Below are 144,179 nucleotides of genomic sequence, written 5' to 3' on the forward strand. Positions count from 1 at the left end.
ATATGGTTGAGTTTAAATCTACCATTTTGCTATAGTTTTCTATTTGTCTCATCTGTTCTTTGCTTTTTTTCTTCTTTTCCTGTCTTCTGGATTGAGTAATTTTGTGACTCCATTTTATTTCTAGTATTGGCCTATTAGCTATACCTCAGATTTATTGTTATTGTTCCTTTCAGTGGTTGCTCTAGAGTTTACAATATGCATCTTTAGCTTACCCCAGTCTACCTGCAAATATTATACCACTGTATGTGCAGTGTAAAACCCTGTGACAGCTACTCCCATTTCCTTAGACAACCCCATCATCCACTTCATTCTACATAAGTTTTTTTTTTTTTTTTTTTTTGTGGTACGTGGGCCTCTCACTGTTGTGGCCTCTCCCGTTGCGGAGCACAGGCTCCGGATGCACAGGCTCAGCGGCCATGGCTCACGGGCCTAGCCGCTCCGCGGCATGTGGGATCTTCCCGGACCGGGGCACAAACCCGTGTCGCCTGCATCAGCAGGTGGACTCTCAACCACTGTGCCACCAGGGAAGCCCCAATTCTACATAAGTTTTAAACTCCAAGTGCATTGTCTTTAATTTGCCTTCAAATCAATCATCTTATAAAGGAGATTAATTTAAAAACATTATACTTATCCACACATTTCTCATTTCCAGTACTCTTAATACTTTTCTACAAACACACATTTCCATCTAATAAAGGATATATACTTTCCTCTTCTTTCTGAAGAAATGTTTTTCACATTTCTGGCAGTTCAGGTCAGCTAGGGATAAACTGTCTTAGCTTTTTCTTTGAGTGTCTGAAAAACTTATTTTGCCCTCATTTCTAAAAGACATTCTTTTTTTTTTTTGCTGACTAAGGAATTTCAGATGGAGTTTTTAATCTTTCAATAATTTAAAGTTATTTTTTCTCATTTTCTTCTTGGTTGTATAGTTTCTAAAGATAAGTCTAATGTAATTCTTACCTTTGTTGCTTTATATGTAATGTGTTTTTTTTAATCTGGCAAAGGTTAAGATTTTTCTCTTTATCATTGATTTTCAGTAACTTTACTATAATGTGCCTTGGTGAGGTTATAATTTTGTTTATTCTGCTTGGTGTTCATTAAACTCCCTTGAATTTGTGGATTTACAGTTTTTATTCAATTTGGGAATATTCCAGCCATTATTCTTCAAATCTCTCTGCTAACCCCCAATATAGGGTAAATTCATCCTCAGTACTAAGATGATACCCTCCTGAGGACTCTACCCAAGGCCAACAGTGTTGAAAGCTCTTTCCATTCTGGCTTCTGGAAACAGGCACTATTTCCACCCACATGGGAGCTCTGGGAATTGTTTTACCTGTCATTTTTTGGTGGTTCTTTCCCCAATTAGTTTGTTCTCAAACATGTGCAAATTAATACCCATCCACAGACCCTGCAGATACCTGGGATTATATATATATATATATATATATATATATATATATATATATATATACATCCTCCCCCTTTCTGGTTCTCTGTCCTGCAAATGTTAGCTACCTTGCTCTCCCTCAGTTGTGATCTTTGTATCCTCAACTCAGCATATTGCTGGGCTCTGGGCTGAGGCCTGGACACTGTCTCAATGCAGTAGGCTGGGGCAATTAGATGGTTCCACTTGTGTACCTCTCTTGCTTCAGTCATCACTGCCCTACACTGTCTATTGCCCAATGTCTAAAAACTGTTGTTCCATATAGCTTTTTTCAGGTTTTCTAGTCATTTAAGAGGGGAGGATAAATCCAGTCCCCAGTAATCAATCATGGACAGAGCAGAAGTTCTTACTTGGAGAGCTTTTTAAAACACAGAGTCAAATTCATCTCACTCTCAGAAACTCAGATTCAGTAGGTTTGGCCTGGAATCCTGGAATCTTTACTTATTAAAAAGTACTCAGGTGATTCTGATACACAGGAAGTGTTGGAAACTATATCTTGATACATCAGGCAAAGCCTTGTTCGAACATTCTTCTAATCAGAAGGAGGGACAGACCTTTTCAGTTTTAAAACTTTTCCTGGTTCTGAGTATGGTGGGGGTACTTACAGCAGACCAATGATCCAGTGAAAACAATAAGTTAATTCAGTCTCTGATCTATTAAGGTGCTCAGTCCTCCTAAGGGCTCTGCAAAGGAGATAATATTATCTGGATAATATTATCCAGAGCCTCTATAGTTTTTTTGTTTTGTTTTGTTTTTGCGGTACACGGGCCTCTCACTGTTGTGGCCTCTCCTGTTGCAGAGCACAGGCTCCGGACGCGCAGGCTCAGCGACCATGGCTCTCGGGCCCAGCCACTCTGCCACATGTGGGATCTTCCTGGACCGGGGTACGAACCTGTGTCCCCTGCATCGGCAGGCGGACTCTCAACCACTGCGCCACCAGGGAAGCCCCCTCTATAGTTTTAATGTGTGGCAGTCTATTAAAAATTACCAGGCAGGCCAAGAGCTAGTTTAAAGAACAAACAAACAAACAAAAAACCCAAAAACCAATGGAAAGAAAATGTAATAGAAATAGACCCACAGAATATCTAGATATTGTAATGATCAGAAAGAGATTTAAAATAGCTGGGACTGATGTTCAAGAAAGTATTGGCAAAAGTGGAGAAAAATAAAAAGATGGAAAATTTCTCCAAATGAATTAAATTTTATTTTTTTAAAAATCACATGAACATCCTAGAACTTGAAAATACAATGATCAATATTAAGAACTCAATACATAGATTTAAGATAAGATTTAAATTGTGCGTACAAAATGTACAGACTCACGCACAAAGAGGCAAAAAATATAATAGGAAATACAGATGGTAAACAATGAAAAATTCTGACATAGGTGTACATGAAATCCTAAAAGGAAAAGAGACGTAAGAAGAGATAGTGACCAAGATGTTTCTAAAACAGAGAAAAGATATCAAGCTACCAATTGAAGGGATTATGTAAGTGGCACTCATCCCATGACCCAAGTGGGATGAGTACAAAGAAAACCATATTTAGACACATCACAGGAAAATGGCTGAAAACTAAGCAAAAAACAAAAAAACTAAAAGAAGCCAGAGGAAAAAATGACATTACTTTCCAAAGGAGTAACAAAGGAATGATGGAAACCAGAGGAGATCTTCGAAGTGCTGAAAAAAACTTGCTAAACGAGACTGCTATACCCAGCAAAAATACGAAGGATAAAATGAAGTTTTGAGGCAAACAGAAATGGAGAGAAATTGTCTCCAGCAGACCTGCTCTGAACAGAGGAATATTCAAACAGAGGGAAAAAAATTCCAGTCATAAGCACATAAATATATATTGGAACAAGAAGCAACATAAAGGGTAAATATGTAGGCGAATATAATGAGTATTGACTGTACGATGATTATAAAACCTTGTATGGTTTAAAATATATGCACAATTAAAATCCATGACAATAAACACAAAAGGGGAAGGGGTAAGTGGAGGCACAATATTACTCTAAGCTCTTAGCATTTGGGGGAAAGTGGTAAAAGTAATCATTTATATTAGAGTGTAATAAGTCAATCAGGAATGCTGTAATCTCTAAGATTTCTTTAGAAATGTATAATTAATAAACTGATAGAGGAGGTTAATGGTATACTTAAATATTTAAATTAATTCAAAAGGCAAGAAATAAGAGAATAAGGGATATAAAGTAAATGGGCAAAGGAAATGAATAATAAGATGGCAGGTATAAATCTAAATACAGCAGTAATTATATTAAATGTAAATGGACTAAAAACTCCTGTTGAAACAAGGATAGAGCAGCCTTTCAATTTTAGGCTTAGCTGGACTCTGCATAAACTGTAGTTTATAACAGATACTACTGAAAGGGCAGGGATTCCTAGAGCGAATTGTGGAAGGGGGAAGAACTTTTAGCTGCCAGCCCTGCATGGCTGAATTCTGAGGAAGCTTGAACCAAAGAGAAGCTGTCCTCCCAGTACTGTGGATTTTGTTTTTTAACATGCAAAAGATGAAGACCTTAATATGTCTTTGTTGCAAATCTTTTATTTTGAGAAGACCGCCTGAATGTGCCATTAAGTTATGCAAATGTAAAGCAAAGAGTCTCTGTAGAAGCTGTTTGAAAAGTTAAACTGTGCTTTGTTGTTGCAAATTGTTTTAAATTCTTGCTACTGTGTGCTTAAACTCCAGTTTGGTCTTTTCACAGGAATGCCTGTGGCTAGTTTCCTTCTAAATTAACCAAAAGCAAACACAACTCATCTCTGTATTATTTTTCTTCTGAAGACCACACACTAGTCTCACATGAAGAACTCATTTTCTTTCTATTAATATGACTTTATCTGTCCTCTTTGGGAAATAAAAACATTGCTTTACTCTTCGAAAAGAGAATTTCCCCCACTTCTTCCCCCCAAATGTATTTTCATTACAAATATCTCTTATTTTACCTGAGACTGCATCTATCTGATTCATCTAGGATGGAAAATATTCTAATAGATTATTTTCTATCCCCAAATTTCTCTCCTAATTTGGGGATGGGGCTTGGCAGTAGGTGATTAAGGGTGATTCAGTAAATCTCACCACATCACACTGACATTAGCAGTTGTCAGTGGTAGGATACTGAGTTGAAAATATAAGTTGTTATGTTATTATTGAATGGTCTAGACAGTCTATGGTATAGAACAATAAGGCTAAGGATTAGAGTGGAGAAAAGCTATAGAGACAGGAAAGTATAGGTTGAGGTATAAACAAGGCAGGGCTTGATTTGGGGGGTGGAAATTCAATCTCTTAGTAACTGAAATAATGTTCATTCACTAGCAACAGTTTTTGGAGTCTGTACTGCTTGCACAACTCTATGCCACTAGAGATGCAAAGAGGCATCCTAGAAGAGACTATACCTGGGAATGCATTCATAAGACGTAGATGAGGCCACACAACCGGTGCCACACGAAAAACAGGGCAAGTGGTCAAACTACAAAAGTTCAGAAAAGGAAGTAGACGATAAGGTAGTAAGCGAGAAGGTGCACTTTAAAAGGTAAAGCTGAGATAAAACGAGGAGGTGTTGGGGAGAATAGTCTACCAGATAAAAAGGTCCAGTGGCAGGAAAACGCTTCCACACAAGATTATCAATTATTTAGTATGTCTTTTCATTTGTCATTTACTGCCCTTCCAGGGAATGCAGGCTAATAAAAAGTATGACTCAGTCTCTGCCTCAGGAGTTTAAACTGGAAGAGAGACCAGACAAAGAAACATCCATGCAGCCAGTAGAGGACAGGCAGGCCATGAAAAGTGCCAGTCCGCAGCTCAGCCATAAATTCGGACAAGAGCAGTGCTGCGTAGGGCACGGGTACAAGACAGGCGTCGGCATTAGACAGATGGAGGCTCCAAACTCAGAAGTGTGCCACCAGACAGCTGTATGACCTGTGCGGATCTCACCACCGAGCCTTCGCTGGTCCCTACAAAGATGGCTCTGGTGAGGTCCAACAAGTCTCCTGGGGTAGGGAGGATGAGGTCATTGTGGTGAAAGGGCTCGACACGGCATCCAACTTTCTACCCTTCCCCTCCTCCTCGCACCTACTATTTTCCCGCAAAGGGGTGGATGTGTGGGGAGAAGATGCGCGCAGACAGGGAATGATGAAGCGAGGCGGCCTTCTCCCCGCCCTCCGCCCCAGCTCCCGACCCGGTTCCGGGGAGTCGCCGTGGGAGCGGGGCGCGGGCACCGCGGTGCGGAGGGAGGCTCGGTGACGGTAAACACAGGCGCCATCAGAGTTCAGATCCTACCGGATTTCCGCGCCGCACCGATGCCTCCCCACCCCGGCGCGACCCTCTGCTTCCCCAGCTGTGCAATGGGGACACAGCACCTCCTGCCCCGGCTATCGGCCCGGCCCAACCGCGCTGGAGGGGCGAGCAGGCGCCCCCGACCGCCGGCCTCCTCCAGTCCTCCTCCCGCTTTGGCTTTGGCCTTTTGTACCGGCCCCACGTGATCCGCCCGGCCGGCTCTTCCCTCCTGCCCCGCCCCGCCCTCCGGCCTTTCCCGGCTCTCGGCCCAGCTCTTCCCGCTCCTCGGCCGTCCCCCTCCCGCGCTGCCCCTTCCTCCCCCTCCCGCTCGCCTAGCTCTCGGGCTGTTCCCGCGCCCTCCCCCAGGCAGCCGTTCCCTCGCGACGCTTCCCCTCCCCCCGCGGCTGTTCCACCGCCTCGCCTCCCCTCCCCCCGGCCGGAGCTCACTGTCTCCAAGATGGCGGCCGTGTCAGTTTGGGGCATCTCCGCGGTCCGGCCCGGGGCCCCGCTTACCCGGCGCTCTTCTCCCCCGGTAAGTAGTCGAGGGGCCGCCCCCGGCCGCCCCCGGCCGTCAAGCCCGAGGCTGAGCCGCTCCGGGACCCGCCTCGCCGCTTCGCGGGGCCGGTGGCCGCTGCAGGCCCCGCCGCGGCCTGCGCCGCCTCCCGCTGCTCTGCGCCAGGCCTCGGGCTGGGGCGCCGCGGCCGCCCCCTCGCGCCCGGCCGGCGCCCGGCTCCCCCGCCCCGCGGCCCGCGCGCCGCCGCCGGCGGCCCGGGCCGGGCTCGGCCGGGGAGCGGGCAGCCGGGAGGGGGCGGCGGCGGTGGCCCAGGCCGCGAAGCCGCGGGCGGGCCGTGCAGGCGGCCGGCTCTCCCTCGGGGCGCGCCCACCGGCCTGGCTCCTGCGCCCGCCGCCCGGCCCGCCCGGCCCCTGCGCCCGCGCTCCCGGCGCTCGCGCTCGGCCCCTGCGGCCGCGCGGCGCGGGGTGACAGGCGGCCGTGTTGTGGTGCGGAGGGCGCACGTGCGGCGGCGTGTGCGCCGGGCTGTCAGCCCCGGCGCCGGGGGCGGCGGGCGCCTGTCAGCGCGGAGCCACCAGGCCCGCCCGCCCCCCGCCGCACGGGACCGGCCTCCGGGCGGCCGCGGCTTCGGCGAAGCTGGGAGCGCAGATGTGCGGCTCTCAACTCTTTCACGTGATTTCATTGTTAACTTCGTCCTCGGGTTCCGTTCCCGTCCGGTGGGAGCCGCCGACTCCCCGTCGGCAAGCCGCGGGCTGGTGCCGTTACAAGTTTCTGAAGTTTCTCTCCCTTTAAAAATAGAGCGCGAAGAGGCGTTCGCGGGGAGGTGGGGGGGATGGAGGTCGGGGAAGGACTGCCGGAGGCGAGCTGCACTTTCTCTCCGGCCGCCGGGGTACTTTCCTGGAGTTAAAGCTCAGGTCTGCAGGCGCTTCGCTTGCTGAAGACCTGAAGACCCGTGCGCATCCCGGCCCGAGAGACCGCGGGTGACTGTCCTTCGTTCTCTCACCTGCGAGGTTAAGCAGCCAGGACGGGCCCAGCGTCTGCAACTCGGGCTGAAGCCTCTCATTTCATTGTAGCGTTAATGCCTCCGTAATGCACCCACTCCGAGTAATACCGTGATTTCTGTCCTCTCGAGACTCTCACCACGGTGAAGCTGAGTTCTTCTCTCGGGGGACTGCTTTTCAGTCAGCTAATTTAGAAAAGAAGTCTTGGCTCAGGTTTGCGTGTTTCCTTCAGCCTTTTCTTTCTTATCAGAGTAATACTATCAGTTTCTTCATATCTGTTAGTTTTCCTTTTGATTTTAGAGGCACTCGGAAGAACGATTACTGTGGGAGCCATTTTTCTAGGATGTTTATGTTGTAAGTGCTCCTCAGAGTACTCCTTGGGGTTCTAAAAAACATTTAGGTAAAGATAAATTTATTTTTGGAAGCAAAGAAGTTATTAGATTCGGAATTCATTATTTTGGTGATTTTCAAAAAGATTTGTATCTGCCAGATTCTTTTGTCTGAAAGAATACTGACTTTGATCCTGGAGAGGCAACGTGTGTGTGTGTGTGTGTACATACATAGATGTGTGTGTGTATAAGTATACGTTGGTGTCTTATTCATTAATGTTCATTTCAGGACAGCAATCTTGAATCTTTACGAGGTCGTCTTCTCTTTAGACTACAGACAGGCAATACATTTTTCTCCTGTGCTGTACATTTGATATGTAGTGTGTACATTTGAAGCCAGTGATTCTGGGCCATTCTCATTTCTAATTGCTATGTCTGTAGATTGGTTATGAACATTTTGACAGTTGTTGGACTCTCTCCAGTATATTGAATGTTACTAGGAGAAGCTTATCAGCATGTGATTCCTAAAATTTGAAGGAAATTGGAATTTAAAAAAATTCTTTGAACACTTTTCGCACTTGACTATTTTCAAAATGTTAATTTTGTTTCCACTTGGAATGTTGAAAGTAATATCATACTTAAAATGTGAACTTGGTTTGTGGAAATTGTATTTGTTTCTTTTACTATATGCAATAGTTAAAATTTTCTCAATGGTTTTCTGTCCATCTTATTGACTGTTTTCATCCAGTCTGAATGTCTGGAATTTTGAAAGATGAAAGTTTCACTCTTACTTTCATTGCAGGATTCTTTCTGCTAATCTAGATACTTGTTGAAGTGCTGAATAGTTTCTTGGAGAAAGATGTCAAGGAAGAGTTTCAATTCATAGACTGGTGAGCAGAGATTGTGGAGGGCAGAATAGCCAGCACCCCTCTGGTTAGTTGTAGCCTAAGGTCATTCACAGTGCATCTAGTCTTGTTTCCTCATTGTATCCTAATTTTTAATCTTTTCTTCCTTTTCTTCGTTTTTCCAGTGGTTTACATACATGATCGTTTTGGAATGTTGATAGAAACATGATCAGACTCCTACAGGTGCTCAGTGAACACTGTTTGAGTGCTTTAAAGACTAGGATGTTTCAGTTCCAGTGTATTTATAAAACGGGCCTTGATAGGAAACTGACCTTGTTTTAATTGTTTTCCAGGCATAAGATGCACATTTTTCTGCTGGGAATGAGATGTTCTTGAGTTCTTACAACTTTATGAACAGACCCATGTGTGGTGCTATTGAGAAGTTTGTTGAGAAGTTTGAAGATATTTCAGATAACAGGTTGTTTTGGTTTCTAAAGTAAAAGTGGGGAGGCACTCTGTTTTGTGAAAGGAGGAAGGACTCAGGCCAGAAAACTTGTATGCTATGGTTAACTGGTTCCCAGCCTCCGGGAATGTTGTTTTCCATGGTGTAAAACTTACTCAGCATCAGGATAAGGGATAACGACTCTATGGATATACAGAATCCTTCACCATGGTAAAACTCGCCAACCCGCTGTATACGGAGTGGATTTTGGAGGCCATCAAAAAAGTGAAGAAGCAAAAACAGCGTCCTTCAGAAGAAAGGATATGCAATGCAGTGTCTTCATCCCATGGCTTGGATCGTAAAACTGTTTTAGAACAATTGGAGTTGAGTGTCAAAGATGGAACAATTTTGAAAGTCTCAAATAAAGGACTCAATTCCTATAAAGATCCTGATAATCCTGGGCGAATAGCACTTCCTAAACCTCGAAACCATGGAAAAGTGGATAATAAACAAAATGTAGACTGGAATAAACTGATCAAGCGGGCAGTCGAGGGCTTGGCAGAGTCCGGTGGCTCAACTTTGAAAAGCATTGAACGTTTTTTGAAAGGTCAGAAGGATGTGTCTGCATTGTTTGGAGGCGGTGCTGCCTCTGGCTTTCACCAGCAGTTACGATTGGCTATTAAACGCGCCGTTGGCCACGGCAGACTCCTTAAAGATGGACCTCTTTATCGGCTCAACACTAAAGCAACCAATGTGGATGGGAAAGAGAGTTGTGAGTCTCTTTCTTCTTTACCTCCAGTGTCACTCCTTCCACATGAAAAGGATAAGGTAAGAATGGCCTATGCATCAGTGTTCACAGAGCTGATGATACAGCATGCTACAAAGCCACATTTCTAGGAAGTTGAATAGAAGTTACCGTTGGTGTTTGGGGCCTTTTGTGGAATAATCACCTCCTGTTTTTTATTGGTGAATTCTAGGTGTGAGAACTCAGTAGATGCTAATTGTTCTGATACTTTGACGTATTTGATGACTAAGATTCAAAGTGTAGAGTATTGCTCTGCCTAAAAGAACATACCTGGATTAGAATTAAAAAGTAGCACACAACTTTAAACCTGTTACATAAAAGTTCTTATAATACTTTATTGCTGAAGTTGATGAGCAGCCAAATGCTGGAGACTTTAAGAACCTGTCTTCTTTCTTTTTTCCGTTTTGATGCCGATTACTAGACAGGAATGAGACCGATTATCCTGACCATAGTAGTGGCTAAGCAGATTTAGCAATTCTTATTTTTGCTCTTTGTATTCTAACTTTTGGTCATGCTTTATTTTTTGCATATGATGAAGTCCTAAACATTATTATTTACGACAGGTGTAACTGCATGCATCAGGAATACAGTAGCCTATGTTCCTAAAGTTCTGGGGAGTCTGGAGTCTTGATACTCAAATGGTATACTTTACTGTGCTGTGTGTTTTATGCCATTATTTTGTACCGTTGAAAGTATGTCTTCTTAACAGTCAATCTTGGCCCTTAAATAGATATTTGAGGATGAGAGTTTTGTTAGCAGCTCCTTTGTACGTTGACCTGGTGTCTTAGCTGTGAATTTATTTCAGGTGTTCTGAATTGTGGTTCTGTGGGGAGTGGCTGTACTTTAAGTTGTTGCACACCTTACTGTACACCAGTAACATCATCGTCATTGCTTAAGATCGTGGAGGCTACTTCTAGGGTGTTAAGATTCTAAAGTTAACATTGAATGTATTTTAAAATATTTGAGATTTGATCTAAATTCATTGCAGTTAGTAACCCACCAGTAGATTTTTGTTTAAATAGCAACTGAAAATGAACAGGTTTTTTTTTTGGATGCAGGTTTTAGAGATCTATTTTAAGGTTCAGTTTTCCCTGTGAACTTTGAAATAGCATTATCTTACTGTTACTACCCTTAAAATGATTCTGATGGAGTCATGGATTAATAGGCAATCCCATTCATAACATGGTTCATGCTCCGCGGCATGTGGCATCTTCCCAGACCAGGGCTTGAACCCGTGTCTGGGGAGGTCCCGCTAGGATTTTACTTTTGAAAGGGACTTTTAAGAACCATCTAATCCAGCAATCCTTATTTTGCAGCTGAGCCTGAGACCTTTGCATTAAAAAAATGTTTAATCCAGTAGAGATCTGCTGGTTTGCTTTGGTTAGGAACATCTCTTTGCTTTATATAACTTTAATATACAGTATTGTTAACCAAAGTAACTAAACTTGGAAAAATTGTGTTTCGTTGAGTAGACTTTTGTATATTTGTACTGGTCTGATTGGGAAACAAACTTATGATAGTATCTACAAAATTAGAGTTGATGAGATCCATTATATATTTTTGAATGGAGTCTTATTTTCAGTGGTTAAGTTTTGTGCATGACTTTCCCCAAAGATATGAAAAGCTCACATTAAAAATAATAATACAGTAAACTCTAGGGCAAGGAATTATTCCTCCTATGAACAGATTACGTTTGTTCCTTTTGTTGTATTTAACTACTTTCCTCTTTTTTTAAAAAAAACAAAACTGTCCAATCATTCCCCATTTGGAATTGATTGATTTGCTGTTATGAAAACCTAGATATTCTTTAAAAAAATTATCCAGATTATATTTGACAGGGGTGGAGAAAGGAAAGTGTAGGCTAGAAGTAGTTTCACTTTTAGGGCATTAATTAATTCAGCAAATAGTTACTGAGCACTTACTGTGGGCCAGGCGCTCTGCTTGGAGCTGTGGTGGCCTTACCTGCTCTGGAGTGCATGTGTACCTACTGGTCTGCTCAGCTGTGGGTGAGAGATGAAGTTCAGGGACTATGGAGCAGCCTGAGTACGTTCTTCTTTTTTCTATACGGTTCTAACTTTTATTGTGATTATTAACCTTTGGAAGGAACTGTACATTAACTTTTCAGCCACTGAGTGGTTTTTGTTTTGCTGTTTTTGGTGAGATAGCTGTACAGAAATATTCTTAAGAGTTTTTGTGAAGACACTTGAACTTAAGTGTGTTTTCACTTGAGGGAGAATCTGGAGATACTGTGATTTAAAAGTTTTATCCATGTTATAAGGGAGATTTGCTGTACTAACTTTAGGCTGTTGTAGTTTATGGTGAGTTTATTTAACTTAATGATGTATTTATACTATATGCCAGACGTTACTTTACAGCCAGGCATATATTAACTCGTTTAATCCTCAAATAACTCAATGAGATAGGTACTGTTGTTTTACAGATGGAGAAACTGAGGCATAAAAGAGGTTCAGTAACTTGTCCGAGTCACAAAGGTATTAGGTGACAGAGCTAGGTTTTGGACTTGGGCATTCTGGCTCCAGAGTCTTTGTGACAGCGATACCTACTGCCTCTTGGGAGTTGTTGGGTATAATGCCTGTCACCGCATTCAAGTACACAATTGTAAATGTTCTTGATGTTAACTTCAAGGCACATTCTCTGATTGTAAAAGGACATGTCCCGCCCCCCCACCGTTCCCATTTCACTGACTGCGTCCCTTTTTTCTCTTTCTGTCATAGAATGAATTCTAAAATTTACTTTGAACCAGCACTAAGAACGTATCAGAAACCAGAGATTATGAATAATCTAGTTTTGTATACCTGAGGTCCATAAATTAAAAAAACAGTTTGGTCTGCATGACTTTTTTTTTTCTTAAAGATATTTTCTGTGTTTCATTTTCCTTTCAGATGTTACTGAAGTCTTCTGATTTGTAGTTTGGGATTGGTTGCATGGCTGTAATAGAGTGCTTTCATTTGGGACAAAATGTTGCTTTCCCTTGAATTATGGGATGGGGGGGTGATAGTGTGTAACTAGCTTAAATAACAACGTCCTCCTTGCAAATTTCTCTTTTTTTTGAAATACAGATATTACTGTAAGATAATTTGTTCATTTACTTCATTTATTCATTATTTATTCAGTAAGCATTTAGGCATCTACCATGAACAGTGCATTTAGGGTTTAGGTCCTGTTGGGGATTAGGCATAGAAATGTGAAATAACTTTTTTGCAACGTTTGTTTAGCTTATGAAATATAACTTAGTTTTTTGCATTCACTATTTTTTTTTTTTGGTAATAATTAGGTATTGTGAATCTCTGAGAAAGAATGAGATGTTTCTTGGGTGAGGCTAATTATTATTTGAGATTCTAATGGTCCATTAAAAGAATTACTTTGGACACTGAGTCTCCATTTCCCTTTCAGGAGTAATTTTCACCTTCATTTCAAATTTCTGGGTTCATTTTACACAAAGAATAATTTACTTGAATATCTAAAGCTTATGTTCCATATTACTAGTACAGAAAACTATACGCTTATGGTAATCAGCCACATCAGGAAAGTGTTGTTAGTTTGTGGAGTATTGTGGAACAGAATTATATTTTGCTGAAGCATTCCACTTGGGAAAGGAAGAGAAGATATTGTCAACTAATGTTATTGTTTAGCTTATTACCCATTAGGTTATTAATGTTATTATTTAGGTGACTTGGAGCAGAAAGATCAAATGATAAATACTAGCCTTCTAATATAAGTTATATCACAATTCAGTAAACTCTTAGTGCAGTCCAGATTATTTTGTGTTACTGGAACTTGGCATTTTAAATTCATAGAATAAAAGGGGCATTGACAGGAACTTTGGTATTTGATGTAGAGTTGCTGATTAGAATGGAAATATGTTTTCAGGTTACGAGAGTTAAGAATGATAGTTTTGATTTAGCTATTTGGAAATGGCTTTTATTGTAAAATTGTTTCACATGTTATGTGTTAGAACAGTGATATGATAAAATTGTTTATAAATGTAAGCTTGGTAATGTTGTTTTCAGATATTTTGTTGCTATCATACTTTTTAGTAATTGTCCATGCTATTAAATTCAGGGGTGTGTTGACTGCTTGGCAGAATGATTGTCTATTTAAAAAAAAAAAAAAACACAGGCACACCAAAAAACTGCAAAGCAAAGGTGCTACAGAAAAGTTGAGAAGAGATACATTAGTAGTAAAAAGTGGAAGAAGTTCTCAATTTAAAAATCCTTATGAGAGCATGCAAGGAAGTGTATTTCATAGTAAAATTATTGGGAAACTTTTTAAGTTGCAAGTTTTAATTCTTACATCATGGGGGAGGGAATGGAGGATAATGCCAACTGTATCAGTCTTTAAGTGAAGAAGGATTATTTTAGTGAAAATTGTCCTAACCTCATGTAGTTGACTTTATTTTTCAAGTAATGGCAAGGATACAGCGACATGAATATTGTAGATTTTGTAATGTCACCGAGTTTGCAACTGATTGATCTCAGTAGTTATATTTTCTTACATTATAATCAATTACATTAATTATAATTACAGTAATTGTACATTTCTTACATCATTGTTTGTACCATTTTTTGGTGACTCTTAAATATCCTGGGTCCTGAGGAGAAACTGGCTAGAAATAAAAATTTGTTACTAACAAGTCATTGAGGTGGATTAAATATAAACGTGGTTAATATAAACTGACTTCGTCTCAGCAGACTTGTTCTATTTAAAAAAAAAAACAGAAATTTAAAAATAACTCAGGCAGAGATATGTTTGTAATGCAATATTTATTTAAATACAATCAATTGTACAGATATTTTAAAAAATTTTATTTTTGGCTGTGTTGGGTTTTCATTGCTGTGTGCAGGCTCTAGTTGCGGCGAGCGGGGGCTACTCTTCGTTGTGGTGTGCGGGCTTCTCATTACGGTGGCTTCTCTTTTTTTTTTTTTTTTTTTTTTTTTTAAAGAAGATGTTGGGGGTAGGAGTTTATTAATTTATTTATTTATTTTTGGCTGTGTTGGGTCTTCGTTTCTGTGCAAGGGCTTTCTCTAGTTGTGGTGAGCGGGGGCCACTCTTCATCGCGGTGCGCGGGCCTCTCACTGTGGTGGCCTCTCTTGTTGCGGAGCACAGGCTCCAGACACGCAGGCTCAGTAGTTGTGGCTCACGGGCCTAGTTGCTCCGCGGCATGTGGGATCCTCCCAGACCAGGGCTCGAACCCGTGTCCCCTGCATTAGCAGGCAGATTCTCAACCACTGCGCCACCAGGGAAGCCCCGGGTGGCTTCTCTTGTTGCAGGGCACAGGCTCTAGGCACGCAGGCTTCAGTAGTTGTGGTGCATGGGCTTAGTTGCTCCGCGGCATGTGGGATCTTCCTGGACCAGGGCTCGAACCCATGTCCCCTGTATTGGCAGGCGGATTCTTAACCACTGCGCCACCAGGGAAGTCCCTGTACAGATACTTTTTTGGTCTTCTAGTTAGCCTTTGAGCTATGTGTGCTTTGGTAGTTTTCAGTCCATGACACACCCTGAAAGAAAACTTGAGCTACTAAAGCAACCTTTGATTTAGCCATTGCTGATCAAACTTCTGTACCCAGCCAGTGCACACAACCTAAACATTTTTCTTAGAGTTACAGTTGCTAACACTTTACTCTTTCTTGGGCTAACTTCTTGTAAATTGATGAAATAAATGGAAGAAATTAACGAAGACATCAGATAGTACTACAAATTGCTTCTAACCTCTTTCTTTATCCTGTATCAGGAGGCCAAGGGAATGTAAGCAGTTGCTTGTAGAAACCTATTAATAGCTAACATTTGTTAAGGCCTAACAGTGTGTTGGGCACTGTTCTGAGTACTTTCTTATTGAAGTCTCAAAAGAACTTTACATGGTTAAGTTTTATAGGCATGATATATTTATATAATAGCTATTTAATAATACAAGTTTTTATTATGGCTTCTTATAAAATGCCAAATGGAAAATAAATATATGCAAAATACATTATTTTCTTATTCTGCTGCCTGTTTTTTATTCAGTTCATTCGGACACATGGGCCAGCACTTTTTTACATTGTACTTAACTGTTAATACTATGAAAGCAAATAGATAACAGGAACTGTGCGATGAATCTGGGGAAAGAAATATTGTATCATTCCAGGTTTCTTGAGGTTGTAAGAATCTCCTTCACAGATATTTCTTCCCTTTCTATTTAGAATACTGGATAAAGTATATTTACACTGACATGTTTCTTAGATATGTGAGAGGACTGAATCTGGGTGCCAAGTTTGCTGGTTAAACTAGAGTTAAAAATGTTGTTTCTAGTGAACTGGGAAATGTTTTTTAAAATTATAATACTGAATACTTTTCATGCTCTGATTTGAAATTTTTTAAAGAACCAAGTAAATGTTACATATAGGGATTAATTAAGAGCCTCAGTCTGGTAAAGTTGTTTACCAGTTGGCTACTCAGGGGTGGAGTCAGTTCATAAAGAATCTGCAGCAGATGAATTAAGCCAGTAGCCACTTCACCCTTCTGCTTTTCCCAGCTGGAGTAGGATTAGGACTCATTCAGCTGCAGCTGGTTCCCAGGAAAATCTAGGCTGTTTCTTCTGGTTTTCTCCTTTTGACAGGAAAGTCAAAGTTCCCAACAGATGGCTTTCATCAGCACTGTACATAACTCTGTAAATTCAAATCAAAAGAATTACTTTCAACTTTATTAAGGGACAGGTGAAGAAACAGTTCGTAGTATGGCCCTATTTGGTTTAGGGTTGAAATTAAGCATAGAGATTATAGGAGTGTAGCATTTAGATTTGCAGAATGCCATTCTGGGTCAAAATAGTTTTTAACTGCTAGCAATTAAAGAAAAAGACCTGCTAAGAAAAAATAAGTCTGGCTGTAGTGTTGAGTAAGGTATATTTTTTGATTACAGTATATTTTATATATTTATTTATGTTTTATATGTTTTATGTTAATATTTTATATTAAAGTGTACATTTTTATTAAGGTATGTAATTTTTATTTTGGATTATTCTTACAAAGCATAGTTACGTTCTTAGAAAAAATAAAGGGTAGAATCATCTCCATTTTGTAGAACTTGTAGCCAGTAGCAATCTTGGATAAAAATGATTCTCATCTTATTTCACAAATAGAGAAACTGAGGGTCAGAGAGATTTGAGTGTCTTGCTTAATGCCCCACAGGAAGTTAATTGCGTCTGGGAGAAGTGGTCGGGCCCTTCTCGGTTCTGTGCTTTTTTCGTTAGGCTGTAGTACTGTCTTACAGTTTTAGAGAGCAACGAGTATAAAATAACATTGTTAGAAATCTCTTCCTTAATGGAAACCATAGGATGAACCCTGGTGTAGAGAATTTTGGTGGTTTTTGTAAACCACAAATATGTAAATCTGCTTGTTTCGGTGTTTGAAGACTCCAGAAAGTCGAAACAGTTTTTTGTTTTGTTTTGTTTTTGGAAAAGACTGCTTTCTTATGACCCAAACTAGAGGAATTAGAAAGTTTTCTTCTGTTTTAGCTAAATATTAGGAGAACATGTTAAACTACCCTAATGCTGGGAGATGAAGTACTCCTTGAGTTTTGAAAAAAATGTCCACTTCCAGTTAAGTCTAATTTTCAGAACGTCTGCAACTCACGATGTCCGCATGATTTGGGTAATTGGTTTGAACTTAAAATATTTAAGACGGAGATAGAAAGGTACAAGCCTTTCTATTAATTAATGAAGTAATTCTCATTAAAGGCATTAAATATGGGTGGCCTAGGAGTGTACAGTTCATCACTCATTGTTATGTATACATAGTATCTTGGTTCTGGGTGAGTTTGTTAATACCAGTAAACAAACCTTACAGGGAAGGCAACAGGCAACAGGCCATGTTTGTCTTTTTTGGTCTTTATGACTAACCGTTCATCTCTGCATTACTTTTAACTTTTACTTTGTTGTAAAACTTAGCAAATAGACTAGGAAGTGGCAAATAAAGGTTAAGATTGGGGACAGTTATAAAATAATTGGATAGAGTAGTATGGCACTATTTGGTTTAGGGTTAAATTAAGCATAGAGATTATAGGAGTGTAGCATTTAGATTTGCAGTAGGTGGTTTTAAGATTATTGGTAAAACTTGTTAAGGAGAAAGTGACTGCTGTAGAAAGACAATCAGGCAGACTAAAAAACTTAAAACCTTTGTATATGTGAAAGAAGACAGCTGATTCCTTTACCTTTTGTGCAGAAGAGGTAGAGTCCATGTACGTGAGATTATTATCGTGCTTTCACTGTAGGCTGCCTTTTCCTCCAGGGAGTTGTGAACTGTAGTTGACCTAGAGAGCTGTTGTTCAGTGTTGGTTTTCAGTTCTTTCTGCTTAGTACAGTGCAGGTTTGTCTTTTTTCTTAGTCATTGGCTACAGCGAAGCATTTAACTCCTGAGTTTTCTAGAACCTATAACAGAACTCTTGGAAACATTACATTTTTGGGTGTGTGTTGAGTATGATGCTGTGTTTTAATAGTTTCCTAACTTTTCTATTCAGGACATCTTTAAATATCTGACGTAGGGTTTAGATCCTCTTTCACCATTTTCCTGCTTTAGTTATTTCATTTCTTCTCATGCCAGTCTGTTTTCCTTTAATTCTCTAACATAAAGCTAAAGTCCTGTTCTTTCTAAAGCAGTGGTTCTCGACGCTAAATCCACTTTAGAATTACCTGAGGAGCCTTAAAAAATAACCACCATGCCAATTAGACTCCAACAGTGGGGCCCAGATTTCAGTTTGTTTATTTGTTTGTTTGTTGAAGTCTCCATGTGCATCTGATATGCAGCTAGGGTTGAGAACCCCTGCTCTAGCGCTTCGAACCAACATGTCCTGTGGTGGGAACTGGCTGAGGGAGTCAGGGGACAGAATTGCCTAGGGATTGAAATTCAGATACAGGAAACAGCACATTTCACACCTACTCTCATGAACGCACTTTGAACCCAGGACAGGGTACCTCTGGAAACCTGAATTTTGTTCTACTCCGTGACCATAACTGCCTTAATTTTCCACTTTTCTCTTTTCACTCTTGCTGCACCTGCTCTTTTATCTCATCAAGGTTTCCCATAGGGAATGTAGTTCAAAGAAGGTTCCCTGTGTGATTCTGATGCCCCTCCTATCCCCCCATGAATGCTTTTCTTCTAATTGTGTGGCCTTACGGTTTATCATTGCAGTTACTCACTTTACTCCTGCATCTAATTGGCAAACCCCAACCTTGAAATTAAGCCAACCATCCTCTCCCTGCTCCTCTGTGAGACTCGATCATTTTGAAGAAAATGGCACAAACCCACTGGTAGGTTGCCACTTGCAAGTTTGTGGCCTCAAATCTCAGCTCTGTCTTCTGCTTGGGGATGTACGTATCTGTCTGTAGTCTGTTTTCTCTGCAGCAGTTCAATATTCCCTCCAACCCTTTTGCCTCTCTCATTTTCAGCAGATACTCCTGTATTCTGCTTCATAGAGAGAAGAGAATCTTTCTGACCATATGAGCTCATCCAGCTTTACCCTTCCCACGCTACCCTAAATACATTTGTACTTACTTTTACCCCCTTTACTACCCCTTCAGAGGACGTGAAAGAAGCATCTAGAGGTAATATCTCTGTTTATGTGCAGGATCCTTTTCTTTCCTGCCTTAGGAACCTTGCTCCATCAAGTGTTCCAGTCTTTTCGCTCTTTGCCCCTTAGCATAGAGAAGTCTCTCCCATCAAGTCAGAATAGAAGCAACACTGCTCCAGATTCTTCTCTCCATCTATACCCTGTCTCCTTCCCTTCGTTTTGAAACTTCTTGGAAAAAAGTCTACAGTTGTTCCAGATCTGTTGCAATCTGGCCTTTGGCCCTAACACAGTCTGAAACAGCTCTTGTGGACAGTTTTCAGTCTTTATCTTACCTGACTTCTCAGCAGCACTTAGCATTTGTTTACTCTTCTCTCTTCCCTTGACCTCTGGGATGATTCTTTCCTAGGTCTTCCCCCACTCCTCCCATCTTTCTGGTGATTCATTTTCAGTTTACTGACTTTTTATCTTTTGCCTGTAGCTTACATGTTGGATTCCCTAAGGTTCTGTTCTTTGTCTACTTATTGTGTTAACCTTCCTGAGTTATCTCCAGATGTACCTTCTCTATACTGATGACTCTAAATTCATATCTTAAACCAAATCTCTCTTTTGAGCTCTGGACTTATATATCTCACTGTGTAGTGTAGTGTCTTATCTCAGGCACTTCAAATTCATGATGACCCAGAAGGAGTTTATCACCCTCCTTCAGCTTGCTCTTTTGATTTTTTACTGTGGTGAGAGGCATTGCCATTGACTCTGATTCCTAAAACAGGAACTTCGGTGCCATCTTCTACGCCTTGCTTGCTCCTCTTTTGGATTCAGTTCTAGTCCATCCCCAGTCTTTTCTGCTGCTTTAACATCTCTATTAATGAGCCCTTTCTCCATTCTAGCTGCTACTCTCTTGGTGCAGGTCCTCATTGTTTCTCTCCTGACTTAGTGTAGTAGCTTCCTCACTGGTTTTCCTTCCTCCAGTATCATCTCCTTCTGGTTCACATTATTGCCAAGAATGATCTTATCAAGAAGCAGTTAAGAACACAGGCTCAAGAACCAGACCATCCAGGTTTGCATCCCATGTTGGTACTACTTGCCTTATGACCTTGGGTAATTTGCTTAATCTTTCTTTGCCACATTTCTTTTTATAGAATGGGGATAATACAGTACCTCTCTCATAATGAAGTAGTGAAGATTTAACGGGTTAATGTAATGTACATCAGTGTTGTCTAATAGAGCTTTGTACGATGGTGGAATGTTTTATACTTGTACTCAAAGCAGTAGCCACTAGCCATATGTGGCTCTTGAGCTCATGAAGTATGGCTGGTTGACTGTAGAACTTAAATTAAAATTTTATTTAATTGTAACTTAAGTGAAATAGCCACATATGACTAGCAGCTATTGCATTGAGCTACACATAAGTCTAGTGCTCTGTAAATGTTACGTATTACCATCTTTCTAAAATAAACTCTGCTTAAGATCCTTCAGTGCCAAATTCTGTGGCATCATATATATGATTTTTAACCCCCTACTTTACCTCCCATGTTGCTCCAAATTGTCTACTGCTACTGCTTCATGTGCCCTCTGTGTTTCACTATACGAGTGATTCTCAAAGTGTGGTCCTAGGACCAGAAGTAGCAGTAATGTCACTGGAAAACTTGTTTGAACTGCATATTTTTGGGCCATATTCCATGCCTACTGAATCACAAACTGGGGGTGGGGTCCAGCAATTTGTATGTTAATAAGCCCCCCATTGATTCTGATGCGTGCTGAGGTTTGCACATTCCAAACTACTTGGAGTTCCTCAGGTCTACCTTGTTTTCTCTTGCTCCTTTGTTTTCGTCCCATCTGGAATCCTTTCTCTCTTCTTTACCAGTTAGCTCTTATTTCACCTTGAAGACTTAGCCTAGGCATATCCTTTATTTCTTCCTTGTCACCCATCCTGCTTCCAGGCTGAGTTAGAGAGCTCTCTTCAAGCCCCTGATATCCTGAACACTCCTCCTTCATAGCCCATTTTACACTGTATTGATAGTGAACTTAGGATCTGGTTTTTCATCTTTATACCCTGTCTGTCTAACGCAGTGTCTGGTGCTTTGCAAGTATTTATGGAACATCTTCCAGGTGCCAGCACAGTGATTAGGTCCTGAGTGAAGAAGATACAGTCCTGTAATTAACACACACAGTGATAAGTGCTCTGATGGGCTGAAACAGAGTGCTGTGGAAACCCAGAAGAGCGGGTGGGGAAAGTTAGGGAAGCCTTCTCAGAGGAAGTCACATGTGAGAGGTTAGAAAATGGGGAAGCAGATGGGTGGGGTGGGAAAGAGAGCGGTTCCTGCAGAAGGAACAGCATGTACAAAGACCTAGAAGCAAAACATTGTGGGCCCATAATAAATGTTTAATTGAATATGAATAAAAAAGTCACATGTTTAACTTCTAGGTTTTGGTTTTGAAGTCGCTACTCTCCCTAGTAAACTTTAGTTAGCATTTTATGTTTCTGCATTTTATAAGCAGCTTTGGTATTTGATATCATGCTTTCTTTGAGCTGATGATTAAAGGTATGATAGGGTAACCTCCAAGCCAGCAGGATACATTTATCTTTTTTCTTTCTTCCTTTCTGTTTTGTTTTGTTTTTTTTTTTTTTACCTTTTTATGGTAGAAGAAAGAATTTATCTGAAGAATTATCCTTCAGGGTGAGTAACACATCAGTGGTAGCAGAGGTAAACAGCATTCCTTTCACTGCATAAGAATAGGCCAAGATTTTAAGCAGGCAACTTCAAATTTAGGGCATTGACAAAGCATATCATGAGGAGGGCTGAAAGGCAGCCAGCATGACAGTCACCACTGGTCACTTCTGTAGCCCCGCTCTGTGTTGGCCCTTTTTGCCCTTGTTGCTGCCATCCTTGGCTTCTTGTTGCTCTCATTTACCCTCCATTGTAAGCGCATCAAGGCCTTGGTTAATGTGCTATGTAAGCTCCCTTTTTCATAGCTGTTGAATACCCACTTTATCTATGTACGTTTTAGTAAAATCTCACCTTTTACTCTCTCTGAATGTTCTACAGGTGGGTTGGCTCCATCATCTACTAACTGTGAAGAAAGTTAAAAATACACGATTTTGTTTCTGATAACTTCAGCTACGCGGAGAACTCAACTTCAGCCAAGAAAGCTAGAGAAGGAGAAAGGGAAATAGTCTTTTCCCCCCAAACTTTGTATGAGTGGTAATAACATACTCTGAAGTGTTGCACAGATTAAAAAGAATTTTGCTTTCATACATATTATTTTTGACATAGTACTTGTAGTAAGGTAGGCAGTCCAAGTGCTATGGTGGCCAGGTTTTGCTTATGCAGAATTGTATGGTTGGTTAAGGGAATAAATAGAACTAGAACCAGGTCCCTTTCAAGCCCAGTACTCTTTCAGCCACATTAGGCTGCCTCTTGTTCATGAAAATGACAAGCATTAAAAAAAGTGGGTACTTCTTCAGCATTTATTACATACATCTGTTAAACCACTTATCAAGTCATACATGTTATTAATCCTGTATCCAGGTCTTGACAGATTGTAATATGCTCAGAAAATGTTTGTTGAATGGAAACTGTCAGGTTTAAACTGGAAAGGGGAATGATAGAAATTAGGTTGATTTAAAAATTTTTTTTAAATATTAAGTCTCCTAGTAAACTTAGAAGCTGAACCATTTATCCTCTCAAAATAATATAGATTGAAAGGAGAGAGAGTTCAGACGTTTTCTGCAAATGCTTGACACCTCAGCTGAAAAGTACCATTTGCCACTTCCTTTGGGGTAATATTTGCTCTCTGTTACCCCTGTAGTATTTTTAAAAGTGTAAACAATGGTGTTTTCCCAATAGGTAATACATTCACGGGTACATAACATTTCAAACGTACGGAAGAGTATCCCACGAGAAGTGTTCTTCTGACTCTGGTTCCCTAGCCGACCGGTTCCCTTCCTGGGCAGCGGTCAGTGGCTTTCGTTTCTTTTTTACCTTCCAAGGAGATTCTGTGTGTATGTAAGCAGTCACTTTATATATACATTTTTTTTCTCACAGTTGGTAGCATATCTTAACATACTGTTGTGCACCCTCCTTTTTTCCATCTCTACTTAAGGACATATCTTAAGTGTGTTCCACATCAATACGTAAAGTTTGGTGGTATTCCTTTATGTGGGTGTGCCATAATTTATATAACCAGTCCCTTGCTGATGGACATTTGTTTCCAATTTTTTGTGACTACAAATAGCACTCAATAACCTCCTTTGTGCATTATTTTACTTACAAATTCCTAGAAGTGGAATAATTGGGCAAAGAGTGTGTCTTGGTAATTTTGATATTTCTAAATTTCTCTCCATAGAGATTCACCCACAGTGTATCAGAATAGTTGTTTCCCTACACCCTTGGCAACACAGTTTATCAAACCTTTTGATCTTTGGCAGTCTGATAAATGAATAATCATTATCCATTTTTGACTCTATGCTTTTGCTTTCATTGGAGTTAGCTCTTCCGACCTAGTGACCAGAGACAACCTCTGATCTGTATTTCTACTGTTAGACTGTCTTAAGCCTGATTACTTGAAAATGTACAATTTTTGGGGTCATCGTAAATTTTTTTTAACTGCTGCTTTGTTGCTTTAAGAAGTATCTAGGTCTTTTTGCTGGACCTCCCTTGTGAGCAGCAGCTTATACTGATAGGTTTCTGTCACGTAGAGTCAGCTCCCACAACACCCCCAAGTAGAAATCTTAGCCTGTCGCTTTTCTACTGATGGCAAGGAGCAGATGATTTAGTATGACCTTCTTTGTCAATCTTTTTAAGTGCTTGTATTTGAAAACTTATATAATTTTGAATAAATATTATATGCTTGATGTTACATTTAGGTCATAACAACATTTTAAGGAAGACTATTTTATAGAAGAAACAAAGGCTCATAGAGGTCTAGTGATATGCCCAAGGTTGTATAGTTATAGTATACGTGCCAGGATGTAGAGGCTAGTGGAGTGTCAAAAGAAAAAAGCACTGTGAATTCAGAGTTGAGATAAACTGAAACTCTGGTAAATTGGTGCAGTGGTTTAAAGTATTCCTGAATTATTACAACATTATTTCTGATTAGTTTAGGGCTTATATTTAAGAGTACATTATCTTGACCTCATCAATTACTTGTTGTTTGATCTTTAAATTACTTTGCCCTCCATGAGCTTCAGTTCCTTTTCTGTAGGAGAGAAGTAACCACCCAATGCATGCAGCAGCTGCCTACTAAGGATTGTTTTAAGCCTGAGCAGGTCATGGCTCCAGGGATTTTTTTTTTTTTTTTTGCCTTCACTTTCAAAAATAAACAGCAGGATATAGTGCTGATTTTCCTCTCCTTTCTCCGGTAAAACACCAAACACCAAACCAAACAAATCAATTTATTAAACCACAAAATCTTGCCATCATACTTTAAAGACTGAAGTTTTCATGAACACATGTCAGTTTTTTTTTTCACATGTCAATTTTAACAGGACATAGAAGCAGACATATAAATAGCTTAAAAAGCATTTTTCACATATCTGTAATCCATTTAAGTTAGGATGGATGTTCTCTGGTCATGTTCTTTTGGAATAGGCAAAATATTTGACAATCCCTCATTTGGTCCTGTTTTTTAAGTAATAGTAGCTCTCTCTTCCCCGAGTAAAAACAACAACCAAAACACCAACAACCCTCACCACCCCCCTCCCCGCAGAGTACCCCCTTTGTTAAAGTTGTTCATATAAGTCTGTATTTTGTATCTTGAATTTCAAGATTAGAGTAATGATGAAGCCTTAGAGCTGTTGTTTCTCCCCATGCAAAGCAACCTGGCCCATATCGGAAGTCAAACTAAGGACTTTAATATAATTAAGCACCATATTTTATTTTTATAGCACTGCTTCTCAAATTTTCATCTGGGAATCTTGTTAAAATGCAGTTTTACATCTTTGCTGAAGCCTGAGATTTTGCATTTCTAACAAGCTCCCAACAGTTCCGCTGCTGCACAGAACACACTTTGAGCAGCAAGTTTCTGTAGGACTGAATCTCTCCTTTACTCTTTTTTTTAAAAAATTAATTAATTTATTTATTTTTGGCAGTGTTGGGTCTTCGTTGCTGCACGCAGGCTTTCTCTAGTTGCAGCGAGCGGGGGCTACTCTTCATTGCTGTGTGGGCTTCTCATTGCGGTGGCTTCTCTTGTTGTGGAGCACAGGCTCTAGGCGTGTGGGCTTCAGTAGCTGTGGCACGCGGGCTCAGTAGTTGTGGCTCGCGGGCTCTAGAGCACAGGCTCAATAGCGTGGCACATGGGCTTAGTTGCTCTGCAGCATGTGGGATCTTCCCGGACCAGGGCTCGAACCTCTGTCCCCTGCATTGGCAGGCGGATTCTAAACCACTGTGCCACCAGGGAAGCCCCTTTACTCTTGACTGATTGTGTCTTAAATCATACGGTTATTTTCAGGTATTCATTTAGACTTCCACTGAACGTCTATGTCACAGGCACTGTGCTAGGACTGGGATTATAATGGGGATGCTGGATAGATACTCTGCTCTCAGTCAAGGGAAAGCCAAGGAAATAATAACAACCAAGTATATGAAATTGTGATAAGTCCAGGGAGCTTTGAAAATCTAAGTACAAAACTACTTTTTAAACAGGTTTAAGAAGATAGTGAAGCTAGGTTGTCTGGTACATTGACGTCTAAGTTCCCATCTAAGTTCCCAATAGGCATAAAGTGGAACTCTGATCAAAGTGTCAGTCTAAAACAGATGATGGCAAACTTTTTTTTGTAAAGGGCCAGATAGTACATATTTTAGGCTTTGTAGGCTCTATAGCCTCTGACCTAACTACTCAGCTCTTAGCAGAGTAGCCATGGGCAATACGTAAATGAACACGTGTCATTTGGTCTGAAGGCCATAGTTTGCCCACCCTGCTCTAGAACAGCAGTATATTACACTCAGTTGTAAGATGTGTTGAAAATAATTGAAAATAAAGTAATGATTTATTTAAAAAATTGAGGTGGTTACCTCTATAATAACATTACTGATTTGTTTGCATTCAAATATGCTATCTTGGAACATGAGTTGTTCATATACCTATAGATACCCCTGAGAATAGATCATGCATGTGATTGTCATTTGTCATGTGTATCATCGGGAAAGGAAGGGTAAAGAATCATAGTTAGTGTTCTTAAAGAGTAGCAGAAACACTTATTTCCTCCTTTTATATGGGGAAAGAAGCTGTGACAGGTTAGAGGGGTTAGGGAATTTCAGTACAGCTATATAATGAAACGTTTCCATAAGTTACTTTTTCTGGCCAGTATTGAAAAACATGTAATTCCTGGACCAGAAGAGGATGGCATTCATGGGCACTCAAATGAGATATCATTTAGGGTGGTGAATAGAATTTGGGCTCTGGAGTTTGCTTTCTGGTTTCACCACATAACTAGTTGTGTCATCTTGGGCAAAGAATTTAACCTCTTTGCCCCTCAATTTCTTAATGGGATCATGATACTGAATACAGTTTTTGGAGATGATAAGAAACACTATTTGATAGCACTGGTAAATAGTAGGCCCTCAGTAGATGTTGCTTCCCCTCCCTTCTGACCTGCCTGAGGAAAATTAAGAAAAAATGTTTCTGTCATATAAGAATGTTAAAATTTTCTTGGAGGTAAAAAAGTAAAAGAGGAGCATGTTCAAAATAACACGCGAACAAATGTAAGGCCTCTTAATAGAGAGGTAAGTAGGTAAGAAATTATCATTTAATTGTGGAACTAAAAGTCTTAGGGATTCTTTCAATTCAAATCCATATTTTTACAGATGAGAAGAGATTAAACGACTTCCCCTAAGCGTCTCTATGTTGTCTTTGTAAATAGGTAGAGAAGGACACTCGAACGTTCATGAATGCATGTTACTGGCTCTTGGTTAGGATTTTCTTTATCTCTAAGCTCAATTCATCTTGTTTCATTTTAAGCACCTAATAGCTTTCTTTGCTTATTTTGGAACCTTGGTAAATGTTGACTCAAATAATTTTCTGACTTCAACAGAGATGAAGAGTAACTATAGTCTTGACTATAAATTAAATAATCTTGATTTGTTTAATGTTGCCACTAGGAACAATTTTTAAATGACATTTTTGTAGCTCTTTTAACTTGGATTTTTTTGCAGACCTAAGAACTTATAATACTGCGAGTCTTTTTGAATTGCATTAGTAGAAGGGAAAGGAGATATTGAATACTGACAAGCCAGAAAAAATTATACATATATATAAGATAATTGCTGTTTAGTCATGCTCCTATATCTGTCTCCTGTTGCTTTAACTCAGTTCTTTTCTATCTTGGTTTATTGCAGTTGTCTTTCAGCTGGCTTTCCTTCACTCATTCAGTAAATGATACCTGACAATAAATGCTGTGGATTGAGCAGCGAACCGAATGGATAAAAATCCCTGCCCTCATGGGCTTATATTATCTAGCAGACTCCAGTCTAGACTTTTGGAGCTCATATCTATACTGTCTGATTATTCTCTCTAAAATATCTTGTCTTCCCGTTGTTTAGAATCCTCAAGCCTGTTGCATTTCTGTTAATGTCTGGATAAAATTCAGGCTCCCGAGCCTTTATGCAGCTTCATCTGTTGCCACACTCTTTTAACTTACTGTCTTTCGACGTATTGCAGTTCCCTGTAGGCACCACATTCTCGAGCTAATAAGCCTCCTTGACCTACCCACTACCATTACTGATTTGGTGAGATGACTTTCTTCCTGTATGACCATAGCAGACATATTCTCATGGTACATTAGGCATGCTGATTTTTCTCCCTGTATTATGATAGTCTATTTAGCTGCCTCTGCTACTGGAATTAAAGGCAGAGTTGCTTTTTATTCTTTATTTTTCAGTGTCTGTCAAGGGGCCTGGCTCATAGTTTGAAATTTTTATTGAACAGTGAATGAAATGCCTGTGAAATGAAACTTATACTATCTCAGCGCTATCAAGATGACTAAAGAGTGTTGGGGGTTCATTCAGTAAACCTTTGAATTTGTTGAGTGCTTACTATGTGTCAGATAATAGATAAGTAGATAACCTGCTCTCAGATGAGTCAATGATAAGGCTGACAACTTCCTTTTATAACAGGCTATCTTTTTTATTATTACGCGCGCGCGCACACACACACACACACACACGTGCATGCACACACATGTAAATAATAGTCTCTGCTATCAAGTATCCAAACAGTGTTGATGTTATCTTTTTAGTAAAGCAGTGTTTTAAACTATTGAATAGAGACTGATGAATATTTGGGGACCCACAAACCATTTTAGGGTCATATGAAGAAGGAATATGAGTCCTGGTTTGTCAGAAAACTTCTGTGGACACCTTCTGGTAAGATTAAGAAAGTGTCAGCGTCTGAACTGGGAGAATGGGTCAGTAGCTTGGAAGAAAATTCTGGAGACCACAGTGAAATAGTCTTTAAGAATTACTGTATCACTGACACCTGCATGGTTCAAAGAGTGATACTCTAAACAAACAAAAAACCGCCAACAAAAAATGAGCACTGACAACTCTGAATAGAAAAGTGTTCCAAAAGAGATGAACTCTGAATTCAGAAAAAGGTTTAAGGATACTTAATTAACTTTGCTTACAGTTTTCCTTCTTGATTGCACAAGATTAATAATGATAAAAATATGTCTAAATAAGAGCACTTTCAATAAGTTTACATTAAAAATTTAATAAGAGTTTGGGAAAAACTGGGGAAATGGAAGTATAGAAGTATATAAAATGCCAATATTTTTTGCAACCCTCAGAGATCCAAAGTCATTTGCATAGTTTAGTAGCGTACAAAATATATTTTAAACAACTGTGTTTGCTCATTAAATCATTGTATTTATTATCTTTAAAAATGTGAAGGCTTGTAAATGTTTTCTTCCGCCAAATAAGAATAAAGTTTTGACCTTAAATGACCTTTGTAGTAGAGCTGTCTACTTGTATATCTCATATTTCACCAATATCCCTCCTTTTTTAAATAGTAGATTAGTTATTTTCATATTGCAGTTCTCTCTGTGTTTTGTAACCGTTAATCTCTCAATCTGTTGTTGTATATTTTTAGAGATGTTAAAAGTGTTTGTATGCTCATGCTGGTATTTTCAATTCAGGGATATGCATATGTAAATCTGCTGTTTTGAAAAGGATTGTTAAAAAGGATTGTTAATATACACACACAGTGTGTGTATATTTCTTATAAGGAAAAGGTTTAGTTAATCTTCGACTGATGAGCCTTGATGTTAATTTTTATTGCTCACTTTTAATACTAATTTTAAAACAATAAGCAGAAGAGAGTTGTGTTTCCCAAATTGCTTCCTTGGTATACCAGTTCCTGAATTCGTGTTCGGAGAACAGAGGAATCCCGGTCAACAGTAAGTTTAGGAACAGTGCATATTCATAGTTCACATAAACATATTAAAAGCATTGTGGAATCTCCACCCCTACACCTTTTTCACTTTGCTTAACTAAACCTATTTGGATAAGGGGAGACAACTCCCCCCTTTCCCACCTCTTAACTGCCCTTGAGACCTGTTTAGGAACCACGGCTGTCATGCTTTTTCTGGGGCTCTAATATTCTTTCAGAACCTGGCCTTTTGATTGTTAATGGCAGTTGGAGTCTGTGCTCTTGCCTGCTTTTGCAGTAAAATATCTAGGGGAGTTACTTAAAGGGGGAAAAAGGAGCCAGCCTTTTTTGGTTGGAAAAACCTGTGGCTAGAGCATCTGTGTATGTCCATGAGCAAACTTCTTTGCTGTCTTTTAGTTCTTATATGAACATCAGACTTGTTGGCTGTTTGGATTATTGGAGCAGGAGTAAACTGACGTTCAGCTCAATTTTTCATGGCATTGGAAGGGACAAAAAGATGTTTAAAACAAAATTGTGATTAAATCAAGGCCTTTTTTTTCTTAAAGAAAAACTTTCAAATGAAGAAAAATACCCTTGAACATAACTGTTTGGCTCGGGCTTTTTAATTACCTGTTTCTCTGTTGAGAAGATAGGATAATACATATTTCAGGAATTGAAATGTGTCTAGAAAACTTACAGGAAATTGTGAACTCGCATTGCAGGCTTTTTAGATTTACTAATCTGTAAGCGCCTTGAAGGTAAAGTGTTCATCTGTATGTTGCTCACGGGCAAATATTGTTTTACGCGCCACAGTAATTTGTGTCCTCATTTAAGGCAAGAAGGGCTTTGTGTTCAGTTATCAAGTGCCTCCTGTGTGTCTTGACATTGTTCATCACCTGGGATGGCCATTAAATGTGACTGTGGTATCTGGAAAGTTGTTTGTGTAGTTACGTCCTGATTCATCTGCCCTCCTTGCTTCCCAGCTCTGCTTTCCCCCAGCTCACAGGGGCTGAAGGGATCTGGCTGTAGATTGTAGTCCTGCTTACTGTAACACAGGCCTGTCAGCTTGAGCCAGGATTCTCTTCAGTACAGAAGGGACACAGGCATGGCCCTGACCTCAGTGGACAGATGATTTGTGGGTTTTGATGTCAGTGATATATCAGGAGGTTTTGGTATGTCTTTGTGGATGGCATTGGTGGAGCATCTCTAACTGTGACTTGACATTTTCTAGCTTACTCTATTCTCATTGCCTTAGTGTCTCCCCTCATGCAGTGGTTCAGCCATTTGAAAGAGTCTCTTGAGGCTTAAGGATGAGGAGTAGTTGAAGAATTATGAACAGTGTTTCCTCAGCTAATTAAAGAGACCTGAACCTATAATCTAATCTAACCTAATGTAATCCTGAACCTGTAGCTAAAATTAATCATTGCATGTACCAAAGTTTGTTATTCTGCTTCAGTTTCTGTCTCCTTTGTACGTGAAGTTGCTCATTCTAATTGAGTAACACATCTCTGAATTTCTTTGTGTGTGTAGGGTTGGCCAAAAAGTTCGTTTGGTTTTAAGTAAAAATAAGACATTTTCACCAAGAACTTTATTGAAAAACGGATTCATTAACCGAACGAACTTTTTGGCCAACCCAATATATATGCATGCTAATCTGCTGTCCTCCCTGCCTCACTGTATCCTTTTCTTTTTTCTTACTTTGCTTCTCTTTTGTCTTCCTACCTATCCTTGTCTTATTGCTGTGATTTCTGCCCCACCCCAACATAAAAACAGAAACAAAAACTGATCATGCTATGGATTGAAGGGCTATTTGTTGACTTAATTTTATATATTAAAAAAAAGCAGACCCTGGTAGCTTGAGACTTCTCTGTGTGTGTGTTTTAAGAAAGAGCATAGCCCCTAAATCTTAAGCCAAAAATGTGGCTGTTTTTGCTGGTATATTTGCCTTCAGTTGATTTTTCTATGGGATTTGGCCCTGGATAGCTATACCATGGGTACAGTGACTGTGAACGGCCTATAGTAGCTGATTACAGGAATTAAAAAGTTCTTACAGAAGTGCACTTGCTTTGTATTGTGTATGGGGCAGTGCGGTAGGAGTACTAACTTATAGCAGAGAGACTGGTAGTGTGTCTGGCAGCTTTTTCTCACATATCACCTGCAGTCCAGTAGCAAACCCTTCTGGCTCTGCCCTCAGCAGGGGTTGGTGATTTACGGCCCCAGCCAAATCTGGCCCCCACCTTTTTTTGTACAGCCTGTGAGCTAAGAATGTTTTTTTTAAGAATGTTTTTAAAAACATTTTTAAATGGTTGAAAAGGTCCAAGGAAGAATAGTATTTCATACATGTGTAAAGTATATGTAATTCAAATTTCACGTCTTTATAAGAGTTTTATTAGAGCACAGCTACACTTGCTCGTGGCTTCTTTCACACTTTACAGCAGAGTTGAGTAATTGCAGCTAATATGCCCTGCAGAGGCTAAAATATTTACTTCCTGGCCCTTTACAGAAAGAGTCTGCCAAGCCCTGCTCTGGAGCAGGGGTCCCCATCCTCCCCGCCCCCCCCACCCCGCGGTCCATGGAAAAATTGTCTTCCACGAAACTGGTCCCTGGTGCCAAAAGGTTGGGGACCACTGCTCTAGAGTACACAGCAGGATCCATCCACTTCCCACTTCCTCCTCTGCTACTATCTGGGTCAAACTTTTTTTTTTAAGATTTTTTTTTTGACGTGGACCATTTTTAAAGTCTATATTGAATTTTGTTACAGTATTGCTTATGTTTTATGCTTTGGTCTTTTGGCAGTGACGCATGTGCGATCTCAGCTCCCCGACCAGGGATCAAACCTGCACACACACCCCCGCATTGGAAGGCGAAATCCTAACCACTGTACTTCCAGGGAAGTCCCTGGGTCAAACTTTTTGACTAGACCATTGCTGTTGCTTCCTAATTATCTCCTTGCTTTTGTCCTTGTTCCCCTATATCTGCATGGCCAGAGGACTTTTTTTTGAAAGTAAACCAGATTTTGTGACTGCTTTGCTTAAAACCATTTAATAGTTTGCTGTCTTGCTCAGAGTAAGTGTGAAAAGTGTGTAAAATTTCTCTGATTGTAATGGAAAAGCAAACATAGCAGTATGAAAACAGATGGACATGGCTGAGTTCCAATAAAACTTTATTTGCAGAAACAGGTGGTAAGTTAGATTTGCCCTGTGGGTTTTAAGTGTTCTGACTTCTGCTCTAGATACTATGAAATCCTCCCAAACCCTTTCCTTCCACGTAACACACACTTCCTGGTTTTACTTCCTGCTATTCTCCTCCCCTGCTGTCCACCAGCCACATGGACTTGCTTTTTGTCCCCAGGTACATCCCTGCCTAAGCACATTTTGCATTTGCTGATCCCTCTACTTGGAACTCTCTCCACCCAGTCGGTATCTGTTGTGTACCTGCTAGGTACCAGGTACTGCCCTCAACTCTTGGGATTTATCTGTGAGCAAAACCTGAAATCTTATCACCTTATGTAGCTCACATTGGTGTGTGTGTGTGTGTGTGTGTGTGTGTGTGTGTGTAGACAGTAAAAATAGTAGCAAATATAAAAAGTAAAGGATACAGTTTGTCGTAAGACACATGAAATGGGAAAAAATAGACTGTGCTAAGAGAGGCCTTGTGGATAAAGTGATGTATGCAAAGATCTCTGGGAGTGGCAGTGCGGGGAGGGGGGAGTGGTCTCCAAAATAAATATTTGAGTGGCTTGTGTACCTCACCTTCTTCCCTGACTGCCCTATAGAAAATTGCAGTCTCTCCACCACACTGGGGATTCATTAGTGCCATTTTTGCGTTGTTTTTGTATATAGTACTTACTGTCATTTGACATACTCTGTATTTTATTTTTGTTTGTCTCCTCCTACTAGAATTAGAATGTAAGCTCCAAGAGAGCTTTCTTTTTGATTCCTGCTTTTTCCTTAGTGTCTGGCACATAGTGGGTATTCAGTAAGTATTTCTGAAATGAATCAGTCTAGGTGAACTGTTAATCCCTAGACTTATTCTTTACCAGTGGTATTTATAGCATGCTTATCACTGCATGTATTTACTGCTTTTTAGTAAGAAATAGGTTATTGGGTGATAAATTTGGAAGCAAAGGAGGAAGTTCAGCACCACTAAGTACTCTTCAAGATGATTTTGTTTCTTTTCAGATCAAATAGCTACCTATGTATAGTCGAAAGATAGCCATTTAAAAAAAGTGATGTTGGATGGTGATGGAAGGGGGAAAAAAACAAGACTGTGCTTAGTGATACATCTAGATAGGCAGTGACCTGAATGTCCTACTTCTAAATAGGAATGCCCATAAGGAAGTCTACGCAAATGTTCCTCCCCTCGTCCATGATTCTTCTCTTTCCTAATTCAAAATAGCCTCAAAACAATTGATATAGAGCAGGGGTCAGCAAACTAGCCCCAGCCTGTGGGCCAAATCCTGTCCAAGACCTATTTTTATATGGCCCTTCAGCCAATTTTATATTTTTAAGGGTTATTTCAAAAAGAGAGACTATAGATGACACAGACTTTGCATGGCCTGCAAAACCTAAATACACTTACTTTCTGATCTTCTACAGAAAGTTTGCCAACCTTTGACTTACAGGTAGGCACATTCTTGGTTGCTTCCAGGGTAGAAAGGTGCTTCTCTATGGTGGTCTTCATAAATAATAGAACTTTAGAATTGGAACATGTACTCCATCTCACTTGTTTTAAATGTTGTGTCGAGACCTAGAAAGCTACGTTAACTTTTTGGGGTAACACAGCTTTCTAGGTATAGATCCTGAGTCTCTAGTCCATTATTTTTTATGTACCTTTTTTCGTATCAGTAAGGAGTGGTATTCCCGCTTCTGTGATATCTTAGGCAAACTGTCTTCTTCTAAGCCTAATTTTTATCATCTGTAAAACTGAGAAATTGATACTGTAGGCGTTCTGTAATAATTAGATGAAATAATGTTATAAGATACTAGTATATAGTTAAAAGTGCTCAACAGATTATAGCTATTATATTTTGTCACGTTGTAGTTAACAGATTTCTGGTGCCTAGAAGTCACACCCTCTCCCTCCCCCCACACATTTTTTAGGGGATAGGGCCAAGGAGGGAAGGTGTTTCTGTCATCTAGAGCTTTAATTCACACCTTCTTTGTGTATTGAAAAGTAGTTAGAGATCTAACTATTTCAGTAATACTGTATTTCATGAGTTTTGCGGGGCTTAATCAACTTTTAGAACACTGTTAAAAAATGGGACATTTTGTTCCAAGTTGTAAACACTGATTTACAAACAGACTTTTTGAAGTTGAAGTGCTGATTGAAGATTACTTTTCTAAAAAGTTTAGGCAGAAGGGATTTTAGGGGGAGCTGAAGGAAAAGAATGAGGGAAGGGAGAGCGAGAAATAGAGCACCTGTGGGAATTCAGGACTGTGGTTTTACAGGCCAGGCTTATTTCTAGTGTGTGGTGATAGAAATGCTGGGAGGCTGTAAAATGCTCAGAATGTCATTTATGCATGGATTAGTTTACCTGGTCTGTGAGGGGTATATTATGAGATTAGAAGGCCATCACGTTGTTCGCCTATCTCCTCTCCTACTATACTCTCTGTCTAGATGAAATAGGGTCAGTAAATTAATATCAAGCACAGTTTTGAAAGAAAGTCATAAAAGGACAAACAACCTTGGTTAAGATAGGAGCAGGGAATCACATACTTGGTGTTTAAATGTTTATTGAATAAAAAAGTGATTTTACATGTGTGCCTGTGAACTTTCTTTTAAAGTAGTAAATGGCAGAGTTCTTGTAACTCCTTCCTTCCTTCCTCCCTCCCTCCCTTTATGTACAGTAATGTATTCTTTTTGGTGTATAGTTTTTACAAGTTTTGACAAGTGCGTAGGGTTGTCTAACCACCACCACAATTAAGATACAGAAAAATTCCATCATCTTCTCCAAAAAACTTTCTCTGTGCTACCCTTTTGCAGTCAAACCCTGCTACCCTGTGACCAGGCACGCTACTGAGCTGCTATTCTCCTTATAGTTTTGCATTTTCCAGACTATCATATAAATGAAATCATAGCCTTTTGAGTCTGGTTTCTTTCATTTAACATAATGCATTTGAGACTCATCCGTGTTGTTGTGTATGTCAGTATTTTGTTCCTTTTTATTGCTGAGTAGCATTCCATTGTATGGATGTACCATAGTTTATCTTTTCCTTTATTGAGGGTTATTTAGGTTGGTTTCAGTTTTTATCAGTTATGAATAAGGCTGCTATGAACGTTCATATTCAGGTTTTTGTGTGGACATAGATGGCTTGGTTTCCTGTGGCTGCTGTAACACATTGCCAGACTGGGTGCCTTAAAGACCATGGAAGTTTATTCCTGCACAGTCCTGGAGGCCAGAGTCTGAAATGGTATTTCAAGGCCAAAATCAAGGTGTTGGCAGGAACACACTCAGTTTACAGGCTGTTCCAGCTTCTGGTGCTCCTGACATTACTGGGCTTGTGGCCGCATCGCTTCAGGCTCTGCCTCCATCTTGACATCAGCGTCCGCCCTCTGTGTGTCCAGTCTTCCTCTGTCCCTCTCTTATAAGGATAAATATGATGGCTCACATGGTAATCTGGGATAATTTCCAATATCAAGATCCTTAATTTAATCACATCTGCAGAGATCCTTTTCCAAATAAATGAACATTTACAGGTTCCTAGGTTTAAGACCTGATATCTTCCGGGACAGTCATTCAGCTTACTGTAGTAGGTTTTCATTTCACTTAGGTAAACACCTAGGAGGGGGACTGCGGGGTTGAATGGTAAAGGTGTGTTTAACTTTATAACACACTGCCAGGCTGTTTCCACAGTGGCTCTACTGTTTCGCAATTTTTTTTTTTTGGTCTGCATTGGATCTTCGTTGCTGCGCACGGGCTTTGTCTGGTTGCTACGAGCAGGGGCTATGCTTCGTTGCGGTGTGCAGGCTTCTCACTGCGGTGGCTTCTGTTGTTGTGGAGAACGGGCTCAGCACGCGAGCTTCAGTAGTTGCAGCGCACGGGCTCAGTTGCTCTGCGGCATGTGGGATCTTCCTGGACCAGGGATCGAACCCGTGTCCCTGGCACTGGCTGGCGGATTCTTAACCACTGCGCCTCCAGGGGAGTTCCTGTTTCACATTTATACCAGCAATGTTTGAGTTTCATTTGCTCTGCATTCTCACTAGCACTTGGTATTGTCATTTAAAAACCATATTCTAATAGGTTTATCATTGTGATTTAATTTGCATTTCCATAGTGATTAGGCATGTTGAGCATCTTTTCATGTGCTTATTTATTTATTTACATCTTCTTTGGTGAAGTGTTCGTATATTTTACCATTTGAAAAATTGGGTTATTTTCTCAGTTGAGTTTGTTCGTGGTTTTTTTTTTTTTTTTTTTTTTGCGGTACGCGGGCCTCTCACTGTTGTGGCCTCTCCCGTTGCAGAGCACAGGCTCAGTTGCAGAGCACAGGCTCCGGACGCGCAGGCTCAGCGGCCATGGCTCACGGGCCTAGCCCCTCCGCGGCATGTGGGATCTTCCCAGGCCGGGGCACGAACCCGTGTCCCCTGCATCGGCAGGCGGACTGTCGACCACTGCGCCACCAGGGAAGCCCGAGTTTGTTCGTTTTTTAACAACTCTGTTCTCCCCAAGTTAGTCCTGGGTCCCAGGAAATTAGGAAGCTGTTGGTGCTTTTGTAATCCTTGATGTTTCTTACATTTCCTTGCTACAAACTTTCCTTTTTGAGTTTCTAAAGCTAAATAAATTAGACTTGAGTCCTTTTCTAGCTCCTAATAGATTTACTATGTAAAAGAAATGAAGCTAAATCAGCATGTGGTGGGTGTGTTAGTCAGGTCTGGGGTTGTAAGGAGAGTGATTTATTAGTGCATATGAACAAACTGCAAGGAAAGGTAGAGATGGAGCTGGCTTTAGGGACCGCTGGTCCAAGGACTAGATCATTGCGAATTCTCTCTTCCCTACTCTGCTTCTCTCTTTGAATTGGTTCCATTGTCCCCTGTCTCAGACAGGTTTTCTCTCACTGGTTGCACTTCTCTTAGGACTCAGATCCTTCCACCTTAGTGACCCTAGAGGGAAAAAAAGATCTTCTTTGCAGACTTTGTTCAGAAAACCCCTGGGGTTTTCAGCATGAAGGCACATGCAGATCAGTAAAAAGCAGTCACTCTGACCTACTTGAACATCTTAACTCAAATTTAATGGGAATGAAATAAACTCTTGTTTTCTTCTCTCTCTTTTCCCCCCCATAGTTTTTTCTATTAGTAAATCCACCCCTTGTCAAAGCCAGAGAATAAGGAGTCCTACTCGATTTTCTGTAAGGAATAGCCCTCTTCTTCCATATCCAGACCATCACCCTTGCTTGCTGCTCTGTAACCACACTGCTATTTCCCCAGTTTCTCCATGTGCCAAGCTCTTTCTCTTCTTGAGACCTTTGCACATGTTGTTTGTTCCTTCTGCATGCAGTGACTTACCCCTCTAGGGGTATAGCTTCTTCTCTACCATTAGACCTCTGCTTAAGTGTCACCACCTCAGAGGTTCTCTTTCTAAGGAGTGTAGCTCCTTCTTCATTCCCATCTCTTTCCAAACTCCTTATTTATTTGCTTCATAGTACTACTTATAACAGCTGAGAGTCGTTTGATCCATCTCTTTGCTTGGATTTTGTCTTTTTACCACTAGACTCTAAATTGCTTGAATTTAGGGACTATCTTGTTTACCTTTGTATCGCCAGTTCTAGTGTAGTGAGGGGCATGTGGTAGGATGTAAAGGTTTTTGAATGAATGAATCAGAATGCCTTTTTACAGTTGGCCCAACCTGGGTTTAGTGCCCATTTAGGGTGGGGGTTGGTGGATAGACAGAAACACAGTAGCCACCGCAGTAGGCTCCAAGTTAACCTATGAGGAGACGCCACATTTCTTTTAGTTTTTTAAAGAAAAATAATAGTGATTAATTCTGGTATTAGTCATTGTATTTACTAGTATAATTATTTGAATAGAAATAATCTCTAAGAGTTATCTGCAGGCATTGGTCTAAACTAAGTTTAAAATCTTGATTTAAAACAATAGCCAATAGAGTCTGATTAACGCTCTTTTTCTAGTACCTAGTGTGGTGTGGCCATGTTATGGGCCAACCAGATGTTTTAAAGCATCAGTAATGACATTCACCTTCATGTTGCTCCATTGTGCTTACCCTAGGAGGCTTCTGTTCAGCTGCTTCTATTGTCCCTTCCTGTCACTTTCCTTTTGACTGTCCATTTATTTGCTGCTCTCTTAACCAGTGCTGGGAAGTTCAAGACAGAGAAGGATCTGGTCAAGAATGTTTGGCCATGCACTAGAGCACAAAGTTTATAACCTGTCTGGGAATGACTGTTGAATTAGTGAGGGTTAAGGTGATTATACAGTTTGTCATTCAAATGAGGTGGTTTCTGAGCTGAAAGGGAGTGCTGGGAAAACAGGTGTAAACCTGGACTGTCTCACAAATCCCAGTGATGGGGAGGTGATAATCAGTTGTTGCAGGATAGGGTGCTCTGAGCCTGAGAGCTTTGAATGGGAAACACCTTGCCTAAAAGTGTGTTAGAGGAACCCAGGCGGAGCTCTGGGCTTTCTTGAATCTTTTTGAGGACTGAATGTAAACAGCGAGCCAAGGGTTCTGTCCCATTTAGTAGATGTAATTGCCTTATGGATAAGGTTGAAATCCTAGAATCTGAACCAAATTCTCTTTTTGTTTCCCATAGGAAACTAGTATTGTGTTTTGCTGAAATACTCAGAGAATACATGGGTTGTCTGACTGCGTCTGGCCTACTGTCAGTAGAAGATTACTGCGTGTCTTTTGCACTAGTGTTTGAAGGATTTTCCCTTTACAGCCTCTTGCCAGTTTGTGCTATTGATAGTTGTAGTGCACATTTGAGAGTAGGTTGGAAAGATGGGCTTTAAGAGTAGTTTTTAAGTCTTATTTATATGAAGCAAACTTGAACTCTTAAATTAGAGGGAGGGCAGAATTTTATAGCCAAGTACATACCATAGAATTTTGGCTTCGCTTTTTAGATTCCAATCTGGGGATTGTTAATAGAAGCATGGTAATTGAGATTAATAGCTTTTACAGTATGTAGCATGATGGATTCTATAAAGGTAAACTTATCACTCAAGAATTGGGTTTATCTTCTTAAATTAGGTAAAGGTGTGCTTTTCTTTGATAAGATTTTTGTGCTTTTGACAAAGGATGCTAATATCTAACGTTTTGTGGGAAAACAGAAAAAAGCATTAAAAGTTTTGTGAGGAACGTAAAATACATACACACACAGAGTTGACTTAGGACCACCTCATATGTAACTTTTTCAATGAAGACACTTGTTATGCCTTTTCTTACAGCTTTTTAAAAAAAAAACTCCCTTGTTAAGTTACATGTACCTAGATAGAATAAATAGTACTGTATATGGTTTTTCAGTGAGAATCAGTTACTGTGAAGTTTCTTGAGATAACAACATTAAAAATAATATTTAAAATTTTATTCCTGTATAAAGTAGTGGCAATGCCTTTTTTTTTTTTTTGGCAATGCCTTTTTATGTTTTAATTCAGAGTACTTAATGGTTTCCATTTTATTTCATTTAATCAAGTCAGACAGAGCTAGTTACTGTTATCTCCATTTTATGGGGGATGAAAGAGAACCAGTATAGGTAGCTAGCTATATTTTCATCAGCCGACTAAACTAAACCCTCAGAGCATTATATTAAAGGTGAGGGATGACACATGATGTGAAGCACTTGGTATTAAAAAGTGGCCTTGCACAGGGTGCTGTGCATGTAGTCATACACTGGTGAGTTTGTCAAAAACTGTTTTTCAGGGTAAAATATTGCTGTGTAGACATTGCTGTATTCACTTTTTATAACTGTCTTATGCATCAACTTTAAAACTTTATCAGTTTTAAAATGTGATTTCCCTCTATATGGATTTTCTAGAATGGTACCCATACAGATGCCATTAGCCACATGTAGCTATTTTAATTTAAATTAATTAAAGTTAAGGGGCTTCCCTGGTGGCGCAGTGGTTGAGAGTCCGCCTGCTGATGCAGGGGACACGGGTTTGTGCCCCGGTCCGGGAAGATCCCACATGCTGCGGAGCGGCTGGGCCCGTGAGCCCTGGCCCCTGAGCCTGCGTGTCCGGAGCCTGTGCTCCGCAACGGGAGAGGCCACAACAGTGAGAGGCCCACGTACTGCAAAAGAAAAAAAAAAAGTTAAAAAAATTAACGTAGCCACATTTCAGGTACCTACTAGCCCACACGTAGCTAGTGGTTACCGTATTGGACAGCAGAGATCTAGAACATTTTCATCTTCACAGAAAGTTCATTTAAGAACAGTATTAAAGAAAGTATCATGGGAGGACAGGGTTTGCTTTTGTTTATTAAGCTTTAGGGTTTTTTGGAGTTAAAAATGTGAGCTTTGAATTATTTATCCTAATGAGATGAGCTTTGTGATTTACTATCTGTGGATCAAGCTTGTCGTGTTCACACTCGCCCTAATCTTTTTTTAGTCTCTCTGGCTCTGTATAAATCAGTCATACTAGGCTGAGGGTATTTTGGGCTAAGTAATACAAAATTTGCAAATGTGTTTTATGTTGTTAATGTTTAATATCTTTTAAGCCTTAACGCTTAATATCTTTTTCCTTATCGATAGAGGTAATGAGATAATGGCTACCTGGAATTTGAATTAATTGATTGGGGTTATGAAGTTAACAGTTCGAATCCCGATGAACCTCCTGGTCCCAGCAGAACTCTTTGCTCTATTTTGAAGTTATCTCAGCCTCAGCTTTCCTTCAGCCTCTAAAACCCTTACTTAACGTCAGGACTGTCAGCTCAGTGCCTCGCTGAATGGTCTCACACTTGTGTCACTCCTCTGGACCACTCACTCACTGTCTTACATTATTTGCTAATTCATTTATGATTACCCAATACGATTACCCTTAACTAGATTATGAGCTCCTTGAAAGTAGGAAACCCTGTTTTGTATTTAACCTGTAATTTTAGAAATTAAGAACTGAAAGAGGCTTTAGAGATAATCGTGTCAAATATTTTCATTTTACAAATGAAGAACATGACAGGCTAAGTTGCCCATTACTGGAGAACTAGGACTAGAGAACTTGGATAGCTTCCTGGCAAGCTGTCTCCTTAATTAGCTGATTTTAAAGTTTAAACTGAAGCAAGTCCTAAGCACAACTGTTGGTTGAATCTATTTTGTGTGTAAACTATGTCAGTGTGCAACAAAGTTATTTATAACTACTGATTTCAACACACGATATTTCCTGTTTGTTTCTTATGACACATTCTTAGGGGCAGATTGTATTCTATTTTTGGAGATACAGCATTTGATCTTGAAAAGGCATTTTTGGTTTTAGACTGAAATAGATTGGTTTCTCAGGTTAAATAAATACTCAGGGTTTTTATTTTCATGTATTGCGTTTGGTAATAGTGACTCATGCAATGTGTCATGGGGTTGCAGTATTCATTTATTGAAACTAATAGTGTTGAGTTTCTATGAGCTATGAATTCTGATCTCTACTTTCATATTCCAGTTCCAGTTTCAATATTATTATTGTGTACACACACATGCATGCCGGCACACACACACACACACACACACACACACACAGGAATACTAAGAACAGCATACTTCCCTACATATAGACAAGACTTTCTAGAGTATATGAACTGTTCCTTGAAATTCATTTTTATTCTCTGTAGTCATTGGCAAAGTGTACATTAGGTATTTATAAGGTAATTGTTATTAGACAGGATGCTTTTGCTTCTCAGAAGTATTACTGGTTTATTTCTGTGGTAGCATATGCTTGTAGTGGGCATGGACCAGACCAGCTGAGGCTTTTTTGCGGACTGTGTTGTTTCCCCACAGGGTCAGAATACCTCCCCTCCTCCTTCCTTCTTCCAAGAACTGACATCAGTTTCAGAAGGGAGTCATTGCTTGTGAATCAAGACTTTAAGTATAGGCTTTCTTCTTTCCACGGGCAGCTCTGTCCTCTGCAGTTGCTCTTGGGTGGAGTGCGCGTGTGTGTGCATGTGCGCGTGCGTGTGCACCGTGTGTTTGCTTGCAGCGTTTGGATCTGTGCAGCGGCGGCACACTGGCTTTCTACACATCCTTTGTAGAGTGACAGCACGTGTGGAGGGGCTGGCAGCCTGTGAAACAGTTTTTTTGGTCTTCCTCCTCCTCTCAACCTCACTCCCTCCCTAGATCTGGTGACATTACAGAGATAAATGTGCTGGCTAGGAAAACAGCAGAAGGAATTGACTGTCTGCCAAAAATGTGCAGCATGAAGCCAAGCTGGCTGCTCAGGCTTGCTTCCTTGATCTCTTATTGTGTGTGCAGTCTGTGAGCCCAGGGCTTTCCTTGTGGAGCATTACGTCACTGTGTTCTCCACCCTCAGGACACTGCCTTTTCTTTTGACAAGCTACTGTCCTCAGGCTTCAAACTTGTTAAACACTTAAGGCTTTATTTATACTGTTACGGAGGTAATATTGAAGATGAAATATATTAGTGTCTGAAAGAGACATTTTATTTTATTTTTTTTAACATCTTCATTGGAGTATAATTGCTTTGCAATTGTGTGTCAGTTTCTGCTTTATAACAAAGTGAATCAGCTATAACATACATATATCCCCATATCTCCTCCCTCTTGTGTCTCCCTCCCATCCGCCCTATCCCACCCCTCTAGGTGGTCACAAAGCACTGAGCTGATCTCCCTGTGCTATGCAGCTGCTTCCCACTAGCTATCTGTTTTACATTTGGTAGTGTATATATGTCCATGCCACTCGCTCACTTTGTCCCAGGTTACCCTTCCCACTCCCTGTGTCCTCAAGTCCATTCTCTACATCTGCTTCTTTATTCCTGTCCTGCCCCTAGGTTCTTCAGAACCTTTTTTTTTTTTTAGATTCCATATATATGTGTTAGCATACAGTATTTGTTTTTCTCTTTCTGACTTACTTCACTCTATTTGACAGACTCTAGGTCCATCCACCTCACTACAAATGACTCAGTTTCATTCCCTTTTATGGCTGAGTAATATTCCATTGTATATATGTGCCACATCTTTATCCATTCATCTTTCGATGGATGCTTAGGTTGCTTTCATGTCCTGGCTATTGTAAATAGAGCTGCAGTGAACATTGTGGTACATGACTCTTCTTGAATTATGGTTGAAAGAGACATTTTAATTTGATGTAATATCCACTTGGGCATGTGTGGGCATGTGCTCATGTGTTCTGGACAACCTTAGGGTGGTGTAGAGAAGTAAGGTCCTGGTAACTACCTGAAATTATTACATCACTTTAAAAAATCTGTTCTTCAGGGCTTCCCTGGTGGCGCAGTGGTTGAGAGTCTGCCTGCCGATGCAGGGGACACGGGTTCGTGCCCCGGTCTGGGAAGATCCCACATGCCACGGAGCGGCTGGGCCCGTGAGCCCTGGCCCCTGAGCCTGCGCGTCCGGAGCCTGTGCTCTGCAACAGGAGAGGCCACAACAGTGAGAGGCCTGCGTACTGCAAAAAAAAAAAAAAAAAAAAAAAATCTATTCTTCAGGAAGAGGCATATCGTCTCAAATGACTTCGAAGACAGTTCAGAGACGTACTCATTTTTAACTGTTGATCTTCATTGCAGATAGACATTTCTAGGACAAGTGATTTCATTTACTTTGTTGAATTAAAGAAGATAATATGAGATCTGGAAGTTTGGGGTTCTTATTTTCAAGACTACTAATGAAATTGAGTATCTAGATTGTGTAAAATGTGTCAGTGATTTTAGAGAAAAAAATTAGCTTTTTGTTCTTTTCCATAGTTTGGTGAGACTGTTTAAATCCATGTCTAAAGAAAATGGTTTTAGCTATTAATTAAAGATTTATATAGTCCTTTAAAAAATAAGATGATGTCCTACTTTTTATCATTTTAGAAAAGCATTATTTTAAATAGGTTCATTTGGGTGCCTTTAACCATAGTATTTTCATTGTATTTGTTCCTTATCATGTGTTACCCTGTATTGTAATGTATTTTTAATGTGTATGTTCTGGTTTTACAACTAGATTGTGAGACCCAGAAGCAGGGAACTAGTTTTGTTACACCTTGTTTCTCCAGCATCGAATTTGGTGTCCTTATGCATAATAGATGGTACGGACAATAGTATGTAGAGGTAACATTGAAGATGAGAATTGTGTGAGGTGATTTTACTAGCTGACTGTCTAAGTCAGCTAAGGCTTCCATTGAAGAATACCATAGACTGGGTGGCTTAAAAAATAGAAATTTCTTTTCTCACAGTTCTGGAGGCTGAAGTCTGAGATCAAGGTGCCAGCAGGGTTGGTTTCTCCTGAGGCCTCTCTCCCTGGCTTGCAGATGGCCACCTTCTTGCTGTGTCTCACATGGCCTTTCCTCTGGGCACACCGCCCTGGTGTCTCTTCCTGCTCTTACAACACACCAGACCTCTATGATTAGGGACCCACTCTTGTAACCTTACTTAACTTTACCTCCTTAAGAGTCCTATCTCCAGATACAGGTGTCCCATTGAGGGTTAGAGTTTAACATATGAATCCTGGAGGGATACAGTTCAGTCCAGAACACTGGCCTGAAGATAGATATGCCAAGTTATTAAGGTATGAGATAACACACTTTGCTGTACACCTGTAACTAACACATCATTGTTAGTCAACTATACTCCAGTATAAAATAAAAACTAAAAAAAAAAAGGTATGAGATAACATACCAAGTCAAGATGTAGTCAGAAAAACAGAAACCCTGAGAGAATGCAGGATAGGGCATTGATAAAGCAGATGTTGGAGAACTGAAAAGCACAGTGGGAACACTGAAGATGATGACTTCCATAAGCAGCTACCACTCCTAAGGCTGGGATAACAAAACAAAAGGAAGAGATTTGGATTATTAGAACCTAGAAACTTGGAGGAGGGGCCCCATGGAGCTGGAGTTCAGACCTATGAGGAGGGCCCACTGCTTGGTTGCTTTTAAAAGCTTGGAGAGGGCTTCCCTGCTGGTGCAGTGGTTAAGAATCTGCCTGCCAGTGCAGGGGACACGGGTTCGAGCCCTAGTCCAGGAAGATCCCCCATGCCTCGGAGCAGCTAAGCCTGTGCGCCACAACTACTGAGCCTGTGCTCTAGACCCCGTGAGCCACAGCTCCTGAAGCTCACTTGCCTAGACCCCTGCAACAAAAGCAGCCACCACAATGAAAAGCCTGCACACCACAACAAAGAGTAGCCCCCGCTCGCCCCAACTAGAGAAAGCCCGCACAGAGCAATGAAGACCCAACACAGCCAAAAATAAATAAATAAAATAAATTTATAAAAAATAAAAGCTTGGAGAGGTGCCCGACAGAGTTGGGGTGCAGACCTCCCAAGAGGATAGAGGATATACATTGTCCTGCTGCTCATGAGGCTGATCCTGAGAGAGCTGGAAGAAGCTGAAGACGGCAGATGACTGTTGCTGCTGGGAAAGGACCAATGCTAGGATGGCATTGGCAGGAACAGGAGACAGACCAGAAGGAGCAAGTCCACTCTTTTGTCTTTACCTTCTGGTCTCCCTCTAGCACCCTGACTGGTGGAGCCTAATGGGAAGGCAGCTGAGCAAGGAGAAACGAAGTGTGCATTCTGAGCGCAGCATCACAAAGCAGCCTAAGGGTGAGATTGGAATTGAGAGACAACAGCTTTCTAGCTGGCACAGGTACTACTGGTGGGAGTCAGCTTCTCTCAAATTCAGTTGGCAGCATGTGTCAGAAATCTTAGAAATGTGCACCCCTTTGACCCAGCAATTCCAGTTCAAGAAATATATCCTAAAATATATATATATATATATATATATCCTAAGGAAGTAATCCCAAAGGTGAGCAAAGATGTATGTACAAGGATATTTGATTACAGTATTGGATATAATAAAATATTAGAAGCATTAGATGTTCATGTATATGGGATTGGTTAAATTATCTTAAAACATGTAATGAATGTTATATAGGCATTAGAAAGATGATGTTGATTTAGATTTATTGTGGAAATAAATTTAACAAAAAGCAGATTGTACGTCATATGTAATATGAGCCTATTTATGTCTTTTGTTTAAAAAAAACCTGTATATATAGGGAAAGCTGAGAACAATGTACATGAAAAGAGGCAGCACAGTGTCAGGTTGAAGAGTGTGGGCCCTGAAGCCAGTATGCCTGGGGTTTGTATAGTATCTGGCTCTGCCCCTTTTTATGACCGAGGATACGTTAATCTTTCTAGGGATCTGTTTTCTCATCTGGAAAATGGTGATAATAGTACCTACCCCATAGGGTGGTTGTTAGGTGTAAAAGTGTTAGTACTATAAAGTATATATGACAGTGTTTTGGTTGCTCAGTAAATGGTAGGTATTGTAGGGGAGGAAGAGAAAGACTAGGGAGAATTTAACTGTCTCTTCTCTCTTTCTTAGCTAATTTTTAAAATGAGAATATAATGATTTTATTATTAGGGTAAACAATAAAGTTTTCTATTAAAACTTTATTATTTATTATTTCTATTAAAAGTTTTCTAGTTTCTATTAAAACTAAAAATGAGGAAGCTGACAAATATATAATAAGTATTCTTGTTTACTTCTGGAAGTCCTAGAACCCCAGGGTGCTTTGTATGTAGGAGAGCATTTCCCACTGCAGCCTCCATGCTGAGGCTGGTCTCCTAACAGCCTCCTTCCTCCTGTGGGGCAGGTTTACTCAGATACCCAGGGACAACCTTCTGACTGGCCTCCTTGAGTGGGCTCTCTTACCTCTGCCCTGCTCTGTGAAGAAACAAACTGAAGTTCCCTCACTTTTTTTTTTTAATTACTGAAAAATCGCTCACTTCTGTTTTTCATGTGGAGTACAAGTTTCAACATCTTTATTGTAGCATGGAAACAGTCTTAGAACTGAGTGTTACACAGTTCTTCAAAGTTCTTTTACCAGCCACCTCTTTATCCACATTCCAGCCGCCTTCCACATTTCTTTTTTTTTTTTGCGGTACGCAGGCCTCTCACTGCTGTGGCCTCTCCCCTTGCGGAGCACAGGCTCCGGATGCGCAGGCTCAGTGGCCAGGGCTCACGGGCCCAGCCGCTCCGTGGCATGTGGGATGCTCCCGGACCGGGGCACGAACCCGTGTCCCCTGCATCGGCAGGCGGACTCTCAACCACTGTGTCACCAGGGAAGCCCCCTCCACATTTCTTGACCCTCTCTCAATACCCTCTCTTGGTTTTTTAGGCAGACAGTTTGCCTTCCTCGTTTACCAAGACCCTAATGTGCTGTGCTGAAACAGAAGGGCTCTTTAGCCTTTTAGTTACAATTAAGAACCTGCTGTGGCTTCTACATTTTTGTTTTCCTTACCCCCTCCTTAATCATTCCCTCAGAGTAGGAAAAAGGGGTAAAAGATCGATTCCTTTTTTTTTTTAACTTAGTTATTTTTGGCCGCACCAGGTGGTTTGCGGGATCTTAGTTCCCTGACCAGGGATTGAACGCAGGCCCACGTCAGTGAAAGCGCCGTGTCTTAACCACTGGACTGCCAGGGAATTCCCAAAGATTGATTTCTTACTGCTGCGAATAATGCTTCTCTTTGAAGAAGGCAGGAGAGGATGACTGGTCAGCTTTAGTTTTAAGTATGTAAGTTTAAATCCTGCCACACCATATTATTAGTGAATGGTATCACTGTTTACCAATAATGGAAACTCAACCTTTCCCATCTGTAAGGTCTTTCTTTCTTTTAAAAAATTATTTTATTTTTAGGTTGTTTACTTGAGTGACTTAGTTGAAGCTGTTGACTAGAGTTAATACTCTAATGAATAGATTCAGACTTATCTACCTGACTGAATAACTTAATTACTTTACTAGTCATGTATAGCCTTTGACAATGTTTTTTATCTTTGGTAAAATTAGTATATAATGTTTTTTTGAAGATCCCTTCCAATTCCAAACACCGTGATTCTGGTAGTAGCAGAGCACTACCTGTTCTGTCAGATATGTGTCAGTTATTATTTTTGGTAAGGACTTGAGGAAATGATGCTTTTTGCCAATTTGTTTAAGTGCTACTTGTTTTAGACCTTAGTTTGGCCAGAATAAATGCCTATAATTGCAGTCTCTTAAAAATGTAAGGGAACACAAAAGTCTTGTTGAACATCTTGCGTCGTGTAAACCATCACTTTTGTATATTTTTAGCATAGAAAATATTCTTTTGCTAATACTGTTATACTCAGGTACCACTAAAGTTTTTTTTAAGTGCTAAATGTGTGTGTGCAGAAAGACTTAAAAACTTAATGCAGTCTTGCAAATAAATAACATATATAGAAAATCTGTAAGCCCATGGAAAATTTTTATCACCATGCCTTTTTGGGGGTGTCAAAACAAAACAAACATTTGCCCTGACTTAAAAAGTGGTGGTCATTTAACAAAGGTAAACTTTGAAGGATAGATACAGTTTTGAAAAGGAATATAAGAAGTCAGAGTTTTTAGGTGCTTCTTATGTTTGAGTTACACACCCAATAACTTTATCTCATTTTATCTTCGTGATAACTTGAAAGGTAGGTATGTTGTACCGTTTTACACCAAAATGTTAAGTAACTTGGCGAAAGTGATGCCGTAGTAGGAGCCCAGTCTGTCCCTAAGCTGTACTGAGTTGATTCTTAGAGGCAGGGATACAAAAGACTTTGAGGGATGGGGTAAAATAACCTGGAGAAAGAGCATTAAGTATGATCTTTGAAGACAAGTGAGTAATTGGAAGTAGAGGAAGATAGTGTGAGGAAGGTAGTTTGGTGTATGGTGGAGGGAATGGAATACCAGCCGGCAGGAGTTGGTATGTGTTGTGTAAGTTTTGAGCCAGGCGAGTAACTGGATGAAAAAAAGTATTTTAGGGGGATTAATCTGGTAGTAGTGTGCAGAAACAAAGAGTAGAGAGAGTCAGTCCGTGTAGAAGATTGTATATGGTGATATGACTGTGAATTAGGGGAGAGCCATAGGTATAGAAAAGAAACTGAAATAGGAAGGAAAGGCCCACAAAGGAAAGGAGAGGCAGTAATAACTTGGCAGTATCATATTTGGATGAATGAGGAAATTGATACATAGTGATATATCTGACAAACTGAAAGTGGAGCTTTCAAATAACTGATGAATATGTGAAAGAAAGACAACTCTTTACTGTTTCTTAGCATAGAATTTAAATCCAGCAAATAAGCATATTATCATTTTTGATGTCACCTCTGATTAAGAAATAGAAAATTGTTATAGTATCTTGACAGATGATTACTTTCTCATCTAAATGTACAGTAATCTGTATACATAGTAAAAGTGTAAATTGAAATTGATTGTTACTGATCTCATTATATCAGTAATGTATTTTCTTTCACCAGTGATCTTGTTATGGTATCTAAGTGTAGAAGTTATTGAATGAACTCATAATAATAAAAGAACTCAATTTAGTACCCCTATTAAAGCTTTGTAATGGCTAATGGATTATGTTGGAACTGATTAAAATTATGCAAGGTTACCTTATTGTAGACTGTAAATAGTAGAAAATGGACTCTTTTCCAGGCCATTCATGTTGTTTTATTATTATATATCTTTTATGACTGTATGCTGTTGAGGAAAAGATTATCCTAAAAGAATGTTTAATAAGCAGCCACAGAGTACTTAATAGCCTATGAGGTGCTGAAGAATTTAAAGAGATTAAATCCTACCCAAGTTATGTCTCCCCTGAAGGTTATCGATTCTTGGAGGAAAGGCTTTGAGGAAGTAGCTAATAAACCTATTTGGAGCTAAGCATGATTTTGTTGTATTTTAATTTCAGCAAGTGCTTAGTACATGCTGTGTACAGGCACTTAACGAGATGAATTAAGAGGTCTAGGGTGATTTCTGCTTACCTAGGGTTGTCTTTCTGGAAAAGATGAAGGCAGATTGGATTCTAAGCTGTTGGAAAGGATTTGGAAGGAGCATGAGTTCACCCAAGGCCGTTGGTAGTGAAGGAATGAAGAACTGGGTGAAACCGAGAGGAGGACTTGCCTGACTGGAAGAGGGACAGTGTATGTTAGAATGTCCAGCTTTTTCAACAGTGTATAAATGCCTTCCAACAACGCATTGATTTCCTAAAGTGAACTGTTATGGGCAGTTTGCTTCTCTTCTAATATTGGAAAAAACGAATCGTGCAAACATCCTCTCAAAAGGCTTGCTTTTGAATTTTTTTTTGTGTGTGTGTAAGTGGTTAATGTGAAAAGTGAAACCAATTTAATTGGTTTCTAATTATTTTGTGTGGATTTTTTGTATTTACTGACATTTATAAGTGCTTTAAAAATGTGAGTCCTGATTCTTTTTTTGTCTTCTCAAATTTTTATGTTACATTACAGTGCTTACCAAACAGTAGTATTTACCAGACTTCTTATGCTTTGGATAGTATTTTGAAAAGGTAGCAATATTTGCTTTCCGTGTGCTCTGTCACTGAGCAACATTTTGGTTTCCTTCACTATACCATACCTAAGAATAGTTCAGTTTTCGTCTTTTCTAAGCTAAGACTTACCTCCTCTTTATCCTTTGGGTACTTATTATATATAATAGAGCCATTTTTTTAGCTTTATTATATATAACAGTACTTCAGCAGTAGATATTATCAACTAATAAATGATATCTCTGCTGAAAGTTATTTAAATTTCAAGTTGTGTGAAATAAATATCCATTGAAGAAAGTTAATTTGCAGTTAAATTTATTTTACTTGATTATAATTGCAGTAGAAGAAACAGGATAAACAAATAGATCTGAACCACTAGAAAAATTCAAAGAGGTAGGTGAGGGCTGTGGTTTTAGGAAAAGTTAAATGTAAGGAAGAGAAATTCAGTGGGTAGATTTGAGAGGAGCTTATGGTGGTTCAGAAACTGGCTGGATCACACAGTGGTCAGAAAGAGGTTTCAGCTTGAGACTGGTGCTTGATTGATAGACTTTTATTCTTAGACTTGTTTTACAAGAAAATTGTTAAGGCATAAGGGTGAGCTATTTTTATGTAATTGGATTAAAAGGTAACCAACTTCGGTGTAGGTACAGTGAGAATAAAATGCCTAATGGTTAAATTTAATAACCATAATTTGTTATTAGTAATTAAAAACGTTTTCATTTTGGGGAGAGTTAAAACTATATTTCTAAGTCTTAATTACTGCACTCAAAGTTAACATAATAAGGGGTTCCACAGGAACAGTTAAAAGATACAGGTTTTCAAGATGAGGACAAATTATAGTAGTTGCTTCTCACCTTTATCAATTTTGACCTTATTACTTCAATCATCTGACTTGTGAGAATATGAAAAATCATAGCACTTAATTTTTTTGTTTATTTTTTATTGTAAAATTTACATAAAATTTATTTTAAACATTTTTTAGTGTACAATTCAGTGGCATTGAGTATATTAACAGTGTTTTATTTTAAAAAATGTTTATTTATTTATGGCTGCGTTGGGTCTTTGTTGCTGCTCATGGGCTTTCTTTAGTTGCAGCGAGCGGGGGCTGCTCTTTGTTGCGGTGCATGGGGTTCTCATTGTGGTGGCTTCTCTTGTTGTGGAGCATGGGCTCTAGGCACGTGGGCTTCAGTAGTTGTGCCATGCGGGCTCAGTAGTTGTGGCTCGCGGGCTCTAGAGTGCAGGCTCAGTAGTTGTGGCGCACGGGCTTAGTTGCTCTACGGCATGCGGGATCTTCCCGGACCAGGGATTGAACCCGTGTCCCCTGAATTGGCAGGCGGATTCTTAACCACTGCGCCACCAGGGAATTCCCTTCACAGTGTTTTAAAGCCATCACCACTATCCATTTCCAGAACTTTTTCATCATCTTAAGTATGTACTCATTAAACAGTGACTCCCCATTCTCCCCTTCTTCCCAGCTTCTGGTAACCTCTGTTCTACTTTCTGTATGAATTTAACCACTCTAGGTACCCCATATAAGTAGAATCATACAATATTTTTCCTTTTTGTGATTTGCCACTTGATTTTTTAAAAAATGAGTTGCAACAATTATAGTTGAACATTAAGTTTTTTATATAATGTTTTTATAGTGCTTTATAGATATTTCGTATTTAAGTCTAAGAACGATATGACCATTATTATTGCTTAATGCATGTTTGAGTATTATAGGGAGTCTTATATGAATTACGTACTTCTTTCATACTCTTAACATTGGCTCTGCTAACTTGTCTCAATCATTTCTAGTGGTCATAAAACGAGAATTTGTAGCTTTTAAGAAGTCACAAATCTTTATTGCCTGATAGTCTGTGACAGGATCTCTTAGAGGTTTCTGAAATCATAAGTCTAAGTGCAGGGTTTTTTTCCTTGAAAATTCGGGTGGTCACAATTCCAGAATTTATCATTCAGGTCAGTCTTGAAAGAAATAATTGCAACAAAACAGATTCTTGATTATCCTTTATGTCAGTGTTTAAGAACAGAGACAACATAAAGGTGGATTTGAGGTCCTCAGAAGATATTAGAAGATGAAGACAGTGACAGGTATATAGTGGATTAAAAAATTAACGTCAAGTCTGGGAAAAATTAAAATTGGACTTTAATAAAGATGGGAATATCTCAGATAATGTGTCTCAGCATTTAGAAAATGTCATTATATTTAAGATTGTCTAAATGATTGTGTCCAAAGTTTATTTTCTTTCATGGCGTAACCTCATGTAATAGAGATCATTGGGCAAAATTTTTGCTGTTCTTTTTTTAATCAAAGTTATTTCCAAAAACTCAAGTCAGAATGCTACTCAACCATCTGTCTACTAATGGGAGCATCTACTGTGTATTTGGCTCAGTGCTGCCATCCAGTGATTATTGTGGAGATCTCAACGTGGTGCTTAAGGCAGCCTAGGGCAACCCATGACACAGGGTACAATTTAAGTGCCTCCTGCCACAAATCTCCCCCTACTTTTGAGAAATTGAATGGCAGTAGGTTGCTGTGACCGAAATCTTACTTAGTTATTGAGGCCATGAAATCGCTTGGTGAGATTACTTTGAAACAGTAGAGCATTTTTATATTATTAAGATTATTATTGAGCTGTGCATAGCTTCATCAGGCTCATAACCAACTCATAGTTCTTTCTGAGATACTGTTTTTCTTATTATTACCAGTTTTTCAAGGTACTTTGATTAATGTATTGAACACTTCTCAAATGCATATTACATGCTAGGCACTGTTCTTAGTACTAGGAATACAGTCCTCAACAAACAGAAGTCAGAGCCTTCATGGAGTTTACATTTAGTGGGGGACAAATGATAAGATACACATACACACACAATATTTTAATTAGTGAAAAGAGTTAAGAAGAAAAAATAAAGGCAGGGGTTTATGAATTATTGTAGCTGGTGAGTTGCTTTGAATTGTTGGAGTGGCCACAGAAAGCCTTACTGAGAAGGTGACTTTTGCGTAGAGGAAGGATCTAGGGAAGAGCATTCCAGATAGAAGGAAAGCAAATGCAAAGGCCTGGAACAGTTGACTTGTAAAGAAAGAGCAAGCAAGGGGGCTGGAGTAGAAAGTGAGAGGGAGAGAGCAATAAGAGATTAGGTCAGAGAGGCCACTGTGGGCTTGTGTGCGGGGGTACAGATCACATGGGGCCTTTAAGCTGGAAGTGCTTGGGCTGGATGGAGAGTTTGGGGCACCAAGCGACTGTTCTGATTTACCTTCTAACAGGCTCACTCTGGCTTCTGTGTTCAATGGTGTGTAAAGTCATTTGCTACAATTTTTTTTCTTGTTTTATTAGCTGTAGGAGTAGGTTTACTTTATATAGATATGAGAACAATCAGATATAAGGACTACGTTTGGACAGTTCTGGGAACAAGTGATTATATTGCATATTGTGTATCTCTATACATATTTTAAAAGACTTTACTCATGGATTATCAATTGTTCTTATTTTATCTTTGTGATACAGGATAATTGAAATCAGCTGGTAAGAGTTTTACTTGGAAAATGTTATGAATATCACTACCCCAGTACATTTCAGGTTCAAATCTTACAGTGAGCACAATGTAGTGTTAGCTTTTCTCACTGATTTTCATGCTCAGTGATATTTTGGGAATGAGAATGATCTGGAGTTGTAAGTTTTTACGCACTTCACGATATGGTTAGGCATATGCTAAAACAAATCACACAGTTAACTGATTAGCAGTTCTATTTGATCAACACAGAAAACCTCAGATTTATTTTGTAACCTAGATGATTTATTTAAACCACTTTTTTGCTTCTAGTTCATCAGCTAAAATGACTCATCCTCAAAGTACTGTTACTCTTTCCCAAATTGCACTTAAAAAATGCCCTGAAAATAATTTTTTTTTAAAACCCTGAAATTATCAATTAGTTAAAATATCACGATCACTGTTGGTAATAGTATTTCTTTATGGATTCAGTTTTGTTTTGGTAGCTGAAATATTTATTATTTTTATGCTTGGTCCTATGATGTCAAAGAATAAACATCTTCATTGTACAGTGTTTAGTTCAAGGAAATTATGGCTGTACTGCCATGTGTTACTGAAAAGTATCTGTCTGTATAAAATTTGAGTCTGTTTGGACCAATGTCTTTAATTGACTAAACAAATTGCTTTCCAGCCTGTCGTATTTTCACACTGTAAATACCAATACTGTTTAAACTTTTTATTGCTGATAATAATCGAATTGTTTTGTGTAGGGAGTAGGCAAGGTCTAAGACTATTGTTGTTTGATAAGTACCAGAATAACTGAGTTACACTGCCTGCACAGCTCCAAGTTAACCATGCAGCCAGTGTGTCTAAATCACTGCCCACCCCTTTCCCCCAACTTTAATGAAAGACTTGAATGAACTCAATTATTTTGTTTGAGGTAGACAAAATCTAGTAATATGGAGCAGTGATCATATATTAAAAATATTAACGGCAGAAATATTACAGGGAACATACAGGAACATATGGGGATAGTTTTGGTAAAGATTTCTTAGGTATGATTTTAAATAACATTTCTGCCATTAAGAACTTTATTGTCTGGTTCTAGATGACAAAGATATATGCTTGAAGACACAGATTACTGCATAGTTTTACTTTTTTAAGACTATATTTCCTATACTGAAGAATAGCAATTTGTTTTTCAGACTTCCTCTTTTCTTCATCCTTGCATGTTTGCTTCCTTAAGTATGATCTAATCTATCCCTCAGAAGTAGCAGCAGATTAACTTAATATCTGTTAATTATGTTAACTAAATTTGAGTTATGATACTGTTACTGCTCTGCCCTGTAGCTTCTTATTGTAACATAGGTTTCTCCAGCTCCACGATTGCAGGTTATACAGGATTCTTTATCTGAACCCAGCTTTGTTTCTTTTTTAGCCAGACTGCTGAAGAGATACACTGCACTTTATGTGAAAGTGGAACCACTAGTCTGCCAGTAGCAGATCCTTACATTGGACTGTGTCCATATCTTCCTAGTGGAGCTACTTTTCCATACTCTTATCCCTATTTTAAAAAGAGGGTGGGTAGGGAGAGACCCAGGAAGACAAGTTGATACACAATCCTTGATCTTTACCACTTCTCAGATGATTGTTGTTCTCTTATGGAACAAGTTCTGACATGAAGTTCTTCCCACCATGAGCTCTGATTGTGTGTGTGTGCGGGTGGGTGGTGGGGAGAGCTGTCATTTACCAATATTCTTTTCTCTAAAACTTAAAGTTTTTGCAGAACTTTCCTATCTTGGGCACAGTCGTCATTTTCACTTAGTTGAACACATGTATATGATTCTTCTAAGATCATGCTTTCCTAGCTTTTTGACTTCTTTTATTGTCTTCAGTTTTACTTTCTTCTGCTTTCAACTGGAATGTAAAACTCTTTGAAAGTGGGAGCTTTGTCTTTCTCACCATTGTATCCTCAATTGTCTAGAATAGTGTTTACTAAATGTTAAAGAATACATGCACATTTGCCATTTGGGGTTTTCTTTATTAGCAAGAACTTCATACGTAGGAAATCAGAAACTCTAACACTCCTCTGCTAACCACAATCTTTAGTTTTTCTACTTTTCTGTTTCTTTTACTTTCTGCTGGACTTTTATTTCCATTTGATCAGGATTCCTATTGGTCCTTAACTCAGACTTTCAGTTTGTCAGGCCCTGTTCTGCTTATGATGTCCAGCCTTAACTTTGTGGCCCACTGTTGTAGAAATATTTGCATTTGTATTCTGGGGAATTCCCACCCTTTAGCTTATCTTGTCTATCTACAGTTCTCTGATTTTGTGAGTCCAAGGCTTCAGAGGTGTTAAGGAAAGTTGTACAACCTTTTTGATTGGAAATACTACACATTGATTCTCTCCTATCTTAGCTTTGTGGTTAGGGCTGATTGACAGTTTTATTTTCCATCACGAAGTGATTCCCTGTCACTTTCCACACAGATTTTCAGACTTTTCTGCTCTGTAAATGCCCAAACCCATACCTATCTACTTCTCTAAGCAAAAACATAGCCTTCTATTTTAGTGAAAATATAGAGGCCACTTTGTAGGGATTTCATCAGCTTTTCTCTTCTGTATTTCAAATTTATTCTATGTTAATACATACTTTGCTGATTCTGTCTTGCCTGAGGAATGTGTGTCCATTTCCATTTTGATAGGAGGTTTTTCTGTTGTTGCTGTTATCTCTGTTCTTAAACCCAGCCAGTCTCACCTCTCAGTTTTCTCTGTCAGTTATCACTTTCTCATGGTCTGTCTAGCCAATCGCTGTCCCACTTATAGCAGGTGATTTTATTTCCTATTTTCCAGAAATAATGAGGCTATTGAAAGTGAACATCCTCGACTTTTCCCTGTTCCCACCATCCCACCTGCAAGCAGTATGCATCTACACCATTCTGTCTGCGAAGGCCAGTCCCTTTACCTGTGCTTACAAATCCATCCTCTTTTCTAAGCCAGTGTTTTCCAATAGAACTTTGTGTAATGATGAAATAGTTCTGTATTTTTGCTGTCCAAAACTGTAGTCAGTAGCCACATGTGACTCTTGGGCAATTTAAATGTAGCTGGTATGACTGAGGGATTAAATTAGTTTTATTTTAAATTTAAATAGCCACATGTTGTAGTGCCTGCCATGTTGAACAGTGTAGCCTAATCCTTACTACATAATATGTTCCTGTTATTTCTTGTTTCTTGAATCTCTTGGACCATGTGTGTCTTCTCTTCCACATTTAAATAGGTTTAGTCTTTCTCATTTGAAATAACTAGAACACATCAAAACCCTTTGTCATTTCCTTTTAGCTATCTCCTGTCTACTCTCCGTCCCTGCATGGCAGCTTGTTGGTTCCTATGACTTCAGTTCTTATCCTGTCACTGAGAAGGGCTCTGTCTTAGTGAGGTCTCCAGCTATTTCTCAGTTGTAGAATCCAGTAGTTACTTTATCTTCCCAACATTGATTTTTGATTGCTCTCTGCTTCTTGAAATTCTTGTGTCATCACTTCTCTTGGTTCTGTTTTGTCTTGGTCCTTTCTGGCCTGCTTTTCCTCTGATGCTTCTAAATGTTGCTGCTCTTCTATCCCGACTTTGTCTCACTTCTCTACTCCCCTCCCTTTACTGTCTACCCCTTCCACCTACTCCACTTACCTCCACCCTCTCACTGGGCATTGTCAGTTATCACCTGCACACTCATGTCTTTTGAATCTATCTCTAGCCTCTTTTCTAAGTTCCAAACTTCACTGTCTAAATCACCATCGGTATTTCTTTCAGAATATTCCAGAGGTACCACAGTCCTCCTCAATAGATGTTCATAATTAAATTTAACTTTCTAATTAAAATATATATTCAGAAAAGTACACAGATTGTAAGTGTATGCCTTAATTCCTAATTAAGATCCATGAAACCATCATCCAGGTCAAGAAAAGTAACATTATTTATACCTCAGAAGCCCCTCTCCAATTCATTACCTCTTTCTTTCTCCCTAAAGGTATAATCACTATCCTGACTTACAATAATATAGAACTATTTTTGAACTTTATATAAATAAAATGATATATTATGTATTCTTCTGGATCTGTTCTTTCATTTGCTGTTGTTTGTGATATGTTGACTGTAATTTATTTTCATTACTGTTTAATGTTCTACTGTAGCAGGATATAACATAATTTATTTGTGTAACCATTCATTGATAGTTATTTGGGTAGTTTTTATTTGAGTAGATTTTGGTGTTATGAATAATGCTGCTCTGCTCATTTTTGTGTATGCTTTATTATATATTGTCTGTATGTACTTCGTTTGGGTATATAGCCAGGAGTGGAAGTGCAGGATCATATGGTATGCTGTGTTTATTTTTAGTAGTTTTCAGAGTGGTTTTGTCAATTTATATTCCTATCAGCAGGGTAAGAGAGTTTCTTTTGTTCCATTTTCTTACCAATACTTACTATTGCCAGTCTTCATAATTTTAGCCATCCTTGAAGATCTGCTTCCTTGATGGCTAGTGAGGTTGAGCATCTTTTCTTATGTTTATTGGCCACTTGTATATTACATATGTATTTTCTGTTGTAAAGTACCTGTTGAAGTCTTCTGTCTGTCTTTTCCTTATTGACATGTAAGAGTTCTTTGTATATACAGTACTGGATATGAACATTTGTTGGTTAAATGTGAGTTAATATCTTCCATTCTGTGGCTTTGCCTCTTCACTTCTTTAATGGTGTCTTTCTAGTCTTGCGTCCTTCTTACTGTGTTTCCTAACCCAAATCAGTTAGCCAGCAGTTCCTGCCAGTTATACCTTTAAATACCTCTTTTGTCTCTTCTCCAGTCCTTTCATCAGTGCCTTAATGCAGGCCCTTGGTACTCAGGGCCTGGATCATAGATCATATCCCTTCCCATCCATTTCCAACCACGTACAGAGTGACTTTTCTAAACTTCAAATCTTACTCATACCATTCCTCTGTTAAAATCTTCTTGTGGTGCTTAGAGGCTACAGCATAAAGCTTAAGCCTCATGACCTTGCTTCTACCTTCTTTAGAGGTTACTTCAAGTTTCTACTCCTGGATGAAGTCTTTCCCGACGTTAGTCCCTGGTTCCTTTTCATATTTCTTTTTAAAGAAAGGCTGTGGTTGTCTTTACCACAGGCCCAGTTGTTACGACAGCTTCCTGCTGTTCATCTCTCATTTCACCGCTTGGCTGAGCAGTACTGTTAGTTTGCTTGTGTTGGACATTTTTACGTTGATGTACCATCCAACTCTCTGACTAGTCTATTTCCTTTTCAGGCTTTTTCCTCTGCCAGTCCCTTAAATTTTGATGTTTTGACCTTGGCTTTCTTCTTTCCACCTGTTCTCCATGGGAGAACTCATCAACTGTGATGGCCTTACTGCCATTTTGTACGTGCAGTCAGCCCTCAAGGTATCTGCAGGGTCTGGGTTCCAGATTCAACTGATTAGGATCCACGGTTGGTTGAATTCAAGGATGTGGAACCTGCGGATATGGAGGGCTGACGGTCTGTGACTTCCAGATTTTTATTTCCAGACCACCTTTTCTCTTGAACTCCAGATCCATGGGCATTGCCCCTTTGATGTTTCTTAGGCATTTTAACCTCATTAAGTCCCAGACTAAGCTCATACCTCCCATCTCCCAAATCCATTTCTGTATGATTCTATATTTTCTTTGAACATCCCCTTCAGGTATGCCTGCCTGTCAGATACCTCTGTGAAGCCCTTCCCTGATACCACTTTTCCCTACTTGGTCACTTCTTCCTTTGTTTCCCTATCATAGTACCTGCAAACATCTGTTCTCCCCTGTAGACTAAAAGCATCTTGAGGGGTTTGTATCACTGTCCTGCACAATGCTTAGCATATGTAGTTGAGAGGTGAATGAGAGTACCTCCAACTAAACACACCTGAAATCAGATTCATCATCCCTTTGCTTTCCTCCTGGTTTTCTTCTTTAAAATGACTCACCTTTCACAGTTGATGACATTCCCATCTTTTCAGTTAAGTTAGTCATGTTTAATTCCTATTCTATCACTTCCACAACTAGCTGGTTTCTGAGTCCATAGCTATGTTTTCCTATTCCTTTCCCTTAGCTTTGGTTCAGCTTCTTATCTTGTCTTCACCAGACTGTTGCAATCACTGTTTAATTGTTCTACTTATCTTTAGGTTTTCCCCAGTTTGTCTTCGTTATTGCTACTGGAATTATTTTTGTCAAATACAGTTGATCATCTTTTGGTTCAGTAACCTGTTCGTCTTTTCTTCAGGATAAAGTCCAACTTCTTTATAAGACATTCAGTGGCAATCTTAAAGAAGTGGTCTAGTCTTCCTCCCTCCACTCATCACGGAAGCCATATCCTTTAAGCACTAGCCTTGGCAGACTGCAAACCGAAGTTCACCTTGTTTACACTACGTGTATTGCCTTTCTCTCCATCCAGTGCTGTGGAGGAACCTAGAGACCTAGGTTTAAACCTGCTTTTAACAATTACTATCTGTTGTCCTTGGACAAGCTTCTTAAGATACCATAGCAACATGTATTAAGTACTGGCACTTAATATGTGTTATCTTCCTCGTTCAACCCTTCTCCTCCAAACCAAAGTCGCAATTTATCTTTCCCATTTGTACAGAGCTCTTACTGTTACCTTTCATTATTCTTATTAAACATCTTATTTTTCTCCTACATCACATGCCTTTTAAGGGCTGATACTATGATTTCTTGTGCTTAATTCAGTTGACGTTTTCAGTCTTAGGTAATGGATTTGCTTTGCCTAATCCACACTGTATCATTTAGTTTCTAAGTGACCAACATGATTGGGATATGATTTTTTGGACCAAACTTGTCACTATGGGGACTGTTTGTAAAGGCCCAGCCAAAGCAGCTTGGTAAAAACTCACCTACTTTGTTGGAAATTCAGGAGGGGGATACATTTGTCCTAAAATTATATGTAACTCTCGAAGGAATTTACAACTGTAATTGTAATGTCTTTATACTAAAAAAAAAGCCCAGTACCTGAGTGAATTGTGTTTTTCTTTACAGCCAGTTGCTGAACCAATCCCCATCTGTAGTTTCTGTCTTGGTACAAAAGACCAAAACCGAGAAAAGAAGCCAGAGGAACTAATCTCCTGTGCAGACTGCGGCAACAGTGGTATGTAGCCCTTGTGTCCTTGTGACAGGTGCCCTCAGGCGAGAGGATGTTTGACTGGAGTTTGTACCCTTGGTCCTTAAGAAAGGAACATTTTAATTTGATTCTGGTTTTAGGTACCTGAGATGAGCTTCTAGATGAGGGAGGGATTTAAATGTATAGTTGAAATGCTTTATTCAGTTAAGTTAAATCAGGCCTCAGCTGTTATTGTTGTTTTTATAAAAAGCTTTCCATAGACTTATTTTTTTCTGTTGATCTTTATATTTCACTATCAAACATCTGTTCAAATCACAGCAATCAGTTAGAAGTTATTGCTGGTTTCTTTAATAATCACTACTTATCTTTCTTGATTTATGCCTCAGGCTTCATGAATAGAACCAGGATGATAACAGATTTGTTTTTCTTGATAGAAACTTACATATGTCACATTGGGAAATAGAGCGTTGACACTGCAATTTAGTGAGCTGTGTGAAACTCTGGGCTCTAAAAAAGGTTTTGCAAAGAGTCTCCTAATTTGTCAATTCCAGAGATAGTCTTGGTCTGCATTTTAAGAACTTAAGAGGCTTTGCAGTATCTTTAATCATTGGCTTAATAGTCAGTGTTTTATACCAGTGACAAATAGGATTTAGTCCAGAAAGCAGAAAACACACTACATACTTCAACGGGAGAGGAATTTAATACTAGAATCAGGTTTTTGTGAGATCGTTGGAAGGGCTGAAGAGGCAAGCTCTGGACTGGGCCTCAAGGACTGATTCCTGGGACGTTGCAGAACTGGCCCACCAGGGAGCCACTGCATCTGCCTCCATCTGGAAGAGGTGGAAGTGGGAAGTACTGCCGAACCGTTGAGTTCTGTAGCTGGTGCTGAAATACTGAATTCGGCCGTCGTCACAACTGCTTCTGGATAGCTATGAAGGTGGAGAGTAGACACTGGCGTTTTCATAACTTTTCATTAGAAAACAGTATCAGGAAGAAGATGGTCTTTGCTTCATTACTGCCTTTCAGAAATCACTCAAACACATCCCATTGGTAGAATTTAATTCGTATCTAGAGCCTAACTGCAAGAGAGTCTGGGAAGTATAGTCTTCAGCTTTTCGGTTTTTATGTATAGAAGGCATTAGAAGGAGGTGGGAAGAGATCTTGAGTAGTGGTGACCATATCCAGCATAATACCACAAACCAAAATGAATTCTGGGTGGTTTCACAGTTAATATAAACCATAAAATCATAAAAGGTTAGACAAAAATATAGTGATATGTCATACAATACAGTGATTTCCAAACTATTTTAGTAATGGAACCCTTCAGAAATCTTATGAGAACTCAAATATATAAAACAGATAAAAATGAATCTGCTTTAGGTGAGGTAGGAATGAAATGGGAGCAGGGAGAGGGTTGTGTTGTAGCCCTGCCTTCCAAGAAGCATTATATTTGAGGTGGTCTCGGAGTTTCTGTAAGATAGGGAAGAGCGTACTTTGAAAATCTTACTATAGAGGGGACTTTTAAAGAACTAGTAAGATAACTATTAGTTACCATTGCTATAGAAATAAATTACTACAAAACTTAGCAGCTAAAAGCAACAACAAACAGTGTTTATTTCATGGTGTTTCTTTGGGTCAGGAATTAGGGAGTGGCTTATCTGGGTGGTTTTGGTTTGGGATCTTTCATGAGGTTGCAATTAAGATTGCAGGTCCTGTGCTTGTGTCATCTGAAGGCTTTCATGGTGACTCATTTACCTGGCTGGCAAGTTAATGCTGCCTGTTGACAGGAAGCCTCAGCTCTTTGCCCTGTGGACCTTCCCATAGGGCTGCATGAGTGTCCACAGGTGGCGGCTGATTCCCCCAAGCGGGTATCTGAGAGAAAGAGCAAGGTGGAATTGGCAGCATGTCTTATACTTACCTTAGAAGTCATGCTGTCATCTCAGCAGTATCCTGTTTGCTGTGGGAGAGAACTACACAAGGGCGTGAACTGGTGGTGTTGCCAGGAGGGCTGCTTGGAGCTTGGCTATCAGAATAACCAAGGAAGAAAGTATGGACATGGTCAAGTATACGAAATTTGGTATTTTTCAAATTGAGAACTAAAATACCCCAAATTTTTAAAAGCAAGAATTGTTTGAGAAAAATAATTGCATTAAATATGGCAAGGGGCCAAAAGCTCTAAAGTATAGAGCGTGTGCTTACATTCTAAACGTGAAGTCTGGGGCAGAGCCTATGAATAGGCAGTTCACACGAGAGAAATTTAAGAGTTGAGCGTGTGAAAAACGTTCTACCCAAATAATAATAGGAGCGCACACCAAAGCAGCAGCGAAGTGTTACTTTATAGCTTTTATAGAGCTCAAAAGATAAGAGAGCCCAAACTGGAGCTGATAAAATTGTGGTGAAGTATTTGTGCTTTGCTGGTGGCACTGGGTATTATATCATAGGACTTGAAGCATGTTTTGGCAGAGCAAGTCTACCTCTCAAGCTATAGCAATGTTTATTTCATCTCACCAACTCCTCTTTCAGGAATTTATTCTCAGGAATTAACTTAAAAGAAGGAAAGAATCTATCATCATGAAATAATTCACTTTAGTGATCTAATAACTGTTACGGGTAATTGTCTAAATATTTGCAACAGGGAAATGGTCAGGTAGCTTATAGTGTGTCAAGTCAGTGGAATATAATCAGTTTAAGGAATGTAAATATAAAGTTTGCTTGAATAAAATAATGAAGAAAAGCAAATCAAAGCCGTATATATTCTATAATTAAAACCATGCAAGGGCTTTAGTTAGTTTACAAAGGAAGAGTAGGACACGAAAATGGCTATTGTAGGATGATGAGATTATGGGTGAGGTTTTTACACCTCTTCCATTTTCCTTGGATGTTAGTGATGTTTTGGTGATAAATTTCTTATCATCTCTTAAAAGAGAAAATTATTTAGGGATAGAAGAGAGAGGAGAGAAGATAATTTAACCAACACTTGCTCTCACTGAAGAAAAATAAACATAACGAATTTTTAGAGGAAAGGGATAAATCTTTTCAGAGTTAAGAGCAAATTGGCTACCCTAAGTTTTTGAGAATCAAACTGATACTAATTTTCGGGAGAGGAAACATTTTTTTCTGTTACTATTAATTTTGATCACAATAGAAATATTGCTTAGGTTTTAATTTTAGCTTGAGTGCCTTAAATCATGAGCACATAACTCACATTTATTTATTTATTTATTTATTTTTTGTGGTACCTGGGCCTCCCACTGTTGTGGTCTCGCTCGTTGCGGAGCACAGGCTCCGGACACGCAGACTCAGCGGCCATGGCTCACGGGCCCAGCTGCTCCACGGCATGTGGGATCTTCCCGGACCAGGGCACGAACCTGCGTCCCCTGCATCGGCAGGCTGACTCTCAACCACTGCGCCACCAGGGAAGCCCCATAACTCACTTTTAAATGATGGCATTTAAAAAATATATTTTTTAGTTGTAAAAGTAACTCATGTTATTGTTTTAAAAATGAGAGCACAGAAGGGTATAAAGTAAAATGTAAAATCCTTTTCCTGCAAAATATTCATAGCTCTATATCCTAGGATGTTACAGTTGTAAACAGTTTTTGTGTTACTCTTCCAGAAATGGCCCAGGTATGTTTTGTATTCATATGCATGGGAGCATGTGTACACACATAGTGCTTTAATTAATGCGGGCTTAATAAAAGTTTGGAGTTTGTCAAGCTTTTATTTTCAAATTGGGGAGGGTGATGTATTTAGCACGCATAAAACTGAATTGAGTGCCCAGTCCTGATGAGGCGTGTGTGGCAAGCTTCCAGGGGCTTCTTGTTTTCCTTGATGTTTTGGTTTAAGAAAATTGCCTTTTTCTACCTCATTCCTTTAATACAGTTACAAAATGATTCTTCATTGTTTTGTTTGCGAACTTTCCCCTTATTAGGTCATCCATCCTGTTTAAAGTTTTCCCCTGAGCTAACGGTTAGAGTGAAGGCCTTACGGTGGCAGTGCATCGAGTGTAAAACGTGCAGCTCCTGTCGAGATCAAGGCAAAAATGCAGTGAGTATCTTCGTCTTCCAATGTGAATATTTCATTTATAAGTAGAATGTACAACTGGCATTTTCCTCTAAGTTTGGTTGGTTATTTTCAGTCACTTGGTCCAGCAGAATTTAGAACAGTAGCTCCTTCAGTAGCTCCATCATTAGTTTAGAATAGTTGCTCATTGACACTTGGATGATATCTAGGTAGTTTCTAAAGCACCTTAATTGTATGTTTGCAGAGAGACTAGCTACTTTAAAGAAATACTGGTGAAATTTGTTTGAGTGATATGGAGGTATTCATTTAGGGATGGTCAGTTATATTAATTACAGTCATCCATTTCTCTTCTTTTATTAAAACAGACCAAAGTTAGCTTGTATCTGGCTACTGGATAAACTTAAAAATAATAAAACTTTAGTTCTTTATTAAAGATGGATGAAGCAAAACTTTTTGCTAACTCAGGCTGTCCGTTTACTCAACTAATACAAATTAAGGGAACTTTCATTATTATGGTAACTCATCTTCTTTACGGAAAGGAGCTTCCTAGGTTTCATGAAGTCATGATCCTGACATGTTTCACAAGGTTGAACCGAACTGTTCTTTCTCTCCTTTAGGATAACATGCTCTTTTGTGATTCCTGTGACCGAGGTTTTCACATGGAGTGTTGTGATCCGCCACTCACCCGGATGCCAAAAGGTAAGACATACTTTCTGAAATCAGTCTGGCAATATAAAAGGGCAGGTTAGTGAAAGCGCTTTTTAATCTGCTTTGTTAGGATGAGAGAATAGTTTGCATCTTTCTATTTGGTGTTGTATAAGTAGGAAGAGAGTGGGCAGTCACCTTAAAGGTGGGGATAGTCTTTCTGTTTAGGCATCCTAACATTCTTATGTGGTGTGGATTTATTATTAGTTTCCTCTGTTTTCATTATTTAAGTATCCATGGAGGGTGAAGGTGTTCATTTATAATTTTTTGCCAGCTCTATAGCTAGAGGGCAAAATACTTGCCTCCTTATGTAATAGTTTGAAATATCTATTTCTTGAAAGGAAGAAGTGAAATTGTATTAGGTCATGTTGATTATATCACAGCTCATCACTTTTGAGGGGCTTAAAGCTATTAGGGCCTCTGATTTATCGAAAACCTTAAAAATTTTATAACATTTTGCAAACAAACAGGTGCCCAAATCAGAAGAATACAGCTTAATAATGTTATTCTATTCTTTTGACTCCTGTTCCTTGAAAGGTATTTAGTTGGGATACAGTTGCCTGTTGGTTGGATTTCCATCTTATCCTATGCTTATAGTTTCTTAAAAAAAAAAAATCATTAGTCTTCCCTGCTTTGTCTTACCATAAATTCCATTCTCAACTCGGATTTTGTGATTTATAGGTTTCTTAAGTAAAACGCTTATGGGATACTTGATGTGTCTGTTTGAAGAACTTTTTCCTGTTGATGGAAAGGGACTCAACCTTAGTTACAGCCAAGTTATTCCACTTTAGGATTTTACTTGAGTCCCTCTGTGCCACTATTGATTGTCACCTTTTGAAGAGCCTACACTTATATGTACTGGAAGAATAAGTATCCCCCATTTCCTACCTCTTCCATTTACTTGAAATGTGGACAAAAGGCCTTCTGAGAATCCTTCAAGATAGTAAAGATTTTCTTAGGACTTCATTCCTGTGTATTTAATGCCTACAAAAGAAGTTTTATGGAAGCTTAAAGCAGGCAACATTTTATTTTGAAATAATTTCAGATTTACAGAAACGTAGTACAAATAGTATAGAGAGTTCTCATTGTACCCTTTACTCAGCTTCCCCTAATGTTAATAGCTTACAGTTATTGAAACCAGGAAACTAACATTGATCTGATGTGATTAATCTACAGACCTTATTTGAATTTCTGGTCCTGAGAATCCAATCCAGGATGTCACATTACATTTAGTTGTCATATTTCCTTACTCTCTTCCAGTCAGTTCCTCAGATTTTGTCTTTCCTGACCTTGACACTTTTGAAGAATACTGGCCAAGTATTTTGTAGAAAGTCCTTCGTTTTGGGTTTGTCTCTTGCTTTATCGTGATTAGATTGAGGCTATGCAGTTTGACAGGAATACTAGAGAAGTGATGTTGTGCCCTCTTAGTGTATCATAACAGGGGTATATTATACTGGTGTGTCTTATTACTAGTGGTGTTAACTTGGATCACATGATTATAATGGAGAAACTTGACAGACACCTTAAAGTTACTCCTTTTCTGCTTTGTATCTCCTTTAGCATCAGTCATTGATTCGTGCATGCACCACTTTTTACTGTGGTGTTTGTCTACATAGTGATGAGTTTTCTATTTCCATCATTTCTTCTACATTTACTAACTGCAATTCTGCTATAAGAAAGAGTGATCCCCAGCTGTGGGATGATCTGAGGTGATGCCTGTTTGGCAGACTTTGGTTTTTGCTGTCAGAGCTCCCATCCTGGCTTCTGAAGCTGATATGGATGCCCTGGGGTGGGCACCACCTGGCTCCCACGGGCTCCCAGGTTTGACTCTATCCATTTGGAGTGGCTTGGGGACCCCAAAGCCTTTGCTCCTGTTGGTTTGTCCCTGGCAGCAGACAAAGCCTCGTGCTACCCTCAGTTTTCCCCCTTTATTTCTTTTGAAGAACCAGTTTTTCACGGTACTTGTCCTGATTGTTTTCATAGTGTTCAAATCTGTATTTTTGTATGTAGGGGGAAATAATTTTCTCAACAGTAATTGTTAATAAATACTGTATTAAATTGTCATGAAGGAGTTCTTGTTTAATAAATGGACATGTAAAAACAACAAAACCCACCCAAAAAAAAAAAAGTAAGAGTGATCCCTTTCTCCCACTTATTTATTTATTCAGCTATTCAAATCATTATGGACTCATGGATATTTATTTTATTCTATGGCTTATAGTCCATTGCTGTGATTATTCCTTTTTTTCTGGATTGACCCAGATCTGGCTGTTGGGAGTTCCTTCACGTTGGCTTCTGGGTCCTTTTCACATGCCTTCATCATCTGTTGAGCTCTTCTTTATTTCCTGGCACCACAAGCTGTTCCAGGTTATCTTGTATTTTCCCAGCTCCAGTCCTGGACTCAGCCATTCCTCTATGGGAACCTGGCTTCTTTTCTTGCAGAACAGTAATTAGAAGCCCGTATGTGGGTTCTGGGTATAAAGTGAGGATCAGTGGACTTCAGCCATGTGTGGCCTTCAGGATATTTGTGAGTCTCTTCCAGTTGTTTGTAGAATTTTGTGTGTGTATGTTTTCATGTTTATTTTTCTGGGGGGCTTTTATCAGATTTTCAAATTAGAGTCCTTGACCTGAAAGAGGTTAAGAACTCCTGGCTTAGAGTATCTGAACTCTTTCATTGTATTTATGTTCATTATGCTTTTATGTGGAATTTTCTTTCTTTATAGGCATGTGGATATGTCAGATATGTCGACCTAGGAAAAAAGGACGAAAACTTCTACAGAAGAAGGCGGCACAGATAAAACGGCGCTATGCTAATCCAATAGGACGTCCAAAAAACAGGTTAAAGAAACAAAACACGGTGTAAGTTGTACTTGTGGCAAGGTGAGGGGAGAAGAGCGTAGGGTCTTCTCTGTAGCACAGGATTCACTTGTTTGCTCTGCGAAAAGACACGCAGTTGTCACAGCTGCCACTTTTATGTAATAATAATGGCTAACTCTTCCTGAGCCCTTAATAAAGTACCAAGGCATTCACTGTTCTAAGTGCTTGACATGTGTTAAATCATTTAATTCTCCCACCAGCCCAGTGAAGTAGGTACTGCTGGTACTCTCCTTTTTCAAAGGAGGAAACTGCAGTCTAGAACGATTAACTTGCATAGTTTATAGTAAGTGTTCAACTGAGGTTAAAACCCCAGTAGGCTGGCCCCAAGGTCTGGCTCTAAACCGTTACCTTAGATTGCTTCTTTTACCTAAAAAACAAGGAAGAAAAAAATTACGTTATGGAAGCATTTCACAGATTCTTCTCTTGATGTAATCTCAGTAGTTTATTTCTGTCATATGTACAGATTGCTGGATAGCTTCTCCTATTGAGGTCATAGCTAAGTCCCATTTCTGTGTCCTGAAGTAAAATAATGTGAATTTTCATCTGTTAGCAGAAATCAGGGATATAATTATCTCTTGTGGACTAGAAAACTGGGCTAGGTTTGGAGGAGGTGGGGCAAGATTAAGTAGCTAATTTTCTCTTTTCTTTGGAGTATCTTTACAGTAATTCACCTTTGATGATATATAAACTGTCTTTAGGCCTGTCGACCTCTCACAGAATTTACCCACCCTTTGTACACTTAAGACGAAGGTGGTATAGCTGAAATGAGTGGGCATTAGCAGCTTGAAATACATAGAACCAGTATTGTAGTTCATATTTTAAATCTTAAATCAAGCTTTAACTTTCCTGTAAAAAGATCTTTTGATTCCTGACTTGCAGAGAGTAACCCATCCTTATGTTTAGAGGTAAGAGTATAACTCTGAGTTGGTGCAGAGATCCTTGGACTTCATACCTGGAAAGGTCTTAGTTTTTCTCTGGTACAACTCTCATTGTATAGATGAAGACACTGTTGTTTAAAGAGAATGTGATTTGTCCAAGATGTGCAGCTAGTAAGTGGTAGAATTATGACTCAGATATGCCCTCTGACTCCTGACCTAGGATTCTTTTCTCTATAAAATGAAAAGGCTTCCCAGAAATAGATGTTTCTAATAACATTACTTTTTAGTCATATAATATTTACAGTTTATGGAATATTCTTAACAATATAGATTTTTAAAATATAGTTTTAGGTTATTTACTGTGTGTTATATATTAAATAGAAACCATATAAAGATTTCTTTTTAATAGTTTCCCTTTTCCCTGTCTGATTCTTTAGGTCAAAAGGTCCCTTCAGCAAAGTTCGAACAGGCCCTGGAAGGGGTCGGAAACGTAAAATCACTCTCTCCAGCCAGTCAGCGTCGTCATCAGAAGACGGATATCTAGAGCAAATAGATGGCTTGGACTTCTGCAGAGATGGCAGCGTCCCCTTGAAGTTCAATAAGAAAACCAAAGGGCTCATCGATGGCCTTACCAAATTCTTTACCCCTTCCCCTGATGGGCGGAAACCTCGAGGGGAGGTGGTGGACTACTCTGAGCAATATAGAGTCAGGAAAAAGGGCAACAGAAAATCAAGCACTTCAGATTGGCCCACAGGTAAAAGCTGTTCACTTAGAGACAAAAAGTGTTCCGAAGTGTGTTATTTGGAATAACAATAGTTATCTGGAGTAGATTCATATTTGATTATTAAAAATTGGTCTTGGACTATAAGAATGTGCTAAAGATATGTATGTAGGTGATACTCAGGTGATAACTGTGGCAGGAACTTAGAGGCTAGAGATGAAGTTGGAGAATGGGCAAGTAGGAGTTTTAGACAAAAGAAGATGCTTTTTGGGTGGAACCACAAAGAATCTGCCTACAGAAATTTGGTGTATAACCTTGACTCAAGGATAACTTTATGTAATATTTCATAAATTACAAAATAAATGATGTGATGAACATCAAGATGCTTACTTTATTCCTGGAAGGAAATTGCAGAGTATAGGTAAATATTGGGTTGGCCCAGAAGTTCGTTTGGGTTTTTCCAAGCCTGAACGAAGTTTTGGGCCAACCCAATAAAATGCTGATGATATGAGCATAAGTGAAAGACCAAATTATATGCAAATATGATGAGGTCATTGATTTTTCTACTTCAGATCTTGGCAAATACAGTTGTAATTTTTCATGGAGTATACTTAAAAAGAGAGAAAGAGAACCACAGCTTCACACCATTTGCTTATGTGTCAGGCTCAGGTCCCTAGTTTTCAAAGTAGAAAACATCTGTGGAGAAGAGTTAAAAGTATAGCAGATAATTCAAGTCAGAGGAGAACATTTTGATGAGCTGTCCAGATAATTAGAGCTGGTCTTACTGAGTTGCGAGAGCCTAACCTGTGAAGAAAGTTAGAAAGGGCTCTTGGATCACAGGGCCGAATCTGTAGTGTCTCATGTGCTGCAAGGACTTCCTTAACTTTTATTTCCTTCCCCGCAGTGTCCCATTGGTGATTGTATTCACTTCTTCATCATTCCTGCTTATATCAATGATTGATTGGTCCACTGCAGGAGAGAAAAATCCTCATCCTTGTCAGGTCCCCCCTTTTATGCTGTATTGATTGGCTTTTCACCTGAGTGGCAATCAACTAACTACAGTTTAAGCATTTAAGTACTTTTCATGTCTTTATCAGCCATGTAGACTGTAGATAAGCTCCACGCTGAGTACATTTATCTAAGAAAATATGCAAGCCATTTAGGTTGGATTTAGGAAGGAATCTCTTAAAGCAGATCGTGATAAAAGACATTTTTGAATTAACCATTTCACTGGTGGTGGATTATTAGAAGAATCTACTGGAAAGTGTTAGAAATTATTAGAGCAAATGTATAAAGTGTATGGAGAACCAGTATTGAGCTTTAGGCATTGGTATGAGCTTTTGCTTTAATTGGCTCTGTCATTTTCTTTATGAATTGTAGAGTGTAAGAAGCAATCTGCACCATCTGACACAATGCTACGGAATACTGTGCTAGATCTGTGCCTGCATCGTCTGTGTCATGCACTAGGGGGCATTAAAGGCACAGAATATCTTCAGATTAGATATGTATTTTTCAGTTTAGGAATATTGTCAAGAGTGAGTCCTTGTCCTTCTTCTTCTTACACTAAATGAGTAACTGTATGTGCAATTGATTTTTAAAAGAGAACTGTCTGTCACTAATGGGGTTTTTTCAGCCATACTCATACAGAGAGGAAGTGAGACCACATCAGTGTCATCTTCAAATGCAAAGGATAGTGATCTAACTTAATCCCTCAATGCTCCTTTCACTCATTTCTTTACCCATTTGAGGAAGGTGCATCATTTAGTGTATGCTTATTATAATTTGTCATACTTACCCAGAGGATTACCACCTGTGATACTCAGGCTTTGGAGTTTGTGCTTTAAAAGGGTACCCAGAATGTGAGGGGAGTTGGTAGTACTTGGCATCAGTTAAAGTAGCTATTTGAAATACATCTTTTTGTTGAGATAAGAATGTATTGGCCTTATGAAGATTGCGGAATCATTGAGCATTTTAAAAGGAGCAAAATTTCCTTGTTTTGCTCTGAAGTGATAAAAATTATGTCTTGCTATAACATAAACTTCATCCAGACTACCAAAGAATGAAGAAGCAATATTTGCATGTTGACATGTTAAACTCATATTAAAAGTTTTATATTCATGTTATTTCAAAATAGACTTCATACTTCTTAGACCCTTTCCCTGTTCTACTTTTATATGTATGTATGTATATACTGAAATATAATCTCTTTTAATGAAGTTTAAGTTTAGTTATTTAGCTAGTATTTTTAAGCAGCTTTAAGTCAATTCAGGGTTTTCATTATAAGGCAAGATATAATATGTACATATTGTTTATTGACTGGTATCTTTCTGGGAGTCAGTTTAATGTTATCCTCTTCTCTTTTATATAAATAATATTAAGACTTTTGAAATTTGTTCTAGTTCATGTACTAAACTGAAGGTAGCATTAATAACGTGAGCCCTTTCTTAATGTGCAGACAATCAGGATGGCTGGGACGGCAAACAAGAAACTGAGGAACGGCTTTTTGGGAGCCAGGAAATCATGACTGAGAAAGATATGGAATTATTTCGTGATATCCAAGAACAAGCACTGCAGGTAAAGTTGAATATTCAGATGGGACAAACAGTTTGTTCATGGATGAGAAACAGAGGATTAATTATATTGTGGGTAAAGCAGTAATAGCAATTTATTTATCCATCTGATCTGCAAATAGATGTGGTTTGTGCGTGTGCATAGTTTGCTGGTGTTCTTTTCAAACCCATGATAACTGCTTTGGTTTTGCAGATAAACACATTGCTTTGACTACCAGTATCAAATGAGCTTGGTTTATTTATCAATATTTTCTGTCTTATGTATGAAGAAGAGTTTAGGATTTTACCAACAAACAAAAACCAAGCCTCTCTCAAGTGATAAAACACATATTCATTAATTCAGGAAATATTTATTAAATGCTTCTGCCTTAATCCTTTGTTAACACGTAGCAAGATACAAATGTACAGACACAGAACCTACTTCTGTGCCAGATGCTAGAGATGCCAAGGTAAATGACAGGATTCCTTCTCTAGCCAGGAGAGACTTGTAAATAGATAATTTCCTTAATGTGAAAGTTTAATTATAGAATACATGGAATTTGGGGAGTATGGGAGGCAAGTATGTACTTCTTTCTTTCTGGGGAGGTCAGAGGAGGATTCATTGAGGGGAAATAATACTTGAGGTGGTCTTAAGAATGTATAGGAGTTTATCAGGATGACAAGGAATGGGGTCCCGTATAATTAGAAGGAACAGAAGTGTGAAGATTTGAAAATGGGGGGAAATGTGACGAACATAGGGTGTAGATAATGGCAGAAGAACAGATTGGAAGAGTGCAGGGGTAGATCATAAAGGCTCCTTTGGATTGTGTTTATTTATCTTTTGTCTTTTCCTCCTTTGCCACCAACTCACTGTGTAAGCCAAGTTGAGTTCTGTCTCTTTTCTTGAAATTAAGAATTTATGAGGCTGATGCTGGGGATTCCTGTTGCATAGGTGAAACTCTTTGGATTAAGAGACCCATTAGTGAATAGACTGTTTATGTAGAGTATTTTTGAAAAATAAAGACAACAGTATAAATATTCAGCAAACATTTACTCGGCATTTCACCGTCTTATGATTTAACCAGGTATGGCTTTGAGTCAGGTAGATCTGAGGTCAAGCCTTGGTCTGTCATTTACTAACTTCTACTTCAGGCAAGTTGCTTAACCTCGGAAGGCATATTCTTTTCCGGACAATAAGTAAAAAAAAAAAAAAAAAAAGTGTTATAGGTACTGTAGTAGAAAGTTACATGATGTTCAGTGGGAATTCAAAGGAGTTCTTCACTTTTTAAGAACCTTTTTTTTTTCCCTGAATAAGTTGCAGACATATGCTAATGCCTTTTATTCCTGCTTATTTGTGTGTATTTCCTAAAAACAAGGACGTTCTTATACTTGACCACAGTACAGTCATCGCATCAGGAATTTAACACCAATGAAGCATGTTACCTAATCTGGAGATTTTAATCAAATTTCACCAGCCGTACCACTAATGTTCTTTATAGCAAAAGGAAAAATAAGCCATGTCCTGGTCCACTGTCCAGTCTAGGATCATGTGTTTCGTTTATTTGTTGTGTCTCCTTAGTCTCCTTTAACTTGAAACAGTTTCTCAGTCTTTATCTTTCACGCCCTCGACATTTTTGACGTGTGCAGGTCATTTATTTTGTTAAACGTCTTACAGAGGTGACGTGTCCTCGTCAGTGTGTCATACCAGGAGGCACGTAGTAGGTGTTCGTCCTGTTACAAGTGATGTTAACTTGATCACTTGGTTACAGTGGTATCGTGCCTTGTTTCTTCTCTGTGAAATCATTTGGCCTCTGTAATTATTAATATGTATCTTGTGGGAATACACTTTCTGTAAATATCCTGTTTCTTCTCAAATTTTACCTGCTAGACTTTGCAGGTTGCTTTAGATGGAATTAGATGATTTTCTAATTCCATCATTTATTTTACGTTTATTAATTGGCGTACTGCTGTAAGGAAGAGCTTTTCCTTCTTCCTGTCTATCAGTCTATCTATCCATCCATCCATCCCTCCATCCATATGTCTATCTGTCTATCTATGACTTGTAGATTCTTATTTTATGAGTTATCTTATCATTTGTTGCTATTGATATTTATTTTGATGCTCAGATTGTTCCAGATTTGGGCAGGGGGAACCTCAAGCCAGCCCCTGTGTCATTCTGACGTGTCTCTGTCATTTTTCCCCCCACACAGATTGAGAACATTTATTGTGATTTTAATCTCTACCTCACCCTTAACTTTGGTTTTTGTGTGTGTGTTACTTTCTCCAGTTTATTCATTTGGTGATTTTTAAAATTGAGGTATAATTGACATATAACATTGTATTAGTTTCAGGTGTACAACAAAATGATTCGATATTTGTACAGTCCATATTCATATTTACTTTTGGCCACAGCAGTATATCCTAGGCTCTTGTTGTTCTAGTTGTAGATTCAGCCATTTCTCTAAGAATCCCTGGTTCCTTTTATTGGAGAACAGGAGTCAGTGGTAGTTCTGTTCTTTTACTTGCTCAGGCCCAAAGAGGTCCTTGATTTTTTTTCTGTCTCATGCTCTGTACATATTCAGTTCATCAGCAAATCCTGTTGGTTCTGCCTTCACAATATATCCAGAATATGACTCCTTCTTTTCCCTTCCACCTCTGTCTTAGCCTAAGCTGCCGGCACCTGCTTGGGCTGTTGTAACGTCTCCAGACCCAGCTACTTGCTTCCACTCCTGTTCCTCACCCCAGTCCTTAGTCTGTATTCTTTATACAGGGCCCGCAGTAAATGTTTTGAAACATACCACTCCTCTGCTCAGAAGCCCTCCAGTGTCTTTCAGTCTTGCTTAGAATGTTTAAAAAGGCCCACCGTGACCTTGTGCCTGCTCTCCTCTTCCACGTTGTCCTCCCACTCTTGCCCTTGTTTGCTCTGCTCCAGCCACAGGCCTCCTCCTCTTCCTCAGACACACCAGGCACCCTTCTGCCTTGGAGCCTTTGCACTTACTGCTCCCCGTCTGGATTGCCCTTCCTCTGGCCCAGACGTCTAGTTGGCTCACTCTGTTTAGGTCTCTGCTCCTGTCACCCGTCAGAGAGGCCCTTCCTAAATCCCAAACTGAAATAGCGTACATTTATCCCCACTGTATCACTCTTGTCCCCCTACCTGCTTGCTTGTCCTATATAGTACTTATCACTTCCTGAATGTAAATATTTATTTCTAGAATGTAAGTGCCTTGAGAACAGGCACTTTCTTTTTGGTCACTGCTTTATACCAAGTACCTGGAATATAGTAAAGGCTCAGTAAATATTTGTTTAATGAATGGATGTTTAAATGAAATTTTCTGCTGGGAGAAATGGGCCAGGAGTTGGAATAATAGGAGTGTGAAGAGAAAGATGACTAGAGAGAGTTAAAAGGGGTGCTGAGCCTTGCTGAGACCCAGTGGAGACAATATAAATTTGTATTGACAATAATCTGGCTAATTGTGTGTTTCTTCCAGCATTTTATTAAACTTGTGATTGTCCATGTACGTTATCTGGCACCAAAGAAATAACTAGATATTTGAATTCTAATCTGTGCTTATTTTCATTGGCAGTGCACTGAAATTCTGACGATGGTGGTATTTCTGCATGAGGTTCATTCATTTGGAATTCATGTGCCCGGCATGGAACTAGAGCTATAGGCTGAACAAAAAGTCATAGCTTCTGCCTTCATGAAACTTTGCCTCATGAGTGAGACAGATAGTAAACAATCATACAAATAAATCTGTTATTACAAACTGATAAGTAACAGGAAGAAAATAAGAATGCAATGAGAGGTTATAGTAGACACTTCCTGGTCCAGGTGTCTGGGATTCCTCTTTTAGGGCAGTGATAATTTACACAGGGACCTAAAGGTTGAGTGGAAAAGTCAGCAAGGCACAAAACAGTTAAGAAGGATGTTCCAGACATAGGGGCTGCCTGTGTAAACGTCTTGAGGCATAAAGGATCTTGGTAAATTTGAGAAACTAAAAGAAGGCCAGTATAACTAGAGTACAGTGAATAAAATTCACAAAAGATAAAGCTGAAGAGATAAGCTGATGACATAAGTTAGGATTGGGGTTTTTATTGTAACTGTAGTGGGAAACCATTGAATGCTTTTTTTTAGAAAATTCTTTTCCATTATGGTTTATTATAAGATATTGAATATAGTTCCCTATGCTATACAGTAGGTCCTTGTTGTTTATCTCTTTTGTATATAGTAGTGTGTATCTGTTATCCCGAACTCCTAATTTATCCCTCCCTGTCCCTTTCCCCGTTGGTAACCATTAGTTTGTTTTCTATGTTTGTGAGTCTATTTCTGTTTCTTAAATAAGTTTCATTTGTATCATATTTTTTAGACTCTGCATATAAGTGATGTCATATGATATTCGTCTTTCTCTGACTTACTTCACTTAGTATGATAATCTCTAGGTCCATCCATGTTGCTACAAATGGCATTATTTCATTCTTTTTTATGGCTGAGTAGTATTCCATTGTATACATCCACCACATCTTCTTTAATCATTGAATGATTTTAGAAAGGAAATAGATCAGATTTGCATTAATTTTTTTTTTTTTTTTGGCCACTCTATGAGGAATGGATTGGAATTAGGCAAGAGTCAAAGCTGGGAAACCAATTTAGAGGCTTTTTCAGTGATCCAGATGGAAGAAGATGGTGACTTAGACTAGAGAGGTGGCAGTGGAAATGGGAGAGAAGTGGATGGATTTAGAATGCATTTCAGAGACGGAGTCAGCAGAACTTGGTGGTAGGTTCAGTGTGCAGTGTAAAGGGGCAGGAGGTTGTCAAGGACAGCTCCCAGACTCTCTGACCTAATGTAACAGAGAAAGTGGGTTGAAGCCAGTGGGGAGAGTCACTATTGATTAGATTAGATGATGTTTTTAAATAATAGAAGCATTCATAAACATACAAAGTCATTTTTGAGAGCCTAGATATTCTTTAGTAGAAACTGCTTCAACCTTTGTTCCACAAATTTTGCAGGAAGATTTTATTACAGGGTCTTATGCAGTCTTCATAAGAGATAAATAAATGATAAAGGATACATCCAAGCAAAAACCCATCATTTATTAAGTACCTGCTTTGTTCTAGAAACTATGCTAGGTGCAGGGGCTATGAATGAGACATTGTTTTTATTTTCATAGAGCTTTTACCATTTAGTAGGAAACGAACTCACAAAAGCAAATCCAATAGTGATGGCTCATAGTGATGATCTTGAACAATTAAATTTTGTGTGATACATTATCTAATTAAGTTGAGCATTATTGAAACGTTTAGCAAGTGCCACCCCCCCAAAAAAAGTCATCTGTTAATTGGTTTTGTTTTGTTTTTGTTTTTGTTTTTGTTTTAATTTCAGGAGAAGGATATAGTTTGCCTGGTACTATGTTCCATCATTACTAGCTAGTCAGTGAACACTTCATAAAAAAGAGCCACCTCTAAAAAGAAAAACAGAAGTATAAGAAATTAGTAGTATAGGCTTTTGTTTGGAATTATATTTCAACAGTGATCTTGTGAGCTTGGAAGAAATGGTTTTTCTTAAAAGATGCATTACCAGAAAGAAGCATTTGTATTCAACTCATTACATTGAAGAGCATAACAGCCTCCTCGAAATATATAGAATGATATTTACATAAAATATCACCAAATAGCACATTATATTTCTATAGTAATTTTAGTGCTTTCTAATTTTGAAGGATTTGATTGTTTTTTTTTTGTGGTTCTAGAAAGTTAACAGCATTTTTGAAATCTGTGTGGGCCACTAAAATAATTTTCTTCTTTGCATAAAGAATTGAACAGTTAATTAGAAATGGAATAAACTAGGTTCAACAACTCTCTTCACCCTATGAGGTAAGGATTGTTATCCCTATTTAATTTAATTAAGTAATTAATTTTTTTCCTAGAAAAATGTTTATCTTAGAATTAACAAAACATGCATGTAAAAGCATTAACATTATATGCCTAATGTCGCAGCTACCTAAACAGTCATTCTCAAGCCAGGATGTACTTCAAAACCACCTTAACCTGCCTAGGCTCTGTTAAAATATTCAGAAACTCCAGGGACTGAGGAGAAGGGGCCCAGGTACAGTATTTAGGAAACACTTGCCAGATGATCTTGTAGTTGGGAACTGCTCTAAGATATATGAGCCTGTTAGCTACAACTAGAATAGGAAAGTCAAGATGCAAAGGCGGTTCTATAACTTTAAGCAGTTAGTTCTCATCCACATTAACTGTCTGAGATTTTTGAAAGTGGTGACAGGTACATAGGTAACCAATGTATAGAGATTGTTTGGCGAATCTTCGTCTTCGTTACGTTTTCTGGACAACTGCACACGGATACGGTATGTGACATTCCTTATTCTTTTGGCCCAGCAGCTTTGTTGAGCCTGTTGTCAACGCGCACATCTGGAGTTCCCATCTCCTTCATGGCAAATTTCCGGATTTCTTTGAGTGCCCAAAGGGCATGCTTCTTGAAACCCACTCCACTTTACACAAGGAAACCGAGACTTTTAGTTGAGTGACTTTCCTGAAGTTATGTAACTAGTAATGGTAGAGGTGGATTAGAGCTGGAGCCTGTGTGACTTCCATTTTTGTGCCCCTGATCACAGTAACATCCTGCATTACCTTGTAAAAGACGTTACAGAGGCATCAAAATCATAAAGCCTGTACTGAATGCAAGTAGGGAAAGGTAAGATAAACAGCAAACAGTGGCCCAGAGTACCAGTTGATGTAATTTGTTGCTGTATTAAATGATATGGACTGTTTCATATGTTCACAGTATATTCTAGGATTAGTAAGAGTTGGTATGATCTGAGATGGTCACAGAAGAAGCAGGATTTAGGTAAATGAAGAGGATGAGGGCTTACCAGGTAGAGTAAACCGCATTAACTTCAGCTTTGAGGAATATAGTGTATATATTATATTAATACAAGAGACATTGTGATTATTGGTCCATCAGGTCAACAGATATTTGAGGGCCTACTATGTGCAGGTCATACTGTGGCGATGATGTAGAAACACAATAGCTGCCTGTGAAGGTGTTATAACACGGGCAGTCCTTGCTTTGCATGGCGCTGTGCTGATGGGGACACATGCATATCAGAATTGTGTTCGTGCTTCACGCACTCTGTAGCGACTGAGATTGGATCTCAGTTTTGATATGCATAAGTTTCAGTTAACATGGTAGCATGCAAAGCAAGGACCGCCTGTAGTTTAGTCTGAGAGGTAAAACTGCATGGAACATTGTTGGGTAATGGTAAAAAATACATTGAATTACTGGTATAGGGCTGGATTTTAGAGGACTTTGAAAGCTAGTAAGAGGATGTTAGTTTTAGCATGCTAGGGTTTTAAGGTATCTCCATGACTGTTTTTTTTTTTTTTTGCGGTACGCGGGCCTCTCACTGTTGTGGCCTCTCCCGTTGCGGAGCACAGGCTCCGGACGCGCAGGCTCAGCGGCCATGGCTCACGGGCCCAGCCACTCCGCGGCATGTGGGATCTTTCTGGACCTGGGCACGAACCCGTGTCCCCTGCATCGGCAGGCGGACTCTCAACCACTGTGCCACCAGGGAAGCCCCATGACTGCTTTTTTGTTGCTGGAGTGGACTCCTTGGTACTGCTGAAATTAGGGATGGGAGCAGAGGGCTGTTTTAGTGTCTGAAGGCATTTACCCATTAATTATGAGTCACATATTAAAGGCTGTTTAGATGTATTTTGAGTTCATTCATTTGATGATTTAGCAAAATTGTATTGAGTATTTATTAAGATAGTGGTTAAGAGCCTAGGTATTAGAGATAGCCTGCACGGGTTCAAATCCTGTCTCTGCTGAGTGACCTTGGTCAACCAAGTTACTTAATAGGTTTCTTGAAAGGATTAAATGAATTGATATTTGCAAAGCGCTTAGTATGTTATTCACATCATTTGGGGCATTGACCTTAGGTAGGAGCCTAGACCATTTATCCATAGCCTTAAGGAAGGGCAGGGTGTATGGCCACAAGGGTAGACATACAGATGTGCCGTGGAAAGCTGTGGAAGCTCTCTTCTGATTGCTTCTTAGAAAGCAAAGGCATTGCTTGAATGTGAAGATGGGGTACAAGGTATTGGAGGCTTGAGAGACAGGAGAAAGTAATGAAATAATCTAGAAGAGTAGGAGAGTGAATGGAGTAGGGAAGCATCAAGCGCCCATTGAGGTTAGTGGGTATGAATTATAAATTGAGACTAGTGAGCATGGTTCTGTGTTTTTCTCTAATAGTGTTCAGATATGAGGGTAATAACTTGGATTGTGTTGGAATATTGAATTTAACCAGAGTTGGGATTTTGGTGAATCAGGAGAAAAGCAAGGAAGTTAAGGATGTATGTAAAGATGAGGTACAGTAAAAGACCTTGGAATCTAAGCTGGATAAGAAGAAAAAGAAAGTCTAAGTCCCCATTTCTCCCTCCCCCAGCCCCTAGCAACCACCATTCTACTTTCTGTCTATGAATTTAACTACTCTAGGTAGACCTCATATGAGTGCAGTTGTAAAATATTTGTCCTTTTGTGTCGGCCTTATTTTACTTAGCATAATGTCTTCAAGGTTCATCCATGTTGTAATATGTGTTAGAATTTTCTTCCTTTTTAAAGTCTAAATAGTATTCCATTGTGTGTTTGTACCACATCTTTTTTATCCCTTTATCCGTCAATGGACACTTGGGTTGCTTCTGCCTTTTCGACTTATGAATAAGGCTGCTATGAACATGGTGTACAAATAATTGTTTGAGTCCTGGCTTTCAATTCTTTTGGCTGTATTCCCAGAAGTGCAGTTGCTGGTTCATATGATAATTCTGTGTTTAATTTTTTGAGGAACTGCCATACTATTTTTTTCCGCAGTGGCCGTACCATTTTACATTCCCACCAGCAATGCTCAAGGGTTCCAGTTTCTCCAGATGCTCGCCAACACTTGTTATTTTCTGGTGTTTTGTTTTGTTTTTTATAGTAGCAATCCTAATGGGTGTGAAGTGGTATCTCATTGTGGTTCACATTTGCATTTTCCTGATGATTAGTGATGTTGAACATCTTTTCATGTACATATTGGCCATCTGTATGTATATATTCTTTAGAGTGAAAAAAAATTATAACTCATTTTATAGTAAGATCTTAGTTACCCTAATTCAATTGTTGGCAAAACATGATCTGAACTGAGTTTAGACTATATATATTCTTTACTTATCCCATTTAATGTGACTATTCATATGCTTTGCTAAAAAAATATTAATGTATCTGATTATGGAGCATTGTCCCAAATCCTACTGAGGCTGTTGATTTAAGATACATATAGGTACTGTAGAACTTCTCTAACAAGAGAAAAATTCAGTATTCCAAAGTACATTCTATTCCAAGGGTTTTGGATAAGAGACTCTGGACATATAGTAGCTTCATTTCTTTGGAAAACTAAGTTCCAGTTCAAAGAAACTTACACACAAACTTTTGGAATTCAGAAATTAATTAGTTGAGGGCTACCCATATTTTCTATCTCACCTTGTATCTGGTTGGTTCTTTTCTTTCTTTGTGCTTCACTCTTGATATTCCTGTCCTGGAGTTCTTTACCTCTTAACTTTTCTGATCCTTGGCTTCTCTCCCCTCCCCCCATCTATAAAGCAGGCATGTTGTTTCCTACTTTGAGGAATGGATTGTGGGGAATAAATGAGATGACAGTGCGAGGTGCAGAGACTGCACAGTAGGTGCCCCACACATGCTGAGTCTCTTTACTCCTTAAGGTCATGCTCTCTCCACTTTGCAGCATGTGAACTCATTCTTATGCATCTCTTTCATCAGGTAACTTTTAATCCCTAAGGAACAGAATTATTTTTTATCATAGTTTTTATGGGAAAATGTTCAAATACCAGAAAGATATGTCCTCTCCCCACATTTCACATTCTCATACTGATACTAAGGGTACAGTCCTACCCTCCACTCCCACCCCAAAATGTCATTTCCCACAGGGAATGGGAAAGGAAGGTCCGGCAGAGGGAGGGAACAGGGCTGTATTTACATCAGTTGTAATTTTCATTCTGTACCAGATCTAGACTTGGGGGTCTCTGTGTGCAAGAGTGGTCTCTGTATTGGAAAATATAAATTAGTCATTTGACAGAAGTGGAGTTTTTGCAGAAGAGTAACAGTCTTTTCTCAAATTGCTGGTAATAAAAGTTTCATTATCTAGAATCGGTATATTTAAAGTTACCTTTTGATTTAGCCCAATTACTAGTGCATTTAGTGCCCCCCCTTACTTTCTTAGATTAAAAAGTCCATTCTGGCCCAGAATATATGTTATGTTTTAAAGATTTTGGCGTATTCAAATGAGAAGGAGGGCACAGAGTGGCAGAACCTGAGTTAAAAGTTTAAAAAAATGTTGTGCCCTTGATTATATTAGATATCTGCTACTTTGAAAGCTGCATGTTTAATGAAATTTTGACTGAAATTTAAAAATAAAATGATTTAGTAAAGATAACCTTGTAATTCAGATTTGACAATTTGAATTTGGCAAGGACTAGGTTAATGAGTGGTGTAGATGCAGCTGTTACTTCCTCACTGCACAGAGCCTTTGTTAATTTCCAGACCTTGGTAAAGGGAAACACACTGGCTCAGAGGCTTCTTTCCCAAGGGAGCTGGAGGTCGTGGAGCCCTGTGGCTGTGCGCATCTCACAGTGCGGGAAGGCGAGAGCTGCGAAGGCAGAGGAGGTCTGCTCTGAGTCTGGTTTTACATAGACTCTCCTAGTGACGGCAATGTGCAGACAGTTGTACTGGGGCTGGGTATCCACGTTTGCGTTGGGCATCCACCTGGAGGAGCACCGGGCAGCGGATGGGAAAGCTCTCACACAACAGGCGGTGCCGGAGCAGGTGCATGGTCTCACCTTTCGTGCTTCCTGCTTGATCCTTGGCTCAGGAAGTTAGATTTGGTTTCTGATATTGGTTATTCTGATATTTTCTATACTACTATTCTTGTTGTTTTGAGCTGTGAAGATAGGCTAAAAGATACTACTTTATGAATTAGAATACATGATTCTGGAATGTAGTTTAAAGAACAGTGTGTTTAAAACCTTTTGCAGAGTTCTATTTTGGTTTTCAGAAATGAAAAAAATCTTATTTTAACCCTGTCTTGTGTTTTTCTTTTTGATTTTTGCCTTTGGAAGAGCCTCAGTACTCCTTGGTGTCATAACACAGTTTATCCAACTAATAGATGTTTGTCTTTTGTTTTGAGGTGTCTGAGGAAGAGGTGAGGTTTCACCTGGCTGTGTTCCAGCATGAAACCTGAGATAAGTCCCTTGGCCTTTTATAAAAGAGAATGGTTAGAAAGACCAGAGAGTTCTCAAATGAGTTGTGGTGAAAAGGCTTCTTAAATGAATTTATATGAAAAGTGAATAAAAGCCTCTGAATTTTTTTTAGTTTTGTTAGAAGGGGTGTGTGTGTGTGTATGTGTGTGTTTGTGTTTGTCACGAGCTCCAACAAGGGACTTTAGTAATCTCTCAGTGATTTTTAAAGCATAAAGTTGAAGGATAATTTTGGTTGCTCGTTTGAAGAGTTATTAATACTCGTGTTTGCTTAGGCTAAATTCTAGCTCCTTTTTTAAAAAAAAGTCATTTAATAGACTATCCATAATAAATATACATGCATATATATTACATGTTATATGCATAACACACACAGGGGCATACCTTGTTTTATTGCACTTCACTTTATTGTGCTTCATAGATAGTTAGGTTTTTACAGATTGAAGGCTGTGGCAGCTCTGAGTTGAGCAAGTGTATCAGCACCACTTTTCCAGCAGCATTTGTTCACTTTGTGCCTCTGTCACATTTTGGTAATTTTTGCAATATTTCAGACTTTTTCATTATTATGTTTGTTCTCATGATCTGTTATGGTGACTTGCTGAAGGCTCAGATAATGGTTAGCATTTTTTAGCAGTGAAGTATTTTTTACTTAAGGTATGTCCGTTGTTTTTTTTTTAGACATAATGCTATTGCAAACTTAATAGACTAGAGTATAGTGTAAATAGCTTTTATATGCACTGGGAGACCAAAAAATTCGTGTGACTTGCGATATTCACTTTGTTGCTGTGGTCTGGAGCCGAATCCACAGTATCTCCGAGGTATGCCTATATACATGTATGAATCTTGCTGTAGTGGATGCAGGGCAGATCAGATTCCCCTTGAATTTAAGGTTTTAAAACCCGATCCTTGTAGTCAATAGCAGTGGCTTATATTTGAGCTGCTGCTGTGGAAGTCCTCAACGCTTTACAAGTTATTCTTTTTTTAAGATAGTGTAGTTCAGGTTATTGCAGGGATGGGGGTATAGAAATTATTTTAATTATATACAGAAGATAGATAAAAAGGGATAAAAGTGTGTGTTTAACAGAGTATTACTTTCTTTGGTTAAACCTATGAAAAACCACTAAGAAGGGAATTTTAGGGGCAGTGTAAAATGAAGACTCTTACTTGTTTTGTCATATTCCTTAATATCTGTTTTCACAAACCGGAAGATGATTCCTTTCTGTACGTGCTCACATGTTGAGTAGGTGGTTGCTGTTGCTGTCACTTGGGACACTGTACATGTGATCTCGGCCAGTGGGCAGCAAGCACTCCTCCCCACCCCTGACTTTATATCCCCAAGTGCTGGCAGGGTCTCTTTAACAACTAAGTGATTAAGGAGTGAGTTTAGTTGAGGATATTCACAGTATTATTAAATGTGGAAACTGCAACGTTACCAACTGCATTTGGTTCTAAGAGATTTATTAGCATTTTTATTCTTCATTTGGATGCTCTATTTAAAGGATAATACAGCTTATTTCAAAACTTACTAGCTTGTTCCTGGCTTTTTAACTTTTCCTGTGGAATCCTGAGAAGGCGACACTTAGATTCAGATGGGTTTTTTTTGTTTTATTGGTTTTGTTATCTGTCTCAGTGTATTTAATTTAACTAACTTATGTAATTGATGTATTTTCTCACTGCACAGAAAGTTGGAGTGACTGGTCCCCCTGATCCACAAGTCCGCTGTCCCTCTGTTATTGAGTTTGGGAAGTATGAAATCCACACCTGGTACTCTTCTCCATATCCTCAAGAATACTCAAGGTATGTTTTAAGAGACCATTTACTTTCTGTTCTTAGATTCATAGAACTTCAGCACTAGAAGGGATCTTGGAGACACTGTAGTGCAGTTCATGTTTTTACATTTGAAAAAACTGGTTGGTTTTAAATGTCCATAATAGCAGCATACTTTGGCAGCTGCTTAATCTCAGTTGGCTTTAGATTTTCTTTGCTGTAACCTGTCCAAAGCTGTTACTTAAGATTGGAAACCCGACACATGGTCAGAATGAAAGGGGAACATTTTTTGTTTATGAGAAATTTGCCTTCATACTTCACACTAAGAATATTTTTAAAGGGAGATTCTTATTTTTAACTATAAATAAAGTTTCACTGAGTAGCCTTTTATTTAAATTTTTATAATTTAACGAACTTAGTAAATAATTTGTTTTCCCAGGAGTAATTGGACAAATATTACATATAAATGGCTTGGGTTTCTAGATATAAAAACTGGTCAATCACCAGCTTTTTGGGGTAAGGCAGCATGCCAGATTTGTTTCATGACTCAACTCTGACATTTATAAGCTACGTAACCTTAGGAGTTACCCAGCTACTTGTTACCTCAGTTTCCTCATCTGTAAAATAGAGCTAACAGTAGTTCTTACTTCATGAGGTTTATTGTGAACATTAAATGAGTTGAAATATGTAAATCACTTCAAAATGGTGAGTGCCCAGTAATGTCAGTTATTATTCCTTTTTTCTTTTAGGGTTGAAATTGAAAGAGTTAAAGTAAGATTTGGTCAAAAAATTAAATACTGGCCTACCATTTGAAGTACAGCAGTCATATTAATTCTTTCTTTAATCCCTAAGCTACATATGCCTCAGTTTCCCATTTAGCAGAGTGTTATAAGAAATAATAAATTACGGTGCTCTGTGGGTTAAACACGTATTCAGAGTACTCATTATATAACTTCTTACCTATCTAGTAACATGGTTTGTCTAAAATGTTAGCCAAAATAATTATACTGACAGTGATTTATTTAGTGCTTTATAGTATACACAGTGCTTTAATAGGGGTTATTTCTGAGAAGCTGGGAATAGGCCAGTATAATTTGTTAAAAAACTAGACCTCAGTATTTTTTTAAACTTTCCATGTAACTTAATAACTTGCTTGTGGTTTCCAAGTCTAACAGAAATAGAAAAATAAGAATGAGAATGTTCTTACAGACCTAGATCTCAGTGACCAAAAGAAAAAGAGAGAGAGAGAGAGAGAGAGAGAGAGAGAGAGAGAAAGCAAAACTCCAGGAAACTAACATAAAGCTTATGAAACACAGCAAACTGAGACCCATTTATTGTAGGGTCAGTTAGCCCCAAACTCTGTGGTAGATCTTTAAGGCAGCATTCTGTTTATTTCATGGAAGAACAACAATCTGAGTTTATTAAAAAGATTAAATTATATTTATATATTATTTTATGTATATATGTTAAAAGAGGGAAGGAAATTCCTCAACTACCTACAGAACACAGGTATTCAGTGCAATTTCCTCCTCAGGAGTTCTGGGTAGCCAGGATATTGTATGATCAAGAACAGCAAAGTTGAGGAATTAATTCCTTAATTAAAATAAATTATTTAAATAAATAAATTATTATTTAAAGTAATAGTTTTTGTTTTTTGGTTTTTTTTTGCGGTATGTGGGCCTCTCACTGTTGTGGCCTCTCCCGTTGCGGAGCACAGGCTCCAGACGCGCAGGCTCAACGACCATGGCTCATGGGCCCAGCTGCTCCGCGGCATGTGGGGGATCTTCCCGGACCGGGGCACGAACCCGTGTCCTCTGCTTCGGCAGGCGGACTCTCAACCACTGTGCCACCAGGAAAGCCCAGTTAATAGTAATTTAAAATAAATTATTGCCGTTTTTAAGTGAGCTGTCCAAATCACAAGAGTGCTTCACTTAGAAAAGAAAGCTTGTCCAACACATGTGTCACCTGTTCCAGGGATTGTAGTGCAGAGATTAGAACCACAGGCACCTTCTCTCTTCCTCTCAGGGGGAGGAGAGGAACTCCATTTACTAAGGAATGGAGATAGAAGATGAGAATGGACCCAACCATGAGGCTGTTGACTTTAAGATATTAAGCCTCATCAAAAATGTGCTTTTTGTTCTGATGAGGTTGTCACTAGAACGTGACTTCTTAATCAGCTTTGAGGGAATTAGTTATCAGTGAAAGAATGAACAAACATTGCCAGCAGAAAAATACATAACCAAAAAAGTATAATAGGAATTGTAATAGAAAGCAGCAATAGGGTAAGAACTGTAAAATTCATCAACTTTCTTAAGTAGAATTTTAGACATTTTCTATTCATTTTCTTATCCACCACTGTGGAGGGTTCCCTGAATTTTGCATCAGAAAATATTCTGTAATTTAATAAGCTCTTTAGTATGGATAATTGTGATCTTTTTCTATCTATTCATAATTTTAAGTACATTGTTAGAAAACCACATAATCTATTTAAAATGAGTTTAGGTTTGTTTCACTTCTGAGTTCTTTTAAACTTGAGTTGACTAAAATGTTTAGAGATCTTATGTTTTCCAAATAATAAACCTGTATTTTTACTTTGTTAATGACTATTATTCTCTGCTAAATTACTTCAAATTATTTTCTTGTTGTTAAAGGTTTTAAACACTTTAAAAAAAATTCCAAATCCTAAAGCATGCAAAATAGGACAATTGGAGCAAAAACAAAAACGATCACAGGAGGAAAAATCTTTTGGGAAGTGGGATTATGCATTGTCTCCCATAATATTCAGATATTTGTGTGTGTAGTGTATGTTAAGTAATCTTGCATCCATGACTTAAAAAAAAAAACAAAGCAAAATGAAACAACAGCAATGAAGCAATAATGCTGCTTCATTTGGAGCAGTATGATTAAGTCTCAGATGTTGAAAAATAGAAACCAGAGTTTTAACCCTAGGTTTCTCCAACAGGGCCATGTTATGCACACACATGGAAGACAGGTCCATAGAGGGCCCTGCTCTGCCTTTAAAAACATGACATTGATGGGCTAGAGGCAAGAGGAACTGTGATCATGGGATAGCCTCTACTCCTGAGCTGCTTAGAGCCTAGCTTCTTAATGACCTCTTTGCTGCAAGATCATATTAAGATCCTAAGAAGGCAGATTCCCACATTATTGAGTAGCTTAGGAACCTTGCTCTACCTTTTGATCCTGTTCCTGACTTGATTTGATGCGTAGATTATGTACAGCCCCAGTTACTAAAGAACAGCATCCTTGAAGTCCTTGAATGCCCATTAAATGATGATGTAAAATGGATGAAAGGAGAATAAAAATATTCATAGTATTAATTATAAATAATAGCAGCTATAGTTACCATTCACTGAGCTTGCTACTGGACTAAACATCTCTGGAATAATTCTGTGAGGTGGATATTGCTTTCTTCGTTTTACAGCCTAGGGCCCCCAGCAAACATATTTAAGACCATACAGTTTATAAGTGGCAGAACCAGGATTTAATCCCACTTTTCTCTTACCATATAGCCATAACCTTTAACCTCTCTGCTTCACTACTCCATATAGCATTGATATCTAGATTGATCTTAGATGGCTTGTACCATAGTCTTTGACTCAAGTAGTATTTGATACAATTTTTATTGTATTAAAATTTTACTACAAGTTGACCTGTTATAAAAGTCACACAAACTGCTACTATCTTGGGCAATGTTCAAAAGCCAAGAAGGTATTGTAGGGACTTCTAGGAAGAATATTTGCATCATCCTAGAAGTAAGGGAAACAATAAGCAGCAGCCCAGTCCTGACTTCATAGACTGTGGTGTCCATATAATGGGTGACTTTAAAATTGAATGTCAAGTATGGGGGCTATACCCCATGATGCAGCTAATCACAGTGACCATACACCAACTTGATGGTCAAGGCCGAGGTGCTCTCAGGAAGAAGATGACAGAAAGCAGCACCCAGCAGTATTCTTTAGGGCAGGGAGTATTCATAATCTCAATAACTGCATTTCATTTCATGTGAGCTAATGTTTTTCCTATATGATGATATCTTTTCAGTGAGAGAACTGCAGCCGTTTGTACTATTACAAGAAGAAATATTTTGTTTTTTCCTGGAGTTTTATTGGATGATTCCCTTTAGACTAACAGTGTCATCCCAGTAGGCTTGGTTTTAATAAAGTAAGAGGCTTTTAAAATACAAAGGATCATAAGAGACTATGACAAACAACTGTATGCCAGTCAAATGGGCAACCTAGAAAAAATGGAAAAATTCCTAGAAATTTAGAATCTCCCAAGGCTGAAGCAGGAAGAAATAGAAGATATGAACAGATCAATTCCCAGTAATGAAATTGAATCAGTAATAAAACAACTCCCAATAAACAAAACCCTAAGACCAGATGGCTTTATAGATGAATTCCACCAAACATTTAGTGAAGAGTTAACACCTGTCCTTCTCAAACTATTCCAAAAAACTGCAGAGGAAAGAATGCTTCTGAACTCATTCTATGAGGCCAGCATCACCCTGATACCAAAACCAGATAAAAATAACCACAAGAAAAGAAAATTACAGGCCAATATCACTGATGAACATAGATACAAAAATCCTCAACAAAATACTAGCAAACCAAATACAACAATACATTAAAATGATCATAAACAATTGTAAGCAGTAATCAAGTGAGATTTATCCCAGGGATTCAGAGATTTTTCAGTATCTGCAAATCAGTCGGTGTGATATATACCACATTAGCAAATTGAAGAAGAAAAACGATATAATCATCTCAGTAGATGCATTAAAAGCTTTTGACAAAATTCAACATCCATTTATGATAAAAACTCTCCAGAAAGTGGGCATAGAAGGAACATACCTCAACATAATAAAGGCCATATATGATAAGCCCACAGCTAATGTCATACTCAGTTATGGAAAGCCAAAAGCATTTCCTCTCAGATCAGGAACAAGACAGGGGTGCTCACTCACCACTTTTATTCAACATAGTGTTGGAAGTCCAAGCTGCAGCAGTCAGACAAGCAAAAGAAATAAAAGGAATTCCGACTGGAAAGGAAGAATCAAAACTGTCACTGTTTGCAGATAACATGATACTATACATAGAAAATCCTAAAGATGCCACAAAAAACTTCTAGAGCTCATCAATGAATTTGGTAAAGTTGCAGGATACAAAATTAATATGCAGAAATTTGTTGCATTTCTGTACACTAACAGTGAACTATCAGAAAGAGAAATTAAGGAAACAATCCCATTTACAGTCGCATCAAAAAGAATAAAATACCCAGGAATAAACCTACCTAAGGAGGTAAAAGACATGTACTCAGAAAACTATTAAGACATTGATGAAAGAAATTGAAGATGACACAAACAAATGGAAAGATATATACTGTGTTCATGGATTAGAAGAATTATTATTGTTAAAAATGACCATATTACGCAAGGCAATCTACCGATTCAGTGCAGTCCCTATCAAATTACTAATGACATTTTTCATAGAACTGGAACAAAAATTTTAAACTTTGTGTAGAAACACAAAAGATCCTGAATAGCTAAAACAATCTTGAGAAAGTAAAACAGAGCTGGAGGCATCATGCTCCCTGACTTCAGACTATACTACAAAGCCACAGTAATCAAAACAGTATGGTACTGGCACAGAAACAGACACACAGATCAGTGGAACAGGATAGAAAGCCCAGAAATAAACCCACACACTTACGGTGAATTAATCTATGACAAAGAAAGCAAGAATGTACAATGGAGAAAAGACAGTCTCTTCAGTAAATGATGGTGGGATGACTGGACAGCTACATGCAACAGAATGAAATTAGACAATTTTCTTAAACCAGGTACAAAAGTAAACTCAAAATGGTTTAAAGACCTAAAGATAAGACCTGAAACCATAAAACTTCTAGAAGAAAATATAGGTGGAACACTCTTTGACATAAATCGCAGCAGTGTTTTGGGGGGATCTGTCTCCTAAAGCAAAGGAAGTAAAAGCAAAAATAAACAAATGGAACCTAATTAAACTTAAAAGCTTTTGCCCAGCAAAGGAAACCACTGACAAAATGAAAAGACAACCTACTACTGAATGGGAGAAAATACTTGCAAATGATATGACCAATAAGAGGTTAATATCCAAAATATATAAACAGCTCATACAACTCAACATCAAACAAACAAAAAAACCCCCCAAAACCAGCTGATTAAAAAATGGGTAGAAGACCTGAATAGATATTTTTCCAAAGAAGACATGCAGATGGCCAACAGGCATGTGAAAAGATGCTCAACGTTGTTGATCATTAGAGAAATGCAAATTAAAACCACAATGAGATATTACCTCACGCCTGTCAGAATGGCTGTCATCAAAAAAAATCTACAAATAACATGTTGGCGAGGATGTGGAGAATAGAGAACCATTGTACACTTGGTGGGAATTTAAATTGATGCAGTTACTGTGCAGAACAGTGTGGAGGTTCCTCAAAAAACTAAAAGTAGAACTACCATATGATCCAACAATTCCACTTCTGGGTATATATCCAAAGAAAACAAAAACATTAAATCGAAAAGATATATGCACCTCAATGTTCATAGCAGCATTGTTTACAATAGCAAAGACATAGAAGCAACCTAAGTGTCCATCAACAAATGAATGGATAAAGAAGATGTTATGTATATATAACATCTTCTTTATCTATGTATGTGGTGTGTATCTGTATATATGTACATATGACAAAGGAATACCACTCAGCCATAAAAAGGAACGAAATAATGCCATTTGCAGCAACATAGATGGACTTGGAGGGTATTATGGTTACTAAATAAGTCAGACAAAGAAAAATACTATATGATGTCGCTTATGTGTGGAATCTAAAAAATAAACTAGTGGATGTAACAAAAAAGAAATAGACACACAGATACAGGGAACAAACTAGGGGTTACCAGTGGGGAGAGGGAAGGGGGAGGGGCAAGATAGTGGTGCAGATGAAGAGGTGCAAACTACTATGTATAAAATAAATAAGCTAAAATGACATATTTTACAGCACAGGGAACATAGCCAATATTTTAATAATAACTATAAATGGAGTATAACTCAAAAATTGTGAATCACTATGTTGTACACCTGGGACTTATTGTTCATCAGCCATACCTCAATAAAAAAAAAGAAAGAAAAATAAGTAGGAGGCTTTAAAAATGTTTTCAGCAGGAACTGATTTAGAATAAACTAGATCATATTATGCTTGCTTCTGTTTTATTAGTTTTCACATAATAAGGCCCAGTGAAGTTTTCAAAAAAATAATCAGTAAAATGCCATACGTCTTGCTATTCCAAGTAAACAGCTTGAAGTTGGCATTTGTCATTATTGTAACCTGGAAAAGTCACTGGTTCTTCCTCTCTTCCCTTCTCCCTCCTCTCCCCCCTTCCCTTCCCCCTCCTCCTCTCTTCTCTTCCTTCCCTCCCTCCCTCCCTCCCTCCCTCCCTCCATCTCTCTGTCTCTTTCTTTCTTATTTCAAAAAGCTCAGAATTTTGTTTAGGTTTTTTAGATTCACATTTGTAGGAAATATTTATTTGTAATATTTAGCTGTCACACAGAACCTATACTCAAGGATTCTTCTCTGTCTTCATGTTGTAACAAGTTAAAATTGGTCGTTGAGAATTTATTTATTTATTTTATTAAAGTACAGTTGGTTTACAATATTGTGTTAGTTTCAGGTGTATAGCAAAGTGATTCTGTTATATATATTTATATATATTATAAATAATTTGATATATATTAGATTATTTTCCATTATATCAATAGGTTATTACAAGATAATGAATATAGTTCCCTGTGCTACACAGTAGATTCTTGTTGCTTATCTGTTTTATGTATAGTTTATATCTGTTAATCCCATACTCCTAATTTATCCCTTCCGCCCTCCCTTTCCCCTTCGGTAACCATAAGTTTGTTTTCTGTGTTTGTGAATCTGTTTCTGTTTTGTATGTAGATTCATTTGTATTCGTTTTTAGACTCCACATAGAAGTGATACCATAAAGTGTTTGTCTTTCCCTGTCTGACTTCACTTAGTATGATATTCTCTAGGTCCATGCATGTTGCTGCAGATGACAATAGTTCGTTCTTCTTCATGGCTGAGTAATATTCCATTGTATGTATATGGGTGTATATGTACCACATCTTCTGTTGATGTGCGCTTGGGTTGCTTGCACGTCTGGGCTATTGTAAATAGTGCTGCTATGAACATTGAGGTTCATGTATCTTTTCAAAGAGTTTTTGTCTTTTCTAGATATAGCCCATTGAGAATTTAGAACAGGTAAAGAATAGGTAAGTAGTAGAGTAGTTGCAGGGAGGAGGATGCCATTAAGTACATTTATAGGGAGAACCTCATTCTTCCACCTTCCTTTGAAGAAGAAATCGTTCAAAATCCAAGATATTCAGGAAGACAGGCTGGCAGTTGTGGGTCATCTTTGAGACTCAGTTAATACAATTAGTGCCCACATTAGATGATGAAGTATACAACTGGGGCCACTTCATTTTGAGTTTTTTTTAGTTCTGGTGGTAAAGAAGGAAAAAGCTATTTATCCTGTTGTCGTTGCTTCTCTGAGTAGTTTGAGGCAACGTGCAAAGGAAATAAGCAGAGTGGCCTAGGAAGCCTTTCTTTTCTGTGCTCTTGGCGCCTGCTGCTTTTATTTGTAATGTCAGTCATTATTTGGTTCACTCAGTACTTTATTTTGGAATGGCTTATTTTTGTACTAATGATATAATTTTGGGTTGTTTGAGTTTGACTAATATTAGACATTATTTTTGTGTTACATATTGTAGACATTTAGAAATATTATATACCACAGCAGTTCCATGGAAGCTTTTAGTGTGCTGAATGGCAGTTTTAAAAATAAGATGTGGGATTGTAGAGAAGGAATTAATACACATTGTGAATCCCCAAGGGAGAAGAAAAAAATTAATCACATGCCTTTTCCCACTTTACTTGAGCATGAAACACTTAAGTGTATACAGAACTAGTGTTCCATAATACACCTGGGAAAGGCTTTAGTTGAATGTTAGATGTTTTCAGGTAAATATGCTTCAAAAGCTGCTTCTAAAGTAGAACTTGAAAAACTAGTTATGGTCTTCACACGTTAACAAAGGAAACATTTTTGTACATTAATCTACTTTTTCTTTAATTCCAGATTAATCTTTTTAAAGCATAGCTATCTAAACTGATGGCAACTAAATTAATGAGGTTTTTTAAAAATTTCCTTCCGCCTCAGTACTTATTTATATGAGGGAAGATACCGTATTTTATTTGGATTATATTTTTTGTCATATCATCCAGTATTTTCACATATGCAGTTTTCATTGTAGGATCAGATCTTAGCTTACCAAGGCATGCTTACCAGTTTTGGACACAGTTCAGGACGCAGGGAAGCCTCTGTGCTGAGGATACATGGGGTGTATATTTTATAATAGAGAGCCGTTGGGGGTCTTCTCAGTTCAGACTAAAGTACATATAAAGGCCACTGGGTTTTAGTTTAGGTTATGTTCCTTCTGTTACTTCATGAACTGATCTCATCACTTTGTTGCCTAGCTCCTCATAAAAGGGACATTATAAGGAAGAAATCCTGTTAAACTACGGCTAAAATAGCAAGACAGTTGAATAAATATAAATGATATGACTATAACAGAGAATATGTGAATGAATAAATTGAAATTTTATTTCACCTTGAAAAATAGACTTTTGAGTTGCAGGATTTAATGTGATATTTAACTAGAGAGGAAGCCAGAATTTCAGGGGTGGAAGGAAGGAGGTAGTGTAGTATGTCCTGACTTGAAAAAAACATACTATAATTTTATACTTAAAAAGATATACAAAATCTGCTTTTATAATACCTACTATATGTCCATCCTACTCAGCACTCTGTACCTAGTGTACCTAGCACAGGGGCCTGATAGTATTCAATAAATGTTCATTTTCTGAAATTAATGACTGAATGATCAAATAAAGGAAGAAAGAATATAGCGTAACAAAATCTTCACTTATTGGTGTGTTCTCAAGGTAGACTTTACTTTTTACTTAATGGAGATTATCAAGGAATAGAGAAGGTGAGATTTTCATATCTGTCCCGTGGGTAACTTAAAAAGACTGCAAAATATTAGTCTAATAGGAAGAGCACTGAATTGGGTGAATTGATTCTCACCCCTGCCTTCTTGCCGTTAATTAGTTGGATCCTGTTATTCAACTTAGTTTTATCTTTAGTTTTTGTTTTTCCTTTTTTTCATTTGGTTAATGGGGATAATGATACATTCTTTACCTTTTTACCTGGGTAGTAATGAGAATCAAAAAAGAATAGTGATGAAAGTTTAAAGTCTTATAAAATATAAAGCCCTCTTATTTGTGTAATTATTTTTTACAGGCTGCCTAAGTTGTATCTCTGTGAATTCTGTCTAAAATATATGAAAAGTAGAACTATTCTACAGCAGCACATGAAGAAATGTGGTTGGTTCCATCCTCCTGCTAATGAGATTTATAGAAAGAATAACATTTCTGTCTTTGAGGTAAAGTAGAAGATGTTTAGTAGTTGTCTTCCTACCCATTTCAAATACAGTGCCACCTGTACTTTAATTGCACAACTTGATTTTTTTTTGGAAATGTTATTTTACTGTTGTTCATTCACTGTTGAGTCAGTAATTCAGCTGTATGAGGGAGAAGCAGAATTAGGCCAATCTAAGTGGTACCCAGTTCACAAGCTTGATCTCTGAATAAACTATTTTGTATTTCACTGAATCAAAGACATCAGTTGTAATATATCTTATTTTATGTACTACTGAGAAGGTAAAGGTACTGCTAATTATGATCAAACTCCATTTGATTATTAAATGCCAACGGATTTTACTTATGTTTAGATGTGATAAGATTGTGTCTTAGAATCTATGAAATATGACACTTAATTGAAAAGATTTCTACTGCTCTATTTAAAGGAATATTGTGTAGAGGTATGTGTAATAGCTGTATATTGAATAAATCTTAATATATTTCCTGACTGCATCATGTTTGTATGACTTATGCTACATCTGTGATTCTGTGTTGTTAGTAGTGGTTTTTAATTTCTTGATCTCAGTTCTGTGGTTTAATTGCCAAGTATTAATTGAGTACCTGCCATGTGCTCAGTTCTGTTAATTACTATGATGATAGAATTTCAGATTGTCAGGAACTATTCCATCCCTCACTTTCTTCATCTTCCCAAAGCCTTTATTTTAGGTGAGGAATAGAGGAGCTCTTGACCTCGTGGGGAGGGAAAGGGTGTGGTGTACAATAAATTACTTAAATTGCTAAAGAAATTGCAGTCTTGAAATGTCAATGTCTTTGGGTCTGATGTAGGCAGTTGTTGGCATTTTCATAAAAGAACTGGCTCCAGCAGTGCCAAGAATTACAGGGGTATTGGGAGCGTGTAGCCTAGTCCTCCTGATCTTGGCCAACCGGAGTCCAAGAAATAACCTCACTTGCCAGGTTGCTGCCTAGGGAACCTGCTTGGTGCTTCTGACAATAGATAATAATCCCTTGAGTAGCTTTATTTGGGGGAAATCTCATCATGGCAGTCAGATTACATTGCTTTTAGCTGCTGGCACAGATTAAACTATCGTTTTACCTTGCTTTACTTATATGTATTTTAGAAGAGAGGTTGCATTTAGATCTTTTGTTGAATTAAATACTTTAAAAAATACATCAGATCAGCTTGCCATCTGAAGGATTCCTGTAGTCAATCTTGTTATAAAAGCAAAAAGTGCTGTTTTTAAAACTGGCCATCACCTCCTTGTCTAGACTTTTCATGCTTTGTTGAAGTGCAGTGTTTTATATATTTAGGTGTTTTAAAATAGCAGGCACTGTACTCTGCCGTTTCAAGGGACCGCTTCCAGGTCCATTTTGTTCTGATAGCTGCCAGCTCATCTTAGGCTGGACTGTGGGTACTCACAGGTGCTTGTTTCTGATGTGTGTTATTCTAGAACTAAAGAGATACCCTGCTGACCATTTTGTCTATTTTTTTCCTCTAGGTTGACGGGAATGTGAGTACCATTTATTGTCAGAACCTGTGTCTTTTGGCAAAATTGTTTCTTGACCACAAAACACTCTATTATGACGTGGAGCCATTTCTTTTTTATGTACTAACCCAGAATGATGTCAAGGGCTGCCACCTTGTTGGCTATTTTTCTAAAGTAAGTATATCAGCTTAAATTTGTTTTGAATTCATATGGAAATCTGAAACAGTCTTTGCTGGTTCTCACTAGGAGACACTACAGGATGCAGCACCTCTGGGTGCCATCTAGCTTTCTGGAAAGGGAAACAGAAGGAACATTGAGAAACTTACCTGGTACCAGCAGGTGCCTAGTAATGTTCAACAGACTGTACTCTGCTGGGAACATAAACTGCTGCTTACCCAGAGGGAAAGCTTTAATATGACTTCTACTCCCATGGTGATGATAGATAGAACTCATGAAATAAACAGAGTCATTACCTCTCTGAGTTCTTTCTCATTTTAAATCTCTTCCTAATTTGCATTTTAGGCATAGAAGTAAGAATTTTTAGGAAGCCATTTTTATTAAAGGGTATTTTCTCTCCTTCAATTTTTCATTCTCTTGGGGTGAAAAAATAGTTTCTTTTGTAGTCAAACAATGTAGAAGATGTACTTTCATTTAAGCAAGCCCATGGTAAAATCTAAGTGTATAAAGATAGTTAAGTGAAAAGTCCTAGTTCTGTTATTAGGCTATTTCAGTAGTTAAATATAATTTTAAATATATTGCTTGATTTATAAAAGTGTACTTATTCCCACCCTATGTAGCACCAAAAAGGGAAATAAAGGAAACTTTGGTGATGAATCGTCCCACTTCTAGGGTGCCACACTGACACACCATTTGTAGCTTTGCAGATCCGTTGGGACTCGGATTCCTCTGCTCACCTCAGGCATTGACATACTGTTTTTGAGTTGCACATGGTGTTGGGTGGCGTCATTTCATTTTATATTTTTATTCTCCTGGTATGGTTGCTTTGTGGGTAATGGCAGTGACTTAACCGTGTCCTTTCTCCTCCCAGAGGGGTGTTTTTTTCTTGATGTGCATTGCTATTCCCAAAGGACCAGGGCTGTGGTTTTGACTATTAGTATTTGTTTCTTAAAAATTAGCATCAGTGTTTAGTCTTACCAGCCAAACACTTGGCTTTTGTTTTCTCCACCAGGAAAAGCACTGCCAACAGAAGTACAACGTTTCCTGTATAATGATTCTTCCCCAGTACCAACGCAAGGGCTATGGCAGGTTTCTCATCGATTTCAGTAAGGATTATAGTAACATAATTGCTCATTGTCTCTTCCTGTGGAGGGGGGTGTGTGTGTGTGTGTGTGTGTATTTTTAAAGATTTGCAGATGATTTATTGGTTGCTTGTATCTTTTGTCATACTGCTGAGTGGAACTTATTTTATCCTTTAAAATTAAGGGTACTTTAATTAATTTATTTATTTTTGTCTGTGTTGGATCTTCATTTCTGTGTAAGGGCTTTCCCTAGTTGTGGCAAGTGGGGGTCACTCTTCATCGCAGTGCGTGGGCCTCTCACTGTCGTGGCCTCTCTTGTTGTGGAGCACAGGCTCCAGACGCGCAGGCTCAGTAGCTGTGGCTCACGGGCCTAGTTGCTCCGCGGCATGTGGGATCTTCCCAGACCAGGGCTCGAACCCGTGTCCCCTGCATTAGCAGGCAGATTCTCAACCACTGTGCCACCAGGGAAGCCCTGCTGAGTGGAACTTTAAAGCCTAAGGCCATGAACATTCTTTTTCTTTTGGTTGCATGTGAATATTTCCAAAATAGCTAATATTGGATATGAGCTTCTGTGTGATCTATAGCAAATAGTTTTAATTTGCAGCTATTAATTTACAACAGAACTTAGTTCTGTTTTATGCAGTTAATTCTCACAACAATATTAAAAACACTGTAGAACTACTTAAATTAGTACTAATAAAGAAGTGCAGCACCTGCCCTCTTTTGATTACCCAGTTATCTGAGAAAATGTGTGTGTGCATCGTTTTTTTAGTTACAGGCTCTATCTACCTCGTGGTTAAAAATATGCACCTTTAAAAATTTTAGAAGTAAATGATACAGTAAAAAATTTGAGTTAAACTTGAAAGCTAACAGTTCTTAAAAAAGGTTATTGTGGAACTTGCAATTTGTTGTTGTTGTTTTTATAAATTTATTTATTTATTTTTGGCTGTGTTGGGTCTTCGTTGCTGCACGCAGGCTTTCTCCTAGTTGCAGTGAGCGGGGGCTACTCTTTGTTGCGGTGCGCGGGCTTCTCATTGCGGTGGCTTCTCTTGTTGCGGAGCATGGGATCTAGGCGCGTGGGCTTCAGTAGTTGTGGCTCACGGACTCTAGAGCGCAGGCTCAGTAGTTGTGGCACATGGGCTTAGTTGCTCTGTGGCATGTGGGATCTTCCCGGACCAGGGCTCAAACCTGTGTCCCCTGCATTGGCAGGCGGATTCTTAACCACTGCGCCACCAGGGAAGCCCTGCATTTTGTTTTATACATTGATAATCTTGCTTAGAAAGTAAATGTATGTTTGAGGTAAATTTTATACTGATTATAAAATAGTGGTATTTGAGGGCATATTTTCCCTCAGATAATTGGGCTAAAAATAATATTTAAAGGAATAATATTTAAATAATAATATTTAAATAATATTTAAAGAAGTAATTGTTAAACTGAGGATTTTGATACAGGAAATTCTTCTAAATATCAGATGATTACATCACTAGTATTAATTCTCATGCAGACCAATGAAGCTTATTCTACTTGGCCTTAGACTGTGTTCCTGACTATATTTTATTGGAAATATGTGCCATTGGTTATTTTTTACATTTTCTTGGTGTTTTTTTTTCCGACTAATAGTAGAGGGTAAAACTCAGATTATTTCCTTTAATATCAGTATACTGTTTTGAAATAGGACTCATGATTGGACATGTATGCCATTAAGTAGCAGAGTTAGGGGAAAATATTTTATTATGCATTTATTAGTCATTTTTTTGAGATATACAAATAATTGTATGATTACAGTATTTTTTATTATAAAACATTATTTTAATGTAATGTATTTTCCCACACTACCATTCTTAGACTGATTTCCCTTAGAATTTATGCCTTTCTTTTCCTGTTCTTGAGACTCACGCACTGGACAAGAGGACAAAGTAATACCACCACGCACAGTGACACTCGCACACTGACATTCTTGTTCACCAGAAATTAGGGTGATAGGTAATTGTGAGGAGAGCTTTGGTTGAAGTTAGAAATCGTCATCTAAATCATTCACAGAAGAACTGCAATCTTCATAGATAGGGTTATGTAAAAACTAAAGGCGGGGCTTCCCTGGTGGCGCAGTGGTTGAGAGTCCGCCTGCCGATGCAGGGGACGCGGGTTCGGGCCCCGGTCCGGGAGGATCCCACATGCCGCGGAGCGGCTGGGCCCGTGAGCCATGGCCGCTGAGCCTGCGCGTCCGGAGCCTGTGCTCCGCAACGGGAGAGGCCCGCGTACAGCAAAAAAAAAAAAAAAAACTAAAGGCGTTCTTTTGTATTGTGCAGTTCGTGTGGATCTCTTGCCATCTAGTGGTCTAAATAAAACATGCAAGGGTGGTTTCCCCTCCTTGTACATTCGAATAAAAAGCATTCTTGCCTATTAATGTGAAGTCCTGATTCTAACAGTGTGATTTATATTAACTATAGACAAAGTAATACTAACTTAATGTTCGGTGTGTACAAATTATGTAATCTTCCTGCAAATTTGTTTTCAAGTGATTTTGTAATTTTGTTCTTTTTCTTGAAGGAATTTACCTTTGAAATTATAGCGTATGACACTTGGATTGATTGTGGAAGAGGGGCTTGTTATTTTTGTAAACCGCCCTCTTTTAGGCTCTCTGACATATTTGTGATTTGGGGGTTTCTTTAGGTTATTTGTTATCAAAGCGTGAAGGCCAAGCAGGGTCTCCAGAGAAACCGTTATCCGATCTAGGTCGTCTTTCCTACATGGCTTATTGGAAAAGTGTAATATTGGAGTGCCTTTATCACCAAAACGACAAGCAAATCAGCATTAAGAAGTTAAGTAAGTTGACTGGAATCTGCCCTCAAGACATTACTTCCACACTCCACCACCTGCGAATGCTGGACTTCCGGAGTGACCAGTGAGTATCACATCCCTTTGTATAACCTTTGAAAGATAATTAGGTAGAAGGTTTTGGATCGGACAGCCAAATTATCAATTAAAGGACATAAACTAATACAAATGGTGTACTTGGTGATACTGAGACATCATTTTCCCTTCTGTATTTTATACTATTGACCATATTTTTTTTTACAACTTTTTTTCTGGTCTTCCTTCTAACTTTTGTACCTAAGCTACTGAATCTTTTATTTATTGGGAGCTCCTTCACAATACAAGAGGTAACAACTGTAGAAATAGTGTCAAATAAAATACACCCTTGATTAATTTCCATACAAATGGGACAAAAGAAATACAGGTCGAAGGAAAGACAGCTTATTACCCTTTTCTAGTGTGGTTGAGAAAAGGTCACAAAGAAAGGAGGCATTTGGGCTAGAAAGATGGAGAGTAAAAGAGTACAGGAGAGTAGCAGAAGTTTCAGAGGTGGGAAATGTGAGAATGGGAAGTGGCTGAAACAACTTCATCCCTCACTCTAGTTGAGTGTGAAGTGTTTGTCCAGTTCATATTCTGAGCCATCTCAGTGGTGGTGTCTTCCCAGGCAGGCTTTTTGTGAAGCGTTTTTATCTCCAGGGCTTTCTGAGGGCGTAGCTCCATATTCATTGTTTGGTGCTCCTTGTGCGTCGTTGATCGCTATAAACTTTTCTCTGGTTTCAGATTTGTGATTATCCGCCGGGAAAAACTGATCCAAGATCACATGGCAAAGCTTCAGCTGAATCTGCGGCCTGTGGATGTAGATCCAGAGTGTTTGCGCTGGACTCCTGTCATAGTCTCCAATTCCGTCGTCTCGGAGGAGGAGGAAGAGGAGGAGGAAGAGGAGGAGGAGGAAGAGGAGGAGGAGGAGGAGGAGGAGGAGGAGGGAGAACAGGAAGAGCCTCAGAGCCAGGAAGGAGAATTAGAGCCGAGTGTAAGGGCACGAATGGTCCCTGTTGTTGATGATACAAGAGCATGTTTTGGTTTTCATGAGTGTTTGTGATGTACCTATAATGATATCTTAAACCAACACCATAAATTCACATTAGAATTTCTGAGTTTATTTCAATGATAGAAATTTCAGGAAGACTGGGTTTTGTTTACTTCTTTCTATATTTTTAAGCCTTCTATCATTAGGAAACCTTCAAATTTGTTATAATATGTTACTTATGAGTAAATATTTCTTATCACAGTGCCAATAAGCAGCTAAATTTGAAGCTGTTTAGGAATTGAGGAATCTGAATTGAATCTAAATCTGACCATTGTTTAAAATAAAATGAAGATGCATTTTCCTTAAAACATTAAGGAAATAAACAGATGCATGTTTTCTAACAGAGCACCAAATAGTTCAGTGTCTCTAGCCATTAAAGGGTTAATGAGGGACTGTACTCCATTACATCATTTTCAGTATTTTTCTTCATGTGATGTGTACTTGTCTCTGTTCTTTTCTTATTTATTTATTTATTTTTAATTTAATTTTTTTTTTTTTCGCGGTACTCGGGCCTCTCACTGTTGTGGCCCCTCCCGTTGCAGAGCACAGGCTCCAGACGCGCAGGCTCAGTGGCCATGGCTCACGGGCCCAGCCGCTCCGCGGCATGTGGGATCTTCCCAGACCGGGGCACGAACCCGTGTCCCCTGCATCGGCAGGCGGACTCTCAACCACTGCGCCACCAGGGAAGCCCCTGTTCTTTTTTTTAAAGCAGTGCTTTTCATCCTTTAAAAATCTGTGTCCTCCTTTGATAAACATAAAGTTTCATACCCCTGTTTAGTGTAATTTTCAAAATAAAATAAAATATTCAGAATAAAATAAGTCAAAATAATTACAGAAATTTTCTTTCATTTTTTGAGCATCCTCTTTCTCTTGCCCATGCCCCAGAGTCCGTCTCCTCTGTTTATAAATTTGTTTCTGAGAAATTTCATAAACTATCTCTTTTAACATTTACCAGATTATAAGAATAATAATATTCACTTTGTTTATTGAATATGGTATTGTATAGCAGTTAAGAGCACTGACTCTTGGGTCAGACTGTCTGGGTTTATATCCCAGTTTCTTCATTTGCCATTGCATGACCTGGGGCAAGTTACTTACATTTCTTTGTGCCTCAGTTAACGTCATTTGTAAAATGGGGATATAATAATAATAATACTTCATGTAATTGGTGTGAATTATACCCATATAGTATTTAAAACAGTCCCTAACACATAAGAGATATTTGTTAGCCATTAAATAATAACTTCCTCTTTAAAGCTCTGTTTTCTTTTTTTATCTCAGTATTTAAAAGGTCAGAATAGGAGATATAACCAAATAAGACTGAAAATTAACCAGCATGGTTTTATTTTCTAACATCAGGTGGGGAAGTCTGCATCGCGTGAGAACAAAGAACAAGATTCTTATTCTTCAATAGAAAGTGAAAAGAAACCAGAAGTTACAGCACCAGCCAGTTCTACGCGTTTGAACAAACAGGTCCTTCCCCGTGACAGTCTTCCTGCCAATAATCAGCCATCTCGGAGAGGCCGCTGGAGGAGGAAGAACAGAAAAGCCCAGGAGCGCTTTGGTGATGAGGATTCAAAACTGCTTTTGGAGGAGACATCAGCTCCTCCGGAGCAGTATGGAGACTGTGAGGAAAAATCAGAAACCTGCCAAGAAGAGTACACGGAAGGCCAGGAGCAGTCGGCAGCCTCGCAGGAGCAGCCGAGCCAGGACGCGAAGCCAGACGGTCCCAAAAGAAGACCGAGTGAGGGGCTCGAGCTCTGGCGAGGACCGCTCAAGAAAAGCCCCGAGCCTCTGAAGTGTGGGCTGCCAGAAAGCCACGACAGGCTGCCCCGTCGCTACAGTGAAGGTCGCTACAGCGATGGGGACAGGGCCCTCCTGCGGGGCTGCAGCGAGAGCAGCGAGGAGGAGGGGGAGCCCGAGAGCCCGCGGTCCAGCTCGCCCCCGGTCCTCACCAAGCCCACGCTGAAGCGGAAGGTGGGGCCCGTCTCTGTGCTGTCCTGGAGTTAACCCATAGTGTGTTAGCCTTTCAGCTTCAAGCCTCAGTATGTTGCAGCATGTGATGTTCCCAGTGAGCATTTGAAATGTGCACATGACTTCTTTGGTTCGTGGGAGTTCACTTAGAAGTCACAAACTTATTTAAGGGCTGACAGACTGTTTTCAGCTTGCTAGTTTGATTTCAAAGTATGACTTTTCAGGGATTTAAAAAAAACATACAGGGACTTCCCTGGTGGTCCAGTGGTTAAGATGCTGCGCTTCCACTGCAGGGGGCACGGGTTTGATCCGTGGTTGGGGAACTAAGATCCCGCATGCCACGTAGTGTGGCCAAACACAAACAAACAAAACGTACAGATTAGAAATGTTTCTATTAGAAAAGGAGAGGAAACCACTACACAGTTCGATGGAAAGTGGGCGTAACGGTGCCCTGCATTGCGATGCTCGGAGTGAAGCCATTCTTCTCACCCCTGGTGGTACTGTCTCTCCTGTCCTCTGTCCTCCCTTCTCGCTCTCCTCTCCAACCCTCCAGTGGTTTGACTTAACTTTGTTTTAAAAGTATTTTCTAAACTACATTTCATCATCTTGCAAAGGTTGAATGATAGCCAGATCGTTAGTAAACGCTGTGTGATGATGACAATGAATTCTGTTAATCTGTATACCAGAAATCTCCCAGGCTATGGGGTGAACTTTAAACATTGCTGCAGACCAGCCAGACTGAAGTGTGTCAGCTCTGGATGAGCCATTCTGTGCTAGTGAGGTACAGCTTTCATCCAGAGCAATAAAATCATTCTTTTCCTTAGCAGAACCTTTAAAAAAAAAAAGAAGATAGGGCTGTTTATTAAAGAATGAGCTTTCCATTTTAGAAGAGTTTTAGATTTACAAATTTATTGCAAAGAAAGTACAAAGAGTTCCTATATTCCCCAGTTTCCCCTATTATTAACCTTTTACCTTGGTATGGTACATTTGTCACAGTGAACCAGTACTGATGCCTTTCTAGCTAGAGTCCATACTTCATTCAGCTTTCCTCTGTTTTCCCTAATGTCCTCTCCTGCCCCAGCACACCACCTTACGTTTAGTCGTCATGTCTCTTTAGGCCCCCTTCTTGTTGTTGACAGTTTCTCAGACTACTTGTTTTTGAAGGCCTTGCCAGGTTTGAGGAGTACTGGCTAGATTCTGTAGAACGCCCCTTATGATAGTAAAATGGGGTGATGGGTTTTGGGGAAGAAGGCCCCAGAGGTAAAGTGCCATTCTCATCACATCATATAAGGGTATCTGCCGTCAGTCCATACCGATTACCAAATACAAGGGTATTTGCTGTCAGTGTGACTTCTCACTGTTCACGTTCACATTAACCCCGGTCGCCTGGCTCCAGGTATCAGGTTTGTCAGGTTTCTCTACTGTAAAGTTACTCCTTTTTTCAAACTCTTTTCCATACTGTATTCTTTGGAAGGAAGTTACTGCCTACAGCCCACACTTAAGGTACAGGGAGTTATGCTCTACTCCCTAAGAGCAGAATATCGTGTTAATTATTTGGAATTCTGTTTGGGGGATTTATCCATTTTCCCCCATCTATTTCTTGATTCAGGCATTTATTTATATCAGTATGGACTCATAGATATTTACTTTATACTTCAAGTTATAATCCAGTTCTACCATCTTACTAATTTGTTGCTCAAATTGTTCCAGCCTTGGCCATGAGGAACTCTTTCAGTTTTGCTCCTGTGTCTCTTCAACATACATACCGTCAACATTGTGAAGTGTTTTTGGTTTGTTTTGTTTTGAGCACTTCGTTACATTCTGGTTCTACAAAATGTTCCAGGTTCATCTTGTGTATTTCATGCCCCAGTCCTAGGATCAGCCATTTCTCCTCAGAGCAAGTCCATGTTTAACCTAGTTTGAAAATTGTGTTCTCAACTAGAAAACTAGTAAATTTGAAGTGAAGAAAAAATGATTAACCTGCTGTTCGTTACGTGACCATGAAGAATATATCTTTGCCATCCTAGGCTTGTATTGCCTTTTTATAAAATAAAATTGTGCTATTTGCCTGTGTAAAAAGAGAATATTATAACAGGCAGTGAGATCATGTACAGGATACTTTTGAAGTTTTTGAAGAGATTCACTTGACTAGGAGTCAGAAACTGTTTTACAGCCATTTCTCTACTGACTGGATATGACCTTAAAGCAAGTTCTGTAAATTCTCTGGCCTCTCTAGAATGAGGGGATTGAATTAGATCAGTTTGGGTGATACAGTATTATTTTGTGATATCTTTCATGTGATTCAAGGTGTTAAATCAACCCTAGTACAAAATTGTGCCTAATGTACCAGGTCCCAGTAACAGAGTTATTTTACTTCTGAATGCTCACGGACACCAAGGAGACCGGTACCCATTCCCAGGCTCCACTGTAACTCTTTGTGGATAGCCTATGAAAATGGTGTACAGCCTTCCTGATGGTTCTGCTGACCTGCACAGTGGAGCTGTGAGACGAAGAGTGTTTTATTTCTTTTTTTCTTTTGAGGAAAAGAGAAGTTAAGGGACTAGTCACTGTGTCATTTCTGAAATAGGCAGCTTCCCTAGGGTGCTAAATTTAACTGAACTGTTAGTAAGGGAATGTTAATATCTGCTCTGTAGGCATGCCTGTCTATTCTTTTACAAAGTTGTATTCAGTGATACTTTGTATCTGTGACACTTTATGTATGTATAGTGTCTTACTATAGTATTTTTTATCTTTTACTATAGTATTTTGAAATAATATTCAAAATGTCTTTTGGCAAACGGCCTATTCATTTTGTATGTGCTAATTCTAGCAGGTTTAAAAACTATTAATCATGTTACTAATGGAAATGATAGCATTCATTACTGTAAATAAAGTGCTCCTTTCTCTTTTAAATAGAAACCAATTCTTCACCGAAGAAGGCGAGTCCGAAAGCGCAAACACCACAATAGCAGTGTGGTCACAGAAACCATTTCTGAGACCACGGAGGTCTTAGACGAGCCTTTTGAAGACTCTGACTCCGAGAGGCCGATGCCAAGATTAGAACCCACATTTGAGATTGACCAGGAGGAAGAGGAAGAGGATGAGAACGAGCTCTTCTCTCAAGGGTACTTCCGTCACTTGTCCTCACAGGACGTTCTCAGGTGTCGACCCACTTCTAAGAGGAAGTCTAAAGACAGAGACGAAGACGAAGATTCAGATGATGCTGACGGTATGTTTCGCAGAGCTGTTGCTTACTGTGGTTTTCTTGTTGTGAAAGATACAGCAGTGATAGTGGCAAACCTCCAATAGAGAGGGCTGAAAGGCAGACACGACCCACTGGGCAAGTGCAGAATGACTTGCAGCCTCTGAAGAGTTGTATCAAGTGTACTCATCCTCATTTTCTCACTTAGTCTTCTGTCCTTTTATAAAAGTGCTTTTTCATAGTTCCCCCTTCAACTCAAGACCTATTTTTGCCTCTGCAGAAAATATCTTGCTGTTAGGAAATTGTTCTTTTGCCTGCTCCTTTCTCGGCCATTATCTGAATCTTTAGTCAATGGGTATATTAGACTTAGCATCAGGAAGATATTTAATTAATAACCTTTTAATGGAATGTGCAGTCTATAGACCTGGCCTGTTTTGCTAATTGTGTATGCTCAGTGCTTAAAATAGGCACTCAGTAAATATTGTTAAATGACTAAGTGCTTAGAAGTGGTTCTCAAATAAGGTCAGATTCATGTAAATTGGACTTGCTTCAAATCTGTTCCTGAATCATATCTCTAATATGTCTTACTCAACAAGTAGTTAAATTTCTGATAAAAATGGTAACAGTACCTCAAAATAAGTTAAATTTTATGGCATAGCTAAAAATCCACTGATTAGACTTGTTGTCATTTCCTTTTTAGAGATGAAGAAAATGGGCTTATATATGACTTGGGTCCCAAACTAGCTGTTCACGTCTAGCCTAAAGTTTCTGCCCATGTGTCGTGCTGCTTCCGTCTGCAGGGCTTGCCTTGCTGGGGTCAGATTGAGCTGCTTTGCTTTGCTGGGTGAATTTGTAGGAATCTTGTCCATGCTTGGTACATAAGCCTATAGCTTTTATGTACTAACCAGTTGGGCTTTTATTCTCCTTTTAAAAATAAATTCACTCAATTTCAAATCTAGTAGACAACTTGCATTTTCTTCAGTCTCATAGTTTTGTATAATAAATACTTTTAATATAGTAATGACTAAGTTTTTTGCTTTATCGTGCATGATTTTCCAGAATTTTACTATGTTCTATTTTGAGATGTATAACTAGGAAGCTAAAAATTTATTTTGTAAAACATATGGCACTTTAGTAAAATTCTGTCTTGGATCATCATAGATTAAAATAGTATCCTATAAGTTCCTGTTGGACAAATTTTTCTCTAATGTAGACATTTCCTTTGTTTATTTTCAGGTTGTTACTGCTAACTACCTTTTCAGTCCCACCAGTGCCCCTCCCCCTCAATTCTATTAAAAAATAGGATTTGCTGGTCTTCTCTTTAAAAATTAATGGGAAATGTGGATGTACTTAATACCACACCAAACTGTACACCTAAAAATGTTAAAATGGTAAATTTTATGCTGTGCATATTTATAGTTTTTAGAAATAGAAGAAATCAATGGGGAGAAAATAATGCTAATAATCAAATTTATTTCTAATAAACCATTGTCATTGGTACATTAACTTTTGCTTCAGGTCAGGATTTGTCCAGGACTACATGCCTTGCAGCTCTTCCTATACAAACACAACATTGGCTGGGAACTGTTGGTGTAGGGTTGCTCAAACATGGCCTGGAGTAATTGGCTTGATATTACCTGAAGTAGTGATTTTGTAGAAACTAAGAAAACCAGAGCAATAATATAAATTGCGAACAGGGGTGGGGGGAAAGAAGGAGAAATGAGCTGATGTGTAATTTACACAATAAAGACAGCTTGTCTAAAGTAGCTGTAGGAACTATTTAGTATTTGCATCCTTATAAAGCTTATTTCCATTTTAAAGATGGTGAAACTGAATATTAAGAGTAACTCTCCAAAGCCATGCAGTTGGTGATGATAAACTTGAACCTAGTGGGTGGGCCAGGATCCTCTCGTTGTTCTGCCGGTTCACTGTGTGACTTTAGAGGATATCATGGAATGGGTGTCTCCTTTAGATCCTTAACTTGAAAGTGAAGATAGGAGTTCAGGATGATTATTAAAATCATTTCTGTTGCACGTGTGGTCTCAGAAAGAGGCACTAAAAAATACAAGACCCTGTAATCTGTTTTTATTTTTTATCCCTCCTGTGCAGACACTCCTATCCTAAAGCCAGTATCTCTTTTGAGAAAATGTGATGTGAAGGATTCTCCACTTGAGCCAGATACGTCCACGCCCACGAAAAAGAAGAAGGGATGGCCCAAGGGCAAGAGCCGCAAACCAGTCCACTGGAAGAAAAGACCTGGTCGCAAGCCGGGACTTAAGCTGAATCGGGAGCTGGCAGCCGTTTCTACTCGAGAATGCGTTGTTGAGCCTGTTGTCCCCCTTCCTGAGCCTGGACGTGAACCCCAAGTTCAAGAGAACCAGGAAGCTGTTGGACCACGAGAAGACTTGCCTTTAAGGGAGGAAAGGAAGGAAGGGGAGGAGCTGCCCCTGGAAGCGGAGGAGGGGGAGGAAGGGGAGGAGGAGGAGGACACCACCAGCAGTGACGTCAGGGCAGCCTCTCCGGCAGACAGTTGCAGCCCCGAGACCGGAGCCAAGGGGCCTGAGGTGGGTGAGGAGGAGGAGGAGCCCCGCGCCCCTATGGGGCAGCAGCCATCGGAGGAGGGGCCGCAGGACCTGGCTCAGCGTGCACGTGAGGAGGAGGAGGAGGAGGAAGAGGAGGAGGAGGACGCCGCCGTGGAGACCCAGCAGAGCGAAGACCGCGATGCGGATGATGAGGACGACGGCCACCTGGAGTCCACAGAGAAGAAGGGGCCGGAGGAGCAGCCGGCTGGGGGCGACGTCAAGGAGGAGCACGGTGGCCAGGAGTCTTTTTTAGATCCTGATGTGCACAGCAGTCGGGAGCACGCAAAAGACAAGGAGGAGACAGAGCCGGATTCCGAAGAGGAGCAGACTTCCCACGAAGCATCCGTGGTCTCGGAGCACATGCCAGGCTCTGAGGACGACCACGAGGAGGACTCCCACTCTAAAGAAGAGCTGCTGCAGCTGAAAGAGGAGGCGGAGATCCCTCACAGTGACCTGGATCTGGAAACCGTGCAGGCCGTGCAGTCTTTGACTCAGGAGGAGAGCAGCGAGCATGAGGGCGCCTACCAGGACTGCGAGGAAACCCTGGCGGCCTGTCAGACCCTGCAGAGCTACACCCAGGCCGACGAGGACCCGCAGCTGCCCCTGGTGGAGGACTGCCACGCCTCGGAGCACAACAGCCCGCTGTCTTCTGTCCAGTCCCACCCCAGCCAGTCGGTGCGCTCGGTCGGCAGTCCCAGCGTGCCTGCCCTCGAAGGGGGCTACACCCAGATCAGCCCGGAGCAAGGATCCCTGTCCGCGCCGTCTATGCAGAACATGGAGACCAGCCCCATGATGGATGTGCCTTCCGTATCGGACCACTCCCAGCAGGTGGTGGACAGCGGCTTCAGCGACCTGGGCAGCATCGAGAGCACCACGGAGAACTATGAGAACCCCAGCAGTTACGACTCCACTATGGGCGGCAGCATCTGCGGGAACAGCTCCTCCCAGAGCAGCTGCTCCTATGGCGGCCTGTCGTCCTCCAGCAGCCTCACCCAGAACAGCTGCGTGGTCACCCAGCAGATGGCCGGCGTGGGCAGCAGCTGCAGCCTGATGCCGCAGAGCAGCGTCCCGCCCGCCGCCGCCACCTGCAGCATCAAGTCCCCTCAGAGCTGCGCAGTGGAGCGGCCTCCCAGCACCCAGCAGCCACCGCCGCCCCAGCCGCCCCCGCAAGCGCCGCCCGCCCCGCCGCCGGCCCCGCCGCCCCCGCCACCGCCGCCGGCCCCGCAACCGCCGCCCCCGCCCCCGCAGCCCCAGCCCCCGGCCCCGCCGCCACAGCAGCAGCAGCCCCCGCTGTCCCAGTGCAGCATGAACAGCAGTTTCACCCCAGCGCCCATGATCATGGAGATCCCAGAATCTGGAAGCACGGGGAACATCAGCATCTACGAGAGGATCCCTGGGGACTTCGGGGCCGGCAGCTACTCCCAGCCGTCAGCCACCTTCAGTCTAGCCAAGTTGCAGCAGCTGACCAACACCATTATGGACCCTCATGCCATGCCTTATAGCCATTCTCCTGCTGTGACTTCCTATGCAACCAGTGTTTCTTTGTCCAACACGGGACTGGCTCAGCTGGCTCCGTCGCACCCCTTGGCTGGGACCCCTCAAGCACAAGCCACCATGACGCCGCCCCCGAACTTGGCCTCCACTACCATGAACCTCACGTCCCCTCTGCTGCAGTGCAACATGTCTGCCACCAACATTGGCATTCCCCACACTCAGAGGCTGCAAGGGCAGATGCCAGTCAAGGGGCACATCTCCATCCGCTCCAAGTCCGCGCCCCTGCCCTCCGCGGCAGCTCACCAGCAGCAGCTGTATGGCCGCAGCCCACCTGCGGTCGCCATGCAGGCTGGCCCTCGTGCGTTGGCTGTTCAGCGTGGCATGAACATGGGGGTTAATTTGATGCCAACCCCCGCCTATAATGTCAATTCCATGAATATGAACACCTTGAACGCCATGAACAGCTATCGGATGACGCAGCCCATGATGAACAGCAGTTACCATAGTAACCCTGCCTACATGAACCAGACAGCACAGTATCCTATGCAGATGCAGATGGGGATGATGGGGAGCCAGGCCTATACCCAGCAGCCTATGCAGCCAAACCCTCATGGAAACATGATGTACACGGGCCCCTCCCATCACAGCTACATGAACGCTGCTGGCGTGCCCAAGCAGTCACTCAACGGACCTTACATGAGAAGATGAGCAAGACGAACTTGCAGTTAAAAACTTAAATATATATAAATAAAGGAACCTTTTATACTGACAAACCAGAGAAAAATGGACCTTTTTTCCAGTTAAAATATTGCTGTAGATTTAGAGGAATTTTTCTTTGGTTTATTTTATTTTTTAGAAAACCTGGTCTTCTCTTTTTTGGGGGGTTCATTTTGTTCTGGGTTTTGGTTTTCTTCACAATCTTGAACATTTTACAATAGAACTCATCTAAAAATGGATTTGGGGATGGGGAAACATGCACAAAAATCTTTTCATAATTAAAAAGAGCCTTACTTTCTTTACACACCACATGGACAGACTTTGTGTAAGAGTGAATTATCTTTATTTTATTTTAAGATGTATGTTTCCCCTCAGTGTTTGCAGCTCCCAATGTTGTCATTTTTAAATGTTATATATACATCTCGAGGGTTAGCCAGACCCTTTCCTCCACACCCAGCCTTTCATTCCCTACTTCATTCCAGCAGGAGGCACTTATGGGAGACTCGGACGGGGACATGGAGAACAACCCAAGCTCCTTAAACTTATTATTATTGTTAATATTATTATTATTATTAATAAAGTGAGGCAGGAAAATGCTTCTTCTCTTAAAATCCCCTCCACTCCCTACACACACACAAACACACACACACACACACACCTCTTGAAACCTTTCCACAAGAATGTTTCTATAAGTGAACTTCATTGAAATGTTTGTTTTTCTTAAATCAAGTGTAATATAATTTTTTTTTAAACTACTCCCACTCAGCACTCAGAGACACAAAAATACTGTAAGTCTCAGTTAACAGCGGAATCTCAGAGGAAAGCTGTTTGCAGTCCTAATCCAGCCTTGGAGGAATAGATGGTCAATTAACAATCAAAAAGAGGCAGTTAACCTCTTGTTTTTTACCACCTGGTGAATCAGCCATACGCACATATTCCACGCAGCCTCTTGTTTTTAGTATGTACTTTGAGATGCCAAGGGTCTTGATTCTTGAGCCTTTGACTCTGATTAAACTCAAACAGCAGTCCCCAGTGATTAGCCTCTTACATTCTCACGTAAAGCGTTGGTGGATGACTGTACATGTCAGTGATTTGAGAAATACCTGACTAACCTTTGACACTGTTTACTTTGTGTTGGAAGAGATGACGCAGAATGTGTGTCGTGAGGGAGATCGTGGTGTGAGTTTTATAGCTACTTCAGTGATACATACCTCTAGTTTTCCTTTGTCTTTTGAGATCCTGAGTTCCTCCCCTGTGAATCAGAGTGCGCCAGCCCCTCTCCTGTGAGTGGCTGAAGAGAAGAGGGATTAAACCAACCACCAGCATAGTAGGGCAAATCTGGACAGCAGGGTTTTAGCAGGCTCCTGTGTTGCTCCCAGCTTCATTCTCTTTTCTCTTGTGCAGCCAGTTCGCCCATTCTCTTCTTGTTACTTGCTCCAGGGATAGGTAAAAAAAAAATATATATATATATATATATATGTATATGTATATATATATATACATATATACGTTCCATCATTAGAAGATGGAGACTATTATACCACTTGTTATGTGCAGTCAAATATCCAAAAGGGGGAAGTACTGCTTAAAGAAATATCTGTAAGCATTAAATTCTCTCCTTTATTTGTACATTTTATATAGATAAATTTTTGAAGTACAAATTAGGCATTAAATTTTTTCAAATGCACAGGTTTGTTGGGTTTTTTTATACACTTTAATTGACTTTCTCAATTAAACGTGTTAGGTAGAAAAAGGCAGAATTCCACATCTTACCGCTATCGATTCTGAGCATGTGCAAGGCTGTGTAGGACCCAGTTTCTCTGTATATACTGTTCCAGTTCCCAGTCCTCTGTGTAGAACGTGCACTGTGCTGCCCTCTGCCTACTCTTCGGCGCTGTCATTGCTTCCTGGTTGGGGTGGGGACGGGGTGGGTCGGGAGGGAGGGAGGTGTATTGGGAGGAGGGTGGGTCAAGGCAGAAGGAGAAGCTGTTGAAATGAGGGCCGTGAATTCAGTTTCTGTTGGTTTGCGGTTGTGTTTGGGTTTGTTTCTTTAAAAAAAAAAAAATTTCAATCAGGCAGCTCCCTTTTCCACAAGCCTTTTTGTGACTTTAGAACTATTGTAGAGAAAATGTTCTTTTCTATATTATAAAAGAAATTATCCAACACAGTAATATTGGTACCTGTCATTTTTTCACTTCTGTTTAAAAAAATGTATTTTTAGCAAGATAACTTGGGTAATCTTCTAAAAAAAGAAATTTAAAAACTCACTGTTAGTGACTTTGATGCCTTTTAAAATAAGAGCTTTTTCATTTCATTCCATCTTTAAAATTTTTTATCTTTGTTGTAGAATATTAAAAACTATTTTAAGAAAGATAAAAATTCTCTTTAAAGAGATCTCTAGAGTGTGTGAATAGAGCTCCAGATGCCTCTAAAAGCCGCATGTACAAATGAAGCTAAGTCTATTCCTGTCTGTTTATATTTGCTTTTCCTGTTTTGTAACCTCTTTGTACTTTGTTCATGGTGACTCGTAAGCTAAGGGGAAGGGGTGCCTAGATGCCTTTGTACTTCTCCATGTCACGTGCTCCTGGGCCAGCTGGTCTCCTTCCTCTCCTGTATGTAATATCACTTTTTTTCCCCCTTTCTAGCAAGTACTTTCAAAAGAACTCTGTACATTTTAACATTAAAAAAAAAATAAATTATGTTGAGCCATTTTGGATGTCTGTCTTGCATGTGGAATTTTTCTCCCAAGTGTTTCAAATTCTGATTCTTTTTCTACACACAGAGACTTAGAAATATAAGCCTTTTCATGTTCTTCTTTATGTAGCAAGTATAAGTTTATGACCTTTGAAATTTCAGTTTTCACTCATAATGTGTTTCAGTGCCAAGAATATAGATGGTTTTCCCTTTTCCAAAGAAAATGGTATTATAACCTCACTTTGGATTTTTTAGGGAAACCCATTTGAAAACCTTCTAAAGAGATTGTAATTCCTCCAACCAAAAAAAGGAAATACAGTTGCAATAACAAGTAGCTCCCACTTGGAACAAAGTGTTTTTTCTCATTTCAGTTGACTTGATTATGTAATCTAGGAAGATTTGCCAGAAATCCGGGCCCTAAATACTGATGATCTTTTCTGATGCGTTCTGAGTTAATGTGCTCGCCTCTCATCATTAACAACTTTGCATATAAGGCAGATTCCAGAATTAGATTTAGCTTTGGGAAGCTAACAGCTTCCTGGGGTACAGGGGTGAGGCAGACACAGGTTTTCATGCCCTCCTGACTTGATCTGCTGTTCCTTGCCGCTGAGTTAGGAATTTAGGAAGTGATGTGAACACTGTCTGTAGCAGGCGTTTGTTCTAAACTTTGTGCCATTGAAGTTTTAGGCCATAGAGTCATGTCATCTCCGGAAAATAAATGGCTTGTCTCCCTTGATTTCTTGCTTCATAGTCACAGTTTGAGCCCAAGACTGCCACTGCTCTACGCAGTTACTAGTGAATTGTCCCAAAGACATACTGCCTTTGCTACTGCAAACTACCTGCTTTAAGTGAGTTCAGCATAACAACAATTATGATTTTTCTACAAGGAGGTGATGTGACCAAGGAATATACTACAGATTTCATTGAAGTGCTAACAACCCTCACTATGTATTACATGTAAACTGTAACTTGAGGAATCTCATGTGTAGCCAACGCTCTCCTTTACCGTCTACATCTGGCCTTTTCACTCTCAGAAGGTACATGTTGGGGGAATCGGCAACACATTTGACTAACGTGTGTACTGCTGAGAGCCTTGGTCTACCGGTTTTCGAATCTACTGCCATGCCTTCAGTTACTAGGGTTCCGGGGATCAGTTTCCTATACGGCCTCTCTGAGCATCTCAGGTGGTGCCAACTTCTTCTGTAGTGTGGTGAGAACCGTGTGTATTCCCTGAACACCGAGTGTCAGGTTGACAGCTCTAGCTCTTTAGGTGAGAATTACTGCGTTAGCTTCTCCCTGGGACACCCTCAGCGGTGTATGGTTTTCGCCCTTCCTCTCGTCTTTTCGTAATGTACAAGATAAAGGGTCAGTGATGATGATGGAAAAGCATAGTGAAAAGAGAAAAAATGACCTTGTTGACAGAACAAAGTAAGCAGAGTTATGACAAATGGTGGGCGGGAGGGAGCTCCATATTCTTAATGTAACTTAAATCTAAAAATTCAAGTGACATATTCTATAAATGAACTCAAAACCATGAAGAGTGACATTTATTTGTGTTGTCAAATGTCTGGAATTCTTGAGCATGGTCCATCCAATTAAAAGCTGAAAATCCCCACAACAAAACCCAACTCGTTTGTTTATATATTTCTGTTAAGGGGCAGGTTGGGTTTGTTAATCTAAGTTGGTGTGGTTGTATAATGCAGCACAGACCCATGGATTTTCTCTCCAGAATGACAGCTTTACAAATTGGGCTTAACTGCAATTCCTTGCTGTATTAATAAGGAGCCTAAATATTGGTATACAGATTACATAAACCTCAAAAAGGTGGCAGGTGTAATTTTTGCCTGAAATAAGGACAGCCATGGAGTCTGATGGACTTTGGTTTTTTGAGTTCTTTTGAAACAGTAGACAGACATAGTCATAAGGAATTGTTTTCCTGTGACTATTGTGAATACTCTTTTTGAAGGTGAGAGATACATTCTTGTTAGCAAGAAAAAATATTCTAACATTTAACTCTATACTAACAGACATTTCTGAAAGCCACATTTAAGCAACATTCAAAAAAAAGTTAAGCGTTCTCTGGGGTGATGTGTTCATTTTTAACCGTTTTTAGTTTATGCACACACAAAGAGGAGAAAGCAAAGACAAGCAGGTGAACTGAGGTAAACTAATCACCTTTGCCTGCATTCGAGAGCTACAGTGCCTGGACTCACCGGGATGTCTATGAATATGCATTGAGAAACTGACATCCGGTTAATGCTGGGAGACCAGCCATTCAGATCACCTTTCAAGTTGTTTACATTGGCCTTAAAGAGCTTTCTGAGCCTCAGAATCTTCTGTTTTTGAAAATGTCACTTAAAACCCTTCAACTCTTATCCTAAGTTCAAAGTCTCTTGTGAACAAAGTAAAGAAAAATATTCATACACAAAACCTCTTTGCTAGGACTGAGGCTCTGCCCCATGTACAAACAGCTCTAATTGTTTAATTGATGTATTACATTGAATAAAATTGGTTGGTTTCATTTTCTTTTTAAAAGAAGGTTAGAAAATCATTCAAAATGACTGAATTTGATCATAGTTTTCAAGAGAAAGTGAGGACAGTTATATGTTGAATAGGAGACAGTGGCAAAGGCTTTGCTGGAGGCAAGGACCTCTTGCAAAATGGAATAATTACACAATTTTTTAAAAGTTTGTCTAGCTCCTGTTTAAGGAAAAGAACTAGAATTGACTAGGACCCCTAACTTGACGTCCCCAAAGGGTTCTTGATGGTAAGAAAGTCGTGAATCTGAAAACTGAATAATATGGAATATAGTGAGACCAACTGTAGAGGCTAAGGAAGAAATTCTATTAAAATTACAAAGGAAAACAAAACAGGTCCCAACCAGCCACTACAGCCTATCTTAATTATTTCTTTGGGGGCTCCCAGGTATTTCTTTTTTTAAAAAAAATATTTATTTATTTAATTTTTGGCTGCTTTGGGTCTTAGTTACAGCATGTGAGCTCTTTCATTGCAGTGCGCGGGCTCTCTAGTTGTGGTGCATGGGCTTATTTGCCCCGTGGCACGTGGGATCTTAGCTCCCTGACCAGGGATCGAACCCACATCCCCTGCATTGGAAGGCGGATTCTTAATCACTGGACCACCAGGGAAGTCCTGATATTTTATTCTTTTTGATGCAATTGTAAATGGGATTTTTTCCCTTAATTTATCTTTCTGATAGTTTGTTTTTAGTATAGAAATGCAACAGATTTCTGTACATTGATTTTTTATCCTGCAACTTTACCGAATTCATTGATGAGCTCTACTAGTTGTCTGGTGGTGTCTTTAGGATTTTCTGTGTATAGTATCATGTCATCTGCAAACAGTGACAATTTTACTTCTTCTTTTCCAATTTGGATTCTTTTATTTCTCTTTCTTGTCTGACTGTTTTGGCTAGGACTTCCAACACTGTGTTGAATAAAAGAGGTGAGTGGGTACCCTTGTCTTTTTCCTGATCTTAGAGGGAATGCTTTCAGCTTTTCACTGTTGAGTATGATGTTAGCTGTGGATTTGTCATATATGGCCTTTATTATGTTGAGGTATGTTCCCTCTATGCCCACTTTCTGGAGAGTTTTTATCATGAATTTTATCAAAAACTTTTACTGCAGTTATTGAGATGATCATATATGGTTTTTATTCTTCAATTTGTTAACGTAGTGTATCAAATTGATTGAATTGTGGATATTGAAAAATCCTTGCATCCCTGGGATAAATCTTAATCATGATGTATGATCCTTTTAATGGTATGGTTGGATTTGGTTTGCTAGTATTATGTTGAGGATTTTTGCGTCTGTGTTCATCAGTGATATTGGCCTGTACTTTTCTTTTTTTTAATCATATCTTTGTCTAGTTTTGGTATCAGGGTGGTGCTGGCCTCATAGAATGAGTTCTGAAGTGTTCCTTTCTCTGCAATTTTTTGGACTAGTTTGAGAAGGATAGGCTTTAACTCTTCTCCAAATGTTTGATAGAATTCACCATCTGGTCCTGGTCTTTGTTTATTGGGAATTTTAAAATTACTGATTCAATTTCGTTACTGGTAATTAGTCTTTTTGTATTTTCTTTTCCTTCCTGGTTCAGTCTTGGGATATTGTACATTTCTAAGAAGTTGTCCATTTCTCCTAGGTTGTCCATTTTATTGGCGTATAATTGCTCATAGTAGTCTCCTATGATCCTTTGTATTTCTGTGGTGTTGGTTGTAACTTTTTTTTCCATTTCTGATTTTATTGATTTGGATCCTCTCCCATTTTTTCTTGATGAGTCTGGCTAAATGTTTATCAATTTGCTTTATCTTTTCAAAGAATGAGCTTTTAGTTTCACTGATCTTTTCTTTCTTTCTTTCCTTTTTTTTTTTTTGTCTGTTTCATTTATTTCTGCCCTTACCTTTATGATTTCTTTCCTTCTGCTAACTTTGGGTTTTGTTTGTCCTTCTTTCTCTAGTTGCTTTAGGTGTAGGGTTAGGTTGTTTATTTGAGATTTTTCTTGTTTCCTGAGATAAGCTTGTATTGCTGTAAACTTCCCTCTTAAAATTGCTTTTGCTGCTTGCCATAGATTTTGGATTTTCGTGTTTCCGTTTTCATTTGTCTCCGGGTATTTTTTAAATTCCCTCTGTGATTTCTTCAGTGATCCATTTGGCTGTTTAGTAGCATTTTGTTTTGCCTCCACATGTTTGTGTTTTTTGCAGTTTTTTCTTGTAGTTGATTTCTAGTCTCATTGCCCTTTCACTTTCTTAACGGTGTCTTTTGATGAACAGAGTTCTTCCTTTACGGGTAGTGCTTTTTCTGCTTGTGTTAAGAAATCTTTTCCTACCCTGAAGTTATAATAGTATTCTCTGTAATTTCCAAAAGCTTCATTGTTTTGCTTACATAGTTAATTTTTTAATATATCTGGAACTGATTATTGTTCAAAGCATAAGGTAGGGGACCAGTTTCATTTTCTTCCCATGTGGATATACAGTTTTAACATCACTCTATCTTTCACCACTTCTCTAAATCAAGTGTCCACATATGCATAGATCTATGTATGGACTATTTATTCTGTTCCACTGATCTGTATATCCTTCCTGGCTTAATTATTGTAGCCTTATGATAAGTCTTGATATTAAGTAAAGCAAGTCTTCCTAAGTTGTTTTTCTTCTTCAGTAATGATTGACCCATCTAGGCCCTTTGTCTGCCCCTATATATATATATATATATATATATATATATATATATATTTTTTTTTTTTTTTTTTTTTTTTGGCCATGCAGCATAACTTGTAGGACTTTAGTTCCTCAGCCAGGGATCAAACCTGTGACCCGTGCAGTGGAAGCATGGAGTCCTAGCCACTGGACTTCTAGGGAATTCCTGCCCATATATTTTTAGAATTAACTTATCAGATTCCTTTAATAGTCCTAATGACATTTTATTGTGATTGCATTGATCCCTAAAATCAATTTGACAAAAATTGACAACAGTATTGACTCTCCCATTCATTTAACATGATGCATTTGTTTGACTTCTTTAATTTCTACTGAAAATTTTATTGATTTTTTGCATAGAGATTCTGTGCTTTGTTATTTTATTCTTGGATATTTAATATTTTTGAAACTATTAAAATATCTTTAAAAATTTTTATTTTTGTTTATTTTTGGTATACAGAAATTTCAGTGATTTTTGTATTTTGCCCTTGTATCCAATAACCTTTCAAAAGTCACTTAGTAACTCTAATAATTAATCTACAGATTCTTGGACTATTTACCTATATGTCATATCATCTCTAAAAATGAGAGTTTTATTTCTTATTTACAATTTTTATACCTTTTTCCTTTTTCAGGCCTTACAGCACTGTGTTCGACCTTCAGCACAATGTTGAATAGAAGTGGTAAGAGCAGGCATACCCTTAATCAGATGAAAGAAGATTCATTCAGTCCCTAGTTTTTTAAGAGTTTTTGTCATAAATGTATGTTGAATATTATCAAATGCTTTTTCTGCATCTATCGAGAAATGGTTCAATTTTTTCTCCTATAATCTGTCAATGTGGCCAAAATGTTGATTGCTTTTCTAATGTTAAACCAGTATTTGGGAGAATACGCGGGTAAATCTAAATGATTATACACACATATATGTATATAATTAACATACAAAATGACGATTTCACATGAGTTAGATGATAAATGGAGTGAAAGCGTTTTAATGTTCTTACATTGTCTTGATTAATTTTAGCTATTGATAAATTAAAAGTGCATATTTTAATTTCCAGGGGAACCACTAAGAGAATAGAAACAGAGTGTGTAACTTCCAAAATAGTATAAGGGGAAATGGGATGATAAAATATAATAATAAATCCCATAGAAGGGAGCAAGGGAGAGAAAAAACACAGACAGGTGGTGACCTGCTTAATAGCGGAAAACCCAAAATAAAAAGACTTAAACCCCAATATGTTCATTACTTAATTATTTTCTAAATGGACTAAATATTCCATCTAAAAGACAAAGATTTTTAGGAGAAAAACCTAAAAATCCTATTATGTGCTCTTTATAAGAGAAACAGCAAAAATATAAAGATACCAAAAATTTTAAAATAAAAAAGTAGAAAAAGATATGTCAGGAAATTACTATAGTCGTAAGAAAGCTCCTAAAGCTATATTAATATGAGATAAAATAGGATTTAAAGCAAAAGGGATTACTAAAAGAGAATTAATTAATAATAGTAAAGTTTTTAAGAATTCTATATACATATACACTTATTGATATGATTCTAAAATATATAAAGCAAAAATGTCAAAACTATGAAAAGAAATTTTAAAAATCTACAGTCATAGGGATTTCTTTCTGAATTAATAAACTTTATTTATTAGAGCAGTTTTAGATTCACAGCAAATTGAGCCAAATATACAGAAGGTTCCCATATACACCCTGTGCCCATGCATGCACACCTCCCCCACTAAAGAATCCTCTACCACAGTGGTACATTTGTTACAACTGATGAACCTACATAGACACATCATAATCACTGGCAGTTCATAGTTTACATTAGGGTTCACTCCTGGCATTGTACCTTCTATGGGTTTTGACAAATTTATATCATGTATCCACCATTGTAGTATCATACAGAATAGCTTCACTGCCCTGAAAACCCTCTGTGTTCCATGTATTCATCCTTCTCTCTCCCCTAAACCCTGCCAATCACTGTTTTTTTACTGTCTCCCTAGTTTTGCCTTTTCCAGAATGTCATGTAGTTGGAATGATACCTATGGAGCCTTTTCATATGGGCTCCTTTCACCTAGTAATATGCATTCAAGTTTCTTCAATGTTTTTTCATGTCTTGAAAATTCATTTCTTTTTATCATTGAATAATATCCTATTGTCTAGACATGCCACAGTTTATCTATGTTGTTTCCAAGTTTTGGCAGTTATGAATAAGTCTGCTATAAACATCCACGTGCAGGTATTTTTGTGTGGACATAAATTTTAAACTCATTTGGGTAAATCCCAAGGAGTGTGATTGCTGCATCGTGTATTAGGAGAATGTTTAGTTTTTTAAGAAAATGCCAAACTGTCTTCCAAAGTGGGGTTGTACCATTTTGCATTCCCACCAGCAGTGAATGAGAGTTCCTGTTGCTCTACATCTGCACCAGCTTTTGGTGTTATCAGTGTCTTAGATTTTGGCCATTCTGATAGTATCTCACTGTTGTATTACTTTGCAGTTCCCTAATGCCACATTGAACATCTTTTCATATGCTTACTTGCCATCTGTATGTCTTCTTTGGTGAGGTATCTGTTCAGATCTTTTGCTCATTTTTTAATTGTGTTGTTCATTTTCTTATTGTTGAGTTTTAAGAGTTCTTTGTATATTTTGGATAACAGTCCTTTGTGAATATATCTTTTCCAACTATTTTCTTCCAGTCTGACTTGTTTTCTTTTCCTCTTGGCATTGTCTTTCACAGAGCAGAAGTTTTAAATTTTAATGAAGTCCTGTTCATTAATTATGTCTTTCAAGGATCATGCCTTTGGTGCTGTCTCTGAAAAATCATAGCTATACCCAGGATCATCTAGGTTGTCTCCTAAGTTATCTTTTGGGAGTTTTATTGTTTTGTGTCTTACATTTAGGTTTATAATCCATTTTGAGTTAACTTTTGAGTTTTGCGAAGAGTGTAAGATCTGTGTCTAGATTCTTTTTTTTTTCTTGCATGTGGATGTCCAGTTGTTCCAGCATCGTCTGTTGAAAAGATTATCTTTTCTTCATTATATTGCTTTTGCTTCTTTGTCGAAGATCAGTTGACTATATATGTGAGACTATTTCTGGGCTCCCTATTCTGTTCCATTGATCTATTTCTCTCCCTTTCTCTGTCTTTCTTTGTGGGAGGGGGCAATGCCATGCTGTCTTGATTATTGTAGTTTTATAGTAAATCTTGAAGTCAGGGAGTGTCAGTCCCCTGACTTTGTTCATTAATATTGAGTTGGATATTGTGGGGGTTTTTGCCTCTCCATATACACTTTAGGATCAATTTGTTGATATCCCCAAAATAGCTCGTTGAGATTTTGATTTTGATTGGACTGAATCTATACATCGAGTTGGGAAGAACTCCCATGTTGACAGTGTTGAGTCCTCCTATCCATAAACTAGAATATCTCTTCATTTATTTAGTTCTTCTTTGATTTCTTTCATCAGGGTTTTGTAGTTTTCCTCATATAGATATTATACATATCTTGTTGGATTTGTACCTCAGTATTTAATTTGGAAGGATGCCAGTGTAAATGGTAATGTGTTTTTAATTTCAAATTCCACTTGTTCATTGCTGGTGTATAGGAAAGCACAGGGTGGGATATTTTAATGACTTTTCTAAGTAAAAAAAAAAATGACTAAGCAGGCTAGTTCTATCAGTCATGATATAAGATAATTGCACAAGAGGAACAAAACTGTCCTAATGAACACATATAAAATACAGCATGCAGGGCTTCCCTGGTGGCACAGTGGTTAAGAATCCTCCTGCCAATGCAGGAGACATGGGTTCAAGCCCTGGTCCGGGAAGATCCCACATGCTGTGGAGCAACTAAGCCCATGCGCCACAACTACTGAGCCTGTGCTCTAGAGCCCGCGAGCCACAACTACTGAGCCCACGTGCCACAGCTACTGAAGCCTGTGTGCCTAGAGCCCGTGCTCCGCAACAAGAGAAGCCACCACAATGAGAAGCCCGTGCACCGCAACAAAGAGTAGCCCCTGGGCTTCCCTGGTGGCGCAGTGGTTGAGAGTCCACCTGCCGAAGCGGGGGACGCGGGTTCGTGCCCCGGTCCGGGAAGATCCCATATGCCATGGAGCAGCTGGGTCCGTGGGCCATGGCCGCTGAGCCTGTGTGTCCAGAGCCTGTGCTCCGCAACGGGAGAGGCCACAGCAGTGAGAGGCCCACGTAGCCCCCTCCCCCCCCAAAAAAAGTAGCCCCTGCTTGCCACTGGAGAAAGCTCGTGCACAGCAACAAAGACACAACGCCGCCAAAAATAAATAAATAAATAATAAAATAAAATACAGCATGCAAAAATAGCAGAATATGCATTGTCTTTAAACATTGACTGTATACTAAGCAATAAAGCATGCTTCAACAAATACTAAAGGACTGAAATCACATAGAGTAAGTCTTCTGACTACTCTGTGATAATGCTAGAAATCTGTAACAAAAAGATAACTGGAAAATCTCCATATGTGTAGAAATTAAGAAATACACTTTGAGATAATTCATGGTCCAAAGAAAAATAAAAATTAGAAAATATTTTGAGCTGAAATTATTTGCAACCCATATGAAATAGTGGATCTAAATGAAGATCATCAAATGCTGCTAGCATCACAATAAGAGAGACATCCTGGACACATGTGCTTTGCACACCACCTATGAAAATATTCATGCCAGAAAATCAACCTGATTTGGAATCAGCCTCAATCTATCCGTTTACAGGAAATACAAGAGACAGTGGAACATGCTAAACACCACCACAGGGACGCAGTCAACAAAATCTAGAATATGAGAAACTTTATGGGATAAATGACTCAATTTCCTCAACAGGTAAATTGCAGAGAATAATAAAAGATAGGAGGTGGGGGAAGAGCAGCAGTGTGGTGGGAACTTACAAATTAAGGGATTTAAGAGACACGAATGAAATGCAACATGGGGACCTTGTCTGAATCCTGAGTCTAGGAAATTAACTTCGAAATGTTTATGATACAGGGAAATTTGAACACTGTATATTTGATCTTACCGGAGGTTTGTTATAAAGTGTGTTATATTACACCTTAAGTGTAATATAATGATATTGTGTTTCTTTTTTAAAAGATCACTTTCTTTTAGAGTTAAATGCTAAAATACATATATAGATGAGAGGATATGTGTGAATGGGACTTGCTTCAAAATAACCCAGCACTGGTGTAAATGACATAATATTAGCAATGAGCTGATAATTGATGAAAGTGCCTAATGAGAACAGGAGAGTTCATTATACTATTTTCTCCGATTTTGAATACATTAAAATTTTTTCCTGATAAAAATGGTTTTAAAAATCATGAGATGCAACCAAAGAAATATTTAGAGAGAAATGTATGGCTTAATTGAAATACAACTATTCAAAAAGAAATTCTGAAAAATGAACGGCCATTGTGTACCCAGCAGATTAGTAAAAGTGAAAAGGATAAAAAATATAAACCATTCTCACGTTGGTGAGAATGTGAAGCAAATGGAACTCATAAACTGCTGGCGGAAGTGTAAATTAGTTCACCTCCTTCTGGAAACTACCTGGAATTATCTGGTACAGTTGAAGTTATACATGTCCTATCACTCACCCAGCAATTCTATTCTGTTACAAACCTAGAGAAATACATGCACATATGTCCCAGCATATGGGTACAAGTGTGTTCATAGCAGTGAAACTTATAATGGCTGAAGGAAACCCACACATCGTCACCAATAAAATGGATAAATGTGCAGTCTGTACATGCAAGGGAATCCCATACACCAGTAACAGTGAAGGAACTACAGTACACACGATGAATGAATCTAAGGAATAACAGTGAGCAAAAGAAACCAAATATAAAAGAATCCAGAGGACACCAAATACATGAACCGTACAACGAAACAATTGATAAACTGGATTTTATCAAAATAAAAATTTTCTCTTCAAAAGACACCATTAAAAGATGAAAAGTTTGGCCACAGTCTGGGAGCTATACATACTTGCAATACGTATATCTGACAAAGGACTTGCACCCAAAATATATAAAGAGTGCTTACAATTCAATGATATAAACAATCCAATTTAAAAAAACCAGGGGCTTCCCTGGTGGCGCAGTGGTTGAGAGTCTGCCTGCCAATGCAGGGGGCATGGGTTCGTGCCCTGGTCCGGGAAGATCCCACATGCTGCAGAGCGGCTCGGCCCGTGAGCCACGGCCTCTGAGCCTGCACGTCCGGAGCCTGTGCTCTGCAACGGGAGAGGCCACAACAGTGACAGGCCCGTGTACCGCAAAAACAAAACAAAAAAAACCAGACACCTCACCCAAGATGATGTATGAATGACCAACCAATAAGTATGTGAAAAGATGTTCACACCATTAGTCATCAAGAAAATGTAAATTAAGACCACGATGAGACATCACTTCACATGGCTAGGAAGGAAGAGGCTGACCTTATGACCTGTGGATAAGGATGTGGAGCGCTCTGAACTTTCACATAGCACTGGTGGGAATGTGCATGATACCACCCCTTGGCAAAAGTTCGGCAGTTTCTTATAAAGTCAAACATAAACTGACCGCATACTTCACTGCACGTCCACTCCCTGGGTTTTACCCAAGAGCAATGGAAGCATACATCTTCCCAAAGACTGCTCTGAAAATACTCATAGCAGCTTGTTTCACAAATGCCCGACCCTGGAAAGAACCCAGTGCTGAATGGATGAACAAATGTGGTCTATCCATCCGATTGACTAACGTATTCTGCAATAAAGGAAAAACTACAGATATATAACAGCAGAGATGAATCTCAAAAACACTATGCTGGGACTTCCCTGGTGGCACAGTGGTTAAGAATCCACCTGCCAATGCAGGGGACATGGGTTCGAGCCCTGGTCCAGGAAGATCTCACAATGTGCTGAGCAACTAAGCCCATGCACCACAACTACTGAGCCTGTGCTCTAGAGCCTGTGAGCCACAACTACTGAGCCCATGCACCACAACTACTGAGCCTGTGCTCTAGAGCCCATGAGCCACAATTACTGAGCCCGTGTGCCACACTACTGAAGCCCTCGTGCCTAGAGCCCGTGCTCTGCAGCAAGAGAAGCCACCGCAGTGAGAAGCCCACGCACTGCAACGAAGAGTAGCCCCCGCTCACTGCAACTAGAGAAAGCCTGTGCGTAGCAATGAAGACCCAACATAGCCAAAAATAAATAAATAAATAAAATTTATTTAAAAAAGAACCCACTATGCCGAGCACAAGAAGTCAGATTCAAAAGAGTACTTTCTCTATCTTTCCATTTATATAAAATTCTAGAAAAGGCAAAACTAATCTCTAGTGACAGAAAGCAGATCACTTGTGGCCTAGGGGTGGGGAGAGGGATTGACTGTGAAAAGGCACAAGGGACTTTTGAGGTGATGGACATGTCTTATATCTAGTCAACGCTAATCAAACTGCACACGTAAAATGGGTAAATTTTGTTGTATATAAATTATCCCTCATTACATTTGATTTCAAAACAAAACAAAACAGGAGATAGTTGTACACCCATGTTCACAGCTGCATTATGCATTATAGCCCCAAAGTGGAAGCCACCCGAGTGTCCACTGATGGATGAATGGATAAACAAAATGTGAACTATACATACAATGGAATATCATTCAGTCTTAAAAAGGAGGGAAATTCTGACACATGCTATCATACAATGTGGATGACACTTGAAGACATTATGCTAAGTGAAATAAGCCAGACACGGAAGGACAAACACTAATGGTACTACTTAAATGAAGTATCTGGAGGAGTTAAGTTCGTAGAGAGAAGGTAGAATGTTGGTTACCAGGGGCTGGGACGGGGGAGGGATGGGGAGTGTTTGATGGGTTCAGAGTTTGGGAAGATGAAAAAGTTCTGGAGGGGAATGATGGTGATGGTTTCACAACAATGTGGATATACTTACTGCTATGGTACATTTAAAAATGCTTAAAATGCTAAAATTTATGTTATATATATGTTACAACAATTTTTAAGAGAAGAGAAGGGAAAGGCCCAACAAAGGGGAGCTAGGGACCAGTTTTTTTCTTTGTACGTCTTCTGAGAGAGCCGTGACTGCAGGTCTGGGGGGTCTCAAAGGCCCATGTACCAGCAGGGTGGGAGTCGGGGGGTCAACGCCTGGCACAGCCAGCTCAAACCGCCGATGGAGAAGAGCTGAAAGGCTGCCGACGGTGCCCACGAGAAGGGAACACACGGGAGAGACCCAGCACCGTCTTAGCTAGGCTGATGCCAGCTCAGACGTGAGTCCTTTAACGGGGCCCTGCAAAGAGGTTACTGAGACCGTCCGGGAGAGAACAACTAAAGAGGAGCCGAAAAGTGATGCTTCTGGGAGCAATCAACTAGTAGTTAGTAGTAAGTAAAGTAAGACGTACACGCGTTAGAGAAGTAAAACCGCATAGAAGTGTATGTTTGCAATGAACAGTTAATTCCTCTCTCCTCCCATCTCCTGCATTCCCTCCCCCAGGGGCAGCCTCGTTAACGATCTCCCTGGATCTTTCCAGACACCTTCTGTTTAGAGCATGCATGTAGCTCTCCGGTTTCACTCCCCAGATGCAAGCCCACCATCAACGCTGTTCTTCCTCTTCTCTGTGTCCCTGGCTCCCTCTTGGAGGGGTTCTGTGCAGCCATCACTACACATGGAATTGCCTTGTTCTTTGTAAAGGCTGCATGGTTTTCCATCATGGGGAAATGTTTCGTTATAGGTTAATGCAAACCCCTTTCCCCTTCTCCCCGGGGCCGCGCGGTCTCTCCTGGTGGCCTTGGCTGGTACTCAGGTGCCCCTGCCCCGCGGTGTCTTCTCTGCACAGGGCTGCGTGGCCCACGTGCTCGGTCAGCCCTGCAACAAATCACGTGGAACCTGGTCCATCCTCTGGCCCTAGAAACCTCTCTGTCCTGCACAGCCTTTCCCGCTCCACTCTTCCTCATTTGCTTTTCCTCCTTGTTCATTTTCTTTCCTCCCTCCTACCCGGCTTCTTGCTTCCTTCCTCCTGAGCTGCCTTTGTGGGGATGGCTCCCCACACACCTCCACCTTCACAGCCTTACCCTCTACTCTCATCCAGACGGCCTGTCCACCCAGAGGGCCTTCACCTTCTGCTCGATTAGAACAAAGCCAAACCCACAATCAAAGGTCCAACGTGCTGATATATGCATATTTCTGGACAGGTCTACATTTAAAGTGTGTTTGGGCTTAGTAGCTGAGACTTTTAACTTGTACTTCACGGGCTGTGGGCGTATCCAGGTGGCAGGGCCTTGCAGAGCAGCTCCTCACAGACATGAGGGGCCGGGCCCAGGGCGGTGAGGCTCTGGGGGCCTGCCTGCGGTCACACGACGTGATGGTCACTTTGAGGCTGTGTGTGATTGTGGTTATGGAAATGGGTCTCGCTCATTCACTCAACAAGCATTCATGGCTGGAGACTGGCCGAGGCTGCAGCTACAGCCGTGAAGGGGCAGAGAGGCCAGAAGAGCCTCGCCCCCGCCTGCTGAGGCTCAGTGTCGCTTGTCCCAGTGCGGATCCTGGCGGTCACTGCTAGGAAGAGGCCACACGGCCTGTCCCGCTCTGGACTCGGCTCCAGATGGCCTAGGCCCGGCCGCATCGTCTGCCCCCTCCCCGCGGCCCCTTCCCTCCCTCCTGCCCTCCCCCGCTGTACTTACCCTCGGGGCCCCCATGGGATGCGGGGCTCCTTTGGCCTTTCTTGCAGCCCGCGCCGCCTCTGTTTGAGGTGCGACCTCAGGCTGCAATCGCTGGGCCACGTGCACCCGGCGGGCTCACCGTGCCGCTCGCCTCGGGCCTCGCACCCCTCCGTGGGCTCCAGGGTCCCTGAACCTGGGCCCAGCACGTCTCGGGAGACCTGGCCTTCCCTCCTGACCCCTCCAAGCCACGCCCCCTCCCCACAGTGCACCTCAGTTTCTCCTCTGCAGGAGGAGGGTCGGAGGATCTTGGCGAGCCTTTGGCTGCGACATCGGGGATTCCGCCGACAGCCTGAGTCCTGGAGGCCGCCCTCCTTGGTGGCCTTGACATCCTGAGGAACGAGGGGGATGCCTGTGAAATCTTCTAAGTCCCATGCTGAGAGGTGGCTTGTCCCCGGTCACAGGTGAAATCAAAGGAAGCTGGGAGCCCCCATACCCCCGCCCCCGGGCACTGGGGAGCAGAGGACCAGCCTCCCTCCCTGACCCCTCCCTGTTACCCCAAATCACCACCCCGCGCCCTCTGCTCACTCACGCTCTTGATTCCAAAATTGGGAGCCCAGAGCAGCCATTTAGAAATTCTAGGGGGAAAAGATGAAAAGGTCAAGGAAAGGCCTTTTACCAAAGAAATGCCAGGACAGCTGTACCTAACGATGCAGTACGAGTGCTCTGTGTGGTACTGTATGAATGCAAATGCATATGTCAGGTCACATTTTAAAAGCACCAGAGGAAAACCACTATTAAGGAAATGCACACCGAATCCTTAAAGAGAAACTAATAATTTTTTTTAATTTATAATTTATTTTATTCACTTAGTACAGTAAGAACACCTTTCCATGCAATTAAATATATTTCTACAGAATTTTTTTTAACATCTTTATTGGAGTATAATTGCTTTACAATGGTGTGTTAGTTTCTGCTGTATAACAAAGTTATCAGCTGTACGTATACATATATCCCCATACCTCCTCCTTCTTGCGTCTCCCTTGCACCCTCCCTATCCCACCCCTCTAGGTGGTCACAGAGCACCGAGCTGATCTCCCTGTGCTATGCGGCTGCTTCCCACTGGCTATCGGTTTTACATTTGATAGTGTATATATGTCCATGCCACTCTCTCACTTCGTCCCAGCTTACCCTTCCCCCTCCCTGTGTCCTCAAGTCCATTCTCTACATCTGCGTCTTTATTCCAGTCCTGTCCCTAGGTTCTTCATGACCTTTTTTTTTTAGAGTCCATATATATGTGTTAGCATACGGTGTTTGTTTTTCTCTTTCTGACTTACTTCACTCTGTATGACAGACTCTAGGTCCATCCACTTCACTACAAATAACTCAATTTCATTTCTTTTTATGGCTGAGTAATATTCCATTGTATATATGTGCCACATCTTCTTTATCCATTCGTCTGTCGATGAGCATTTAGGTTGCTTCCATGTCCTGGCTATTGTAAATAGAGCTGCAATGAACATTTTGGTACATGACTCTTTTTGAAATATGGTTTTCTCAGGGTATATGCCCAGTAGTGGGATTGCTGGGTCATATGGTAGTTCTATTTGTAGTTTTTTAAGGAACCTCCATACTGTTCTCCATAGTGGCTGAACCAATTCACATTCCCACCATCAGTGCAAGAGGGTTCCCTTTTCTCCACACGCTCTCCAGAATTTATTGTTTCTTAGATTTTTTGATGATGGCCATTCTGACTGGTGTGAGATGATATCTCATTGTAGTTTTGATTTGCATTTCTCTAATGATTAGTGATGTTGAGCATTCTTTCATGTGTTTGTTGGCAATCTATATATCTTCTTTGGAGAAATGTCTGTTTAGGTCTTCGGCCCATTTTTGATTGGGGTGTTTGTTTTTTTGATATTGAGCTGCATGAGCTGCTTGTATATTTTGGAGATTAATCCTTTGTCAGTTGCTTCATTTGCAAATATTTTCTCCCATTCTGAGGGTTGTCTTTTCATATTGTTTATGGTTTCTTTTGCTGTGCAAAAGCTTTTAAGTTTCATTAGGTCCCATTTGTTTATTTTTGTTTTTATTTCCATTTCTCTAGGAGGTGGGTCAAAAAGGATCTTGCTGTGATTTATGTCATAGAGTGTTCTGCCTATGTTTTCCTCTAAGAGTTTGATGGTGTCTGGCCTTACATTTAGGTCTCTAATCCATTTTGAGTTTATTTTTGTGGATGGTGTTAGGGAGTGTTCTAATTTCATTCTTTTACATGTACCTGTCAGTTTTCCCAGCACCACTTATTGAAGAGGTGGTCTTTTCTCCATTGTATACTCTTGCCTCCTTTATCAAAGATAAGGTGACCATATGTGTGTGGGTTTATGTCTGGGCTTTCTATCCTGTTCCATTGATCTATATTTCTGGTTTTGTGCCAGTACCATACTGTCTTGATTACTGTAGCTTTGTAGTATAGTCTGAAGTCTGGGAGCCTGATTCCTCCAGCTCCGTTTTTCTTTCTTAAGATTGCTTTGGCTATTCGGGGTCTTTTGTGTTTCCATACAAATTGTGAAATTTTTTGTTCTAGTTCTGTGAAAAATGCCAGTGGTAGTTTGATAGGGATTGCATTGAATCTGTAGATTGTTAATAATTTTTAAAAAAAACATCTTACTGAAGAAATCACCCTTCCCTTTTGCCCCCTACCTTTAGCTGATGTTTTTGGCATTTTCAACTTTTTATGTATTTCAACCTTTTAAGTCTTCTTAAAGCAAGGCCCACAATTACAGAAAATTCACCTGGAGGGAGAAAAAGGCTGTATTTATGCCTCTCAGGGTGTATTTTTAAATACCAAATAGAAGGGCAGGAGGGAAAAAAATTACACGTCTTCTTGTGCCAAAAGGAGATTAAGGAACAAAAAGGCCTTTTGTAGTTGGATTGAGGGAAAGGTACCAGGGAAAAAATAGTCCGCTAATAGATGAGCCACGCCTGCCGCTTATGATGACAGCAAATGTTTTAGATGATGAGTCCGTTTTCAAAGTTCATTTAAAAAAATCTGTAATAAAAATATCCAAAGAAAGAAATATGAGCACCAGGGTGTTCTAGAGGCCTTGTAAAAATAGTTGTGTCTTTGATTAATTAATTAAACATATATGAATTATATATGTTAATGATGTTGTATTAGCCTAGCGTCTGCTGTGTCCCCGGCTCTGTTAGAGGTATGGGGGTAACGCAGTGAACACAAGAGACAAATCTCTGCTCTCACGGGGCTGACATTCAAGTGGGGAGACAGATGAGAAATAAAATACAGATTTAAAACACACAGTGTGACCAATAAGTGATGAGAGCTAAGGAGCAAAATATAAGCAGGAAAGGGAGATATGAAGTGTGTGGGGTGGAGGGGATGAAATTTTAGGGAAAATGGTTAAAGAAGACTGGGATGGGCTTGAATTGTGTCTCCCCAGATTCATATGCTGAAATCCTACTTGCCAGCACGTCCCAATGTGACTGTATTTGGAGACGGAGCCTATAAAGAGCTAATTAAGTTAAAATGAGATCATTAGGGCGGCCCTGATCCAGTGTGGCTCGTGACCTAATAAGGAGAGAAGGTTGGGACACAGACGCACACAAGGGCGATTGTGTGAGGATGCGGGGAGAAGATGACCGTCTACAAACCCAGGAGGGAGGCCTCAGAGGAAACCAGCCCTGCCGACACCTTGGCCTCAGACTTCTAGCCTCCAGATCAGCGAGACATCAATTTGTGTTCCTCAAGCCACTCGGTGTGTGGTACTTTGTTACGGCAGCTTTAGCGAACTCATACAAAGACCTCACTGAGAAAGCAAGGGGACGAGCCAGCAGGGGGGAGTGGGGAGGTGGACAAGCAGGTGCAAAGGCCCTGAGGCAGGGATATGCCCCGTGTGCCGGGACAGAGCAGCGGGGGGGCTGGGCAGAGAGGTAGCAGGGGGTCCGGGGAGGTGGGCGGGGTTGGGGGGGAGCTCTGGCTTTTACTCCGAGATGGGAAACTGCTGGAGGGTTTTGGACAGAGAAGTGAGACATGCTCTGACCTACATTTCAACAGAGGCGTTCCGGCTGCCGACTTGCAACTCAGACGTCAGGCCGGCGAGGGAGTTAGCAGGGGCACCACTCAGGAGGCGGGTCAGAGCTTTCGATGAGACATGACGGCAGCTTGCACGAGGGTGGGGTAGAGGGTTTGATAAAACGTGGCTGGATTCTGGCTGTATTTTGAAGGCAGAGCCGTTAGGCTTGGCTGATGAATCTCATGTAAAATGTGATAGAAAGAGAAGAGTGGAGAGCTCTGCAGTGTTTTTGTTCTGAGAGACTGGAAGGATGCAGCCGCCAGCACCTGGGATGGAGCCGGGTGGGGGACAGCCCGGGGTTCGGTGTTCGGTGTGTTGAAGTCCCTCGCCTTAGAGAGGTGGTTAGAAATCCAGAGGGAGACTGGTGTCCATCCAGGGGTGAGCGTGGCCTGAGGAGCGACGCGGGCGAAGCTTCAGCAAGAGGAATATTAAAATGGTCGATAAACACACAGAGGTGTGCACAGCTTCTCTAGTCATCAGCAAATGCAAAGTAGAACCACAATAGGTGAGCACGGCTCGCTCGCTGGAAGAGCTGAACTCAGAACCAAGGGCGATACCAAGTGCTGGCAAGGATGTGGAGGCCCCGGGATGCTCTTACGTTGCCGGTGGGAACACACGTCGGTACAACCACTTCGGAAAAGTGCTTGGCAGTACCCACCAAAGCAAAATACATGTATGCCCGACGATCCGGCCATTTCAGTCCTGGGTCCACACCCAGCACAGATGCATATCTGTGCTTCTGTCCCCCAAAAGGAACATACATGAGTGCTGTGTCCATAGCAGCTTTATTTATAGTGGCCTCGAAGCAGAAACAGCCCATGTCTATCAGCATGAGAATGGGTCAACTCTTGTACACTCACACTGTGGAATATACTGCACAGTAACGGCAAAGAACCCACTCCTGATATATCCTGGAAACTTTCCTCAGGTTGATCTGAGTGGTGTTACACAGGGTCGGCGGATTAAATTGTCGTGTAAGGGAGGGACAGAGAATAGGGGCCATTGTTGCAATCCATCCCTACTTGCCAACTCCAAGCCTGCATTTTAACAGATCCCTAGGTGATTTGAATGTGCATTCAAATTTGAGAACAGGTTTTGAAGAAAGACTCTGGCATCTAGTGGGCAATGGAACAGGGGGTGGAAAGGAGAGGAAGGGGGGAGCTCCATGGGACCTCAGGTTCCCAGCTTGAATGATAGGTGGATGGTGGTGCTGTTACCTGGGAATTGAGATGCCAGGAGGCGTGATGATGGATGTGACCTCTGACGATGCTGCCTAGAAGGCTTGGGTCCACTACTTGTCTCCCAAGGAGAGAGATCAAAGCTGGAGTTAGAGACCCAGGGTTGTTGGAAAGCGGGTGCAGGTTGACACCCAGACTGGGATCATGGCGGGAGGAGCACTAGACTGAAAGGGGCCAGGCAGGAGTTCTTATTAATGAGCCCTTAAAGAGCATTCAGGAGACAGGAGGGGAACCAGGCGAGAGCAGGGTCTTGGGAACTAGGGAAGTTTGCAACCAGGCCAAATGCCAACAGGGAGTTAGTTTCAAGATAGAACTGTGGCTGTAGGTTCCACGGTGCGAGGACAGAATTCAGGGTGAGGGACAAGGGATGGGGATGGAGTGACCGTGCTTTGGGGCAGCTTGGCCATGGAGGGAAGAGATGGTGGGCATGGCTTGTGGACAGGCACACTGTGGATGTCTGCTGAGGGAAGGGGTGATTGAAGCCGTGTTTTCTGAGGAGGTGAGAAGGGATGAGATCCAGAGGATAAACGAGAGGAAAAGCATTGACAAGGGGGTGGGTTTAGACAAGAGCAAATGCTGACGATGGGGAGGAAGCTGCGGATGGGCAACCTGGCGGTTTCTGTTTCTTCTGTGAAGTAGAAGACACTGGCATCTGTGGAGAGTGATGGGGAGGACAGGCCTGGGGTGGAGGAGCAGACAGGAGGGTAGCAGACGGCGTCTCCGCGTGCTCTGGGGGCCCAGTGCAGGGTGAGTGGATACATGAATTTTATTCCAGCGTTTTCGGAACGCCTTGGCTTTACGCTCCTTTACCTCTTCAAATCCCACTCTGGAAAACGCAGTGATTAAAATGGTAAGTCGCCTTCCTTTGTAAACCTTGGGCAGGAAATGAGGAATTCTTGAGCTCAATATTCACCTTTGCTATGAACTTCTGACATTATTTTGAACAAGCATAGGAGAGAAGTGAAAGCTCTCCTCAAATATTTGAAGGGACATCACATGGAAGGAGGGTTTGAAGAGTCTCTGTGTCTGGCCAGAGGGCAGCGCGGGGTCTGATGTGCACACACTCGGGGAGATGGTTTGGACTCAGGTGCAGCAGAGGATCGGCCCTCGGGGGCAGGCCGTCCAGGGAGCGATTTGGCCTGGGAACATGAGAGTGAACAGAGAAATCCAGTCCTCACGTTGGTCGGGAAATGGAAAGGCAGTTCCTTCGAATTCTGAGAGTCTCTGATTTTGAGCCCTTCCTGACTCAAACCTGAATTGCACACCTGCAGGGGTGGCACTGGTCGGATGGTGGGGACAGTCTCTGTCTCCAGAGGGCTCAGGAGCTGCTAGGGGCTTGGTGGTACCTTCTTTCCTAAAAGAGATTAGGGCACAGGGACAGAATAGGAGCGACCTTCAAAACCACTCTCCACCGAGGATGTCAGCCCTAACACCGCAGTAAAAACACAGACGCTAAAGATTGACTTTTGTTTCAACCCTAGGTCCCGTGACTTACCAGCCATCGATCTGGAGCAAGTTACTCATTCTCGGTGCCTCAGTTTCCTCACCTGTAAAATGGTGATGGTGAAATGGCACCGCCCCACATGGAGGTGTTCTTAGGGTCAAATGTGCTCAGAAGAGTGCCTGGTGCACTCGGTATAGTTTAGCTATTTATATTATTTAACGCAGGAGGCAGCTTTTATCTTGGGAAGCTTTATTAATTATTGACAATGTTTCTTTTAAGAACACAAATCGGTCCAGTTGCATAAACTCATAATAACAGAATGGGGTTGGGGGAACCAGTTGGAAATCTTAGGGAAGAAAGCAAAAATTAAAACATGGGTCCCTTTCCCTTCACTTAACAGCAAAATTCAAAGGCTCCACTGAAATATAGAATTTACTTGAGTAATAATTGTCTCTGGGGAGAAAGAAAAAGAGGGGCTTCTAGGGACTGTCTCTTATGCTGGGGTTTCAACATGCATCTCACGCCGCCCTCCTGTGCATCTGAGTGAACAGCCCGCGCTGACCGTGGGTGCACGCAGGGCCCCGGGGAGCAAGGAGAAAAGGCAAGAAGAGCGCGAAGAGGGATCACAGCCCAGCACCGCCAGCTGGACAAGAGACGTGGGAGACGGCCCCTGGCGATGCTGTGCTCTGTGGGTTCTGCTTCTACAGCTTCAGAGGGATAGGCTGGCCCTTTGGTTGCCTGCCTGGAGATAGCATCCCATGTGTCTAACTCAAGTAATTACTATTACTTCCGCACTGCGGGGGCCTGCTGAGTCACTGGCCAAACCAGTCTCCTGCTGGCTTCCTTCAGGTCAGCCTTGGAGTTAGGGAGCTTGCGTCTGAATTCTGACTCTGCCCATGAGGTGTATGACCTCGGGGGACTTAGGTGAACACGCTCGGCCTCAGTTTCCTCATGTGGGAAACAGGGATAACAAGGCTCTTGTTGCGAGAAGTAAATGTTACACAAATGACTATCAGTGCCTCAGGCGTAGCAAACCATTCATAAATGGGGACTCTTATCACTATCGTCTGTTGACATAGGAGTGTCTAGAAGGGTTATCTTCCGAACCCCATAGATGCCCGACACCGTCTGTCCTCTGACCAGGAGGGAGGAAGCCCTTCCAGCGGCCAAGGTGGCCGACATCACCGTTTTCTCCCGTCTCTTCATCTGCTGGCGGAACTCAACGAGAGCCCGGCGGTCCCCTCTTCACCCCGCCCGTGTCCAGATCATCCTGTTGGAACAGATGCCTTCAGACAGCACAATCCCATTTTCTCCTTCTGAGTTTGCAATCTTCTCAATACAGAATAAGATCCAAGGGAACCACCTTACAAGTGACCCCTGGACATGGACCAGACTTTCATCTTGCCCCGCACTGAGATTTTGGAAATCCAGGGCCATCACTAGTGGTGATTTGGGGGAACCGAGGCAGCAGATCAATGACACCCACTGTTGATCAATGACGATGTTTCCCCTTTGCATCTCAGAGGGTTTTTGTTTTGCTTTTCATCTTCAAAAGGCTCCTATAAGGATATGGATATGTAAGAGAAATCAGGGCTCTGGAGCTGAAAATGGCCGTGGACACCAAATTGTCCAACTCATTGCCTTAAGAAACGGAAGTTCAGTGCAGCACAGTCTGGTTCCAGAGTACGCACTCTGGAACCAGACTGCTAGCGTTCAAAATCTGCCTCCACCGTTGACTAGCTGTGTGACCTTGAGAGAGTTACTAAACCCCCGTGTGTCCAGTGTCCCCATCTGTAAAACGGTGGTAACTCCCGGTGCAGTGGAGGGGCTGAACGAAGGTCCGCTAGTTTTATTGCTGCAGGCAGACCTTGGAGATACTGTGGGTTCTGTTCCAGACCACCGCAGTAAAGCACATATGTCAATAAAGTGAGTCACCTGAATTTTTTTGGTTTCCCAGTGCAAATAAAAGTTATGTGTACACTCTACTGTGGTCTATTAAGTGTGCAAAAGTATTGCATCTTTTAAAATGTGCACACCTTAATTAAAAAACACTTTCTTGCTACAAAATGCTAACCATCACCTGACGACGCAGGGTTGCCACAAACCTTCACTTTGTAAAAAATGTATCTGGGAAGTGCAAGAAGGCGAAATGCAATAACACGAGGTAGCCTGTATTCCTTGAACCAGTACACAGTAGACTTGTTGATTTCTTCAACACATGTTTATTGAACCGCTACTATGGGCCAGGCACCATGCACGGTACTGACGATACAACGGTGGGCAAAACCAGACACTGTTCCTTCCCTCATGGAACTTAACGTCTAGTGAGGAAGAAAGGCATCAGTGAAAACAGTCACACTCACATACAGTTGCACCAGGGCAGGTGCTATGAAGGAGGCCCCGTGTGGGGCAAATGGGAAGGTAGAGTTGGTCAGGGGCTCCAGAAGGGCCCATCCAGAAGTGCTTCCTTGAGGAAGTGACGACCACCTTGACATCTGATGAGTGAGTTGGACTTAGCCAGCCTGGGGATGGTGTGGGGTGTGTGTGTGTGTGTGTGTGTGTGTGCGCATGTGTGTGTGTGTGTGTGTGGTCAGACAGAACAGTCTGAGCAGAGGGCAGCAAGGACAAAGGCCCTGTGGAGGGACAGCGCTGACCCGAAAGACTGCTGAGGCTGGAGCACTGGTACCAGGGCAGACCTGGGGTAAGACCCATAGGTGGGAGGAAGAGCCCAATCATTCAGGGCCTTGCAGGCCACACGAAAGATTTTCATCAGGACTTCCCTGGTGGCGCAGTGGTTGAGAATCTGCCTGCCAGGGCAGGGGACACAGGTTCGAGCCCTGGTCCGGGAAGATCCCACATGCCGCGGAGCAACTAAGCCCGTGCGCCACAGCTACAGAGCCTGCGCTCTAGAGCCCGCGAGCCACAACTACTGAAGACCTCGTGCCTGGAGCCCGTGCTCCTCAACAGGAGAAGCCACCGCCATGAGAAGCCTGTGCACCACAACGAAGAGTAGCCTCTGCTCGCTGCAACTAGAGAAAGCCCGCGCGCAGCAATGAAGACACACTGCAGCCAAAAAAAGAAAAGAAACTTAAAAAGATTTTCATCTTCATGCTTGGAGCAAAAGAAGGATGGTGAGCTGAGACGTGACAACCACCAGCTCTGTGTTTTGAAAAGATTAGTATACCAAAACTCCTTCACTACCCCATCCAGGTCGGGACACACAGTTTTGAGGGCATTAGCTCGCTGTGGCCCTCTTTGCCTGGCAAAGCAATAAAGCTATTCTCTTCTTTTTCACCCCCTTCCCCCCCGCCATCAGCAAAAGAAAAGAAAAGATTAGTGTGACTGCAGTGTGGGGCATGGATTGTGGGTGACCAGAGTGGATGCAGGCATGAAGGTAGGAGGCTGGGGGGCACAGGGGCATGGGCTCATGCCCCTGTGCCCCCCAGCGTCCTAGAGGTCTGGGCCGGAGATAAAATATGTGCTTTGTTGGCCACGTGATTGCAGCCAGGGATACGGGTAGGCTGCCCTGGGGAGAGGGTCTAGAGCCCCCTTGTACAGTACAGTAACCACGAGTCACATGCAGCACTTAAGTGACTAACACGTGCCTCCTCTGAATTTAGATGTGCTGAGTGTAAATTACACACTGAATTTTGAAGCCTTAGTCTAAAACAAGGTGAACTACCTCACTGATACTTTTGTATTGGTTGCATGTTGAAATGATAATATTTTAGATACACTGAATTGAATAAAATATATTATTAAAATTAATTTTACCAGTTTCTTTGAACTTTAAAAAACGTGGCTCCTTGAAAATTTAAATTACATACGGGATTGGCGTTTGTGGCTCCCGTTGTGTTTCAGCTGGACAACGCTGAGTTATTGTGAGACGAGGAGAGGGTCCTGGACCAGTCCTGGGGAAGGACGGTGTTCAAAGGAAGGCTTCAGCCAGTACTTTTCAACTATTGGCAAGCAGCTAGGTGGAGAGGGTTGCCCGGGATAGGGAGATGGAAGGGGAGTGGGGAGGGCTGGGGAGGGAAGGTTCCAGAAGGAACTGAAGAGGAGGTGGCCGACTCAGCCGCTCCCCAAGTTTGTGCTGTCGGGGGGCCGGTGCCCAGCGTGGAGTCCTCTGAGCATCATTCCCCGCCCACAGTGCAGCCGACGCCTCCTCCGCAGGCTCTAGTCCCGCTGGTTAGTCTGCTTCAAGCCCTCAGCTTAGGAGGGCCGAAAGAAGCAGACTGCTTCCCAGGAACTTCTCACCCACTCTTGAATATTGTCTTCCACCAGTCCCTCTCTAGCCCCCTGTGGACGAGGAGCTCCGTCCCCGCGGACGGGCCAGAAGTGGGTCGGGAGCGGCACGGGGCCGAGGGACAGGGGGTCGCGATCCAGGGCCTCGGCCACGCGAGAGGGTGGGCGGATGAGCGCGAGGCCCCTTCCCCCTCCCGCAGCCTGGCTCTGTGGCCGGTGACCCGCACGGCCAGGGGTGCGGCTCTTTACCGCTGCACACGGGTGCAGGTGCGGGAGGCCGGGAATGGGGGTTGGGCGGTGCCCGGCGCAGAGATCAGATCCACTCCCGACAAAAGACAGCCGAAGGAAAACTCTCTTCATCTCGGACGCGTTTTCTCTCTGTACCGGGAAAATATGCAAATGAAAGGCCCCCATAGTCTGACGGGGCAAATCAGCCCTAGGCGAGCGGCTGGGGGAACGGGTGCTTCCCGGGAGCCTGGCCACCGCGCCCCTCGGCGGGCGGGCGCCCGGGGCGGACGGCGGGGCGGGCTCGGGGGGCTGCGTCCCGGCCCCCGCGGCCGCCGCCCCCGCCGCGGCCTCCTCGCCCTGCGATGCGGTCGCTTCCGCCGCCGCCTCCAGGCGCGCAGGTCCGCGGGGTGGCCTCGGCGCGGGGCCCGTCGCCCGCCGCAGCGTCCCCCCGGCCCCCGGCGCGGCGCTGCCGCCCGCAGGAGGGCCCTCCGAGGCGCCCCGGCAGCTCCGGGGAGCGCGGCGGCTTTGTTGCCGCGACCCGACGGCGCGGGGGCCGGTGCGTCTGGCGGCGGCGGCGGCGGCCCTGCAGTGGCGGAGCCCGGCCGGCCCGCGCGCCCGCAGCCGGGCGCTCGCAATGCGCCAGCGCGGGCGCCGAGCGCGGGCCCCGAGCCTCGTCGGGCTGGCCGGGCCCCCCGGCCGCCAGCTGCCCCCGCGCAGCCCTGCGTTAACTGCTGAAGTCCGCCTCCTCCCCGCCGTTCGCCGCTCGCCGCAGTACGAGCCGCCTCCCCGCAGCCGCCGCAGGAGAGGGAGGGGGACGGGGGGAGGGAGGGGGAGGGGGGAGGGAAGGGGAGGGGGAGGCGGCGGCGGGGCCGAGCCCAGAGCCCGTCCCGGGCGCCGGCGAGGAGCTCCGGCCACGGCGGGAGGCGCCATCCGGGCCCGCCTCGCCCTCCGCGCTTCTCGCGGCCGCGTCCCCCGCCGACCCGGCCGCCGCCTTCCCGCGGCGGGGAACGCCGCTCTCCGCTCCGCCGGCGCGCAGACTCCTTTTTTTCCTCCCCGGGAGGGTGTCGCCACCTGGATCGCCAAGTGTGAGGGGTCCGGGAGGCGGGGACCGAGCGGGGCACCGTGGCCGGCCATGGCTCAAGCGGCCAAACAGCTGAAGAAAATCAAAGACATCGAGGCGCAGGCCCTCCAGGAGCAGAAGGAGAAGGAGGAATCCAAAAGGAAGCGGAGGAACCGCTCCCGTGAACGAAAGAAGAAGGTAAGGGGGGCGGCGGCGACAGTCCGGCGGTAGCGGCGCCCGGAGGAGGCTGCGGGGAGAAGCTGCTCGGTAGAGCCGGGAGCGGGGAGGGGCGCGGGGCCCCGGGGCCGGCCGAGTCGGAACCGCCGGGTGGAGGGCGCGGGGCGGGAGGGGAGCGGGGAAGAGGCTTCGGTGCGGCCGGAGGAGGACAGGGCAGGAGGCTGGAAGGGCAGAGCGGGCGGCCCGGAGGCTGAGAGCGCGCGGAAGCCGGCCCGCCCGCTGCCCGCGCAGCCCCTTCAGCACCCTGGACAGACACCGGCGGGCCAGCGCCGCGCCGCGCCGCGCCGCGCCCGGAGGAACTTTTCCGGCCTCGGGAGGCGGCGGGATGCTGGGCTGCTCCGCTCCGGCGCGCCGCCT

The 144,179-nt window shown here is 40.6% G+C and overlaps 1 protein-coding gene across 1 annotated transcript; it reads left to right on the plus strand.

Moving 5' to 3' along the window:
• Nucleotides 1-7,148: 7,148 nt before the first annotated feature.
• KAT6A (lysine acetyltransferase 6A) lies at nt 7,149-113,999 on the plus strand. Its single transcript, XM_060136230.1, has 17 exons — nt 7,149-7,225; nt 8,774-9,690; nt 61,590-61,698; nt 65,603-65,718; nt 66,312-66,393; nt 69,123-69,258; nt 70,592-70,908; nt 73,331-73,449; nt 86,429-86,544; nt 96,935-97,076; nt 98,571-98,732; nt 99,748-99,841; nt 102,491-102,722; nt 103,415-103,664; nt 105,081-105,698; nt 108,612-108,924; nt 111,007-113,999. Exons 2-17 carry the CDS (start codon nt 9,091-9,093, stop codon nt 113,679-113,681), a joined length of 6,081 nt encoding a protein of 2,026 aa, XP_059992213.1. The 5' UTR covers nt 7,149-7,225; nt 8,774-9,090; the 3' UTR covers nt 113,682-113,999.
• The last annotated feature ends 30,180 nt before the right edge of the window (nt 114,000-144,179 follow it).

The sequence above is a fragment of the Lagenorhynchus albirostris genome, chromosome 21 (assembly GCF_949774975.1).
Source record: "Lagenorhynchus albirostris chromosome 21, mLagAlb1.1, whole genome shotgun sequence".
Taxonomy (NCBI): Eukaryota; Metazoa; Chordata; class Mammalia; order Artiodactyla; family Delphinidae; genus Lagenorhynchus; species Lagenorhynchus albirostris.

What these genes read in the sequence shown, in the direction of transcription:
- KAT6A (XM_060136230.1), top strand. Translation starts at nt 9,091, where the DNA reads ATGGTAAAACTCGCCAACCCGCTGTATACGGAGTGGATTTTGGAGGCC. An exon ending in ATAACATTTCTGTCTTTGAG is followed by an intron (nt 97,077 to 98,570) that starts GTAAAGTAGAAG and finishes TTTTTCCTCTAG; the next exon opens with GTTGACGGGAATGTGAGTAC. An exon ending in AGATTCAGATGATGCTGACG is followed by an intron (nt 108,925 to 111,006) that starts GTATGTTTCGCA and finishes CCTCCTGTGCAG; the next exon opens with ACACTCCTATCCTAAAGCCA.